The 144179-nt window shown below is 36.0% G+C and overlaps 3 protein-coding genes across 14 annotated transcripts; 1 reads left to right on the top strand and 2 right to left on the bottom strand.

The window, feature by feature from the left end:
• Nucleotides 1–30772: 30772 nt before the first annotated feature.
• On the bottom strand, nucleotides 30773–47547 carry LOC134534095 (probable serine hydrolase). Of its 3 annotated transcripts, none has more exons than XM_063372139.1 (3): nucleotides 47264–47534; nucleotides 44965–45039; nucleotides 30773–37465 (listed from the first exon to the last, which is right to left on the bottom strand). In XM_063372139.1, the coding sequence occupies exons 2-3, from the start codon at nucleotides 45026–45028 to the stop codon at nucleotides 36621–36623; spliced, it is 909 nt and encodes a 302-aa protein (XP_063228209.1). In that variant the 5' UTR covers nucleotides 45029–45039; nucleotides 47264–47534; the 3' UTR covers nucleotides 30773–36620. The 3 variants fall into 3 exon arrangements, with proteins under 3 accessions (XP_063228209.1, XP_063228208.1, XP_063228207.1); XM_063372138.1 differs by having other exon boundaries at nucleotides 37381–44258; nucleotides 47264–47279; XM_063372137.1 differs by having other exon boundaries at nucleotides 37381–45039; nucleotides 47264–47547.
• A 7476-nt stretch (nucleotides 47548–55023) lies between these two features.
• Nucleotides 55024–101387, top strand: LOC134534092 (transformer-2 protein homolog beta-like). Of its 5 annotated transcripts, none has more exons than XM_063372125.1 (9): nucleotides 55028–55151; nucleotides 55377–55528; nucleotides 63478–63697; nucleotides 74849–74929; nucleotides 75796–75924; nucleotides 76034–76209; nucleotides 76930–76974; nucleotides 81639–81757; nucleotides 100084–101387. In XM_063372125.1, exons 1-9 carry the CDS (start codon nucleotides 55137–55139, stop codon nucleotides 100107–100109), a joined length of 963 nt encoding a protein of 320 aa, XP_063228195.1. In that variant the 5' UTR covers nucleotides 55028–55136; the 3' UTR covers nucleotides 100110–101387. The 5 variants fall into 5 exon arrangements, with proteins under 5 accessions (XP_063228197.1, XP_063228195.1, XP_063228196.1 ...); XM_063372126.1 differs by lacking the exon at nucleotides 100084–101387 and adding an exon at nucleotides 92690–93727 and having other exon boundaries at nucleotides 55038–55151; XM_063372129.1 differs by having other exon boundaries at nucleotides 55048–55151; nucleotides 55382–55528.
• A 4929-nt stretch (nucleotides 101388–106316) lies between these two features.
• Nucleotides 106317–141045, bottom strand: LOC134534094 (SUZ domain-containing protein 1). Of its 6 annotated transcripts, none has more exons than XM_063372136.1 (5): nucleotides 140981–141045; nucleotides 136678–136739; nucleotides 136415–136595; nucleotides 135389–135477; nucleotides 106317–128079 (listed from the first exon to the last, which is right to left on the bottom strand). In XM_063372136.1, exons 1-5 carry the CDS (start codon nucleotides 141029–141031, stop codon nucleotides 127968–127970), a joined length of 495 nt encoding a protein of 164 aa, XP_063228206.1. In that variant the 5' UTR covers nucleotides 141032–141045; the 3' UTR covers nucleotides 106317–127967. The 6 variants fall into 6 exon arrangements, with proteins under 6 accessions (XP_063228206.1, XP_063228205.1, XP_063228203.1 ...); XM_063372135.1 differs by having other exon boundaries at nucleotides 140975–141031; XM_063372133.1 differs by lacking the exon at nucleotides 106317–128079 and adding an exon at nucleotides 131429–131976.
• Between the last annotated feature and the right edge of the window lie 3134 nt (nucleotides 141046–144179).

Below are 144179 nucleotides of genomic sequence, written 5' to 3'. Positions count from 1 at the left end.
CGTACCTTAGCCACTATTTTTTTTTCTTATCTGAAAGCAGGTTAGCTAAAAGCCTGGGTGTCTTACTGCTATCACCGGCCACTGCACTGGAGGGGAAGAGTAAGCGAGCCCTACCGATTCTCCTTCCCTTCCCCTGACCCTGTCACGAGCAGAAGCTATAAGGTTGTGACGCCGTGACGGGTCCCAAGCTTTCAAATATCTTACACCTACTGTATTTAACCAGCGAAGTAATTATAAGCAGGTGGTGACTGGGTAATTCTTCAAGCTAAAGCTAATTGTTTCCAGGAATAGGCCAGTTCTGCCGAAACCCAGCCATTTTTATTCCTTTTTTTTTTTTGTACTGTCGAGCTTCGAGCATGATTTATGATTTTGAGTGGACGTGGACAAGGCAATTGGATTGATTAAAATATCTTTAATTAATTTCTTATTTCATCACTCAAACAATTTTTTTATTAAAAAATTAATAATATTTTTACCATTACAATATTTAAAGTTAATTGCCGAAAACTGCTCAAACAGCACTATTTTACACCTTAAAATCCTATTTTTTCCGGGGGAAGACCCCCGGACGCCCCGCTTTAATAGGGGGGGGGGGGGGGACCATGCTTCTTAACCCCCCCCCCCCCCCCATACACAAATCCTGGCTACGCTACTGCGCTCAACAATACCAGATGTAACTAGTAAAAAAAAAAAAAAAAAAAGTGACAAACACCTTCATTGCACTGCCGGCTATGCTGGTCGCGTGGCAATCAAGACCCCGATTTCCCCCACCCCGTTTTCTCACGAGAAAAAAAAAATGGGTGATTGGTCTCCATGTGCCTCAAAAGTGAAACTTCAGCGATAAAGGTATAAATAATGTGAGCATATGCATGTCCACAAGTTAGAAATGCCAACATCAAATATTAAGTTTTAAATATGTGAAAACCATAGTAATTTAAGTATAATAACACAAATAAAATAAATATTACGAACATTCTTTGTTCAGAATTTATGGAAGGGTGTGTTAACGGAGTGGCGTATTGATTATAATGGTAAAATATTATTATTACACTTTGGAATAATTTTTGCCAATGTTAAATTATTTTTGTAGCAATGAAATAAGCATGGCTGCAAAAAAATTGCTTGTGCTTTGCTTTTTCTCGTGTGCATTTTTTTGCAATAGAAACTGATATTATTATTATTTTCACCACTCGAACTTTGCGACTATGCATTCGTTAATATTTGAAACTAAATATGAAGCATTTTAACATAACGTTTTGGTAGTTCATTATTGAAAAATAAATAATCTTAATCGTAATGTGGTTAATATTCCCAGTCACGAACGACCGCAAATAAATCAAGGTTGCCAACATTTACTTTCGAAAAGTTAACGACTTTAAGAGGCCGTGTCAGTAAATGTTTATTTCCAATATTCTGCTCTAGAAGTTCTCTCTTTTAACAGTGAGATTTAGTGGCTTTTTCAACCGAAGGAACTGTAGCCGCAGCGCGTGATAAAGCTACTATACCCTTATCACAGGATTAGTGGGAAGGTTGACAGCTCGAGTTTACTCGACGAAAAATGTATCTGGTTCCTCGACAATCTGAGAGGATGACAATCTGACCGGCGGCTCACTAGGAAATTGCAGATGCAGGGATTCAGAATCAAGAAACCTCACTTTAACAAATGTAGTATGAGTCGTATCTAAAACTAAAACTAAAAATTTTAATACTTTAAACGTATCGGAATACAATTAATCTTCAAACATGTGGTAATTATTCTTTATCTGGATGTAATAGTCCGTGAAAAATAATGTTAGTTGACATTAAAAAGTATACGAAATTCATCATGTAACGTTTTAAAAGGATAATAACATAAATGCATATGCTTAGATATTGCATATGCATCACACACAATCTAAATACAATCTCACTTAAGTCAGACTACCTAATTTTTTACAATGCACCATCATACAGTTTAACAGAGGTAGGTGAACCTCTTATCGACGTTGTTTCAAAGAATTTAAATTTACAAATATTACTATTTATCTTAATACGATATGTAGCCTACCTTTATGAATACGAACATACAAAAAAAATATTGAATTTATCACATTACACAAGACTAAAACACTAACAAAACTTAATTTTATACATTGCTGTAGCATATTAGAAGACGAAATAACTCACAAGACTAACATTAAGAGGGCTGCATTACAAATTTACTTTACAGAGAAGAAAATATCCTTTCAGGATATTTCATTACCTCATTGATTACATAATACTGCCGTTGATGTGATCGTAGATATAAAGTATTTAAAAAATATATTCCATTATGTTTATGTAAATATTTTGAAAACGTTATTGCTTAAAGATGCTCATTATTTAAATAATAACGAATCTTTTACTTTTATGTACTGAACAAACAAAATACTTATAAGTTAATAAGAATAAGCTTAGTTGAGTAACATCTTCAATTTGTATTGAATTCAATGTACATATCGAAAATCATGTACAATGAATGCAACAGATTGAATTCAATAAATATTTGATCTTGTGAAACGGCCATAATATTGATGTAGATTAGGGACCGGAAAAATTCGCGGTTTCGACGGCCTTCAGGATAGACTGCACATTCCCCTGTACACTCGGGCAAATAACGGCAGTTCATTTGCTGCTGACTTGTTAGTCGTCTCAGCTTGTTTGTCTGTGATTCGATCCTTCTTTGGTTGGTGTTTTATAATTGGTTGAGATTCGTCCAGATGAACAGTAAGCCAATAGCAAAATCATCTAAAAGGTATATGTATTTGACTTCTAGCCTATCGCCGAATGAATCCGCGAATTTTTCCGGTCTCTATTAATTATAGATGCTCACATGCATCGTGAGAGTCCGTATAAAGCCTATTACAATTCTATAAGTATACATTAAAATGCTTTTAAAATATACATGTGTAATATAATTAAAACTTGTTTAAGTAAGATCATCACAAAAAAAATGAAAATCCTTCAACAGTAAGTGATGTTTTATAAGATTTTAACAAAACACATCTTACAATAAGAGAATACTAATCATACCACATAATTCAACACAAAATATACATTCCAGTAGGCGCTACATAAAAACAACTTCTATTTTTATGCTGATTACTCTGCATTGTTTTATATATATATATCATTATTTCTAACTTTTAATATTCTCTACACATTAACTGAAATTACTTATTTACAGAGTCTTAGCTAATGTTGGTCTGTACCACATACAGTTCGTACGATATCTCTACGCAAAACACATACAGTTCATTATTAGTAATATCAATTATATTTCATGAACATAATGAAATTAGTATAGGCCCTAGGTTGTTCACTGTTAATTGAGTACTTCTGAAGTATTTTCATTGTGAGTTAACATACATACCAAATGCCATTCTTCCAGTAAAGTTACAAAGAAGACAACAAGATAATATAAATATGTATGTAGTACCATATTTTAAACTCCTATTAAATGAATAATAACTCAATCTCTATTCTGGACTATTAAGTAATAATTTTTATTACTGTTATTTATAACTTAAATAAAATGACAACTAACAAATTAGTAAAAAATAGAATTACGTGCGATATAGTGTGACATTTGTACTTGGACGGCAAACGAAGATAATAAAATGTCTATGACAATGTTAACTTTACTCATTATTATGGAAAGAAACAAAATGGGCAGATAAGCATATTCTACGCTGACATTTAAAAATGCTCAATTCAAAATGAACATTCCCTAGCAAGAAAATTTATTTTATATCACCACAAAAAATCAAACTGCGGCGTCATTTTCCCGATGACAAACAAAAAATTTGTATGGTCGCGAATAATACATTCGTATAGCGTCACATCAGCGGAATATTCCCTTGGCATAAATGTGTGAAGTCTGTGGCACTTATGGAGAAGTAAACCTTCGCTCGAACACAAAAACAAATGAACGAACAGCTTTTTTTTTTTTGATAAGATGTGCAATCGGAGACCCCTGGGGTGGTTGAAGAGTGTCAGGTCCGTCGCCAGACCAGATAGTAAAAGCTCAGGGGCTGAGGATAGAAAAGGCATATCTCCAAATTATTAAGTATAAATGTTGTCATGTAATTAATAAAGACTTGATTACACCCAGGTTTATAAACCCATCATGATCATGAAGACACTGATCGGAAGGTAATGTGCAATACATTTCAATGGCGTTTTCAGTTTTTGCTAAATAATTATAAATATAAGCAAAATTTCCATGTATCTGGACAAATCAAAATATTGATAATATTATTTTCATCACAGAAATAATATATGATATGATAACTAAATTTGAAAAAAGCGGTTATGTTAAATGTATTGTATACTTTCAGTAGGCAAAATTTCCGGCCCCTACCTCTTATAGACTTTGAGAAAAACTGCCTTTTAAAATAACATTGATATAGATAGGAGCGCAAATTTGTGACACGGCCTCTTAAGGTTGCCGCCAGATCCCGCGCGGTTATCGGATTTCCAAAGAAAACAAGAGCGTTAGATATGGAATTTAGTTGCCACTCTTCATCTTCCTTGCTTTGTGGCCGTATCTTTATTTGGGGCCAGGGCGATGAACCGCCACAAACCCCGCCCCCAGGCCGCCCATGGCGGAGACAGCGGGACTAGCCGCGCCGCTGATGTGCTTGTTCTGTTGAAGTGCCGGTCCCCCACGAAGCCCCGCCTGCGATCTTGTTTTCACAAATAAATCGCTCGGTTCTCCCCCAGTTGACGGCGGAGGAGAGGATGACGAGAAAAAACGATGGGGGAAGGGGGGGGGGGGGAGCAGGCAGCGCCAGGACGGCCGGCGTCTCTCGCCGCGCAGTGACGTCACCGCGCCGTGTCGCCGCCGCCCGCCTGGCTGGCTGCCCGTGGCTCTCCCGCCCCGTAGTCGGTTCGCACTTCTCAAATCAACTACTCCCGCCTGTGTCGCTCTCTTTCATTGTGTGATGCCACGCATTGTCAGTTGGCAAACATGCAAGGCTAGTTACGTTTACTGTTGGTTTTTACTGCTAGCACCACCTGTTGACAGTTGGTAGTACTAATATGCACGCAGCTTTTTGAGTCCTGATATCTATGAATATTTAGAAAAAAAAATGTAAATAACAACGAACAATTTAAAAAATAAAATTAATGTTGCGTGAATGATATAAATGTCTGCGATAAAAATAAATACTGTATATTGTTATGAATTTCAAAATATTAAAAATACTCAAAAAGAGCATTACATACCCTTGCAAGCTAAAGTTTGCCTTTCGGTAATTTTTTTATTAATGTTTTCATTTGTCTCTTTTTCAGTTATCACTTATAATTATAATGATTTAAACAAATAGGTATGTGAGAAATAGGTATAAAGTAATGTTACATAAAATCAAACTAAAACACGATTCCAAGGGTAATGGACATAGGGACGCATTAGTAAATGCGAGTGTTGCATCCCTAGAAATATCGATTTTAGTGGACGCATGTGAAGATGTATTGGCATCTTTTGAGAGAATTCAGAAGCAATGCGAAGATGCCGTGTCCACTGCGATGCACTTCTAGTGGATCCCTTAGCTAAGGCTAGTATTCGGATGCAGCTTAAGAGATTTTTTGAGGTTATGAAATGGAATCTATTGACAGCGTTATTACATTCTTAAAAATAAACCAAAATACTACAATGCCGATGAGTTTACAGAGGAAAATGAGTCCGCGATTCCATGTTCTAATCCTGGGCAAACACCACTAGGAAAGATTAATTAAATCTTTTAATTGTTTTATTTTAGAGTTTAATGAAATAACATGTAATCATTTTAAATATAATAAGGAATATTTAGTAGTATACATTCGGAATGGCGTAAAACATAGTTGGTCTGCTGATGCGTAGAAAATGTATGTACAGTCATTGTGGACAAATGTGTTGATGTCAAGGTACTGATGTATAAGTGGCGGTGCACATAAACATGTTTACTTTACTCAAAGTGCTGTGCAAACGAAGGGATGAATCTAAGAGTGTACCCTTGGAACTATGGATGCTTCTAGAAGCTGGAATGCCTCGTGCCTGAACTTTGTTTTGGGCTTCTGATGAGATCGGTGAGCGAAGCGGAGCGAGGAAAACTTGATGACAGGCTCTCGGACTATGTGGATGAGTTATGCCTGTTGCATGTAAATCTGTTGTACATATAGTGAGAGATGTGTAAGTTGAAGTCAATAGTATATGAGCAGCTGCAAACTTAAGACTGGAGTTCCTTCTTTGGGGGTTCATTTTCTCTTAAACTCGGCTAGCAATTAGCATTCCGCTCGGCACTAGAACTCACCACCGTCGGACTGCGAGGAATCTGGAGAAACAGCTGCATCCAGACACAACAAAACTGTAGAAGCCAGTTACGATTAACTTACGACATTCCATTAAGTTGTGTACTATATTTTAATGAAGCGAAACATGTAATATTAATCTGTAAAAAATAGTTATGGCCAATAACCAGTCGAATCTGATGTGGCATCTGTCTGTTCCGTCTCTCTCCCTCAAATCGAATTTACAGAGTTATTCAATGAAATTACTATAAATGACTGTAATGAACTGTAATTATTCAAACTATTGTCTGCTTGATAAACACTCTGTCTAGCTGTCAGATTTATATAAAGGTCAATATGAATTTAAAACTATGATACAAAGTTGAAGGAAACTGGGATGGGCACCAACCAAAGTTAAACAACATATCCACCCTAGTCCCATGGTAAAAGTAAATTGAGTGCTTAGAAATTCCTTAGAACTAAAGAGTTTGGGAGAGCCCTGGTGAGAAATAGACTTACCTACTTACAGAAGAAATTATATCTTGGCTAGTTGACATTGTAGCTTGTATGACATCTGAATGGTGAATGAAGGCAGATAGTCAAAAGAAAGGTCTCCTTCAAAATATCTATGTTGTGGTTACAGTTGAGAAAATAGCTGAGGATATTTTTGACTTACTACGATTATACATAATTACTGTTCGTATGAGATTCTTTCACCTAGAGTTCGAAGGACTTTTCAATTATAAGCAAACGTCGTTTGGCCGAAGGCCGCCTTAAGCCCGACCTGCAACCAGCATCTGACCCCGCTAAAGGCACGCACCTCTAGCCAAACCAACCCGAGTCAGGCAAGCCTCCCAACTCTAAGGTAAAACTGTTGCCACGGCACTTAACCACCATACCTCTTGACCCCCACACCTAGTTTTAGATGCCACTCACCAGTGATTTTTATATAATTTCCCAACCCCTTCTGGGGAAAATACGATGCAGGAGTGCCCGCGGGAACGTGTTAATATATGAGCGTGAGTGTTCCCCTTGCGGCCTTCCGCCTTAATCAAGTGTAGTGTTATGTCTACCAAATTAGGCCTCCACGTTTTTACGCATAAGCAATCACTAGAGTAGTCAACAAGTGACGAACAGTCTCTAGCTAATTATTATAGGCCTTCTGTCGTCTAATTTGCCTATAACTAATTATAGTTAGAATTTGTGTACAATCATAACTTACTCATGTTTCATATTTTTCGAATAATGGCACTTTAGGAACCTTGGCACGAGAGAGTGCTCACCCCCTCCCTCGCACCAGGGCCAGATGCCAGTACTGCGCGACTCGCGAACCGGGGCGGATCTAGTGTTTCACGGGGAGCTGTTAGTCACTGAACTGTTAGTTCTGGTAACTATTAACTCATCGTCCTAACCCTTTTTCTTAACTACCCCCCACGTCCTTTTACGATGCAGGGCTTAGCCCAGCCACTTAATGTCTTGCTCAGGTGTGACTTAGACCCACAGTGTCACTTCACGGCACGGGCCGACTCCCGACTCAGAACTTTATTTAATGTGTCAGGTACACGAGTGCCGATATCAACCGCGTAACAGACTTGTTCGCTAAATTTAATTTGGATCGCGGCTCACACAGGTGAGCCCGGCCTCCGCTCGGCTTGTAATTTACGGGATTGGCCGCCTCCAATCGCCACCCCAACCGAGACTGGCATTAGGGTATCACATAGGAAACAGTGCCTTTCAACATACATAGTTTTACAGTGTAATGTGTCGTGTAACTTCCTTTGCAAGGTATCGTGTAACTTCATTTATAATGTGTGCCGTGTCACTCTGTATGTAATTGCAAACATTCGTACAGTGCAGGCTATGCCCAATCAGTGCGCGCTGCGCAATTAAAAGAGTCTCAGAAAACCCGTGTACATTATTTGTAGTAAGTACCGCCGACGATCCTAGTAGACCATGCAAGGGGCGAAACACCCACATCCACATCATGGTTAGAGTAGCTAGCCTGGCGCCCACCCGGAGAAACACCTAAAAGCCACATATCTGCTAGGACACATGCCCGGTCTCGAGCACGAGAACCCGGGCGACGGCAAAGCCAAGATACAAGCACTGATAGAAAATATATTGTCGAGGTCTAGTTCAGGAGATGACAAAGATCATCGGGATGAAGAAGATGAGGACTTTAGCACTACACCATCAGATGACATGGTCAAATGTCTAAACTAAGCCTAGAACTGTACATGTCACAGTTTGTAGCAGATAACAAAAATGATTTGGCAGCAAAAAACAAACTCAAAGGTGATGTATGAACCTTAAATAAATCTCCCAAGTGCAGAATGCAGTAATGGTAAGTGCTGTACATGGATAAATTTCCGTGGATTTATGGCCATGCCAGTGCACGAGTATCCTTTTGTCCAAGCATGCACACACCCAATGGGGTGGACTCAGCAGCTGACCAACAGATTCTACCAGCACAGGCTAGAGGAGAAACACTCTGGCGATCGACCAGAGCTGTGAAACATGTAACTAGTGACTTTTTAAGTGTTTTCCAAGAATCGTCTGTAACTGAAGTCTGAACAGAAAACCAATAGAGAACCCCTGTGGTAACCTTGCCTAGCCAAACTGCCACTGTTTGTGTTGACGCCGCCGTCAGTGCTCCCTCTGAGAGCACAGGCCGTTGTGTGTCCTCAACACCTGATCAGTGCCGCGCCTCGAACGCGCCCGCGCATGCAACGTAGTGCAGTGCCCCGAACGGCGTGACGTCAGTCACGGCCCCCTACGTGTGCAAAGTGCCCGGCCGGGTGTGGCACTGCGCAACTAAATAATTTGTTCATGCATTCGATAAAACAAACAAAAACTAATACTTGTAAAATAACTAATAATTAATGTTAATTCAATAATCATTTTGTAAAAGGGTATCATTCACAAAACTGGCCGAAATCATCTTCCCGTGCTCCGCAATTTCCCGCGGAAATTTCCCCCCTCCCTGGCCTCGGTGGCCAGGGAGGTTAGTCAGTCGCCATCCAGCACTCGCCAGGGCCGGCAGCCCGCGCACGGGGAGCTCTCAACTTTCGCGCCAACTTCACCATTCACTGCAATAGGTAATTATAGTCAAACCGTTTAATTCAGCTCCCCGGTCGACCCGAATCGGCCGTTCGAGATTTCGTACGGTCCTTCAATATAATGCGTAGCCCAACACCGGGCTTTTCGTGTGCTACGTAATTAATTAGGTGACCCTCCGTGGCACCTGCGCCTCACGCTAGTGAAATCCCACATCGGGCATTAGTTCATCGCCCACGCGGGGCGGCACTGCGCCAAATGCGAACTTAAGTTTTCAGACGAGTCATTAACTGGGACGTGCCACGGTCGCGGGTGCGATATCCTGCTGGATTCCGCCGCGTCCGTACCCAGCCTAACGTGGCCCTAGCCACCGCGCGGAGTAGCCGCCATTGTGTAACCACCTGTGTGGGACACCCGGACCTGGTCCGAACCCGGGACTAACCACAGTGACGTTAGTGTAGTGTTTTGTATTAAGTAATGTTGTATGACCAGTCGTCCACGTATTTCACGTTGCGTTCCGCAAACTTTCACGTAGGTAGGAACAGACTTACCGCTCACCCGAGCATCCAACTCGCAACTCGCCGGGAACAACCCCTATTAACGTACTAGCCACCGGGTTACCGTGTGGCCGTAATAAGTACCGCCAATAGAGAGTGGTGTGCGTGGAGCATAGGTCGACGATGAAGCGGCCAGTCGCGTGAGCGTGTCACGTGTAAAGTGTGCGACGGAATAAACCAGTTAAACGTACGTGTGTGTTTTTACTAATACGGTATCCTGGGAGGCCATAGCAGCCCGGGGAGCCCTTTGCCGACGCGTTCCTGCCTGCAGCCACGAGGCCAGGAACCCCGCCCTTGAGATCAAAATTAATCAAAACATTTCTAATTCACGTAAAATTCAAATCAGGCAGCGGGGACGGCGTCAGTGTCACATGGCAAAGTCAAACACTGGGAGTTAAGATTTTGTGTGTACTAGCACACCACTTTCCACTTTTTAATAAATGCATTAATGTTATAATATGTAATTATCTATAAGGTTTTGATGCCGCTGTCGGTGCTCCCTATGAGAGCACAGGCCGCTATGTGTCCTCAACATCTGAGTCAGTTCTAGTGCAACGAACACGCCCGCGCATGTGCCGTAGTGCAGCGCCTCGAATGGCGTGACGTCAGTCACGGCCATCTAAACGCTCAAAGCACCCGGCCGGGTGTGGCAATGCGCATCAGATATCTATTCATTTAACAGACAGAAACTAAAACTTTTAATATGTATAAAAATTGTCTCTAATTAAGTAATAGCAGTGTCAAATATTTCTGCCCACAAAACTGGCCGGCATCGCCTTCCTGCGCTCCGTCGTTTTCCCGCGCGTTTCCTCCCCTCCATGGCTCGGTTGCCAGGGAGAGTCGTCAGTCGCCATCCAGCACTCGCCAGGGCCGGCAGCCACGCGCACGGGGAGCCTCCAGTTTTCGCGCCAGTTTCCACGCTTAGCATCAATAGGTAATTATCTCCGAATCCTCTTTCTACAGCTCCCCGGTCGGCCCTAACCAGCCGTACGACATGTCGTGCGGTCCTTAGATAAAGTGTGCAACCCGACCACGGGTTTTTCAGCTGCCATCACCCGGGGTCTTGAACTCGATACCCGGGGTGAGCCTAGTAGTTGCTGGTGTTTCTGTTTAGGTGTTTGTTCTCCGGGAGGGCGCCAGGCTAGTCTTAAGCGTCTAGCCGTTGTTGTGGTGGGTCGTCGGCCCCAGCGTGCACTACTAAGCTCCTAGGCTATATGGTGGCTGAACACAATGAACATACGCACGTTTTTGAACGGATGGGAAACGTGGGGAACGACACGTCCGACCTAGTTGATGACCCGTTGTCGACTGCCGTTGACCGCGGCTGGCCTAGGAGGGGGGGCGGCAGCGTCAGCCTGCATAGGCTAGGCTAGGGGTGCGGTATCGCAGCGGGGTAAGGTACTGGCGGGGTGGATACCGGGTTTCACTGTCACAGGCGGTACGACGTCACAGCGTAATACGTAATTCTGTGTTTTTAGGCGGCCCGCCGAGGCGCATGCGCCTCACGCTTTAAAACCTCCCCACGGAGAATTACAACTTTGCCCACGCAGGGCGGCATTGCGCCAAATGCGTAACTGAACTTACGAATGCCTCAACCCCTGGGACATGCAACGGACGTGAACGAGAGACCACGTTGGGTCCCGTCGCGCCCATTCCCAGTTTAAACGTGGCTCACGCCACTGCGAGAACCAGTCTCGCATCACGTGATCATTAAAAGTCTGTAGACTGTTCCCACCTCGAGTCCGGGACATACTAATAATTATTCAGTTTTAATTGCCGTGTTCAGATTAGTGTGTGTCGTCATCACCATGTCCATGTATAAGTCAGTGTTAATTGTTAACTCGCATAGACAGTAACAGATTCACGTAGTAAGTGCATCACGAACTACCACATGTTATGCACCAGACTTGCCACGCCACGAACCGTTATCACCGTAGCTCAGGGTAGCCTGCACCCCTCGGTGGAGTAGTCCTCGGAACACCGTGAGACGTAATCAGTGCCGCCATTCGAGGGCCGTGTAGGCGGAGTGAAGGTTGACGACGATACGGCCAGTCACGTGCCAGTGCCTTGTGTAACGTTCTGTAACGTGTGCTACCGGAATAAAACACTTAAAGTTACGTGTGTATTTCACTAATATGGCATTCTGGGAGGCCATAACAGCCCGGGGGGCCCTTTGTCGACGCGTCCCTGCCTGCAGCCACGAGGCCAGGAACCCCGTCCTTGAGACCAAATTTGCTTTATATCACTTTAATTAACCAAATTTCAGGTCAGGCAGCGGGGACGGCGTCAGTTTATTTCATGTAAGTCAAAATATAATCTAAACTTGTGTGTGACTATGGTGATTTTTTTTCCAATGATTAAATAGGTATTGTGATTGCTTACAATTGAGAGAGCAGATGTATTTTTTTTCGGATATTAATTTACGTGATGTATGCACACAAACTTGCAGCTTAAGTGTGCACGATTGAAGTATTTCAAAGTGGTACAACATACAAACGCCTCCAAAATAAAATAAAAAATAAATATTTCATGTAACCCACAAACATCAAAAAGTCATTGAAATTATATTGACTATAGATTTACATGAACAAAAAACTACAACCTAAAGTACTAGACTAAGCAGTATTTATAGCTAATAAGGGAACATACAGTTGATTACGTTCAGTTGTGCAATATTATTTATGTATGTATAACATAGGAGGACGTAATCTATGGGAGGAGCCAGTCTGAAACGCAGGGTTGTTAAATTAGAGAAACTGTGAAGCATTTAAAGCTTGTGCAAACTCCTGTTGGTTAAAACTTAACAGTGTCCTCTTGTGCGATTGCGAGAAACGACGTTAAGATGTCTGCAAACATTTCTGATGGCGATAAAGACAGTAAGTTAGAGGTGGGTTGTTACAGCAATTTTCGGTATCTGTTCCAACCTGATACTGATATAGCATTGTACCATGTTACTAGTGTCTGATACTTCTGTATCAGACGGTCCCAGGAGGCAACAAAGCTCCGCGTACGCAGACCGTGCGACTGGAAGGAGAATCTGATACATTATTTATCACGCCTGGTAATTCTCTACCTCTGATACTCTCATTCCCGCCTGATACAACCAGTATCATTCAGTTCAACATTCACTGCAGTTCGTCCTGGCCGTGTATCACCATGTTGCGGGCTGTCATGCTTTGTAGTTAGTATCTTTATAGTGAAATAAGGAATGGATAAGTGCACGAAAAAGACTTCATTTGTGTGGAATTTTTTCACGGAAAATAATGAGTTTGCTAATTGTAATTTGTGTAAACAAAAACTGAGTTATAAATCATCGACTAATCTGAAGAAACATTTGAAAAAACATTGATATAGTATGCTCACTAATGTACCTATCTGTTTTTTTTATTTTTTATTTTTGATAAAATCGTGAATTTTTAATGTATAAAAACACTAGTTACTAATTGTTTTCGAAAAAAGAAAGTCCATATGTTGATTACATCTGTTATTAGTGTCAACTGAGAATTTATTTGCATTTTCATAGCTGTTAGGTGCACAAATATGTATAAATATTATATCTTGTATTAATGTACTTTTTAATATTAAAATTTCATTAGTTTTATTATTGAACGAGACGGTGCACGCACTGCGCACTGAGCGTACTTTGAAGTAGGACAATAAACAAAACGACTTATAACCAGGGCTGCCACTCTGATATTCATGAAAAACCTAGATAACCTACAAAAAAACCCAGACACATGGGTAAAAAACCCAGATGCGTCTAAAATGCTATCGTTGAAAATGTTTGCGTACTAATTCAAAAATATAAACATAACTGGTTTTAATATAAAACAATTAATTACCTTACAAGACTAAAAACGGTTAAATACAACCAATACAAGAAAATTACACTGCAGCAAAAGGCTGTATAACTTGATGTAAGTTTTTGGACATACGCCATTGCTAAGCAATGGCGTATGTCCAAAAACTTACATCAAGTCATGCACTCCCATTGCCCAAATCTTTTAAAGATAACATGGCTGTATAAGTAATTCTTGGACCAGCACATATCATAAAAAAAACTACAAATATATACATGACAAAACAAACACCATCACTGCATTCTTTAAACCGGTAATTGTTTTTATAAAACTGCATCATGTACGTTAGTCTTTATTCAGAGTCTGATTCTACAAGATTGGTTTGAAGGTTAATTGTTGCATTGGTTTTGTGTTCTGCAAGCCTCTTTGAAGAATGTGTCTAATTTAATATTCGACTTAGCTTCTTGAAAACTAGTTTTGTGTTTATATGTATTTTTGTGTGTGAAACACACAGACTTGTTTGCATTTATCAAACATATATTGCAACAGATACAGTAGCTACTACCTTTATTATTGTTTTAGGTATAAAAATAATTAAAATTATAAAAAACCTAGAATTGTTGGAATTCATTATTTAAAAACCCAGAAACCCAAACACCATTGGAAAAACCCAGATCTGGGTGAAAAAACCCATGAGTGGCAGCCCTGCTTGTAACAATATCGCTTTGCGCCTCTCCTTCAAGGCTTCAACGCCTTCCCCTGCGCTTCCTTCCCTACATTCTTTCCCTTTATCCCTTATTCGTCGTTTCTGCTCCCTCCCCTTTCACAAGCTCCGCCCAAGTGACCGTCATCTGCGATCGGGTACTGCGCTCATTGGCCGTGGGGTTGTTCCAGGTGAATTCTGAACTGATACTAAAGTTTCTGATACTTTTCAAGTGTACTCATTTGCCGTTCCTGATACAGGCGCGTATCAGTAAAAAGTATCAGGTTGATACTTTTCGACCCACCTCTACAGTAAGTTGATTTTAGCTGTGAAATCTAACGACTTGTTCCAAGTGTCGAAACTTTTGTCCGCTGGATGTAGTGCAAATATACATGAGCGGAACTTTCAGCAAGACTCATTACTTCATCTCGCACGAAGTACTGATGTAGTTAAGACTCTTTTGGTGCATGGTGCTGATGTTAACGCGTGTAATGGGTACGGCCAACCTCCACTACATACAGCTATTATTTATAAACGAAGCGGGGAAGTAATTCAAGAACTATTAAAACATGGTTCGTCTGTCAATTTTAGAGATTCCAGGCGAAATACTGCTTTGAATATTGCAGTAAAATCAAAATTTTTTAATACAAGATTGATAAGAGATCTAGTTAAATACGGTGCTGATTTCAATAGGGCAGTTAATTTTTCAGGATATTCACCTTTCGACTATGCTATTAGATTTAGTTACAACAAACACTACTTATTTATCAAGTATATTGTACTGTACAATTTTGAAGAAAACTACAGTGAAATACTTAACTTAGATCGCTATCAAAACCTTCATAATTATGGAGAATTGCTGCTTTATGTTGATAAGTGTGTTAGTGAAATTCAAAGAATGAAAACAGAAGTTATGGGTGACTTTTCACTGTATGAACTTCTGACTAATGACAACTTATTAGTGCCGTTATATCCAGGCAGTATTATTGTGAAGAAGGATTTATCGACAGATTATCCATTTTACCGAGATGACATTGAAGACAAAATAGTAGTATGTTTAAAGAGACGAGCATTGTTAAGTAGATTAAGAAAAACAGATATATATACAATGTGTTTATCCATTGATGGTGTCATGAACAAAATAAGGCTCCAGTATGATAACGTTGAAATTGTTACAAAGTTTTTAACAAATAATGATATTTCAAATCTCATTATTGCATATGATTTTTCAGGTAAAACTTACAGCCATTTATGTGGTGATATGCCAGTTGTAGAAAATAATAGTTTCATAAATAGCAGTGACTCATTTGAACTACCTACTTGAAAGCTGACTGAAGTTTGCGGTTGGAGTGATAACTTACAACCTGTAGGTAAATGAAGTTGATGTAATATCAAGTTCAGCTGTAAAGTTTACATTATACTGTTTAAAATTTATACAGCTTCATTTATTCAGAACCATGTGGATAGTTTTAAAGAGTTGGCAGCTTTTATGGGAAAAAATATTTCTGAAAATGGTATTTTTGAGTATTAGAAATGTTCATTGAGTGCCTGAAGCATGGCATTTTACTGTGCAGTGGGAAGTTTAGCTATTGTATCCGCTCCAAAACTTAAATATTTGATTATTAATAAGCATAGAATTAATTATCTTACATGAAGTTTTCCAAAACTAATGACAATCGCACAAACAATACATACCATTCTTATCATGGCAAAATCGGACAATTGCACAAACATGCTACTCAAAAACAAAATCTTTATCAAAATGTACAAAATTGTGAAGGATTATTAATCATCCTCAAAACTAGGTTTTTGGATTTTTTTTTGTAAAAGCTAGTAGGTACCTTGAGGTATTACCTCCATGGGTTGTGCTGAGCGACATTAATGTTGTGTTGGTAATGCAGTGCTGCTAAGTATTATGGATGTTATTTAATGATTATTGATTTAGATTTGTATCAGCATTTCTTACAGTAAATCCAGCTAATGTAGTTGATGTATCAAGAAGGTAAGAAGGTGAAATATTTCCTGACTTTTTAAATATTGACTCACAAACCTGTATTTTTTAATGTATCAGAGTGCTAACTAATTTGTATAAACTTTAAAACCTTAGTTTTATGCATGTTTTATTATATGCATAAATGTGTTCCCTGATGGTTGTGCTCGAAAGTTGGTAGCACTGGTAATATAATTTTGAAAGCAGCAGCTCATTTCCATAATCTAGTTATCATTTTCCAAACATGGTAGTAATATGTTACAACTATTATACAAGCCAAACGTCTGAAGAGTTAGCTTGGGAGTGAAGACAATAGGGAAAGTAGGGGAAGAGAATGCATATCAGTGGGAGCAGAATTTAACCTTTGTGATGTACTATACGTGTTCAAAAGATGTTGAAAGTAGCACCTTATGGGATAGAATTGGGATGAAGAAACTAAGTAAATAAATTTGATAGACATCTATAATTAATACTATGTTATTTGCTTAAAGATGGTTATATCATTTGTTGTTTGTATAAAATTCAAAAATATATTTTCTTGTTTCGTTAATTTAAGGTGTTAAACAATTTTTGCCAATTCTAGCCGAAATTTTTTTTTTTGCATGTAATGTGGTGCAAATTTCTGGTTCCAGTTCAGGTTTTTTAATAATTCTTCAATTAAATGTTGGTTAAATTAGATAAGATGCTGTAGAGAATAATGTAAAATCAATAAAATACTTAATTTCTTGCCAAAGTTTGATCATAACTAAGGAAAAGAGTTGGTTAGGTTAGCTATATTTTGAACAGTAGAGTCATCAAAGCCTTTTTACACGGCTTCTAGGTTTCTTCAGGTCTAGATAATAATGACTGAAGTGAAAGGTTGTTCAAGTTAGGTTAGCTATGTTTGAAATTCTATAATACTATGTGGTCAATATTTTAAATCTTGGAAAAATTTAGTATTTGTATTCCTCATATTGGATTTTAGAAAATTTTGTTTGATGTTTTAAGATTAAAAAAAAAAAAAAAGTGGAGTTTAATGCTTTAAATATGAGAATGTTGTAGTAGAATTATAAAACTATTTACCAAACCTACAAAAAAAATAGAAATAAATACTCAACAATTTCACAAAATAAAAATCAAACATTGAATAAAATATAATTAGCATAGTAAGAAATAGTAAAACCTACCTATTAAATAAATTTCTAATCATCAAAATTATACAAACTAGCACTTAAAATTCTTTCAAAATAATTCTGCCATGTGTATTAGGCTTCACATCCATACATGGACATCAATAAGGTGGAAGTAGTACGATAACGTAGGTAAACAATCCAGCAGAAAATAAATTTGGTTACAGGTAAAAAACTGCCTTGGCAAGACAGGAAGGGAGTGGAATGGGTTGGATGAAGAGTAGGGGTGAAATATGTAAAGGATCTGAGGAGAATGCGAAAGGGGGGAGGGAAAGATAGTAAAAAGGGAGGACTCCTTGCCACCAGGTGAAAGCCTTATTGCAAGTGTAATAGTCAATTCAATTCATTCAAATTTTTTTTAATGGGTAGCTGGTTGTCAACAAAAAAAACCCTTAATTATTTTCAATTTAAGATATTGCTAGTAACATATTTCTTGAAATTGCAGTGATTGTTTTGGCCCAACTAAGCCTTCAAATGTGAATCAAAAATTTTAATTTCTCATGTAATAACTAGAACAAGATTATATGGTGAAAATAATAAAACCGAAATAACACAAAAAAAAGTCAGTACGTCATATAACACTGAAATTAAAGTTAATACACCAAAAAGCACCAAAATGCAATTAAAATCATGAAACTAATCAGCATTTTCAACCAAAACTTAACTGAAGTGACAAAGACTTAATGTTTTAAATATTCAATTCAATGAAAGTATTTATTTAGCATAATGTTTGTACTACAATTTAGCAAAAAAATATTGGGAAAAGTTTGCTTTTTTTTAAAATTTGCAACTGTTATTAATTACCTACTAATTTTTACATTACAGCCTTGGAACATTTTCCAATCGCAGAAATACTTTACAGATGTTTAATTTGTTCCGAAAGGTAAGACATGCTTACTATGTTGAAAAAATGAATCATGTATCAGTCAAAGTGACACCGTCTTGGAGAAATTAGTATTGGGAACATTTAAGTATCAAATTAGTAATATTTAATTTTTTTTAATGAACAGGTTTCATAGTACATGAAAAGAAAGTGGAACCAGAATGAGTAATATAAATGTCTGTAGTGTACCTAAATAAATTTTTGCAAAAATAAAAACAATATTTTTTGGTTTCGTTGTCCAAAAGGAGATGTTTTCAACAAAAACCTTACATACATTTGTAGCCCCGACTACTACCCTACTGGTTTGTTACATAGTATACAATGTATTCTAGCTAATCTGAACACTTGAATTCTCACTTTTATTTTTGCCATGGAGTTAAAATAAGAAAATTTTTGTTTTAATATAGCTGATTTAGTTCAATAGTCACATATAAAATTCTAGGTTTTGATATATTTAAGTTACTAATTGTTGCATTATCATGAAAACATAGCATTATCTTAGTTTGTTATGTAATGGTAAAATTTGTCATATGTTGTCAGTGAAAACAAGGTCTAAGGACAAGCTATGTTCAATTTAAATTTTGTAAGTTGTTGATGGGAATGACTGTCATGACAATTATTATAAAGTGTTCAGATAACCTGGAATGGAGTAAAGTATTGTTTGTCACTTAATACTGATTTTTATAGTATATAGCTTATTGTTTAATTGAAACACTACCTATTGTTTTTTTGAAGCTCTTTTATTTATTTTAACAAGTAAAATTAATAGTGGCAGGTTTTTTCTAGTAACCTTTTTATTGTATCTGAAATGTTTTATTAATATTTTTTATGTTATTATTTTACCAAGGAAAATTTTATTGAACAAGTTCTTAATGTGAATTCAGTTAATTTTTTTTACTTCATGTACCTATACACACTTGACAATAAAGACATCTTAATTAGTTGAATAAGAATTATTTTTACCAATCTCTAAATTGTCAAAATTTGGAGTAACTGGTAGCATGAAAGAATAAACAGTGTTAAATTATGAATCATATATTTTCTTAAGTTCTTATGATACTTTATTTTCTTCAAAACTTACATACAGAAGTTAGTTAGTAGTGCTGATTGTTTTGGAAAATTAAAAATTATATCTTCATTTGAAACTACACCTTTCAAGGGATCCGTCTAGTCAGGAGTGTGTGTGTGTGTTGGTGAGGCGAGATGAGTTAGACGCCAGTTGGGCTTATAACGGGGTATTTCTCTAAGCACAAGGCTGTGTACTGGAGCACAGGAAAATTTATGACAATTTCCCAGTGATTGCAAGTAATATGAGGGGGAAATGTCATGATTCAATCTTCAGTCAACCAGACAGCAGTTACTCACCCTTCCCTTCCTCTTCCTGGGCCATTTTGTGTTTTAATGCAGTCTTATACTTACTATAAAATGGCATATATTCTTTACGTAATTATTGTTTAAATTAAGCATGAATATTGTAATCATGTCGGAGAGGTTGCATGGTGGAACCTGGATTTTGTTTATTTCTTTCATCCATTCAGAAAATTGCAAAATAGGTAAATTATTAAAAAAGAAAGTTGTGGAGACAAGAAATTTTTGGTCAGGGAAAATCAATGCTAAGTCTGGAAAATTTTAATGCACACACACACACATAATTATCTATACGTACATACACACAGCCTATAGTACATATACATAAGGTAAATATTTTATCCATTTTGGAAGTTGGGGAGGGCAGCTACCTTCTTTGTCCACGCCTCACCTGGAGACGCCCTGGCCGAGGAGTGTATTGTTGCAGGTGGGAAAAGGATAGCACAATAATTATATTAACTGAAGTTTTATTTATCATATTTTTTGCACTATTAATTAAATTACAACAATTTTTATGTATATCCACAAATTATTTACACTTTCATAAGTCCACTATTCACTCTCCCCACTGGGACCCGGTTCGACAGTGGCTCTCTCTACTGTTCGTCTTACCACGCCTCGCTCGTCCGCGCCGCGACAGTCCCTCATGCACACGAAGCCCGGAGCTCGTAGTCCGGTTATCCCTCGCCAAGATGTCACTTCACTGCCTTCGCCGGTCATCCACCCCGTTTACATACCTCTCAGCCCCGCCCTGGAAAGACGTCGCGTCGTCAGAATCCCCGACTTGAAACACTCGGAAGCTCCGAGCAATGCCGTCCTGGTTGCCATAAAGACTGGCGCTACCAGCATCGCGCGCCTGTCGCATGCTGGCCGCATCAACATTTTTTTTCCTGTCCCTTGAAAAAAAAAAAAAAAATCAGATTGAAATGAGCTGGAACGCGGCATAGTCCAGTTTCTGCCGAGTGAGAGGAACCGTTAGTCGCGCGGGGGAGGCGGGGTCAACTCGTGGGCCGTCTGACCGGCACCTGCCTCGGCAGTCGTCCGCCCCGCGGCGCTGGAGTCGGGCCAGGGACTGCAACAGTGTTGCCAGACGTACCCGAATCCGGGCAACCATACCAACATTACTATAGTAACCGAGAAGATCCGCTCGGGTATGCAAATGTTACCGAATTTAGGGGGAAAAAAAGTAAAAAAAAAAAATTGAACAATATTCACTTCGCATGGAAAACCAATAAGGGTAGAAAACGTAACGCACTGACTTTTTGAAAACAGCAGGCTCTCTGGAGAACCACAGGATCATGTTGCAGCTAGTAGTAGGGAGGCGACAACAGGATCAGGGATCTTTCATTGAAAACTGTTTCTACTACACTATTAAAGCACAACACAAATTTGAGTCGCCGTACTTATATTACAGGTAATAGTTACAATTATTTTACACCAAGCTTTCATCTGCAAATGCCATTTTTCACATCTGAGTTGAATAGTAGAATTCAACGTTTACATTATTCCCCCCTTTCCCCCATCAAAGATGCATTTTAAAATCCCACGCACGGGCCTTAGCAGCAGAGCCAATATTGCATGTAAATTAGGTATACAATTTTATGCTGTCACGCTGTGAGATTCAACAGAACAGTGTATGTGATATTTGTATTAAAGCGAACAGCAATATTTTTTAAAATACTTTTTTTTTTTTTTTTTGGTGTATGTACCTGAATGACATCCGAACTGAGGACGTCTCGTATGTACCCGAAAGTACTCGAATGTAGAGTTATGCGTACCCGAACACCTGGCAACACTGGACTGCAGTCTGGACGTATAACAGCAGGTCATGTGCACGACTTGTGCGTAATAGGTTCACTATTAAATTCGAAAGCATTCATGTTGGCCAATTAAATTTCTTGATGTAGGTATCAGAAATCTTTTAGTAATTTTGATAAATAAATATTTAAATTCCCCGATAATTTTAAACAGCTGAGCAGCAGCCTATGGAGTTGTTAGTTTCGATATATTAATTAATCTATGCTATAATTATGTACAATTTTTAGTGAACAGTACTAACCTCGCAACATATTTTAGTTTTTTTTTGTTACACCTATCACTTGTTATGTTTAACAGATAAATGGCATGTTACCTGAGTAATATAATAGCTCGACAAATTCTTGTCACCATTTATGATAAATAAAAATGCCATCGTGCTGAAATGGCACTCTACAATCTAGCCCATGGACACTGAAACTCACTTTCTTGCAGTGTGAGTAAGATTCTTGAAATTCAAATGGGCCCTCCCGACGCCCTCTCCTCCTTCCCCGCTGGTCGGCCCGGCGTGGCCGTTGGCAACGCGAGATGCTGGTCGCCAGGAGGGAGACAGATGTCTGACCGCGTTGCGTCACACGCCACATCGGAATCATTATTCGTGAATCGCCAAGTGGACGTATTTCATCGGCGCGACAAGGGCATTCGCAATGTCACTCCTGAGCAGGGGCGTAGGAACCGGGGGGGACAGGGGGGACGTATCCCCCTGAACTTTTTGGGTGGAGGGGACTGTCCCCTCCCCCCCCCCCAACTTTCTAGGCCGTGCTATTTTTATTTTATAATATTATTCTGCCCAACTTTATTTGTAATTTCTTCACTCTCGAATTTTATCTTAAGGAATCAATAATAATTTTAACATCTATGTATCCAATGGTTAGATACAAAAACTGCTTAAAAAGCGCTATTTTGCACTTTTAAAATCAAAATTTTCCGGTGGAGGACCCCCGGACCCCCCGTCTTAGTAAGAGGGGAATGGGTTTACATGACATCAAAATCATTATTTGTACCCCCCCCCCCCCCCCCCCCAACTTTATGAACACAGCTACGCCAATGCTCCTGAGCCCGACTCCCAGGTAGATCGCGGCGGAGGAACGACGTGATGACACACGGCGACGAACAGCAGCGTTTTTCGTGTGAAACCTCCCTCTCCCCCTCCCTTGTGCCGACAACCTGACACATAAACAAGGCACTCAGCAACTCGCGTCTCTCAGGGCGAGTGTGGGGCGGATTATCGGAGCCATGCCGTAGGCAGCAGGCTACGTGAAGGCGGGGTCCAGTACAATCGTTATATCATTTTATGAGAAAGTTTCCTTTTTGATGAATTTTAAATAAATATTGATTGTTAACACTTAAATCTCGGGGAATAGCAGACTTTTTAGAACTCCAAACGTTCACGCATAGAAATTTAAGCAATGTTTTGCTTGATGAAAGAAAAACTGAACATTTATGTATATTGGTTTTTATTTAGTTGTTTTTCATACTGTGTTCTTATGTCAATTATTTGATTCCGGTAAAACAAGTCAAAAGTTTATATGCAAAGCAACTATAAATATAGAGTACTTCGAAAAACAATCCATGCCGCTTCTGTGTGAGGCATATCGGGCTATAATGAGAAGAAAACACATTGTTGCAACCCACTAAGGATTACAATAATTCTTCTAAAATAATCTCTCTATAAAATTATGTAGCTAACTTGCTTTAATTTTCTCATTCTGTCTTTTAAATCCTGGAAGGGACCCCCGGACCTCTCCCCCTGGCCACGTCCCTGACCGGAGGGTTAATACCGCCCAGTTAAATGGGCGAGTAGGTACCAAATTTCGAAAAATATTAGTCCCTTAAAATTCTGATGTGTTAAAAATCCCTAATCAAAAAATTTGGTTCTATCTGAATTTTAGAGTTATAAAGTATAAAAATATAATTACACAGTACAGTAGCACTAAGAAAAGTAAAATACGTTTTTATAAAATATGTACCTACTTGAAAGATCAGGTGTGACCTGAGATACCATTTTTTTTTTTGTTAAATCTCCAGTTTTGTTTCAGTTCTTGGTAGGATAAGTGGAAAGGTGCGTATCCAGCCATTTGTTAAGGAGATCCAATTTCTAACTCATGTAGCGAATGTGTTTACTGCCTTTGTTAACAAATTAGTAAATTATAAACCTATTTTATAGAAACATTAATGACCTAATTCATAAAGGAGCTTCTACGTGAACTTGGATCGGACTTAACATATTTGATTACTTTTATATGATACTAAATAACTGTGCCTCATTAAGGCACAAATAATTTGGGGCCTGTTCATCTAAATGTTATCATATTAACCTGCAGTTAGTTTTGTTATACCTACCAGCAAAAATTAAAAAAAAAAAAAAAAATTGGTTGTCTGTAAAGTCGGTTTACGGACGATAGTTTAACGCGACGTCATAACAAAACATTGATGAAATGATTGATCCAAAAGAAAAGGAAATATATTCGGCTTGAGACTGAGCCGTAATAGGTTTTTGCAACAAAACCATTTAGGCATTAAAAATATTATATTCTTTGAGGAAGAATTTTTTTTAAAAATTTTTCTATCTTTTGTATGATAAAACCTACCTCTGCATACAATTAAGAATAAAATTGAATCATTTTTATTGAATTATCACTATTTTGTATGGATACAAAGGAGTGAAATGAAATGTACAATTTAATTAATAAATTTACTTTTATTGCATTCATTATTCAAATATATTTATTACTTTTGAAATTTTACGTGCGTCGTATTTATTTTTACAAGTACAAAAAAAAATTTCGCAACTATCGGGAATCGAACCGACAACCTTACATTTAGTAGATAGCGCCGCTGATCGCTCACCCACGAGGCCATATTCGATAATTAATAGTTTCAGATGTTATATATACTTTTATAAAAATTTTGTTCACGGTAGGGGAATAATATTTCGTTTTTATAACAAATACGCATCCCAAATACACCAAACTTATTTTTAATGTGTTACAATATTTTTTAAAACATAGTGCAAAAGATCCCGGTTGTAATTTGCATTATTATGTGTAAATGTAAAACACCATTGTTGGTTCAAAATGTATTTGAATATTAAACATTACTTTTAAATAACTGTACCGATTGTGCTGAAAATCGGTGGTCATTCGTTAAATTACATAATATTAATAATTCAAACGAAGAAAATATGATTGAAAAGTCAAATCGATGGTCGTTCCAATCGAGTGGAAGAGAGATGCCACGCATGCGTACAATGAGCAAATAGGACACATCCGTAGTGGGACATCCGTAGTGGGACACTTTTTCGTGCGTGCAGCCGGCGTTCATCGATTTATTAGACGTTGTCACGTCAAAAATTAATCCACTTCAGTAACAATGGATGTATCTCAGCCTGTACCAACACCACGCAATAGGTATGCCACGTATATCTGCAATGATGAGCTTTGATTTGTGAAACAGATCCAAGCTGGAAGGGGCACGTCCTCGCTAGCGAGAGGGGTTACCTTGCGCCGCGGCCGCCTGCAGCAGCACCGTCGACAGCAGCAGCGGGTAGACCGCTCCCATTCCTGAGGCTGGGTGCACCGCGACTGCGTTGCCGGGGAGGTGGCGTTAGCTTCTCGCGCGGGGTTTTCGCGGGCATGGCCCCGCCCCCCTCGTCCTCACACCTGCCCCGCCGCATGCATCACGCATGAGGTCGCCCGACGCCACGTGGCGCCCTCTGCCGGGACACGCGCGCGTCCGTCGCGACCCGAGTATCCAGTTTCTGCATCTGTATACCTCGGAGGCGTAACACACTATGTCCACTTTTGGCCAGTATGCAGTCAATCGTAAACTTGACCACCGTTTGACGCAGGGCCGGTGCACAGGTAAATTGGCGCCCTAGGCGAAAATCCTTAATCCCCCCGCCCCCCGCCTCGGCCGGACACCCAAAAAAAAATTTCCTTGCCTCAAAATACATCACGTAAGCCTAAGATTTTGTCAACAATCAAATGTAAGCAGGCTTGTGGTTTTTTTTACTTATTACAAATCATAAACAGGTCACCGTGGACTTTAAATAATTACTTATATCAATATAAACATTCCAAACTGTTACAAAAGTCCATTTTGATCTAGTTTCAGTAATCGTTAAACATATGATATGAGCTGTTATGTGTCGTGCTACGCCGCCCCCAGCTACTTGGCGCCCTAGGCGGTTGCCTAGTTCGCCTGTATGGACGCGCCGACCCTGGTTTGACGTTCTTTCTAGCGGCATACAACAATAATATCTTCGGTCAGAAATTCACATATTTTGGATAGATAATAGTTGGGTAAATAACTGAGGTGCTATTTAAAATCGTTTAAACTCTCACGAAAAAAATATCAGATGGTTGACTATGTGCTGCATGTTTTTTTTTTTTTTTTACAAGTTTGTTACCTGTGGTGTTGCAGCGAACAAATGATTCTGTTGAGTTCTTTAATCCTGGTCAAGCTACCTCCTTGTTATTGTTCGCGAAGAACAATGTCTGCAGTATTTAGTCGTGTCGCTGTTCTCGGAGGCCTGAGTAGGCACCATTAGCAACTCGGGAGTTTACAATAACTTTTGACGATCATGTTGACAGTTTTTTTTGTTGCAAATAACCGCGCCACTATACAAGTTTGCAAAATGCGGGGCTTATATGAAATGGGTGGCATAAAAAGCCAAAACAAACAACTTCTGTAAAGGAGCACATGTCCGGAAACGAAACCCTGCAACGTAACAGGCACAAACAGTATCGGCGGGCTTCAAGGGACTACTTACTCCATTGGCCGACAGGACACGCGATCGCAGCGCCGCGCCGTGATCTTCAAGTACTGTGTTGAAAGCAAGCAACTGTGGATACTGAAAAGTTGAATGTTAGATAATAGGAAGGGGGGGGGGGGGCGACTAAATCGTTTTTCTCCCCACGGCCCTGCCTGCCTGTATAACAGGCTTCTGGATGCATTGCAATTTTATTGTTTCGTATTATGTATCCAATCATATTGTAATGTAAAATATTAAAATAATGTGAGCAGTTGAATGTATTCGTGATTTGAAACTTTACAATTAACAAAAATATTTTTTTTAATTTAGAAAACATGAGTTATAAAACTGATACAAACTGGATATGCAATAAGAATCAAATACCTCGCAGGGCGCCGCCACGCTATAGTGACTCCAGTGAAGTAGTGCCATGCACTTTTACTTCTATAGGTACTCCTTGCACGATGGCTACCATGCTCAGATCAATTGTTTAATGAAGCGACCCCGAGCAGCCATCGCTGACTGGCTAACAGGGATATCCTCATCGCCAGTAGCGGACCCAGGGGCCGAGTACCCGAACTCGGCATCGAACCCCGAGGCTCGCGAGGAGTCCCAGGCCGCTGAATGCGGGCCCTAACCTCCTGTTTTGTGCCTATAACGGGGGTTGTGAAATAACTGACTTCGAAAATTCGCTGCGAAGCTTGGTGACTACAAATGGCCTGAGTTTAATGTAATTTAATTTCGAGGGAAATGAATTTATTACCCTGATGGACGCGCGACAGCACGATCGATTTGATTGGTCGGCTCATGAATGCCGGCGCTGGTCCACAGACTCGTGTCCGCTGTCAGCGACGGGGCGTCGCCTTGGTCGCAAGCTTCTGGAGGCGAGGTTGAGAAAGTGCGTTCCCCTTCCCCCCCCCCCCCCAGTGGCGTACACCAAAGTATACATTAATATTCAATGGACGGGTTAAACCCGCGTCTGCGATTGCAATGTTCCGAATTGTATCCGAAACACACTGATAGCTGATTGGTTCACGTGACCCTCTGAAGTCATGATGGGTGGCGTGCAGTGGCGTAGCAAGCGGGTGGCAGGGATGGCCCCCGCCAGGGGCACCGGAGCAGGGTGGGGGGGGGGGGGGGGAACGTAGCCGCGACGGTTTCGTGTTACTGAACCCTGCCCCCTCTCTTTTAATTCAAGAGGGGGCGCCAATCACCTTAGCTACGCCACTGGTGGTACGAATCTCCCTGGCCTGTATACTTTGGTCAACTCGAACTTTTTGTCCTAATCTGTGTCCTTTGGTAGCATTGAAGAACTCTTCGTGATCTGAAAGGTAAACAGGAAATAATGGTAGGAAACCAATAAGTCAGAGACAAAATAAGTGTTGATCAGTGCTTCCCATTTCCGACCAGCACTTTTTTTAAGGCTGAAACACACAATTTCATTTTTGCAGTGTGCTTAGAATACATTTAATACCATTTACTTTTGTCTTACAGAATAAAAATAAATAAACATTATCGAGTACCACAACTTCCACAAGTTAAATGAATATTCAAAACTTAGCAACGTACTAATTTACAATGCCTAGAAGAAAAAAAAGGAAATAAAAATAATTTTGGCGCTCAATATTTACTGCATTCTGGTGACTACTTTAGAACATTAGACATTTCAATTGTATACAGGATAGTTTTCCATGGTACAATGTGACGTCATTCACATTAGGATAAGGACAGGGCCGGTGCAAGGTAAATTGGCGCCCTAGGCAAAAATCCTTAATCCCCCCCCCCCCCTCTCCCGGCCGGACACCCAAAAAAAAAATTTCCTTGCCTCAAAATACATCACGTAAGCCTAAGATTTTGTCAACAATCAAATGTAAGCAGGCTTGTGTTTTTTTTTTTTTTTTACTTATTACAAATCATAAACAGGTCACCGTGGACTTTAAATAATTACTTATATCAATATAAACATTCCAAACTGTTACAAAAATTCTCATCTAGTTTCAATAATCGTTAAACATATATCAGCTGTTATATGTCGCGCTGCGCCGCCCCCAGCTACTTGGCGCCCTAGGCGGTTGCCTAGTTCGCCTGTATGGACGCGCCGACCCTGGATTAGGACACAGACCGGGCTGTTGTAGACGTACCTTTAAAGTCACAGAGGTGTAAATTATTTTTTTCAAAAATTGTGCAAACTTAATTCAGTTTAAACCTTTGTTGTACACCAGGTTTGGCTCCTGTGTTTGCGGAAATGGGATGGGAGGGGGGGGGGGGGTTAGAGGAGTGGGGGCGATAGCCAATTCTGAACCCAAATTTATTTTGGGAGATTTATTTGTGTTTACTTAAATTCATATGTAAAACTTTTCTTTCATCAAAAGTTGTCAAAACTATTAAGGTCCAGTATTTGAGACCATGAATTTGTAATTATTCCAAAGCAATCTCCCAGTTTGTCATGTTTTGCAACTGCATCCTTTTTTTTTTTGTGTGTGATAGCCCCTCCCAAAAATTCTTCTTGGAGTTGCCTCTGCCTCTGTAATAAATTTGGGAACAAAATTCTTTAATTAAAGACTTCAATCAAATTTTTTGTACTGTACCACTGTACCTTTAAACCATCCATGAAATACTTTTCTAAATCCTTTGTTAGTAAAATGTATAATTTTTTACCTTGCACAATTATTTTGTTACAATTAAGTCTGTAATACAGAACACCTGTTGTTATGAATATTTTGATTAATCGCTACTAATATTATATATGCGAAAGTGTGTTTGTTGTTTGTCCTCCTTCCAGCAATGAAGCAACTGATAGACATGATTTGTTTTTGCATGTAGATAGTTTATGGGCCAGAGAGTGACATAGACTACATATAATAAATGATGAAATCCTATTCTTAAGGGAGTGAAAAGGGTTACATTCAGTTTTATAGCAGAAAATCATAGGAGGCAGGTCATACACAGTGATTTTGTGTCGTTTTTCTACGTGACACACAGCCCTTCTTGGTAAAATGAATCCGCTTAGTGAAGCTCACGGCTACTAGCGAACTAATAAAACTATTAAAAGTTTAGTTTAGAACTTCGTCAACAGATTGCTTTGCCTTGAATTTGTAACGCGCTATTCTTTTGTGCGTCCATCACGTCTTGCCTAGGGATTACCTGCTTTCCCACAAAATGAAGCTTAACATTGGCATCCCAGTTCTGCTGATGCGTAGCCTTGACACACCGAGATTGTGCAACCAATGAGACTTTAAAAATCAAAATTTACCATTTTTCAAGTGTATGTCCTACAGACTTGAAACTCAGTAATGATGTTCCTTATATTATAGTGTGTTTAGCCCGGGTAACGCAGGGTACTTCAGCTAGTATAAAAATAAATACAGAAGTACTCTGATACAATATGGGCAAACTTTTGTAGGAAGGGGCCAGATGAAGTTAATTCAAAAGAAATACATAATGTGTGTGCACCCTCATTCAGAACTTTGTATGGATATAGATCAAAATATGGGCAGGTCATCCAGAGATGACCTGTGTGGGATAAAACCCTTGCACAAAACTCAGGCTGCGTGGGCCCCCCTTGCGAATCCTACATATTTGCACCCTTGGCGGTATGTAATACCTTCCAGTTAAATGGCGAGTCCAACATTTTAGAAAGGCCTTTTTAATGCATTTTTTTTACATCTTGAAAAGATATTAAAAATATGATTTAATCAGAATTTTTATTGAGCACTAAAGTTTACATAACTGTTTACGCATAGTGAACAGCCCTAGAGCAACTTATTACATCATCAACTGCTTCCCGCCTGTGGCCATGTCGGGAAAGTAAAATGCCTCCATCTTCCTTTGTCCCTCCAGCATTCCTCCTCCACTTTGTTTCATTCTCCTCCTCTCTCCTGCACTAATTTTTTAATTATCTGCGCGTTCCACCTGCTCCTTGATCTTCCTTGGGCATCTTCTTTCTGCGTACTTTAACTCCATAATTTTCCTAGACAGCCTCTCTTTCACATTTTCTGCACATGGCTCTCATTCTTGATTTTTCCATGATCTCTGCTCTTGCGTGTACCACGTCATTCCTGATCCTGTCTCGCCTCACAACTGCCAACATACTCCTCATAAACTTCATACCTATTGCTCTGATCTGCCCATCTTTCTCTTTCTTGTCTACATAATTTGTCTCCGGGGCCCTGATTAGAGGTTTTGTGATATGATGGATATTTGCAATGAATTAATTTAAAAAGTGAATTTATAGTACATTGTTTTAGCCTTGAAGAGTCTTATTTCACTCTAGTAAAGGAATAGTTTTCACATAATCTGGATTTTTAAATAAAAATATATAGTAGTATATAAAACATAAATACCAAGAGTATGGTAAAGCATAAGAAGACAAAAAATAATCATAAGTACTAATAAAATAAATTTCTTTATTTGCATTTACGTTTAGTTATATAATAACTAAAGATTTTTTTATTGATGCATACTTTAACAACCATATCCTTAGTTATAAATACAATATTTAAAAATGTATACTAACAGCAATGCCTGCACCACCAAGTAAAATAATAATTGCTATACATTATAACTCATCGACATTCTGGTAACCTTGTAAATGGCACTATTATGCCAACTAACAACCATTAAAAGGAACTACTCAGTGGACTTAACATGAAGAAGAAAGGTTTGCAACTTTAAACACATTCAAAAACAAATTACAAGCTAACAAACATAAACCACTGTAAATACAGACATCAGACATGCAAGTAACCACATCAAAGCTATAGAGCATTCATGCTAGCAAATTATAAAGAGTGGAATTATAATAAATAATAACATACTAACTGGAATTTGGTTGTCGTTACATTATTACAAAAAAAAATGTATAAACTGGACATAAGAGTTATAAAAATATTGTTAACTTATTTTCTCATGTTACAATTCTGAAACAAAAATGATACAAAAAGCACAATATCAGTAACAATTAGAACCTGAAGAAACTTTAGGACCTGCATCCCTACCAGGATCCAATGTTGATAACATACAATAAGGACGTTGTTACGGTGGAATGATTTTTAAATAACAATTACATACTATACTAATAATATTTCTGAACCCACTTTTGAATTGAAGAGTAATGGTCATCATTTATATGTGTTCAATAAATTATTACAGTCAAATTCACACACTAGTGAAAGTGGAGGCCAAAAATAACACCCAGACACTGTGTACAATCATGAAATCAGGAACCACAATTTTTCTTGTTCTAAAGCTATTTTTACAAAGCACTGTAAAAATAATTTTACCTTACATCACAGCCACACAATTTGACAGATTTTTTCTTGTTTTTTTTTTAAATGTAATTTACAAATACTATTAAATTTTTTAAACCAAAATCACAAATTAAAAAATTGAGATTTTGGTTCCAGATTACATAACTTTGTCCAATTAGTACCCAGCATATAATTATTATATGTTAGACATTTTGTAATGCATTATATGCAATATGAAAACAGTCACAAATTACTGACCCAGAAAAACTTACGAAAAACAAAAAGCTGCACAAAAGGTTTTTAGATACACATTTGATTTGATACGTATTCACTTTGATTTGTGGGCATTTAAACAAAAATAATATCTGACAATAGATCATTAAAAAAAATTTCAATAAATAGTGTTCTACGTGCGAGAATAAATATGATACAAATTATGAACACATCCTTTAAAGAAAGAAATTACTTTCATCAATTGGGTCCTTGACAGCAGTATTTGTCGAGATTATGTTCACGTGACAAAACATGGGTTGACGGTTCAACCCCAACTGCTGACAAGACTTTTCAGTAACTTTTAACCACAAAGTATGTTTCTCTTGTGTCTCGAAGCCCATTGTTCTAAGCACTTCCGTGCTTTACACAGCCAAAGTAAACCCTACCATTTCTATTCTACCCGATGAATGGCTACGAAGTGTGAGGGCATATCTAAAAATGTGGGAGGAAGTGAGAATGACTTTACCCCCCCCCCCCCCTTTTTTTTTTTGACAACAAATTTGGAAAAGAAGCAAGAGAGAAAAAGCATTATAAAGTAAAAAGTAGTACATATAAATACTGTTACAAATGCAAAATCAGCTGTGAATCTGTTTTTAAAAACTGCAGCTGTGCGTTTTTAAGAGTCCTGACTACCTGGAGACGCAGCCGTGCTCTGGGACAGTGTTTCACGTGTTACACATACTATCTCTTTCAAACAAAAACTGCACTGTGCATTGCAAAGAGGAGAAAAATAGTGATAAAAGAATATTTTTAAAAATACGAACGTTTCTATAGGCTTCTGTTTCTTAGTTTAAAAATATAAACACTGTAAAAACACTCGGAAACAATACCTGTAATAACTCTTTCGTACTTTTTCTTCTATGACCATGTTCTACTCTTTGCAAAGAAGTGTTTTTTTTTTTTAATTTGAAAGTGATATTGTAGAAAATTGCTTACTCCCACACAGCTGGGATTCCAGATTGGCATAATCTCTTCTCTTTACCATAGCAGTTGGGAAGTTCATGTTCCCCCTATCTGCTTTAAACGATAACTAACAACCAAACCTTCATACAGTGGATAATGCAAAGCTGAAGAGACTTATACGAAAATTTGTATCGACTACATTTTAATGATGAAATAATCAGAAATAGTCTTTCTTTTAGCAGATTTTCCTATCATCAGAAAAAAAAAACAGATTTTCACTGCACTGTATGTTTGCCAGAACCAATAAAGTGACTCTTTCTTTACTGTTATTTCCCCACTGTAATGCTTTCCCTCAAAAACTACAGTTTTATCTGGAGTATACCTGGAAAAAAAAAAAAACTCCTGTTTCATTGATGTTAAAAATGTCTAACTAGAATTTCCTCATCATTTGTAAAACATTTAACGTAAAGGTCTTGTACTGAACGTGTGGTTTACTCAAATGTGATGAGCACTCACTATTGAAACTCTCACAGCGACAACAGGAAGCTCAAGCGACAACTGCGAGTTGAACAGTTGCTGTGGGCTGGGGGCAGCAGTTAAGGGCAATTCCAAGGATAACAAACATACAGCAATGACCTCCATCATCAAAGGTCAATCTCACTTTCAAGATTCTTGCATTTACTAACTTTTAATTCATATTATTTTAGTACATAATTACAACTTCAAAATATCTATGATTTGTTTTAATTTAATGCAAAGTTGAAGGGGACCCGACACAAATATTTGAATGAAAACTACTTTCCAATTACAGATGTTAGAATTATCCAAGTTCCACTGTACTTAATGAATTTCTAAATGCCAACAGCATAAATTTAAGTAGAAATAATACTAGAAACAAACCACAAAAAAAATGTAGGCACGATACGAGCAACGATACAAGGCCAAAATCATAACAAATGAAGGGCAAATAAATAAGCTATTCTGCCACATGTCACATATACATTGCAGAAAATGAGTGTAAAGATACCATTTTGTGACGACAAAATATTTTACTAAATTCAAGTAACTGATGAGTTACTATTTGACCCATTATAAAATTTAAAAGGAACTAAAAATATGGTTACGAGTATCATGTGGGGAGAAAACTTGGTTTTTAAGGTATAGGCCTAGCCCAATTAATTGGTTCAGTTTTATTACTAACGTCTACACCATAAATGTAATTAATACACTAAAAATCTCTAACAGCAATTAGTCTTACACTGGTCATTGAAACATTAACACTTTCCACTGGAGCTTGGCTCGACAGTGGCTCGCTCTTCTGTCCTCTGTCCGCTTCATTCGCACACTCACCAACACACCGCGCCGCAGCTCAGTCAACTATCGCCCGTCGCACCCGACTGGCTCGTCGGGCCTTCACTCGCAGGTATCGCCTCCCGATAGGTCCGGTTCGCTCACCAAGGTTCACTTGCCCTCTTCACCTCTCGCTGATCGCACGGGTATCGCCAGTATCACTCCCCGAGGGGGAGACTCTCTCCGCCGCCCCACTCTTCATGTTAAAAGTTGTGCACATGATGATCATTTCACTATTACATTACACGTTACATGATATTACACTAAGTGAATATCTGTTGAAAGTATTTGTGGCAGAATAAATACAAGGCAGGTATTGAGTTAAACTTACGTACACCTGTTAGAAGTTATACTTCTTTTTGATTTCAGATAGTGAACTATTTTTAAATGTATTGTAACAAAAATTAATAATTTAATTAAGCAAAATAATATAGCTAAATTTTGATTAATAATGAAATAATTTATAATGCAAATAAATTATACATACAGGAACATATCATCATATAAACAGATTTGAAAAAGGTTATAAACACAATTTCTACCACTAATATTCAAAATGTTTTTAATTATATGTATTGGTATTCAACATCAATCACTAAATTTCTGAACGCGACTCTCACGTAATGCCGCACCCGGCGCTATAATTCGCTACCGGAACAGCTACGTCAACTGCAGAGCAAAAGGTTAAACTACATACTGGAACATCTCGGATAAAAATGAAAAAGACTTAAAAAAAAAAAAAAAATAAAAAAATAAAAAAATTAAAAAAAAAAATACTTAACCCTCGCTTGGACCTGGTTTTTGACAGGAAATTTTATTAAAATACTGCCCACCTTGTTAAAATTAATTAAAAAGTTAATACTATATCACATCTAGCACATTAGATGACTATAAATTATTATGCATAAAATGATTCTTGTACTATAATAAAGTTATATTTTTTATTACCTGTACAAATTCATAGAAATTCATTTCCTAACAAATGTAATTAATTTAATATTTCTTTTAAGGTAAAAATTGAGAATTTAAGTCTACCTAGTATGAAATTATCAATCCAATGAACTGAGCTAGGTATTTAATAATATTATAGCAATACGATAAAAAAATAAAAGGTATTAATATATATTTGCTTAAAACAAAATGTGTATAATCCAGTAATCTGTATTTTAAATAAGGAAAAAATATTTTCCACACCGTTGAGTTTTGAACCACGTTCCTTTATTTTATTAACTGCATACTATAACCACTACGCTACAAAGCCCAACAGAAGATTGTAAGGAGAATATGTATTATAATTGTTATAATACCAGTAGCCTTAGCTTTTTTAAAACTTGAAATTACTCTTTATTATGACTATTTTAGTTTAATAAATATATTCCAGGGTAGTTTAAATATCATAAAGTTTCCTTTGGCACACCAATACATTTGGTATGTCCCCTAAATTTTATGAAAGTGACTATATTTGAGTTTATGTCCCTACACGTGGGTCCACCACGTTCCTGTGAATATTTTGTTGCATGGTGTGTGTGCATTGTAAAAATTCACTCATCATTTTTCCATTAAGAGCCTAAAGAAGTATAACTTCAAAAAGTCTGATTAAATGTTATAATAGTTTGATTAATACAAACCTCACAATCGCAAAGTGACAAAATTATGGTGCTTTCAGGTTTGTATTATTAAGGCTTGACTGTTTATGCAAGGATATGGCAGAATTTGCCATGCCTATACAAATAATGCACGTTTGTGTAATATGAAGTATGTATATATCATACATACATATGTATATACACACTTCTCAACAGATTTAAAAACATGGTTACGTACAAGGAACCCATTTTCCTAGTTGCACAATAAATGACTGAATCAGAGCAATGAGCCTTAGGGTTTTAAAAATACAAAATCACTGAAAAGACGGTTTTCCAGATAATTGAAACACTTTCTGAATTTTTTAAAATGTTTTCTTTCAGTTAAGAAGGTGTTAAAATGTAAATATACTTGGCCAAACAAGTTGACAGTAACAACTGGTGTACTACAGCCCTTCTATATCTAGAACATGGTGCGACTGTTGAAAGGAATAACTGTCGGAAGAAGCTGGAAGTACAATACATACAGTGTTCCTAGAAATGTAAAGGATGTTAGAGCAATAGAACCAACATAGAAAATATAACTACAACAGCTTGCATTTAAAATACACCTAGTAATCAACTTATTCAACCACTTCAGATTCTCTAATTATAGCATTATTGTTTTATACTTTGTGACTTAACTAATTTAAAATAGTAACATAATTTCTGTTAAAATTCTTCACAGTACTCTTCACCAAAGTTGCAAATAATAACAAGCAATATAGCACACAAATAAAAAATAACTGAGTCATAATCAAAAATACTGTCATATGAAATCCTTGTAAAAAAATTTGAATTACTTTGTCTGCCAGGCCTAAGCAGCCAACAAATAAATTACCCAGCCCTACCCTTTAAAAAATCATTTATATAATGTGATATGCGTTCAGGGTTATTTAAATGTAAATGATGAGTTCCTTCCACTTCAACATATTGTACACTCTTAGCAGATTCTTTAATTTTATCTAGAACTATGTGATAGTTCTCTGGTCTGTCAAATACCATGCCTGGTTTTCCTCTAATATTCAGGACTTCACAAGTTATTTTCGACGCGTACTCCAAAACCATGTCAAGCGATAGGAACCCCACACCTGGGACTTTCAGCCGAACATCTCGAGAGAAGTGATAACCGTACCCCACAGTCGACGACACCATGCCACGCTTCATCAAGATCTCACCCGATCGACGTGTCAACGATCCGTTGTACGCATCGACCACCAAGTCGATCATCTCGTCGTAGTCGTAGCACGGGATGCTGTCCTGCGTTAAATGCTCATACTTGAGGAATCTGTCGATTGCTTGCCCCGTGAGGCCCACTATCTTGGGGATCTCTCTCACGGCCGGGCTGACGATGTCCAAGGACACCAGCTTATCGATGTCGTCGGGAAACGTCGCGGCGTACAGGAAGCCTATTGCGCCGCCCAAAGAGTGGCCCACGATGGTGACTTTCCTCCATTTGAAGTGCTTTACGATCCTACGAACGAGAGTGAGGCCGTCCCAGAATATGTAGTAGAACTGTCCCGGCGGGTAGTGGGAGGAGAGCCCGTGCCCAGGCAGGTCGATGCAAAGCACTGGGATGTCGGCCGACAACAGCGGGACGAGGGTGTCGAAGGAGCCGGCGTTGTCCTGCCAGCCGTGTATCGCGATCACAGGCTGCTTGTCCCGAGCTCCCCACCACTTGCCTGCGACACATTACGCCACGTTTCAGGTCCCAACGCATCCACAAGGATCTAACCAGTAACAAAAGAATAAATTAAGATTCCTGTACGTGTACTGAAAAGGTTCTTACATCAAATTATATAACAATCTACATAAATTATATTTTATTAATAACATATAAACTACATTAAATATAAATGCATGAGCTTCTTTCCCCAAGCAAATGTCAGAATTTTGGTGGTTCAAACGATCAAGATAATTGAAACTTTTGAAATCAATCTTTGTAAAAAAATATAGCTGCATTTTACTGCGAATGAATGTACATGAGTACATGCTCTGGGTCTGATCAGTGAAAATTGGCAGCAGGCTAAGAAAAGTTCCATACTTCACCAACACACCTAAATTTTAAATATTTGAATTAGTCCAAACGGAAAATGACGTATTTTTGTTTTACGCTTGAATCAGAATAAGATTTAGCATTGTAATTACACACACCCATATAATTTTTAATAAAAACTTAAAAGTGCTCCTGTACATCCGATGTGTGGGTACAAGTCATTAGGCCAACGTCAGTACACCTATCCCTCGCTTAGCACGTCTTCAGATTGCACAAATTCATTTAGCGCGATGTCAATTGTACTGCCCCAGTCTTGAATAGCACGTCTGTAAATTAGTTAGCACAAAATCTCGGCAGGCAGGAAAAAAAAAAGGCAAATCGACGCCACGAAGCCTGTTTCAACTTCTGCAAACAGATGTGCAGTGGAATACAGTCAGCCAAACAAAGGGGGAAGAGATGCGCGTGCAGGTCTGTCTACGCTATCGGCTATTGTAGAAACCAAACATCAGCTGTGGCAAGTTAAATTGCGGCTATGGAGTGTAAAGGACCAAATGTTTTTTACGTCCGCACGTATGCCGCCGTGCCATACCATTGTTGCCTGGCCACAAACCCGGCCATGAACTCAGTCTAGCCAGTGGCAGGGAATTCACCCAAACAAAAGCAAATTCTGCCTATTCAGCTGCCGGTAACTGTACGTACTTGATCACTCATGATGCATCGTGTTCAAGTACTTGAGACAAAACTAGAAGTATTACGGCGCACATTTTGTCACGAAGGCCACGCTTATGTTGGTCGCCCTTAAGTTTTAAACAAGTCAACTGTGCACACAATCATACGAAATAAGGACTCTTACCAAAAGTTTATATAAGTCTGATGCTGTTGGTTGTACTAGCAGGAATATATTTGACTTTAGATACTGGAACAGAAATGAACAGATGATTCGCGTGGGAAATGTTGTTAAATGAATGTTGCAATGAAAAAAATAATAATTGGCCTGACAGGATTGGTGTGAACCAGGTGTGATACGCGAATAAGCACATTAATTTTTTAAAAATTAAAATGTAATTATCCTGACAGTATCGGTTTCACTGTCAGTAAAGGATGGTTTGGAAAGGTATGTGACGTCATTTGAAGGTCAAGCCCGGGCGGGGAAGTCAGCCAGCCGACTGACGATAAAGTACATAATCACGTATCTCCCATTACGCGGTGTCATATATGTCGTACAAAACGCAATGGGAGGCATATAAAGATAAATGGTGTGACATATTTATCGTTGAGTGTTATTCAACGCATTTATATTAAGGAAAGTATATTTTCCCACACAATTTTGGAACACATTAAATAAATTAGCCTTGCTATTTATGAAAACTAATGCTTCAGAATACGCTATTTCGAAAAACACGAGTATTTTTAGGAACGAATTAGTCGTGATAAGTGAGGGATAGGTGTATGTATTTTTATTAGTGGCTGAAGTGTACACAATGATGTGGAGGACATACTGCATCACATTTAATTTGAGGACTTTTGAATAAACTACTGAAAATCATCACTGTCCATGGTTTGTGGAAATTTGACTCAATCTTTTCAATGCTTTTGTAGAGCCCAATTAGACTTTAAATGTCTTGTTCCAATGCTTAGAACTATGTCACATGATTCAAAAGGTTGGAGAGCCAGACTCAACCAAAGTTTGGAATAAAAATTAAACATAGCAAAAACCGGCTTGACATAGTTCAAAGGGTCATAGGCATACTCTCATCCAACTTAAAGAACACGATTATTACTTATTACTAAGAACCTGCAAAAATTACATTACACTGTACACCAATCCCTTACTTAGCACAACTAATGCATTTCTAAAAATGTTTGTGTTATTCGAAATTGCGTATTTTCCATAAATAGCACGGCTAATTTACTTGTGTTCCAAAATGTGTTGGGAAATATTCTTTATGTAATTTAAATGTGTAGAATAACACTCAACGATAAATGTCACAAATTGATCTATATAAGCCCACCATCAAATACTTTGTATGACAAATGCGAACCGTGTAACGACAGATAGGTGGTTACGTACTTATCGTCAGTCGGCTGGTTGGCTTGTCCGCCCAGAGGTGATCTTCAATTCACGTCACATACTTTTTCCTGAACTTTCCATACCATCCTTTACTGGCAGTGAAACTGATATTACTGTCCGGATATTTACATTTTAATTTTTCAAAAATTAAAGTGCTAATTTGCGTATCACCACTTGGTTCATACCAATTCTGTCAGACCAGAGGTTTTTTTTTTCCATTGCACCATTAATTTAACACCTTTTCCACGTGAATCACCTGTTAATTTATGTTCCGGTATCTAATGTCAAATATATTCCCGCTAGTACAACCAATAGCATCAGAGTTATATAAAATTTTCATAGAATCCTTTTTTCGTACGATTGTGTGCACAGTTGACTTGCTTAAAACTGAAGTTGTGACCAACATTCTGGCATTCATGCCATTCTGCACGCCGTAATACTTCTAGTTTTGTCTCAAATACTTGTACACAATTTATTACACTTTCACTTGGAAGCCATGATTCCAATATGATTTCAACTGTATGTGCTTGCGCAAGTAGAGTTACCAGCAGCTGAATGGGCAGACAATGCTTGTGTTTGTGCGTGCGAGTTCTCTGCCGCTGGCTGGACTGAAACTCATCACAGCCCGGTCTGTGGCCGGGTGACAACGGTACTGCTTGTGGCATGCGCGCGGATGTAAAAACATTTGATCCTTTACTCTCCATAGCCGCAACTTAACTTGCCATACCTGATGTTTGTAAAACAGCCATTATAGTAGTCAGACCTGCGCACACTACTCTTCCCCCCTCGTATAGCTAACTGTATACCATGGTATATCTGCTGTTTACCACAGATTTTGTGGCGTCATCCGTAATTTTTTTTTGCCTGTGTCGATTTCGTGCTAACTAAAATTTACAGTCGTGCTATTCAAGACTGGGGCAGTAAAATTAACATCACGCAACATGAATTTGTGCAATTTGAAGATGTGCTAAGTGAGGGATTGATGTAGTCATACTATTCTGGACCCCGCTCATCCAGACATCCAATTAATCAGTACAAGATTGAAAAAAAATTTTTTTTTCTAATGTTCAACTTCCTAAGTGGCTATGATGAGAAAGTGTAGACAATTTATGTATTTAATATCGATTTTTACAGTTTTACCCATCTAAAACTTGTATTACATTCATTTTAAAGCAAATTTAATTTACTCCAAACTTTTGAAGATCTGGACAGGGTCTGATCCCAGCTATGTGGATTAGTGGGACTCTACTGTACTTGAAACCAGGCTAGAATTTTCAAAATTATACATTTGTCTGACACCAATCCCTCATGGGTAGTCTGTCAAGCCGTGAAGAACAACAACAAACCAATAATAAAAAAAAATACAAAATGCTGATGAGCCAATCACATCCAATCTGGACAAAAGGTATAAATGTGGCAGCAGCGAATGGCGACAGTTATCATGGAGTCTAGCATGGTGCTAGAAAATGACGTGAATTGTGCAAGTCTCTACGTTTACTTTACTTATCAAAGTACTCTACCGAGCTGAGATCAGCTACTGGGCCATTCCATTGTCACGTACGGGACATTTGTAAAAATTTTCATACAGATAATTCTATGAAAAATTATATTATAAGGGGTATATTCATGTGTTTTCTTGGTTTCTACAGAAGTTACACATTTAGTGTAAATTTTCAGCTTAAGACATGATAAGAAATACCTTTGTTAACAATATATTGCTATCAAATGTAACCGTCACGTATGGGACACATATAGTCAACCATTAGTTTCAAGAGGACACGTTTTACTGAAACTTTAGCCCGAATTCTAGCATGATATTCTTGTATTATTTTTTGTGAGAACGTATAAGAATAAGAAAAACAGACATCAATAAATGCATGAAAAACCTCCAATAATGAATCAGAAACAATTTTTTTTTTCTGTTTGTCACGTACGGGACAATGCTGTCACGTATGGGACATTTACATTAGTAAGATTGTGCTGAATAAATTTTTCAGTAGAAAATGAAATTAAGTTGTACTTTCTAGGCTTCTGGGTTGTAGCCGCGTCAAAATCAAAGTTTTCATCGACGTTTCGGTCGACGTTACAGTCGCCATCATCAGGGAGCAGATTAATTGAATTAATCTCTCCCTGATGATTGTGACTAACGTCGACCGAAACGTCGATGAAAACTTTGATTTTGACGCGGCTACAACCCAGAAGCCTAGAAAGTACGGACAACGGCCGCGAAAGCCTGCGCTCTTTATTGAAATTAAGATGTGTTGAAAAAAATTAAATTTATACAACCTGACTCATAGAGAAATGTTAAACGAAATTGATTAAATGTAACTAAATAAAATGATAGAGTAGTTCTACCTGCCTATATCCTAACTAAAAAAAAAAATTAATAACAAAACTGTTACTCTGTATGGTCATAAAGATCACTTTAAATGTCAATAAATTTAAACAGTCCTCTGTTGTTCACCACTACTGGAGGAGAAATCTCTCTTGCTACATCTTCTTTTAAATAACAAATGCAGTCTGGTTGTCGAGGCCACTTGAAGTGATGTGGGGGACCTGTAGGGACCATCACTGACACCCGCACTTGATCTCCGCTTGCATCCACCACTTCTCCAGGGTACTCTTTTCCTTCATAGCATACGACTACCCATTTTCCAGGGAAGTTGAATGGATTCCCTTTCGGATTGGAGAGTGCAATTTTTCTAGACAGCTCATTGTTTTTTGCATAGAACCCTGACGAAGTGCTACATGTAATAATGTGGAATTCCTTGATTCCTGGGATCGAAGGGACATTTCTCCAAGGATTTTGGGACAAAATTTCATTCCTAATGTGGTCCTCTTCTATATACCATAAATGGCTTTTGGTATCAAGTTGTGCAGCTACTTCTGCAAAATCCTTAGCTGACTGTATTGTGCATCCCTCCCCTTGCGTCATCATTTTCATTCTTACTAAGCGTTTAATATTGCCACCAACACCATCTACTACACCTTTACCATGAGATGTCGCAAAGTATTTCCAGGTAAATGTTCTGTTGTGTTTCTGGTTCAATATTTCCAATGTTTTCACCATGAATTTATTTTTAAACTCTGAAGAGGACCCATCACTCCAAATTATTTCTTCAGAAATTGCATGATTTTCTTTAAGTATTTCTGTGTAAAAGAAATCCAAGAACACAAAGACTATGTCCTTATCCTTATTTTTTGTGTCTGAAAAAGTATATAAGTTTTGCAATTTCCATTACAAAAAACAGCAGCAGTGAATAAAACAACACTAGCACGAGACCACAAAGCACTTTGTATTTCATTTTGATACTCACAACTGAAAGACATTGCGAAATCAACCTCCAGAACACGCTTTGTACCGTTTGCTTTGTCCTTCTCAAACTCATCATGTTGTATTCTTTTGGTGTTTACATGGAGCATCATTTTAGGCATATCTGCTATCAATTTTTCATATATATCACCTAAACAGTCTTCTTTTATAACTAACTTTATTTTGTTTTCATCATTTTTCTTCCATTCTTTCCAAGTGGTTTTAGAATCTGGTTCTCTTGGGACTACCATTCGTTTCCCATTACTACAAACTTCACAGAGGTTCTGCCAACACAAAGAGTTCAAGCAATCATTGCACAACAGATTTTTCCAAAATTCATTGTTGTATGTATGTTTTAAGGCCTTAAGTTTTAAAATGAAGTTCTCGTGTATTCTGCATTTACACTGCTCTGCAGGAGTCTCTTTAAGTAACAAAACATTTTTTGGCCTTAGACTACAAAATTTAGAGTAACTAATTTTATAATCTGGATTTTCTTCTTTGAATATATAAAATGCTTCATGCAGAAACATAGTCATAAAGTGCTTTTGTAATTTAACTTTTTTTCCATTTTCCCACACAGTTAATACATCTTTCATCCCTGGGCATGTGTATACTATATCTGGACGATATAAAAAATTTATAACAGAAGTCTCTTCTTTACAACGGTTTCTAGTTCCAGCAATACTTTCTTCCATTGTTGTAGTCAGTTGAAGACCAATGCGTTTAGCAAGACCTGTCACAACAGCTTTTTGTTTTCGTGGTGAGTTTGGTAAGGCCCTTGCAGTCTTCCAAACTGCTTTTGATAATGTCTGCTTGCAACTGTAAGGTGTGCCAGAGGAAGACATATCAGAACTGTTTGCTTTTGCTGCATTTTTAGCATTTTTCTTTGCTCTCTGAAGTCTTTTCCTATTTCTTTCATAAATTTTTTGGGCAGCCTTGTCTTTCACTGTCATTTTCTTTTTCTTATTCTTTCTCAGTTCTGCAATCCGTTTCCTTTCCTTCTCAAGATAACCATCTGGATCTGCAGTCTTTTGTTTTTCCCTCATTTTTTTCATCCGAGAAGCACTTGTTGTCTTCTTATATTCCATTTTGTCACTGAAAACCAATTAAATTGATTACTAAAAGTAAAACATTTAAATAATAAATTTATGTAACACATAATATGTTATTTTAGATAGGTGAATATTCTACATATGTTGGGTAAAACATTATATTTTTCATATGTCCCGTAGGTGACGTCACGTACGGGACATGATTGTATCTCAAAATTGTTATTGTTTTTAATGCAATTAAAACATATAAAAATTAAGTTAGCTACCTGCATTCTAATACAGTTTGAATTTATATAAGTAAGATATAATGACAATTTGTTCCTGATGAAACATGAAACATAACCTAAATTTGTCACGTACGGGACATCTTCAACACTCACAATTTAATAATTAATTTAGTAGCAATAAAATGTTATTAAATTATTTTTTTGCAAGAAATATGTTTGTGCATACCCTATATTTTGAACTTAAATATAAATATACATTCATTTATGTGACATGTACTTACCAAAGAACCTGAAAGTAGCCTCTCTATGAGCAAAATAGAAACAGTTGAATAGCAGCCACATTAGAATCAATAAAACAGCTGTTCAATGTTAAATGAGTCAAAATTCAACATGGTTTGTCAAAGACCATAACTTTAAAATCTTTTACGTAATGTTTTCTCAACCAGAAAAAAAAAACATTTAAATTAAAAAAAATTCCTAATTTTCATGGAATGGCCCTACTGATAAGTCACCCATACTCACCGTTCACATGTCCCCACGGCACTTCTATCTTTATTTCCTCAGGAGTGGTGTCTGTGTGTAACATGTTGAAGTTCCCTGCAAAAAAAATTCAGGAACTAACTTTATATGCGTACGTATCTTAAAACCAATGCAGCTCTATCTCTCATGTTATACAAAATATTTTTGCCAGTCACTCTAAACATAAAAAGCTATACATAATTTTTTACAACAAATCGTACTCAATATGTCTGAAAGATGATTTTGTACTATCTTTGCTGTTGTTTTAATATCTTACATTGTCCGCACGTGAAGTTTATAGATCCAGCACTGGATACTTTACAAAGCGGACCACGAGTCCAAGTGCCGGAAGCCAACAAGCTGCGATGACAGAAACAACATAAACTTATACTTGGCCGTGCGACATATGGAACTGACGACCATCGTCCAGAGCTTTCATACCTCAATTAAGTTTATACATGTTGGTCCATATCGGATGTGATGTCATTTTCTGTATTTCAGAGCAATGTTCTACTTCAGAATTTTATTATTTAAGTAACACTATATTTAATTTCTTCTTATGGAAATATTTAAATATTTAATGTTGTTATTTAATCAAGTAGGCCCTATTTTAAACCATGAATTTTTAAAAGAAAATGGAAATTGCATTATCAATTTTTAATTTGACATGTGTCAAGGTTTGTACTCTTGGAAACAAAAAATAAAGTGTTTAATAACTTATCATGCAATTTTAAGGACCTTTCAAAAAACTCTACCAGATAAAATTAAATATATAATTACATTTAGTGACAGGCCATTATTCCCATATTCTATGGTTAGGCACATTGTTTATATGGCACCAATTGAGCCACTTGTAATCAGTATTTAACGGGTGGATTTAGGCTGTTGACCTTTACCGCAAGGTTGAATTACTGCGCTGCTGCCTTTTACAGTTTGCACAGAGTTTATCATTATTGGCTGTTTTCATATAAATTAGGTTTTTTCTGTTTTCTGGCAGGTTATATTTCATGTAATGGTAGGAGTAATTTCGAGAATGGAACGGAAATTTGTAACCATGGCGCGAGCCAAAGTTCACAAAGCCTAAGGGAATCTTTATAACAGTATTAACTGTTTGGGCAATATTTTAATAAAATTCATTGTCTAAAAAAAGGTCCAATGCCCGGGTTTAGTATTTTTTCAAGTCTTTTCCACTTTATTCAGAGCTGTTTCATTATATAGTTCAAAATTTTGCTCTGCTAATAAAATGAGTTAATAGTCAACGTATATGCTCCGGCAGTGACTTAAGAATTAATATAAACTTTTTCTTATAGTGTATAATCTTAAACTAAAATAAATAAATGAAAGCTTAGTTTAGGTATGTTGTAGGCAGACCACTGTGCTCATTGTGTCTTGTGTAAGTGCTTACCAGTATATACTGATAGCTATATAGCTAGCCGAGTGTAAATTGCCAATTGTGGCCAAACGTTTATTATCCAAAAATATTTGAAATTTTTTTTTTTTTTATTCTTTTAAATGGAGCCAGGTAGTGCATTTTAAGATTGTGCAGCACTCTCTCTTTCGGAAAGACCTATGTTCAAATCCCCAGCATCTCTTCCTGAAATGAGTGGTTGAGCTTTTTTCTACAAAAAATAAATAAAAAGTTGGTTGATTCAACTTCTTTCACCAGAGGTCCGCATAACTTCACAATCATAAAACTTGTTTATGTCCACTGCATGTTGTATATTGCATATTTTAAAATAACTTAAAATTATAAATTTATATGACCAGTTTGATAACTTGGTACAATGTATATAACAGAACTATTGACCGACGGTAAAAAAATGAAATAAGTAAATGTTGAGGTAGGCTGTCAAAACGGTTTTTTTTTTTTACCTGCATTTATAATTAATGCCATGTTATTTCTGAACAACACATTGTGATATTACAATTACAAACAGTCTGTTAACTATTTGTTGAAAAATTTTGTCCTATAAAGTTGGTCTTAACATCTTCTTGACAGCGAAGTCGTTACAAAATGTAACACTCAACCACTCAATTTAGAAAATGATGTAGAGGATTTGAACACGGGTTTTTCCAAACGTTTATACACAATTCATAAATAATATTAAACTTTCATTAACTTAGCCAATTCACAAGCATTTACGAAATCCTGGTAACACATACATAGACCAAATTAATTGCTTTTAAAACTACCAAAATGACACAGCACAATCAGTTAAATAATTCAAAAAATTTAACTTGTGTACTTATATAGAGTTTAACTTTTTAGAAAGTTTATAAACACATGTAAAATTGCAAATACCTATTCAATTGCTATTTTTAAAAATGTAGCAAAACCCATAACTCCATTTCGTAATCACACCATTCGCAGTCGCATGACAATAGTTAATTTTTTGAATAGGTTAAGGTTGATAGCCGAACCACAGAATAAACCAATTGTTCATTCTGTGGCCGAACCTTGGTCGAACCCGTAGACAAAGGAGTCGAACTAACAGATAAACCCACGGAATGAGGAATTGGGTAGAACCAAATATTTGGTAGAACCAACTGGGTAGAACTATGTACAGGAACGGTCAGAGATATTGTAAGAGTCCATGGAGTATAAACTAGTGAAAGTGAAGCAACACAATTCACACAGTCAACTTATTTTCTCACAATTCTTTATTATAAAAAATAAATCTTCCTTGTCAATACGTGTGACCCATCCTGACGAATAATTATTCTTAAAATCCCCCCTGAGTAAAGTGGGATGTTTATCATGGTGTTTGTAAATAATGTGGGCCTCTACCATGTTTCCACACTTTTTTACTCCCCCACCAACATCAGAACTGGCTAACAACACGTGGAGGTATCTGGCCAAGCAAGCTAGACTCCACAAAATTTTTAGGTTTAGTTTCTAAGGTACAGTTGTTACCATTTAAAATATTTTAATACAGAAGGAGAAAAATTATATTTTACAGAGTATTTCAATGTCTATGAAATGACATTTTTTAGTCCAATATTCGTTACCGATGAATTTGTTTTCCTGATTACCCTAGGTATGTTATTCAAGTGTACGAACTGTGCATGTAGGGTCAAATATCAAATCGAAGTTCACTGAATATTGATAAATGTAACTATTTCCAAACATCGTGTATATTTTTGGATTCCATGTGCTCTCTCAAATACTCAATGGAAATTGCTTTCGAAACTGCTGTCTATAATAATGTCACTTAGGGCCGGTTTTATGACCCCCGGCTAAACTAGCGGCTAAAATTTAACCGCAGGCTAGCTCTTATTTCGGTTTTATGACGCCCAGTTAACGTCTACCTTCCAGTTAAAGTTCCGGCTAACCTAGCGGGTGGATGAACCGGCCGCTAGCTGCTTAACCGGAGGCTAAGCGACAGAAAATAAAATGGCGATGTATCAGGCGAGGTTAGTTGTTTATAGTGATGATGACTATTTAAGAAATTCTATTGAATATTTGCAGGATGCGATGGAATAATTTATTACTAAATATAATATGCTTCGCCGTATTCGTCAAAGTTATATTAAAAATCACATGAAAGTGTAGTCACGCTTTTCGATTCTCTTCGAGTCGTATATTATTATTTGACTTTAATTGATCACGAAGTACCTACATAAACGTATGCAATGTATATAAACTTAAATGTTCCTGCTTAAGAATATGTGTAAATTAGTGCATTTTTAAATTGCAAAACGAGGGTTATTATTACCTATAAAATGTGTGTTATCGCGGGAGTTGTATTGACGCCGACCGCCAATGCTCTGACGCTGACCGCCAATGCTCCTCTATGTCGCATAGACCGCTATGCCTCATCAACGTCTCGCAAAAGCGTGTGCAGCGAACGCGCTCGTGCGCGCAACAAAGTGTAGTGCGTGCGACGAGGCGAACACCACGCAACGAGTGCTGCACCGGCGGAAGGATCCGGCCGGGTGTGGCATGTCCCTCCGCCGCACTACAACAAATTATTTTAATTAGGTTTTCCACAGGTTTTATTAAACATTATTTTCCATTAATTAATAATTAAGTTTTTGCAAAATCATGTTTCACTGTGCGATTTGTCCCGAACCTGGCCGGTTCAGTTTCCCGCGAAATTCACACATTTCCGCGGGAGGGCTGGCGGGGGAGGGGGGTCGCGCGCGGCGACACCGTCAGTGTCCTTCCGGGAGCTCGAGAGGCCGGCAGCCTGCGCGCAACGCGGAACCTTCAACCTTTGCATTCACCGACATGTAGTTTTTCAATAGTGTAGTTTCTCTTAAACCTTTTACGTACAGTTCCGTGGTCGGCCTACATTTACCATGAGGTACTTAACTTAATTCATCAGTGCTCCGAGATGAGTGTTCTACGTCATACGTAAGTACTGTGGGGAGATTATGTGGATTTACGTCGGCGCTTCACGCCCAACCTAGCCTACCGGCTACCTAGTTTTGGCCCGCACGGGGCAGCCAGCAGGCGACGCGTGCCATCAAACTTTATAACGAGTCAGTCCCTGGGACACACCTAGGCACCACGTAGAGTCGCCGGAGACACGGGCCTACGTGTTGCTAGCCCAGTTTAATTAGAGTTAGGTCATAGTGTAGTGTATTGTGCGTCAGAAATCATGTGCCATATCAGAGTGTATTTTTTGTAACTATCGCATCACGTGTACAAGTCCACCCCTCACGCGCATAACAATCGTGAGCCGCCACTGAGGAAGTGAGCTGCGCGTGTGACTAGTCGCGTCGGGCAAACAGTTACGGCCAGAACGGGCAGCACCATGTATTGGGCTGTGCTGTATTAAATTCACCAATTATCTTCAGAAGCTTTGTGTTATTATTCAGGCGTCCCGAGCGGCCATAACAGCTCGGGGGGCCCTACTGCGTTGACCCCTACCTCTAGCCACAAGGCCGAACCTTCCCTGAGATCTCGAACTGAACAAAAATCACGTCTAAATAATCGGAGGTAGTGGGGACGGCGTCAGCTCCTCTATGTCGCATAGACCGCTATGCCTCATTAACGTCTCACAAAGGCGTGTGCACCGAAGGCGCTCGTGCGCGCAGCAAAGTGTAGTTCGTGCGACGAGGCGAACGCCAGGCAACGAGTGCTACGCCGGCGGAAGGATCCGGCCGGGTGTGGCATATCCCTCCGCCGCACTACAACAAATTAATTTATGTATATTTTTCCACAGGTTTTTGATTAAACATTATTTTTCATCAATTAATATTTCAGTCCTTTCAAAATCATGTTTCACTGTGTGCTTTTTGCCGGACCTGGCCGGTTCAGTTTCCCGCGAAATTCACACGTTTCCGCGGGAGGGCTGGCGTGGGAGGGGGGTCGCGCCCGGCGACACCGGCAGTGTCCTTCAGGAGCTCCGAGAGGCCGGCAGCCTGCGCGCAACGCGGAACCATCAACCTTTGCTTTCACCGACATGTAGTTTCAATAGTATAATATCTTCTTAATCTTTTACGTACAGTTCTGCAGTCGGCCTCAATCTACCATGAGGTATTTCACTTAATTAAATCAGTGCTCCAAGATGAGTATTCTACATAATACGTGAGTACTGTGGGGAGTCTACGAGACTTTACGTCGGCGCTTCACGCCCCAACTTAGCTTACCGGCTACTTAGTTTTGGCCCGCACAGGGCAGCCAGAAGGCGACATGTGCCACCGAACGTACTAACGAATCAGTCCCTGGGACACATCTAGGTATCACATAGAGTCGCCGGAGACACGGGCCTATGTGCCACTATCCCAGTATAAGAAGTGTTATGTAGTAGTGAAATGTTTGCTCGTCAAAGTGTAATTTGTCATGTTAGGGTTTAGGTATCACCGCTGCATGGTATCGTGCCACCAAATGTACTAACGAATCAGTCCCTGAGACACATCTAGGTATCACGTAGAGTCGCCGAAGACACGGGACTACGTGCCACTAGCCCAGTATATTAAGTGTTAGGTAATAGTGAAGTGTTTTGTTTGTCAAGATATAATTCGTCATGTTAGAGTGTATTTTGTAACCGCCGCATCACGTGTACAAGTCCGCCCCTCACACGCATTAAAATCGTGAGCCGCCACTGAGGAAGTGAGCTGCGCGTGTGACTAGTCGCGTCGAGAAAACCGTTACGGCCAGAACGGGCAGCACTATGTATAGGGCTGTGTCGTAATAAATTCATCCAATATCCTCCAGAAACTTTGTGTTATTCTTCAGGCGTCCCGAGTGGCCATAACAGCTCGGGGGGCCCTATTGTGTTAACTCCTACCTCTAGCCACAAGGCCGAACCTTCCCTGAGATCTCGAACCCAAGCAAAAAACACTTAAAAATCATAGGAGGTAGCTGGGACGGGGTCAGTATCTGTGTATTTTTATTCGTAATACAGTGGACATATGCCGGGAATGAAATGCACTTCATACGAGTTCAGACGTGTTTCTAATTCAATGAATACATTTGAATGTGAAAATAAATGTTACCCAATTATCCCTTCCCTATCTTACAAACCTTTAGGTACTTATTATCTACCTGCCACGCAAATGCAAAACGAAAACAGCACTGGTATTATTCTGTTTACCGTATCCAAGTTTATCCCTTTATCCTATCGGCATGACCATTTATATGTTGGTCTTGTTTTACATTAGGTATACTAGCTGTTTTAATTAATTTAGAATGCGAAATGAGCAGGAATGGCTTAACTGATATACTTTAAAGCTATGGCCACATAGGGTGCTATGCTGGCTATGTTCGCGATGTTTGCTATGCGAGTAAAATATAGCCAGCTGCATCTCAGGTGTAACTGGCCACACAAAGCTGTGTGTTCGCTATGCTGGCGATGTCACCAGGTTTCAGTACTTAACTATTTTACTAAAAAAAAAAAGTAGCTGTTTTCGCACAAAAAAATGTTTTCTCAAGGAATTGTGCTGTAATTCTGCATTTGAATTATATGAAGTTTAATTTCTCTCAGCATTGTGCTTTAATAGTCAAGGAGACAGAAAAGTTATTTGAAAGATTATGAAAATATCCATGTTTATGGAATAAATCGATGGAAGAATATAGAATGCAGAATATGCAGGACAATGCCTGGGATGTGATTCGAAGAAAGTACTATCAAACTGATTCGAATTTATCCAAAAATAATCCATGAATTTGGTTTCGTATTCATAAGCAACTGTTTCATCAAATGTCGAAATGACGTCGACCCAAGTGTCTCCCTGGCTCCTTCAGGCCGAAATGCCGCATCAGCGCCATCTCTTGCATAATGGTGCAACGAGAGTGTGGTGCAGTGCGACGTGTGTGTTGGTCTTTCAGATATTCGATTTTTATTTTATTGTATATATATATTTTTTAATTAATTGTAAATAATTTTCGTATAAATTTTTACTAAATCTTTTATAGTTGTATTGTTCACCGGGCGCCTAGGCTGTGGTTTCCGCCTGTGGCCAATCCGCATGTTCTGCGGGCTCGCGGAGGAGGGGGGAACGCGAGCGCTCGGGCGCGCCAGGTGGAGTGGGAGAATCTGTCGAGATCTTTGCACGAGAGGCAGCAGTCGCGGGAGAGGCGTCGCTTCGCACTGGTGGTGAGAGAGTCTAGCTGAGAGAGGACTTGACCGTGTGTGACATCAATAGTAGTCGTGAGCTGAGCCGTGCGGGAGATAGTCATAGTTCAAGTCGTGTTTTAGACACAGCCATTTTCCGTTCAAGTTTCAATGCGAGTCTTGTGAGTCGTGAACTATTGAGCTGGAGGTTAGGCGTCGCTAGCATAATTTTCATACGCGTCTCACCTGTTATTGTTTCATATAGTTTGTCAGTCATCGGGTTCGACGTGAGTCATTGTATATAAGTAATTCAGCTTTGTTTTATCCTAGAGACTGACGCTACTCCCGCTGCCTGTTTATGTTTTAAAATTAAATATGAATGCTTGAAAAGATCTCAGGGGTTTTAATGGGGGTTCGGCCTCGTGGCTATAGGCAGGGGTGCGCCGTGGAACCGTATTCACCTGGGCTTTTCAGGCCACCCAGGACGCCTTGAAAATGATTAATAAACAGATTACCAAAACACTGCACTTTATTCAACGTTGATACACTGGATGGTCCTATTACTGGCCGCGTCCGTTGTCGTACCGCTGTGACACACGTAAACGCTGGCGAATAATACGCTCGACCAGGATAGATTGCAAAGTGAAATCAACGGGTTGAAGCTGTGGCTACGTGTCTCTGAGTAAGATTCAGTATACAGTCACGGAATTGTGGTTGCAACAAATTATATAGAAAATAAACGAATAGCGGAGACCCTGTGATTAGGGTGGTTTGCAGTCTAACCTGCGACAAAAACTAAAGTCTCGAAAAGTTACGTGATCACGTCAGTGTGCGACGTATACGTAAAACCTCAATGAATGGCAAGATAGTCACTTGAACACACGTTACATATTGCATTAAAATTTAAAGACAGTTACAATACGAAAGTTAGTCAGTATTTCACAAGATTCTCGACGATAACAATTAATTGGCTACTGGAGCCGAAAACTGCGTGCAAATATTACGCTGTCCTTAAACTGGACATGGCCTTACGTATTACGTTAAAAATCCCTATAGGGAGTAAAATATTAAGTTAAGTGTCGCACGAAGTATCGTGCGACTTAAGTGGGGTCGGCGCCGAGCTGATTGAAAGGTTTGTAGAAACTTACACTATTGCTGAAATGTAGAAGAGAAACTAGAAGTGCTGGCCCGACGTTCGCGGAGCGTCCGACCCCTGAGAGCCCCTGTTGAAGACTGAGCGCGAGACCGCCCGGCGGCCTCGCGCCTAAACGCGTGGAACGCGGGAAAACCGACCTGACCAGTTTTGGACTTAGAAACAAATTACACAACATATGCTTATAAGACAATTAGACATAATTACCCTTACATGAACCCTTCTTTTAAATTGTTATTAATTTGGTTGTTCTTATTAACAAAATAATCAAGTGTTTAATTAGGCGCATTGCCACACCCGGCCGGGCGCTGTCGTCGTCGCGGCGTTCGTTGCGGTGCACTTTCCTACACTTTGTGAAGATCACGCTCGGGCGTGTTCGACGCACTTCGGAGCCCGTGTTGTTGTGGCATAACGACCTTTGCGGACCAGAGGGAGCACCGGCGGTTGGCGTCAAGACTATGTTAGTGGAGTAATTGCCAGAATAGGGACATATGGATCTTGTGACGTTTTCCCCATAATTTTTCATCAGGCTACATCAGCCATGTTTAGCGTCACCCCTAGTAAGGAATGGTCTATATCGACATGGGCGGGACGTCCCGTATTTAACAAGGCAGAAGTGCCCGGAACCGGGCAACACCCTAACCGAGATTGCCACAGGCGGGACCGTGGTAGACCCATGTAAAGTTAATGCAATGATGTGTATAAAGGACCCAGAAACTTTATTTGGACTTCTTATTTATGATGAGACTAAATCCCTCGGCTACAAGGCACGAATCCCCTCTACCGAACCCCTGAGTAGCCGGGAACATCGTAATAACACTAGGGACTAGTCCCCAGCTGTCCTCAGAAATTCATAAAAAAAATTTATATTATATTCATGAACCCATTTCGTTTTACATTTACATACTGTAACAGCCAGCAGAATATCACCATCGTTGGAATCATCACTCTATTCCCACGGCATGCATCTCTCCGACATCGCGAACTAGATTATCTTGTCTTGCTACCTGTTCAGTGAACATCGTAAACTTAGCGTTTCTTTCTGTGTGGCCTCGGCTTAACTAACTTTTTGGTAATGATTTGCTAAAAACGAGTAGAGCCAATAAACACATGAACATATTATATTTTTTAATTAGTAATACATTAAAAGTACATTTTATTTTTATTCTAGTTCATGATAACCTAAATTATTTTAAAAACTGTGATGGGATCATATTGTAAAGTTTGCATAAAGGCTCCTCTAGAGTTAATATCTTTAAATATCATTCAATTGAAATTATCAAACAAACAAAATTAACTTAGATTTTATACATCCTTTAATTGTATTTTAATTCCTAAATTAAATTTGGTTTTTGTTCGTTGGCAAATAATTATCTTCTAAAATTCAAAATCCGGTTATAAAGAGCCTACTTCCGTTCTCTGTGTCCTCGGGTTATTACAAATCCGCCATTTTCCTCTTAGTTTGTATTATATGTTCGGAGTAAAAGGCTCAAGGTTTTTGTTGAACCTTCCGAGGCATGAGTGACAGGGAGGTACGTATTTCTTTCAGTACATGTTGCATGTAGTGTTGTTGGCTTTGTTTAAATGTATTTCTACTATCTATTCTTACGCCGGTATCCTGAGATTGTTTCCCTATTGCATGGCGTCACAGCTACAGCATACACGAAGTCTGTGGTGGGATTGTGTTTTTTTTATATTTGGAATTTGAGCGGTTGTAACTTGTTATTTGCTGATTGGAGATGGTTGATTTGTTTCAGCATAGCCCGAGTCAAAGCGGATCTAATCACAGCCCAGCGGCTAATGATAAGAGCCCTTCACCAGCGAGATCGAAAGAAGAAAGTCGGAGTCGTTCGCGGTCGAATAGCCCGCGCAGGTCACACCATCGGGGAAAGTCATACTCACGGTCTAGGTGAGCTTGCTGAACAGTGATCCACATGATTTGTGTTACTATCCTTTTTGAAGGCAACTATTAGTAAATAATTTAAGTGATTTTTTTTGGTATTTTTTTTATCATGCCATTTTAATATGTGTTTTGTCATATAACCTGATGTTTTTTTCCCCTCTTACAAGGGGAGGGCAATGACTTTGTGAAATTCACTTTGGGATGATACTCGTATTACTTATCCCTTAAAATAATAAACCGCACTGGCCAGCCAATTCCGAAAAAAAAAACTCCTGAAAATTTAAGCACAGATTATATACTAGTTAAGTTTCACTCTGGCCAGTAGTGCAGTGGCCTAGGTGGTAAGGTAACATGCTTGCTGCCCAAACGTTTTGATTCTTGCTGATGGTCATTTTGTTTAAAAATCTATTTACAATTACAGTAGACTCCTAATTATCCAAGTGTGAATTATGTGGTTTGCCTGTTAACTGTGTCATGTTTTGCTTTCATAAACCATAAATACAAAATAATTTATATATTTTTTTCTGTTTTCACATAATGGAAATGGCGCTTGTGTAGCGTTAAATATTGTGTTGCATTAAATACATTGCAAAGAATTAGTAATGCAACAGGTTAATGTGACAAAATCAAAAAACAATATTTTGCTCTTTCCTTAATAGCTATTCGCCTCGTTTGTTACGTATTTGACAAGGCCAGAGTGTTCAGCTAATTTTTATATCCCGCTCACGTTAACAGATTAAATCGACTTTTTAATAATATATACTGAAATGGGTAAATCTGTATTGTACGGATTAGCGCCAAAAAAAAATCGTACAAATATGAAATAACTTTCATTATATGCTCTTTTACGTCCTCTTTTCAAAACCGCCTGCGGAGATTAAAAATTCCAATTACTTTTGGAGATATCGCCGTTCTTATTTTGCAATACAAGCCCTATGTAATCATTCAACAGACGCCATTTTATATTTTGCCGTGTGTGCATGAATGCCTAAATAACAGAAATTTTCCATTATGTAAGGTTAGTTACATGATAAATACTTCAAAATAAACGGAAATTAAAAATATCAATTAATTTTACTTGTATAGTTTTAAGTATTTATAATGTAACTGACCTGACCTAACAAAACGGGACAAAGGTAGATTAGGTCAGGTCAGCTACAGTATAAATACTTTGAAACTGAACGGACATTAAAAATAATAAAAATTAATTTTAATGGTTGTTTAGTTTTAAAGTATTTATAATGTAGCTGACCTCACCTAACAAACCGAGAAAAAGGATGAACAGTAGGAACTCACGTAATTTTCGTTTTACGTGATGTAGTCGTTCAACTACGTCGCGAAAAAAATAAATAATAATACTTGTAAACAAGCAACAATGGTGAATGCGGGAAGCCTACGATTCACTCATCCTTCTGGACATACCCGAATACTCACGTTGGCAAGCCTTCTTTCAACAGACGAGAGGCAAACGCCGGATCGTGCATCTTCGGTTTTTTTTTTTTTTTTGTTTATTGTAAATAAATATGCAACTCATGAAAACTAATGGTCAATTAGGTTGTTAGCTACATTATAAATACTTCAAAACATTGTGGATGGTTGATTTGGTTAGGATAGCTACATTAAAAATACTGTGAAATCATGTAAACGGTTTCCTAGCGCTGGATAGCTACATATTAAAATGTTATTTGCGAAGCAACCATAAAATGATTTTACAGTTTTTTTAATGTAGCTATACTTACCTAATATAACCAACCATCTACAATGTTTTAAAGTATTTTTAATTACTTCTTGCTAATTTTAAGAAAAGAAGGCTTGCCAACGTGAGTATTCGGGTATGTCCAGAAAGATGTGTGAATCGTAGGCTTCCAACTTAACGCCGCATCAGTGCACAACATGAAAATTAAAAAATTCAATATCTCCTAAAGTATTTGGAATTTCTGATCGCCGGGTTTAATGAAAAGAGGAAGTTAAAGAGCACAGAATAAAGGTATTTTCGGATTTTTAAATTTTTTTTTTAAAAAAATCGCCAAAAAATTAATATTAAAAAATTCGATATCTCCAAAAGTAATTGGAATTTTTTATCTCCGCAGGCGGTTCTGAAAAGAGGACGTAAGATAGCATATAATGAAAGTTATTTCATATTTGTACGATTTTTTTTGGCGCTAATCCGTACAATACAGATTTACCCTGAAATGTGCTTTTTTAAATCTTGTTATAACTGAAATATATCTCATGTTGAAAAGAGTATTATTTTGCAACCTATTCTCCGTTCACTCTTAGCTGAGTTTTCAAATAAACAAACACCGTCGTATCACTGCGCCGCGTCAGCAAGTGATAAGCTGAATTCATCTTGCGCGCCAAGCACTAGTTGCAACACACACACTTCAGTTCAGTGCTTATAAAATAACTGAGAAGTAATAGAACAGGAAAATGGTGCCGTTACCGTTCAGGACACAAAAGCAAACAATGTTTATTTTTTGAATAATCAATAGAATAGCACCGTAACGTAAGACAACAATATGATAGTGTTACGATTTGGTACTCACCTGGTCACTATCTGGCAGTGGTGCTATCCCTTCCAGACTTGAATCAGACCTACCACCACTATCTTCGTCACTACTGTCGTCACTGTCACCGAGAGGAACTATAACACTGTCAACGACAATATCACTGATACCATCTAATTCCCACATTCTTTCCTCTTCTTTCATTACGTGCCGAATACAGTCGTTCCACTTCTCTGGAGTAATCTGAGACAAAGCTGTGGCTACCAAATCACGTACCTCGCTTAGCTTGAATGTTCTGTTATTACGTGCCACATAACCTTTAATCTGACTCCACACAAGTGTGATTTGATTCAAGTTGCAATGATACGGCGGTAGCCTATGTACAGTGTGCCCCGTTTTCTCGGCGATGATGTCAATCACATATGCAGTAAAAGATGAACGTACTGTTTGAACTAAATTCAGCAACTCCACTTTCACAGACGTTGCACTGAAGGATATATTTTTTGACTGTAACCACTCTATAATATTTTGTTTTCTCCACGGATGATTTGGCACACAATCACACTTTACACTGTGATAGGACACATTGTCCATAACAACACTGTTCTGTTCTAATTTTGGCAATGTTTTTTCAAACTAATCCCGGAAAACGTCACCATTCATCTCTTCATGATAATTGCCGGATTTCTTTGACTGAAAAATTAACTCACCGTTTTCCACAAAACCACTGTCGCTACCAATATGAAGCAATATAAGGCGCTGCCCCTTACCTGTTGGATTTTTTAGTCCTGTAGACAGTCCTGAGAGAAAAGCTTCTCTCTTCTTCTTAACTGTAGAATCTTTCCAAGACTTGTTTCTAGCATGCCCTTCATTCACCCACGTTTCATCTAAATAGTATATTTTGCGTCTTTGTTTTCAGTAACCACAGATTTTGCTTAAATAATCTCTTCGCCATAGTGAAATGTCATCCCTATCAATTATGACATTTGTTTTGCTTCTCTTTACGTACTGAAAACCGATAAGTTTTAACTAGGGATGGGTCGGTTCTGTAATTTTTCGGTTCCGGTTTCATTTCGGTTCTTGGAATTCAGTTCTTCTCCGGTTCCGGTTCCTGTCTCATTGGTTGTGAGGATAATCTTTAAGAAAAGAAAAAAAAAATTACTGTCTCATCCGTAGTATTTTATACAATGTTCGCATATAGCAAACTTCTCATCTGCATCAAGAACAAAATGTTTCCACACAGACGACATTACTGCAATGAAACAAACTCCTCTTGCACAAAGCTGAAAATATTACTTCCTTTATTAATTTACGTGCCAATAACACATGCACTTTACGCCTACTAGCCGTCTTCACAAGATCATCACAAGTTTTGATAACAGGATACTCACGTTTCCTTTTCTTCCCGGGAGTTGTTAATGTCCCAGTGTCCTGTAATTCTTTCCTTGCACGAAGCACACTGCTCTTCGAAACACTCGTAAATTCTGCAGTTAAACTCGTGATATCGTTCACACGACAATCCGGATATTTGTCTGAAAATGTTTAAATACTTGCTGACACATTAAACTGTATTGGAAAATTTATGGTGAAACGCTATAATGCTATATAATATAACAACAATTGTTAAATAAAGGCAGTGTAAAAATACTTACAAATGGTACGTAACCAAGAAACTATTTCTTGCACACAAATAATGTGCGCGGCGGCCGGCAGCCAATGAAAATGTTTGTTTACATGAGGCTTTGTTTATTCCAAAACTGAGGTAAGAGTGAACGGAGAATAGAAGTATTGGTAGTGCCTACATAGGAATGTTATGCCCAAGCCATATTATGTAAACAAATAAAAATTTAATTATAATTTTAGGTTGCTTAACCCAAAATGTATTAAACATTTATTTAAAAGTACTTCAAATGACTTTAGACATACATAAGTACTGAAAATTAATTTTAACGGAAGTAGTGTTTTGAATTCAGTGGTAGTCAGTAAGCTCACCTGATCAGAAAATAAATTATTTTGATTCTTATACTCTCATGGAAAAACATATTTGATTATGGTTGTTTTGATTAGCACACTGTGTTATTGGAACAAATTAGGGTGTTTCTCAGAGGTGTGGGTGTTTAAATGTTTGTTTATATGGTCTGGATAAGATTTTTTTTTTAAGGTTTCTGTTGTCTGTGAACCCCAGATAATCTAGAGTCTATTGTGTTATTGAAATTTTTTTTTATTTATTAAAATAATACATTTTATTCTTAACTTAATAGTTTTATTATTTAGATATTACTTGATATTTAAATTCTAATGAATTTTTTGTTCCAATGTAATTGAAAGATTTAAGATATTTAATTTAAACAGTTACAAAACATTCAGTTGAAACCAGTTTTGGCTTGACCTGAGCAATTGCATTTTTATCAGTTTCTATGGCTTCTATTGAAAAGAATGATGGTGTAACTTGTTTTACTGGTATTAAATTTTTATACATTTTGGTCATTCTTATTTCTCTGCAAACTTCACAAACAAACATGCCAGTTTATTCTTGAATGAATGAAGTATGTTTTCTATCAGATCTACTTCAACAATGTTGTTCGTATAAACAATCACCTTTTATTAATTGTGAAAATTGAAATAAAAAAATTTTGTTTCCAATGTTTTCATAATAATTATCATGGGTTCTTGTTTGTAAAAAAATATATTTAATTAATATAAAATTTAATTTTCTAATATTATAACCATTATACCCATTTATTTATGTTCATTTTTTTTACACATTGTAACATGCACATCAACACTCGGAGATTGCAAGAATGTGCACAACAAAGAATAACAAATAACTAGAGACCTGAAAAATTCGCTGCCGCGATAACGCGAATAATAACGCGAATTTAAGCATTTTCACATGTAAAACGCGAATTTCTGCACTTTTGATTGAAAACGCCTATTTATCATGCTTTTGGCACATTTTAAAAAATTTTTGTTAAATCCGCCTAAAAATTACGTATCAAAATAAAGATGTATCGTAATTAATTATACATGCGTATATTTACAATGATTTTCCGTAAGTTCATTACTTTTCTAGATACTACGGTTATTTTGATTTCTTAGTTAGTCGCCATATTCCTTTTCTCAACGGTTGTTCACTTGTTGCACTATGAAAATAAAATTTGTCACGGGCTTGAAATATATTTATACATAATTATATAATTATAAAAATGCAATGTTCAATTTCTTTCGTAAATTGTTCTCATATTCTTATAACACGATTAAATTTACTTTTATATTTTTAACGGTGCCTTTACGTTTGGGTTGAAAATAAATCGGCTGGCTAAGAATGTTTGAGATTTCATGTTGGTCACTCTGTTTTGTTCGTTATTTTCATACAAACAAGTTTCTTCTGACAAAAACTTCAATACGTAAATTACGTTGTAGTATAATAAGAACGACAATATTTATTGTTAAATAATTATTGAAATTAATTTTTTAACTTTCCTATACCCATATTTTAAAGTTATAGTTGAATAACACGAAAGAGACGTACAACAAGTATGGAACTTCAATCGTAACCTCAAAATTTGAAAACCTACGAAGCTGTAAACAAGTTTGCCGCGAAAACCAATTATTTTATCAGCAACGAGTAACGTAGCTAGTGCGGTTATATGAGGTGTTTGTTTTCGTTGTGGTTTTCTGGATTTTGAGCATTGCATTAAAATAATTGTACAGCTAATGTTAAATTAAGTATAAAGTTACCCATATTTTGTTTGAAATGCCTAAGCCTCCCGTAAATGTGTGTATACGGGCGGAAGAATTCAAACGTTAAGGTTTCTACGCTTCTGACCCAAAAACGTTAATGTGCAGACCACGCAGCTGCACAGTTACATATTAAAAAAGAGACAAGAACAGCAGAAGTTAGTGGGGTTGTTACCACAACGCCGAAATACCATAATGCGGAATGTCAAAATTGACCACAACGCCGACAGCTAGAAAACTGCTGTGTACCACAACGTCGAAATAACAACTGAATGAATTTGTGTGTGTTTCTTAAATGTACCTAATGCCGAAATACCATAATCAAACCTAACCTAGCGTAATTTAACTTAACTTAGCCTAGCCTAACCTTACCTAACCTAGTCTAACTTAACCTTGTCTAACTTAACCTTGTCTAACCTAACCTTTGTAGCAGTCCTGCAATGACATTTTTCGGCATTAGTGTATTTCGGCGTTGTGGTACACAGCAGTTTTCTAGTTGTCGGCGTTGTGGTCAATTTGGCATTTCAGCGTTGTGGTGCATTCCCAAGTTAGTTTTTGTAAACAATAATTCGTAATTTTGTAAAAAAAAATATCAGTACCAGTTTTAAAGTAAGGAAAATACTACCTGTTTTTGAAAAAAAAAATAACACCTATTTTTGAGAAAAATAACACCTATTTTTGAGCAAAATAACATCTACTTTTTCAGGTCTCTACAAATAACACAGGACAATGCACAAGGAACAATACGACAATGGACCAGGATACAGGCAAATTTCTAAACCTTAAAAATATTATTTTATATTAAAAAGATTAAATTATAGTTGTAATTTAAATATCAATTAATATCTAATAAGTAAAAAAAATATTTTGTTTAAAATAAAATTATTTGTATTTGTAAACAGTAGATTTATTAAAAAAATGACCATCAGCGAGAATCGAAACAAATATCTGAACAGTAAGCAAGTACGTTACTACCTAGGTCGCTGTGATGTTGAAACTTACTATAGTACCTATTACAGGGTTCCCACGCTCCTTGAAAGTCCTTGAAAAGTGCTTGAAATGGTTTGAAGTAATCAAGGGCCCTTAAAAGTGCTTGAAAAAAACATTTAGGTGTTTAAAAGTGCTTGATAAAATTTACACTGTTTGTAAGAGTTATAATTACGTTGTATTTATTTAGAACAATTTAAAAGTGGGGCACAGCAATTTAATTTTACGATATTTATGGTATGTTCAAATAAATTTTACATTGATTAATGCCCCGTTTTTCGACGGCATACGATAAGATATCTTCTATGTACTATTTTTATCGGCAGTTATGGTGTCATCAATGTTTTTGTTCTGTTTAATGTTTAATGTTCGGTTTAATGTTAAATTCAGCCAGTTTGCAATGTTACTGTTCCTCCGATAAGCTTTTGTCTTTCTGTTCTTGTAAGTAATAGACAGGAAAAAAAAAATTCTGCATGTTTTCAAAATATACGTACTGAAATTATTTCATAATATTTGGGTCCTTGAAATTTTTGAAAAAGTCCTTGAATGTGCTTGAAAAGTGCTTGAAATTTTTTAGCTAAAAGGAGTGGGAACCATGTATTAGTATAAGGATTTTTTCAAAAATTTTCCAGTGTATTTCCCAAGTCTTGCCCTCCCCTTGTTAGTGAATGTTAACTAGAATTTGAATGTCATTCAAATTAGTTAATTTTCTTTTTATAGGAGTCACTCTCGTTCAAGGAAGATGTCGTATCGCGGGCGTTACAGATCCCGCAGTCGTTCACGCTCACCCAAGCGCTATAGATCCCGCTACTCCCACTCACGATCTCGCTCCTACAGCCCTCGCGGCAAGTACTATGGCTACAGTGACAGGCGGAAAGAGTTCTACCGTAGCCATTCCAGAAGCCCGATGTCATCAAGACGTCGGCACATTGGTAGCAGGGTGAGTATACCTTGGATGTGAACTGTTGACTTTTTGTGTTCAGGGATTCCTGCTCGGAAGTGCACTGCATGTGTCGTTAAAAATGTTTTTCTGTATCATAAAGCTTTTATGACAGACAACTAGAGACGGATTACTGTAGTCAAAAATATGCAGTTTTATATTTTTATTTAATCCATGCATAATTATTATGTTCATACAGTAAAATCTCTATGTAGTGAACCTCTCAATAACATAACCTCGTAATAGCAAACGGTTCGTCTTTGTGGAACAAACTTTTTTCTTTTTTGGAGGAGACTCCTTTATTACAAAGGGACAGAAGTATTAATTCATATTATTTTTTCCTTAAAATATTCCTAACTTATTAATATTTGATAAAAATAATACGAATCAAGACTATTCTTATCTTAATGTACACTATAAAATTCACATCAAAAACAGAAAACCGATAAAAAAACTGTTCGGAATAATGAAGATTACTGATAAAGTAATGGTAAGACAAGACGGACCAAAAAAATATCTAATTGAATCGTTCCTTATGGACGCATGTATTTTTGAATTCTTAAGTTGTCAAGTACAACTGTTTTAGAAAAAAAAATTTTTTGTTGCATTTTTATTAAGTTCTGTTTGATACAGTATCATGGCGTTGGTACTCTATGCATCTTTATATGAATGAAATATACTGTACAACTCTGTTAATAACATTTTGGAAGGTGGCAATAACAACTTCAAGCAAGAAATACAAATTTAGCTTTTGTCAGTACTTACTATTTACTGATGCAACTCATCACATTTCATATAAAAATACATTCTGTCACAATATTCATATGTTTATTTTACTTAGCAGCATACATTCAACACACAGAACACATAATACCTTTTTAAAAAGATTTCATTAAATTCAGAGGATTTTGTATAAAATTTAATTTTTTACCTATATTTGTTTTTAAATAAATGGTAAAAACATAGTCTCTATGGTATTTAACTGTTCACATATTACAGTTACTATGTAATTAAATAATTATGTATTTTATCTTTCTTACTGATTAATATTCTTCTTTCCCTAAGTAGTCTCGTTCATATGGATATAATCACACTTTTGGGTACATTACTTTGAGCTCCTACATAGTTCTTCAAAAATAGTTATAGTTTGATATGCTTGAACAAGTGATGCTAAAGCTGCAACTGGTTCAGGTTCAGCTACTCTTTCTTCGGCATTTATGCATAAATGTCAGGTCTGCATTTCACATGAAAGATCATCATCCACTTTGGCAATTATTCATACGTAGATTTAAAATTAAGATCACTCTGTTTAGTTGCCCACACATTAGCTCATATTCAGGAATGTTTGCCTCTGGATCTACTGAAGATTTTAGGAAATCCAGCCTTCCTGAAACAGGTGGCAATTGTTGCCTGCTGAACCGAATCTCACAAAGCAGCCAACATATGTAAAGTTTCCAGCAACTGGAGTTTCTGGATTGGCTTTTCCATCTGAACATACCGAAGCACTTAGCGATAAAGATGCTTCTTGAAGCCTTCCTGAAAATGTTAATGATGCCTCGATCTAGAGGCTGAAGACAAGAATAATTAAATTCTGCTTTAGGGGTGATTTTTTTTTTTTCCGAAATCTCACCTAGACAGTGATCTTCCTTGCGTTTCGGTCAAGTGTGCAAAATTTCTTAAGAGATTGGAGCAAAACTGTAGATTAGTATGAGAAAAACAATCGGAAGCTCGAAGTACTCTTTAGGAATTCTTTACAATCTTTTTTATTTTTAATCTTTTAATCTTTATATATATTACAGCTACGCCTTTGTGGCATATATGTTAGTGCAAGAGCCACTCAAAACTGTGACCCCCTTTAATATGAACTTGTAATGGTAGCTCACCTTATATTGGTTTCACTTGGTTATGAAAAATGTGGTTTTATTGTTATATCTCAGGCTAGCATCATCGTAATGAGAAAAATTTATATACTTGTTTTTAAGTGTAATCATAAGCCTTTAAATACAAAAAGTATCATCAAAATTGGTCCAGTTGTTTTTACATGATGGCTCGAACAGACAGTGTAACCATTCCCTTACCTCGCTTCAAGCCAACTAAAGGGACAGTCTATGAGATAAAAGAGAATGGTAAAAACAAAAACAAAAGAAACTAGGGAGATAAGTGAAGTTAGTTCTAAGCTTCTTACATTGATCTGCAAACAAATTGCACCCAGCACCAAAGGAAATATCTAACAGTATGGTGCATTTACAAAATATTTTTATTTGCTTATTCATGTAAACAACTACTTAAATGGCTCCTGAAGAAATGGAAAAAGAATTGCACTCTCCACAGTGCCACACTATGTACACTGCACTTAATACTGTCATTAGATAATCCTTCAAACCATTCAGATACATGCAAAGTAAAATATGCATAAACAAGGATATAAATACAGATAGATTTTTCTGCAGTAATTTACTGTAATACAGCAGTCTGAGATTTTTTTTTATACCAACTCTGTTATCATTAGCACCTAATTTCAATATAAACACATCAACACAACCAGTTAAATCTTTTTACCAACACTGTAAACTCACTCCTAAATTCTTTGGTTTAAATAAATAAATAATATATTAGCTGAGTGTTGCATGCAACTCTAAATATAATATATGTATATTTAATTATTTGCACCAATACATTACTTGCCCCCAAGTAATCTGCTAATCTTATGGCTCACAAAACAAGGCTGCAACAACATAAACTCAACAGCTTTTTGTATACCTAGATTAAACCAGTCTTTTTTACAATAACTGCCTACACACTATTCTTTGTGTGTTTAACAGTATTAAAAGGTAACTATTTTACACCAATAAGTTGCAGCCACTATCTCCAACTATGACTCCACACTTTGTGTCACTATTATGCACCACAGTAATATGTAAAAGATTGTTAATATATGATAACTCTTCACCTCTAAAAAAATCAACAAAGTAACAAAATTGATTAATCAGATTCATGCTCTTTACTGTAATATGATCGCTATTGTGCCACATCCAGCAAATATGTGGCAACATACCACCTTAGAGAAACTTGTATTTCATCAACAAAAACAGTTAAATCTTCGGCTAATTACTCAGAACATTATTACGTTAACTCTTACAATGAAAATTTTTTTTTTTACAAGTTGGCAGTGGTAAAAAATAAGCTGAAAATGTGGACAGACAAGCAGTATCACATCAAACTTGAAATTCAACACTTACATTAGCTGGTCATCTCGTCAGAAGAAATTGCAGTATATTTCAAGGCCAACAACCCGCTAGGCAGATGTAGTGCGTTAAAGGGAATTTTGTTCAGTTTTTAAAATCCTTAAACTGATATAAGTATAATATTTTAATTAAAAATGTAGTAATACCGTATTGGTCCGAATATAAAGCGACCATTTTTACATAAACGAGAGATGCGAAAATTGGAAGTCGCCTTATTTTCGCACCCAAGACGTCAGAACCGCAAACATTAGTTCCAAGCTGAAAGCTACAGTAGAAACATTGTTAAACAAAATGTTCACGATTTTTTATATTAACTAAAACTTCGTTACCTCAAGGGAAAACGATAAATCCACTTAATATTGCTGTAATTCGCAATTGTTTAAAGTTGAAAATTAAAATATTTGTTCTTGAGTAAAAATGTGAATGTTGAAGCATCTCAAAATGGCAACCTTTTATTACACAATTGATATTTGTACTTTGTGTACAATCGCGTGTTAACATTTACGGTAATTTATTTTCAGATTTTTAACGGAAATATTTGTACTAAAATATCACAGCTATTTTCAGAACGATTGTTTACGTTTACAAATAGAAAATGTTAACATCATTTCGGATGTAATGTTTGAAAATTCACGGCTGCCAACTGTGTTTCCACAATATTTGTTTGTTGTAAAACGAACATTGCCGAACACGCACGAAGACGCCATGTTTACAGGAATTTGGTACGTTGCTTCAAAAGCTATTTTAATAATTTCACAGTAATTCACTCTTTATTTATGTAAAAACCTTTCAAACAACATAATTATCATTGATTATTCTTTAAAATTCATAGGACTGAGACTTTCTGTAAGAGAGTAGTATGGACAAATATTCGCGGTCACGAAACCGAAATTATTCATGGCCGTATGCTTCACCATGGCAGCTAGCTACTTGTTTTGATCCGGCAAGCTGCATTCTTTGTTTGCTTTTTTACGTTTAACACACTACAGTAGAGCACCCCTCAACCGTAATTCCCACAAACGGAACTCCCGATATCCGGAACTAATTTTCCAAAAAAAAATTGAAATATTACAAAACATCTCCAAAACATTTCCGCACTGGAATGAGGCGTTTTTGCTTTTGCCTGACTGTACATGTCTTGTAGGCACGTGCGCACACGTCTGTCAGAGCTTATTAGCCAGTCTTTCCCGCGCATTGTGTAAATACACAGCTGGTTTTCGCGTCGGACGTGAATTACTATAAAGATGTTTATGCTATAAGTAGTTTTATTGTTTCACTATGTCAAGTAAACGGAAAATTCCGGCCGGCCCGAGAGTATGTACACCGACTCCCACTACACACGCTGACACATGTGATAGCCAGTAACATTTACTTACGTGTGATGCTTTCAGTTTGTAGACAATTTAGTGTACAAATATGTATTATGTACATATTTATATGTTAATATATGATTAAACAGTCTACATTTACCTGTATTTCTCTATCTCTGTGTTTTTAAACGAGATGCTTGAAGTGTTATTCTTGTGTATGTGAAAAGTAAACTGTGCGTGGCAGTGACTATACACTTTCCAGGAAGTGTGAATCACTAGCACGTCAACACAGAAGTAACACTACACTGCAGCTTTAGTCGTACTACCTCCCCCGAACCCTCTTCATCGTCCTCTTCGCGCACGCACCCACCCACCCACAGAGATAAGAAACACGTGCCTGCCAGCTTGCTTGAATGAAGGTCATTCAACCGGCCCGGAGGCCAGCCCTACCGCAACTCCCCTTACCCGGAATTTTCCCATAACCGGAATAGACCTCCCCCCAATGATTCCGGTTGAGGGGTGCTCTACTGTACTAAATAGTAATACATAGCTTAAGTGAAACAGAAAGTTAAATGCTGTATTTTAAGAGTGATTAATAGCCATTGTAAAAATTATAAATTCGTAGATACAGTAATGAGTAAACTGCGAAAAATGAGCAATCACACATTGGTGGAATGCCGGTGAATGAGCTCTAGACAAATAAACAGCTCTGAAGATGACAAATGACAATGATGCAGCTGCATTAGAGTGAACATACCAAAAAATTTCTAGTGTAATACTGAAAAATGTGAATATTTTCTAATTGTTTTCTTTTGACTTTTAGGGTAGGCCATTCAAACTTTTTTTAAATAAGTAATGTGATAAATATGAATTAATTGTTATACATAAATGCAAAAAGGATTTATCAACACAAAATGTATGTGTAATGAATTTTCACATTATTTTCTACCAAAATTATTTTTACATTTGTTTGGCCTCCTGAAACTGCAGGTCGCCTTATATTCGGGCCAATACGGTAATTTATTTTAGTACCTACAATCAAACTTAATTAATAGAAACCTGAAAGGACCATAGTTTTGTACTTTCTTATTTCAAGGTTTGTATTTACCAAACTAATATGAATTTACTTTGATGATAAAATGTGATTTAATTTTTAGATAAAATAAAATTAAAGCTGTAAATAATTTATTATTAACTACATATAACACTACTAAAGAAGTAGGATGTGATGCCATTTTTTTTAGTTAATTTCCCCATACTACACTGAGTCAAGGAGATAACATCAGTATTATTTAGTTTAAACTTCAAATTGTTTCTTTTCATCATTCTGTGATGGTTTTAACCATTGTAAATAGTTGGAGTTTTTTTTTACCGACTTAGCATTTCATTTTCTGCTATCCAATGTGACATTAGGCAGTCTTCCAACTTTACACATGCCAAAGGGGCTGCTATCAAGCATATTGTTGCAGTACTGAGTAGTTACGTTGTGCATCTGCTAGATTGCAATGTCTACGTTTAAGTAAAGGTGTTTCCACATACACTTTCGGTGTGTTTATTTTAGTTCAGAATATTCGTAGCTATGTATTATTTTTATATTTTTTAGGGGAAAAAAATTGATTTACCAAAAAATATGAGCATACAAGATTCATTTAGTCTCTTGAGAAAAAAAAAGCATATGTGTGTAACTAATTTTTGACAGCTGTGTTGAGGGATAGTATAGTTGTGCACTTGTTTCGTACAGAACTGACATTTAATGGTGGTACCCGACACATTCTTCACTTATTTCAGTAAAAGCTAAGTGTATAGTTTATGTATGAATGACACCCATTTTACAAGAAATAAATATTTGATAACAATTTTTTTATTCATGAATAATTTTTTTTCTAAACGTGCGAACATAATCAAAGCAGCAAATTAAATTTAAGTGTAAAAGTCTTTAACGATGGAATAATGTTAGTAATATATATATATATATATATATATATATATATATATATATATATATATATATATATATATGTTTATAAGAATATGGTATAGATATATGTTTTGAACTGTGCAGAGAAAATTAACTTGTTTATGAAATGTTATGGAAAACTATTGCAAATCACAATCGCAAAAACTGTGTAGTTCAGTGTGTTATCTGCAAATATGTTGTAATCTTTAGACATCTGCCAAGAAACTGCAAAAGAGTTGTAACACATTAGTATAAATTTGACATGTAGGTTATGTAAACTTTGATGATTCAAATTAAAATTGCAGATTCTGATGGACTGTTGCTTTGATACGAAAAAGTGTGTTTGGTTTTTATAAAACTAGTTAGTAGTGGCAAATATTTCAGACTTTGTGGTGGCTATTGCTCTACTAATGTGTTTGCCTTTCTAGAATGCTGTCGTGAACCAAACCAAGTTTCAAGTGACATTACAACCCTTCGTCACTATTATGCGTCTACTTTTCCCTGTGTATTCATATTTATTTGGCTGTGTGATGGTACATGCTTATTCACATTTTTTTTTTTTAGAAGATTTTAGTTTCTTAAAAGTGGGCAGGGTGTAAAGATGTTTAACTGTGCCGAATAGATAATTATAGTGAGTGCCAAAACTTTTGAAAATGCTATTCTTAAGAAAGAGGTTTGTTAAGTATATTTTACTTTTGAGATTAATACCTTGTTTGTGTGCACGAAAAGACACCTATATTAAACTAGGACTGAGCGAAGCAGTCTTTTTCTGTACAAATAAAATTTTAAGTTTTTTAATTGATCCTGAATATAATTCCAGAGAACAAATAATTAACCACAAAGTTATTTCACAGAACATCTATTAATGAAAATTCATACAGCTTGACCATTTTGCTGCTAACACTGGTGTCATATCAAGAAAATTATTTTTGATAAATTTACAGGAGGATTTAAATTAATTCCATACCTAACATATTCATGTTTTAATGTACCCTGTAAGAAATTTACAATTTAGAGACAAAACTAAAATTATGTAATACATGTTTGGTTGAATATCTTTCTGAAAAAGTAGAATTAATAGAAATATTTTTTTTATTTTTTACTGTTCATCAAGATGCTATAATCACAACATTTTAATAACTATTACATTTTCATAATAATTAATGCCTGCAGCTTCAGTTCGTTAAATTTTTGCAATTTTTGTTGTGCTTTTAACCATTTAACAGGTCTTATATTATACTATGTCTGTTCAAAGATCTTAAATGGACATGCATATAAAATGTAGTAAACCTGTAGGCAGGGACACACTTCTTTTTTTACCCCTCATACGTTTATAAAATATTGTCATTGGCAACGTGATTGATACTATAACTACACACAATGAAATATTTTCAATACATTCCATGAAAAGTTATTTTATAATGTATAAACAAAGGGGAAGTGATACAGTAGACTCCTGATTATCTGGGGTAGTGACTGGCAGAGGGGTCCACAGATAACCAGAAAACACTGTTAAAGAAATGTTGAGTAGAAAAAGTTAAGTTTAAAAATTTTTTCATACAGACTATCTAAACAAAAATTGTTTAAGGTTATACTTAATAGGTACAGAAAAAGTTGCGGTACATATCACTTAAACATTGACGTAATTTACGTGTCTGTATGCTACGTTTAGCTGGTCAGTAATTTTTAATTTTGGTTGAATGTCAAGTGCCATTAATTTGCATTTATTATTAGATATTACTGCCTAAAGATTGACAGAAAAAATACTGGTGGGTTGTGACTGCTGCCTTGAAACTACGCAGGCTAGTTATTGCTTGCTTGAGTCACGGTACAGCCACCGGGCACGTGGAACATAACGCACCCGGCTTCCGGGGGGGGGGGGGGGGTTGTAATGTGCTCTAGTGCTCTAGCAGTTTCCAAGTTCATTATACGTGCTAATACATACCAGGTATGTATGCACTATGTTTGGCAGAATTTTTTGTTTTGAATCACAGCATAAAATGTTGCATCAGCAAATCTCAAAAAATAAATAATTTAATAGTCAAAAATTATTTTTGTGCTCATTGTTTATGGAATTGAAATCTGGCACATGGTTAAGCCGCAGACTTGATAACCTGCGCCCGGATAGTCAGGAGTTTGCTGTATAAAGCTGGTACATTTAAATGTCTGTCATTCAGTGGCTCTGCGTGCTCTGTAATCTGACACGTTTCATTCAGACTTTGCAGTTGGATTCTGGCTGCCAGGTCACGTTACTGTGCTGTTGGTATGGGGTAGATTTCGAAGAATCACATATTTATGGACACACAACTGCTGTAATTTTCACGAATCACTTCCAAATTCATACATAAAATAAAGTAATGGGAAATCTGTTGAGTTTGCTAATGGGCAAAATCCAATCCAAATGGATGAATGGGGAAAGATAAAAATTATATATATATATATATCGCTTTAACTCCCATAATATGACGAATATCACATCAGTTTTAAAGTATTGTAACACGTAGGAGTAATACCAAAATTTTTTTGTCTTAATAAATTTTTGATAAAACCAATCACAACTGCAAGGGGTGGAAAAAACAAACGTTGGTCAAAAAAATTCATAACTACCGTCATAGGCACACCATCAAATCTGTTCTGATAGTAAATCTTATAATTTTTATCTAAAACTTTTGTCTGAAACAAGTTTTGATACAACCAACCATGGCTGCAAAGCATGGAAAAGGAGGGTTAAAATACAAAATGAAATTCATAATTATTTTTTGTTAACACACCATAAAATCTGTTAAAATTGTTTGTAAATCTTATAACTTTATCTAAAAATTTTGTCTGAAATAATTTCTGATACAACCAACAATTTTTGCAAAGGGTGGATAAAGATGGGTTGAAATACAAAAAGAAATTCATAACTCATTTAGTAGACACACCATCAAATCAGTTAAATTTGTGTAAATATTATAATTTTTTTCTTAACCTTTGTAAGAAACAATTTTTGATAATTTAAAACATTATTTCTAGGGGTTGAAAAAAACCTGTGGTTGGAATAAGAAAAAAATTAAAACATCCCTACCACATACACTTTTGAATTCATTCTTATTTTTGTTTAACTTTCTTATTATTGACTAAAACTTTTGATTATAATTTTTTTTTGTAAAACAATTACTGCAAGGGATGAAAATAACAAAGGTTGAATGCAAAAATAAATATAATTTTTTTTTACTTTTTTAATAATTAAAAAACCATCAAATACATTATAATTTATTATATAAATCGTAAACTTTATTTAAAACTGGCTGAAACAAATTATCACAATATAACATATTTTGAAAAAAAAAATTTAAAATTTTCTAATTATTGAATTTGTTCATATTTATTTAAAACCATGTTTTCTTAAACCTAGCTCCAATGCAAATTTTTTTACGACCACCTTATTAGGGATGAAAAATAGTGTTTGACAGTCAAACAAGTTGCATAACTACCTTAGTAGGCATTATATGAAATTTTATTCGAAGGTATTCAATATTGGATGGATTGAGTTAAAAACATTCAAAATATTTTCGCTGCATGGAAAATAAGAAAATGTTTAATTAAATCAATAATTTTGTAATATGGGACACCATATAGTTAGTTATGTACATTATGTTCTTAAAATTTTCCAGAAGTTTATAGAAATTTCTGAAACATTTCCAGAAGAAATAGTTACTTCGAAATCTACCTGTGCCTGTAGGCTGTGCCTAAAGGGATTTTATTTTTACTTTGCTCCATGTTACTTGTTATTGTTGGTTTTCATATAAATACATTGTTAAATGTTTTCTAGCGTGTTGTATTTCATATTTGATATTACATTAAAACTATATTGACAATTGATGATCCGGCTTTGACAAAGCTCCAAGCGTGCCGGATTAAAGATGTTACACTGTATTAATTTTTTATAGTCATTTTTCAACAAAAAATTTTTAAGTCAAAAGAATAAGTAATTTTGATCAATTCACCCACCAACACGTAAAATATAAACTAGTTATAGTAAAATTTGTAGCTTATAAAAAAAATGTAATTACAATCTAAAATCTCGAACATTCAAACCACAAAACTTACACGACTAGCTGGATAGTTCTGTATAATGGTCTATGCACTTTTGAAGTATTTAATACCAATAAATTTTAAACATGGTTTGAATGTTAAAATAAGCAGCTTCTAACTAGAGAAAAAGCGTATAAAGAATGTCATTAGAAATAAGTTTTCCTTTTGGAGCTTAGAGTATTTTTGAATATTCATTTTTAAATTGAATCCAGTGCAAAAGGAACATTATATTAGTTTTGACTTATAATTTGAAGCTTCGCAGAGCCCTGTCAAACACTTGGTAAATACAAATGTTAAACGCACAACGTACTTGCTATTTGAAAGGTGTCTTTTGATGCTACATGCTTTGTTGCAAGCCATGCTAGTGTAAAATCAGTTTCACCTTTTTTAATGTGTGAGTTGTTTATTTGGTGATAAACACAGCCTATTTAAGTTTTACAAAGTTTACTATATATAGTCTTGAGAAGTGTGTGGAAGGCTAGGCAAGGCAGGGAAGTAAATGTCACTTGTTGTTTCTGAAGCAGTGCTATAAGAGTTGAAAACGTCTGTGAATGCACTGTAGAGTCTGGACTGGCAGGAAGAGTGGAGCAATGGCGGTCAGATGGGGAGAGACAGAAGTTGGCAAGCAATGATGAGTGCTCGGGTACGTACAGGACAAGGAGCCGCCAGTATGCGACTACCGACGACAGCGCTGCACTTTTGCTAGCCGTCCTAAATTATGTACGTGATGATCTGGATGGAGAACATGGAGTTCTACTGACACGTTTGTCGGTGGGTATTCGTAAATCGCGTCACTTGAAATTTTTTTTCTTCATAATTCTTGCATTTCGTGGGAACAAGTTTTTATCGTGCACCGTTTAGCGTGTTGTTGGTGATGACAAAAATGTAGGGCAGTTTTCCGTTGCAAGTGTGCGTTAGTGACTTCAGTTTCGTATACTGGAGGCTCCTATACCAATTAGTACCAGTATTAGTGTACAAGAGGTTTGCTCACTCGCAAGGCTGTGTGCTGAAAGGTCTGGATTCACTTCCTGTCCAGCCTCTTAAGACTCAACTTCACCGGCCAGTGATGGGTTATTATTGCATTTTCATGTTGGCATCCTGCGGATGGTTAACTTATTAACCACTGCATATTACTCTTGTTAATTTTTGTGTTGGATTATTCTCTGTTATTCTTAATTATAATTTTTGTCAGACTAAGTTGTCATGGTCACATCTCCAGCAGTTAGATTTCTGTTTCCTTAGCTGGTTGATGCACGAAAGGTTCCTTATTTTGTCATGAATATCTGGAATTAGCAAGAAAAATTCAACCATGGGGGTGAAGCTGAGCTTTAAGAGTAGTTGACATTTTTTTGAATTTTTTTAGTTGTACGCAGTTCTTCAGAGAATGAAATACACTGTGGTCATTTCACCCCTTACTCATGTTGAATATCTGCAAAAGCCAGTAGCTCGTGTGTTGGAGATTGCCGGGTGGCGTTTTTGTACTTATAAAATTGAACCTGTCTGTTTCAGGACAACCCTCAGCCAAGTAGGTGTCTGGGTGTGTTTGGCTTGAGCATCTATACAACGGAGCAGCAGCTACACCACATCATGTCGAAGTATGGTCCTGTGGAACGTGTTCAAGTTGTCATAGATGCTAAGGTATTTATGAGCCCTTGCTGTTTTCCAGCACGATCACCAATTAAATATTTGTGTGATGAATGCATTGTCTTGAGTTAAGTTAATTAGTAAAGTACGTTGTGTGTTACAGACTGGTCGTTCCAGAGGATTCTCATTTGTGTACTTCGAAAGTTCTGAAGATGCGAAGGTGGCCAAAGAACAGTGCACAGGGATGGAAATAGATGGACGTAGAATCAGAGTTGATTTCTCAATAACGCAGAGAGCTCACACACCAACACCTGGAATTTACATGGGGAAACCCACTTAGTAAGTGCTCTTGCAACTAGCAAACTATTTCTAGTTTATTTAATTTTTAGTTTAAGTTTAGATTTGTTAATTAATTGAGCGGTATTTATTAAAGGGTTTCCTTGATCTGTGTATAAGAACTTAAAATAAAAAATTGTTCAAGAGAACAAATACATAAATATTTTACAAGTGCAGTTAACTGAACACATTCTTATGGAGATTTCTAATAATGTTTTATGTTTAGGTGTGATTATGTTGCTATTGTTCAAAAGAAACAAAGTAAACTAGTGAAATAATTAACTTTGTGTGAATTATATACAATAGAGATCTTTTTAAATGTTAATTTTATGCAGAAAGTTGTTTCTAGTACCTATTTTGTATATTCCACAGGTGTATGGGAATAAAAAAAATATATTATTTTGTTATTTGGTAAACTCATCAAAACAATTAACGAAAAATTGTAAAATTATTATAATTTAAAATTCTTTTGATTGAATTGTCAAATATTTTGATACGCAATAGATAAAAATATATATTTTTTTTTACAAGGCCGAAATGAAAAAGATAGGTTAAATATTCTAAATGTTAAAGACAACTCTTTCTTCATTGTTGTGATTAGAAAGATGTTTTTTAATTGAACAATCTAAGACTGACTTTTGAACATTCACATATACCTGAATAGAAATATAAAACACCTGTAAGTTTGGCTGGCGATTACTGATTTTACAACTATTGTTGCAGTATGGCTGAAGGTCGGGGACAGTGGTCAAGACCTAAAGGCGACAAGTAAGTGTGTGAATCTTAATTTTATTGCAGTAGTGGATCTGCCATCTATGACTATTCATATGTTTTATTTTAATAAATAAAGGCAGAAAGATATGTTTATTTTCTTATTTAATCAAGTAAATTAGCTCATGTAGCTAATAATTAAAAAGTATATTGTTTATATATATGGACTTTGTATCATTGCAGGTCCTTATCCTCTCAACATATAAATAGTTTTATTATGTGTTTTGATCATTTTCAGTAATTGGTTTTCACCTTTGGTGTAAATAACGGCTGATCATATATTTCAGAGGTAGTTGTATGATAGCAGTGTGTTGTTTTGCTCTTATTGCTCGTTAGTTCATGTTTTTAAATATTTATGTTAAATTACCTAATTTAAACTTTTAAAGCAGTTAAAAGTGATTATTACCTATTTTGGCTGGTGGGTTAATTTTTCAGGGCTAGTCATAATATTTTTGATTACTTTTTCTCTACTTTTTGATATTGTACTTGGTCTGAAAGCATAATGATCAAATGTGATAGTTAATTATATCAGTGTTGAGTGCAAAAGAGTTGTTAGTTACTCCTGCTCAGCGTGGGTACTAAAGGACAAATTTATCATCAGAATTGGAAAGAGAAGGGAAAGCCCCTAGTTATATGTATGCAGATTATTTTTCATTTCTTGTAACTTATAAAACAAACTTGACTGATACACAAACCTGCAGTAATTTAGGATTATGTATAAATAATAATTGTGAAGCTCCTCTAATACAGTTCAGTAGGAAACTAAGATTATGCAAAAATGATTAAAAAAAAGCATTTGTTACAAATTAAGTACCTCAGCATACAGTGCTATCGTCTTCTGCCATTTGATTATAATAAAGAATGTAAATAGTTAACTATTTAATTTGTCAGTGATGTTGGCTGATTTTACATCATCTCTAACTGTAAATTTGGTTTTTGTTTGGACATATTTGAGGTCATTTAACATAATGTCACCACAGTTTCGTTTACTTTAATCTATACCACAGAAAAAAAGTATGCACATAAGCAAGGATTTAGGGTAGGGATGGGTCGGTACCAGTTCTCTATTCTCGGTTCCTACGGTTCTCAGCATTATAACCGTCACCGAGAACCGTAGATAAAATGTCGGTACCGGTACCGGCAGTATAGCAAAACCCTTTACGAAAATTTGTAGTCCTTCCTTACAATTTAACTGCAGCATGAAATGGCTCAACTAATGTTCAAATTATTTTTTTGGACTTCTGTGTGAATAATATACATCTCTAACTATAAAATAAATGACACGTGAAAATATTTAATAGTCTCGTCACATCTGTAAACAAAATACGTTTTACAATCAAAATATAACAGTTGAAGCTGCCATATAGTTCATCGATGTGTGCAACTGTATAACGTGCCTCAGCAGAGAGATGAGAAGAGAAAGATGCCATGTTTGTTTCAATGGTTTTTAAAATAGGCAGCTAATTGAGTAGTTGACACGTAAGTATGGGTGATGTATAAATAACAATTAAAAGTGTAAATTCCATAGCATATTAGTTAAATAGAATTGACGAAATATTTCCGTAATAATTTTCGGCGTTCTAAAATTTTATGCTTTTGTGCAGTGCTGTGGAGTGTATGTTCACTGCATCTGCAGCCATCTAGCGGAATGGCTAGTAACTTTCTCTTTTAGGCAAACGGGATTGCTTTGAAGGTGGCATATTTTTGTTTTTAGTGTTAATAGCGTTGACGAAGATCCTGCGGACGCGCAATAAAAATAATGTTTAAAAAATTTTTTGACTTTTTTTACTATTGACTGGTTAAAAGAAATACTTGTTGACACTTATAAATTATTCTGGCAAAATAGTGCAAATTGTGTAAGAAGTGCCATACGAAGTTTGGCAGTACTGTGCAGACAAACTGAATTCTATGTAGACAATAAGTTTGATATTATTTTAATTCTTTGAAAGTTCACCATCATTTTATTTATTTACATTATTGTAATTTTTTTTTTTAATTTCTATGTTTTAAAATAGGTGGTATGTAGATTTCTTGATGTAATTGCTAGATTAACATAGTACATTTCAGTTTTATTAAGTGTCCTCTATATTATTTAGAATTATTTTTCACTTATTCATATTACATTTGCAATAGGTTGGTGTGTTTTCTGTAGCTTGAAAACTGTACTAAACCTTTTAATTTGCTTTGATAGCCTCTAAAAGACTGCAACATTATGCCAATGCATTTCTATGTAAGCATACAATAAAAACATTGAGGACAAAACAATACAAACAAATTATTATTTTCAGTGTTATAAACAGTAAATTGTTGAAGATGTAAGTCTGGATACAGGCTTTTAAGTACTTTTTTGTAGCCAAAACAATAGTTTATGACTTGAAACACCTCATAAATAATGTGTGAATAATGTTTATTTTATTTTTTAAGTCAGAACCGAGAACCGGGAAAAAACAGGAATTGACCCATCACTAGTTTAGGGTTATTCATGTAAAGAGTTTACCGTATTTACTTGCATATAGGTCGCGGCAATTTTACCAGATTTGATGGGGAAAAAATGAAGTGCGACCTATATATGAAGAAAAAATTTTTAAAAATTTTTGAGGAATTTTTTTTGCAATATTTTGCTTTAAAATGCGAAAAAGAAGTTTATATAGGTATAGGCAAATTTATTTACAATGTACACTTACAGCGAAACCCCTTATTTACTTTACCATTATTTACGTTTTCCCGTTATTTGCACTATATTCTTCAGGTCCCGTTTAGTTCCCATTTAGTCCAATACAATACTTTCACGCAAATTACGACACAAAAATCGAATCCATCCCGCTATTTACGTCACGTAACAACCATAAACAACCAGAAAATACCGTGGGTACTTTAAGAGTAGATAAGATTAGCTAGTAGGCCTAAAACATAGTGAAAAACGTAACGTTTATAGTCGGCAATGAACATTTTAAATCGCAAAATATACATTATTTCATAACATGAAAAGTTGCTTTTATTTCTAAACATGTAATAATTTAAGCCTAGGCATGTAAAAGTCCGAGTAATTATGGCAGGAGACAATCTAAATTGCACGAGGGAAAAACGTAAACTCACGAATGTATGAACGTGGCTGATTGTTAATTTCTGATACTGTATTTATGTCACAACTTAGCCGAAATACTGGTACGAGACAAACTTCACAAGATAAAATGAGCGGAGTCTTGGTAACTGTTTTATACGTATTTTATAATTTCGGAAGTATTGTACAGTTGACGCATATTTTTTAAACTAACGATTTATTTCTGGGGATCGTAATCAATTAATTATTGGTATCAAGACATCAAGATGGACGTAAACTTGAACATGTCACGGCAGTGAGAAAACTGGTGCGTATACCAATAAACTGGTATTAGAACTGGACAAAACTGGTACACGGGAGGTGGAGCTTATATTTTTTCCGCTAATTTCGCATCTATTGGCTGGCTGCTGATGCAAGGTCACGAGTCTGGGCGGAGCGTTGAGTGAGTTATACTGCCAATGCGCAGCTCAGTGAACAAAGAGAGCCAGCAGGTGTGCCGTAACAGCAGCTGATCGAGTACGATGACCTTTCTCCGCGCACGGTACGGTAATGAATTACCGGTGCGACCTATATGGGAGGAATCTTAAATACCAAATTCAAGACCTCAAATTATGGGAGCGACCTATCTGCGATGGCGACCTATATACGAGTAAATACAGTATTCTCCACTACATTCACTGGTGTACATAGTGAGAAAACTAATACAGAAAAAGACAGACACACAGGAATCGCGTTATAGGCGTACTTAATTTTACTGGTAAGAGAGTTAAATATTGAACTGTCACAAACAGATAAAGGCTGTATATGTGTCTGTAAAACAGCAAACAATTCTGTGCGCTCCTGCTGGTGGCAAAGGAAACTTGTTTAGATCTGATAGAAAACATTTAGCTACAAACAGACCTGTAAAATTCCTAAGAATTTCGGGAATCTATTTTTTTTTTTCAGTCTGATAGGAAATAAAACTAGTGATCCTGGATTTTTGGATCCTGCACAGCCTTGCAACTTCCTGCTTGGCATCAGCAACTCCGGATGTGGTCATTCTTTTAATAGCCTTCAGAATGTTCTGTTGCTTATCTAACATGTTTCCATTCCCACTTTATTTCTGAGATAAAAACTTAATTGAACAAGATAAATTTTATTTTTAAAATGATTATTGTAGAAATAAAAGTTGTTTAATCTCGGCCTTTTGTTGCTGATATTGGAAATAATCTTCTGCGTTCCCGCTGCTTTGGGAACTGTTTCGTAATTCATGAAAACTGGTTGCATATGAAACTAAAAATATGTGGATATTCGTAAATGGATATGAATACTCGTAAATACAATAATTTGCAAATAAACTCACCAGTGATTTGCTAGTCGAAAACACCTGAAATCATTAACTTGCATTGAATGTCATTTCCTAGTGTTTATTAGTGTTTGGTAATTTTGCCAAGATTTTAGTCGCTATGATCCCATGTCTTTAGCTGTTTGTAGAGACAACTGGTACACTTAAGCTGGAACACGTATTATCTCTCCCTTGACAAATTTTCGAAGGAGTGCGTTGAACCGTGCAGACCAGAGAGAGTGTAAAGAAGCCTGGCATGTGGTGTGTGTGTTGCAGTGACTACTACGGAGGCTACCGGGGGGGAGGAGGCGGCGGAGGCTACAGGGGCAGGTCACCGTCTCCCTACTATCGTAGGCGGCGCTACGAGCGGTCTCGTTCGCGCTCCTATTCCCCACGTAAGTGTCTTCACTCTTAATTTATTTATGTTTGAGTGTCAGTTTGTGTATGAGGATTGCTGTAACTGTTTTTGAGGGCAATAGCAAAATGTTAAAAGGAGAGACAGGATCAGGAACGAAAAAAAAAAAATGGAGAGTTTCAAAGTGAAAACAATTAAAGAAATAAATCTGGAAGGATACGATGAACAGTAAAACTCTTGTTAAGAAATATCTGAAGGGACTTCAAATTTGTATCTTGTACCAAGAAATAGGTAGTAATGTGTCAGGTTTACTTTTTTTTCTTTCTGGTTTTTGTTTTGGTTGTGGTTCCTAATTTTTTTTTTTTTTTTTTTTTCCCCCCAGTTTACCTACACACTATTTCTCATTACACCGAAGATACAGTTATGTCCTGATAGATAGCATCTTAATTGTTCAATATAACTTATCAACTTATCAACACACATAGTTTTTTGTCATTTTGTGAATTGAGTCTGTAACCCTATAGTCAAGAGCATCTATAATTTATGTTATCCTAATATACAGTCCATCTTATATTCCAGGTCTTCCTATATGACAGTTCATATGATGCTAAATTTGAGAACTGAAATGAATAAAAAAATAAAAATTTTCATTAAGAGAATAATTATATTTATACTAATTCAGTAATTTCATATGAAATTAACATTATTTGGCTCTTAGTCATTTCACTGGAAAATTTTGTTTCATTTTAATATCCAAGCATGAATATACTAATATTTTGCTATTACTATGGAATATTAGCACAGATATATTATGTACAGATTGTATCTAAGATACAAGTCAGAACTGTAGGTGCATTTGCAAGACATACAGGAGAGGAAGAAATATTAGATAACATAAAAATCTAACTTTGGATAGTTAGGACTTGCCAAAAATAGTTACATTCTACGATGACCACAATTTTTCTCATTCCGTGCTCTGAATTGCTACAGTAAAACCCCATTGTTGTGACCCCTTATGCTTTCGGGAATAAAGTTAAAATGAGGACTCTGATGAATATTTTCAGCAGATTGATCTACACCCAAACCCATATATGTAAGTCAGTGTTCAGTCATCTTTGGCATGACATTGACAAGTTTTCAATATTAAATATAAATTTATTTCAGTAGCAGATCTTCTGGAAAGGAAAGAGGAGATTTTTTTTTTAATAAAATCCTTTAATTGATGCCATTTTTCAATACAATGATTTGTAATAAGACTGTCTTAACTTTTCAGAAAAAATAAAATAAATCTGTTAATTATTTCTGTGTTTGAAAAATGTTCTAAGGTCGTAATTTATAAATGAGTAACTAATAACAGTTGTAAGATAAGAAAAAAATGAATTTTTTCAAATATTGTTGTTATTAAATTGGCTACAAACATCATGCTAAAAATATTTATTCCATTGAATTTAATATTTTAACAATTATGTATTTGTCATTTTAGTTACATTTTGAAAATGATGCTTAGGTACACGCTATGTGGTGTATTAACTTGAATGTCAGTGTAATGTGGTGTATTGTAACAAACAATCAAAACCAAGAAAAATCCAAATCATGATAATGAAAAAAAAGCAAACAGAGAAATATCATGTCTTAAAGGAAGTGATATTACATCGGTTGGCTGTTGCATGCAGCCAACCTGCAGGAAGACGTGCGTGGCTTCAAGGATCAGCCAGGGGGAGGGGGTGTTTATTGCATCACTTGCAATAGTGCATTCACTTGACAGATTTAAAGGAAATCTTCCTCTTTCAAATACTAGTTGTGCATGTGGTTTCTCTAAAAATAGTTTAAATAGAGAGGCTGTCATTATAAATTAGTGATGTGTGAGTCTCGGCATCATCGAGAACGAGTCGAGACAGAAATTTTCTCGATCTCGTCTCGAGATAATTTTTTTGGCTCGGAATTTTCGAGAATTTTGTAAACAAGAAATAGGTTAGGTAATATAATATATTGAGGCAGCATTTTGCGTTGCGTGTTGAAATAATTAACATATCTTCAACGTAACGTAGATCGAATAAAATAAAATATACTTGTTACGATAGTATACGCGATAAATTATTAAAAAGTTAAAAACGAACAACTTCCGTTCACAAGTCACTACATGAAACTGTAAACGTAAACAATGAATTGTGCTGTGGTTATCACATTAAATTACAGAAGAAAATGATTATTTTCCGTTAATGAAACCAACATTAAAGTTAAAAATAAATAATTTTCGGTATCAATTTCAAGTATCAACGTAAAACGGTACGGTAAAAAATAAAAATATAAACATGACTGCAGAATTCTTCCGCGATTGCATTTTGTTTTATGGCCTTAGGTTATACACACGGCCAGCAGTATATAACAAGCAACATGATGTTTAAATTGCGGTCCGTATCGATAGTGGTGAATGTTCAGACTTTCATGATCAAGTACCGTCTATGGCTCAAGGAAACTGTATAGACTATGCAGTCAATAACGTATGTTTACATACGACAGTAGGCAAATAAACTGTTAAGTGAGTGTAAAGGTAAAGTTGTAATTGCAAACCGAAAACAAGTAAAGTTGAGTGCGATGGAGGAAAGTGTTAGTGGTGTGGATAAAAAAGAACGGAAAATGGCCACAATATGGAACTTTTATTTAAAAAAGAAAGAAGGTGGCGAATGTAAATTGTGTAAAAACATTATTAAAACGCCTTCATGCTCGACAAGTGGACTTTTGCGGCACTTGAAACAACATCCAGCCGCTGAAAAAGAATTCAACAAAATAACTGCTGAAGAAAAGAAGACTTCTAGTCGACAACTTTCAATGTTTGAGTGTGTTGCAAAAAAACAGAAGCTTTGCATCAGCGATGTGAGGAAAAATCAAATAGACAAAAAAATTGCTATCATGATGGCTTGTGATTTTCAACCTTACAGCATGGTGGATGACCATGGCTTCAGAGGTCTAATCAACGAATTAGAACCTAGCTACGAGATTCCTTCGCGGACAACATTTTCAAGGACGGTTATACCACAGTTGTATCAACAGGGTGGCCACTCACCGGGAAACCGGGCAAACCGGGATTTATCAGGGAAATCACGTTGATTGGGAATTATCAGGGAAATGTCAGGGAATTTTTTGTGTCATGTATATTCCCGCAGAGCTGCCAACCATTACGGATTTTCCGTAATTATTACGGATTTAACACAATATTACGGAATTACGGAACATCGCTGGTTTATTACGGAAACGAGGCTTTGTGCTGCTGGGTCACGGAAAAAAAATTCCGTTTCTGGTGTGCGTGTTTCGTGAACGCAGTTCGAATACATCACGTGGTTGCGCAGATAACGGAACTGATAAATGTGCGCATGTACTGTCGAAATAAGTAGATTAATTATTGTGTTTTGTAATAGAAATGGTACGGTATTACGTCTGTTGTACGATACAACTAGTACATATTCTCGGTCTTTTCGTTTGTTAGCTACTTACATCACGATAATTTTTGTACGGTACTTTGGCTAACCTGTCTTGTGTTATTTACTTTCTTGAAAGCCATTTTTTTTCGTCAAAGTGTTTTTGTCGTGTGTACAGACGTGAAACTTTTTTATGTTGTTCAATAGTGTTGTGTTCTTCAGTGCCGGTTGTAGAAATGAAGCGTGTGACAGAACAATGTGTATCTGGGGCAAAAAAAAAAAGAACGTTATTTTTCAGAACTTTCGACCAAATTATATAAAAGAATGGCCATGCTTGTCATCTTCAAATGTTTTGGAACGCCACGCTTTTTATAATTACCACGTTTCCATGTTGGGTTTAAAACGTTTTAAGAACACTTACCGATTCGAAAACGTCCATGGAAACGGGTTCCAAAACGTTATGAGTTTCAAGGTCGATACACCAAAATTGTGGGATGGAATGGGATTGAGCAGAGGGAAAATGGCATGGAAACGGTTATCGTATTGGAAACGGATAGAAAGTAAATACGCACAGCATTTATTACCAACTGCAGTTGTTTATAACACTTAAAGTGTGTTGTTGGTTGTTGTTCAAAAATGACGAGTGTTAGTAGGAATGTGTGGACAACAGAAGAAGTGTTAGTTTTGTTGGAAATTGTAAGGGAACGAGAAATAATAAAGCTGTTTGGCGGGAGGAGGTACAAAAATGCGGAAATATATGTTAGTACATGCATTTCGGACGTACGTAGCAGAATGAAAAATCACCTCTTTGTGTTTATTTACTTACGTCTTTATTTATTTCATGTGAGCCAACATAAATTTCAATTACGCCACCCTTATAACAAGCAAATATATTGATCGAATCGAAGTTGGTTTTAAATTGGATCGAATTATTGCATGGAAACGGGTATCGTACACAAACTAAATTGGATACCCGAAACCGAACGTTTTAAACCTGACATGGAAACGTGGTAAATGTATGCACGTGTGACTTTTCGATTGCGCATGGTGGAAGGGATGACTGAGGGCGGCATATTGAATCAAAGAAACATGCAGAACATTTTAAAGCCGTGACGAGCAATAAATCTATATCGTCGTTTTTCGCTACATCTGAAGAAACGAAAGTAACAAACGCAGAGTTATTGTTTACAAGTTTTTTGGTAGAACACAATTTACCGATAGCAATAGCCGATCATTCGGGTAATTTGTATAGAGCTATGTTTCCGGACTCAAATATTGCACAGAAATACAGCTGTGCGAGAGCAAAAACATCTGCCTTAATGGAGTATATGGCTGGTGAAACTAAATTGAAACTGTTGAATCTTTAGTAAGTGGACCATTTGCTTTAGCTACAGATGGGAGTACTGATTGTAATGCAGTGAAGATTTATCCATTAGTTGTTTCATTTTTAAATCAAACACAAGGTAAAATTTGCACTGTACTGTTATCCCTTGTTGAGAGTACTAAAACTAAGAATATTTCACAACTAGAAATGTTACATTTCAAAAATGAATTAAAGAACAGTTATCTAAAGTTGTGTGAAAAAATGTTTGAGCGCTCGCCACTGAAATACCCTATTACATAAAACAAAACACAGACTGCAGGTCATTGAACGAGACTCTATAATGTAAAGTGGCATATTTAAAATGAATTTGTTATTTAACGAACTTCCGTATGTATATAATGAAGAAAACACAGCAGGGTGCTAAAATGAGTAATCTCTTTCTATAATATATTTTTTCATCAAAAGTATGTTTTTTTGTAATTGTAAATATCAGGGAAATTTTGAATTTTTAATCAGGGAAATCAGGGAAAAATCAGGGAATATTTTTGGTGACTGTGAGTGGCCACCATGATCAAGAGGAAAGAACCAAACTGGCTGATGAAATTAGTACAGATGCCATCAATGGTCTGGAGTCGCTTTCTTTCACTACCGATACATGGTCATCTAGGAGACATGAAAGCTACATTTCGCTTACAGGCCATTACCTAACAGAAGAGTTCAAATTAAAATGCCATATTCTTGGCAATTACCACTTTCCAGGCTCACATACTGCAGATGCAGTACATGCAAAGCTTGTAGGGGCAATGGAAGAATGGAATTTGCCAACTGATCAAGTCCCAGTTTATGTCATAACAGACAATGCAAAAAACCTTAAATGTGCCATAAGGAAAACCTTATTTCATCATGTTCAGTGTTTTGCACATACACTACAGTTGGCACTGCACGATGCAAAAAATGAACATGATATTACAGCACTTTTGGCAAAAGGACGAGCTATTGTTGGCCATTATCGACACAGTAATGTTGCTCGTGAGAGGCTGCATGCACTTCAAGTGAAGCTAAACAAACCTGTTCACGAGCTACTGCCAATGGTGCCAACTAGATGGAATAGTGAATACACCATGCTGTCACGTCTTGTTGAGCAGCAGGTGCCCATTTCTGCTGATTTAGGAGAGAGCATGGCAGTGGAGAACTTCACCTCTAGTGAGTGGAAACTAGCTGCTAGCATTGCACATATTTTGCAACCAATAGATGAGGCCACAACCGAGTTATGTTACTCTAAGTTCCCAACACTGTCATCAAAAATCCCATTGATATATGGAATTGAATCAATGCTTACAAACTATGTCCAAACAGACCAATGCAAATCTGGTACTGCATTTGCTAAATCACTGCAAAGAGGTTTAAAATCAAGATTTCCTTCATATTCTTGTGTGAAAGAAGATCTTCTTTCAATGGCGCTTGACCCTAGATTCAAGACTGATATTGCAAGACCATGAAAAGTTGTTGTGCACGAAATACATCACTTCACATCAGCAACCTGAAAATGATTATCGTCCTGAACCAGAACTGGAGCAGGTGAGTGAAGCTAAAGAGACTTGCTCACTGTGGTCAAGTTTTGAAGTGTTGAAGAAGACATCACAATCATCAGTTAGGACTAAATCATCAAGTCTGGAGGAGGAACTAAAAATATATTTATGTGAAGATGTAATTCCAAGGAACGGTGACCCACTTACCTGGTGGAAAAACAACAAGATACGCTTTCCAGCTCTGGCTAAAGTAGCAAGAAGGTATCTGGCAATAACAGCTACACAAGTTGAAAGCGAACGACTATTTAGTACTGCTGGAAACACTGTGAGCATTAGGCGTGAAAATTTGTTGGCTGAAAATGTTGAACAGCTGGTGTTTTTAAATAGCCGCTTTAGACCTTAAATTAGGCTAGCCACTAGAGTGTTCTTTCTTTGTAAACTAATGTTTCATTCATCGTCTTTTGTGGATACTTGATAAAATTATTGAATAATTATGTATGTTTGTCAGATTATTGAGTTTTACTTTTTTGGATCATATTATCCTGTTAACTAAAGTACAGATTTCTCGATTCTCGAAAAATTTTAAATTGCTTTCTCGATCTCGTCTCGAATTCAAAAAAGTCTTTCTCGCACATGCCTATTATAAATGGGGTTGTAACAACAGGGTTTTACTGTTACTTACCGTATGCATATTTTGATTCTGACATATTAATCACAATCACAATACTTGTGATGCCAAGTGACTATAGTAGAGAGACTGATACGTAGTAGTAACGAAAGTCACAAATCGTACTAATTTAAACCTAATTCTATAAGGGATGCAAAGTACTTATTTCTTCCGCCACAGTATGCGATCTTGATTTTGAGCTGCTATAGTACTCTAAGGCTTCCCTAATTTCTTCCTAGATTACATAAGTATGTTTTTGATATGAAGACCAAATTTTGGAGAAGGTAAACGATGCTTTCAAACCAAAAAGTCACAGCACTTTATTCCCCGTGCTAAACCTTGTGTTCCTCACTCGTTTTACAGTAGTACGGCACTAGCACTGTGTGGTCCGCCCGTGCTCTTGACTGAACTCTTTAACTACCCATTCATGTTAATAAAAAAGAAAATACAGACACTAAAAAGGTGAATATTATGCAGCAGACAGTTTTCAGTGAAGCATTTACAGTTAAGTTAAATGTCAGCCGTGAAACTTGTACCTTAAGACATTCAATGCAGCAGGGTTAAAATTGCAATGGAAATAATTATTACAGTTAAAATGTTTTTAAAATAACTGGTTTAATAAAACTGATAGCTAGACTACACACTGCACATATAGGTTGGCACGACAGACATTCCTCTCCATGAAAGCTGTCCAAAATTAGTGGTACCTGTGTGTTTATCCACCCCCTCCCCTCCTCCTTGTATTCATGTACACACTGTGCTGCAGCTTGTAGTACACCCGCCTCCTACTTTATGTTCTATCACACTGAAATGTGTGTAAGTTGTTTGCAATATTGGTGAGCGACAAATAACTGTATTTTTTGGTGGTGGTTTTTGCCTTTGTTTCTCTATGTTGTGAATGTTAGCTTCAGCCATATCGGCTGTGAAATACCTGATATGGCAGGCAGATAATAACCAGGATTAGAGAACATATGTGACTAAAAATATGAAAACCTACAATATCAGCCACAGCAGAACTTTCCATGTAAACCAGCCACAGACCTGCCAACTCTCACGATTTTGGTGTGAGGCTCACGATTTTAAGGTCCATCTCATGCCCTCACGCCAAAATAGTGTTTCCTCATGATTTTTCGGTGCCCCAAGATTTTGTTTGTAAAAGTTACAAAACAAGTTTTACCAAAGCCTACAGTAACGAGTTTCCATCAATACTCGAGTCACGTAAAGGAAGCAATTTTGCGTTTTGTAGCGTGTGCCGTGCTGTTTTTTCTATCTCGCATAGTGGAAGAGGAGACATTGTGAAACATGTCGCTACAAAAAAATACATTTAACATGTGAAGTGTATTGCTTCCAATAAAAAAAATTGTAGCGTGTGCCGTGCTGTTTTTTCTATCTCGCATAGTGGAAGAGGAGACATTGTGAAACATGTCGCTACAAAAAAATACAACTAACACGTGAAGTGTATTGCTTCCAATAAAAAAAATTAATTTTGCTGTGAACAGTGATAATAGTGTTACACGAGCAGAATGTTATTTTACATCTTTTTTAGTTGCGGCCCTGCATGATCACTACACGACAGTGCTAAATTATGTTCAACTAAATTAAATCTGCAACCTATAATTTGTTGAAATAAATTTTGAAGCAGAGACCATGTAACATACTATGTACAGGTATGTCACTTAAATTTAAATATTCTCATTTGTTTTTTATATCTAACCTGTATTTATGGGCCTGAAAATTTTTATAGAGGACCTCATGATTTTTAAAATTTGAATGTTGGCAGGTCTGCAGCCACTTCATAGCCAACATCCCCATTACAAAAAAATGGTACACTTATGAAGTAATAAAAATATTTCATTAAAACAGCCATCAAACAACATACACAAGAGGAATGTTAGAATTGAGCAGAATCTAGGAACCTCTTTTCTGGAAGCCTTCAAAACCAAGCTCTGTTTTCAACAAAAGACAAATTGCCTCTTACTGGCCATATAGCTCAGCTAACTGGAAGGCCACTGATTTGCTAGAAGCTCCAGCCAATCACAGAATTTCATCTTCAATTGGCAAAAAGGAAAGAAGCCTCTGGCTCACAGCTGCACAGCCAATCACGAGACAACCACGTCTCAGGCAAAAGTGATGTGTGTTTAAAGGCAAGAGGAATGCCAAGACTTTCAGTAGGAGACTTACCCTTATGATGGCGACTTAATGTTGACCGAAACTTTGGTGAACTTTTCATTTTTGGTGCAGCTTAAACCCAATAGCCAAGAAACCTCATGCTAAAAAAAAAAATTAATATAAAGACCTTGCATGTTCACTAGATATAAAAGAAACACTGCTATTGCAGAAAGTGGTTACAATGCATGCTATGCTTTAGGCTAATCTGAACACAGGCATTGGTCATCTATACACGATTGGCTATTATTTCTTGTTTACAGAGCAAAATTTATTTTCCATATTTTTCCTTGGAAGCAAAAGGATTAGAATTTTTAAGATATTTAATGCATCAAAATACTTTATACAATATTTAAAACAGCTGTCTGTATCCTGTTCAATATCTTGTGAAGTTTTATCTAGTGTAATTAAAAACTCGAGTTGCATTATGCAACATCCAAAATAAATATACCAGTTTGTTCTGTAAACAAGAAATACAGTGTTTTCTCGCATAATTGTCACACATTTTATTCTAAAATCAAGTTTTAAAAGTAGGGGTGCAACGATTATGCGGAAAAAAAAATTGTTAGGTAAAGATATTCATAAAAACAAAACCGTTCATGGAGAGTACGTTTATTTAAAAAAATGTGGAGTAAACAAAAGCACGCGAAACAATTTATATTAATAATTCATTATACAAAAACCTTTCTTCAACTTTAAATAGAAAAACCAAATCTGTGACTTGAACGCGTAACTACCGTCGTAGTACATACTTGCCACGAAAGAATGTGGGCTATCCAATGTAGTTAACTTGGCACTCGACAGAGAGCGCGGGTGGCATGCAATCGGCGAGATATCGATATTCGACTATGTGCGCGCGCTCTATACGTTAAGTAACATAACCAAACATGAATGATGCCAACTAGCACTGGCTACATGTTTATAAGTGGTACACCGCGGCGACACAGGCGGTCAGATAAAGGAAATAACGTTTAAAAAGTCTTTAAAAGAAAATTTACACGTCAGACATTTTTGTATTTCCGTTAATTAAATAAGTGGTAATGTCCGAATAAATATTAGATTTATTCTTTAAAATACATCGTTTTATATGTTAAAGATATCTACACAAAGCGCTTGGCATCTAATAGCGGGACCAAAAACAACATGCGACGTTTACGCCAGAAGTTTTTTATCCCAATTTTGAGGGCCTAAAATATAGGTGCGACAATTATGCGAGTGCGACAATTATGCTATAAAAGAGGTTAATAGTCAATAGTGTATAGATGATCATGGGGTCATTCCGATCTAAGTGTTTCTTTTATATCTAGCAAACGTGAAGTATTTATATGAAAATATTGCAAAGTGATTAATAAATAAAAATGGCCCAATATAGGAATTGATTATGAAGGCTAATGGCTGTGCAGGATACACTGTTATGTTATGCAGTGTGTAGCAAAAATTCTGCCTACATTTGAAAGGTTACCAAAAACCACAGTACCGGCTGATACAGTTTTATTATGTAACCTGAAAATGCATGAATTTTGATTTTGATTCTATCCATTGTATTTTTGCTGCATCCTATAATTACACAAGCCTTATGTTTTTTTTGTCTGTGATGACTATGATTTCTAATACTAATATATTGAGAGAAGTTGTGCAGTGGCAAGACATTGTAGACTCATTCCAGAGGTTTTGGGTTCGAGTCCCGGCCCTGATTTTTGTTTTTTGTGGTTTCTTTGTAATCACTCCAGGCAAAAGCTCTGTCGTGTTTCGCTGTCTGCGATACGTTTAGCCCAAATAGAAATACTGTGTTTATTTTGAGTAGACTTGCATGCAGATTCTTTCTTTTGTTTTGCGAGTGTATTAATGATGTGTGTTTCTCTTGCAATAGGTTGGTGAAAAAGTTACATTCTTCTTGACTCAGGAAACCATTTAAAGATGGTTTTTGGAGATGATCTATGGATTAGATACTACTTGTAATTAGATATTGATTTAAGTGAAATATGTACTGGTGATTAAAATTGTCAAAACATTTTTAACAGTTGCCATTGAATTTGCTTTAGTAATGCTGCTAGTTTACTTTTTATCTTGCACAGTATTTTTTAATACTTTTTTTTTTGTGAAAGCTCTTACTGGCATTACTTTATAATTTTGTATGTTAACGTAAGAACTTATGAATAGTATGACACTATGAGAATAGCGCCACAGAAAATATTAAGTAAAATGTCAAAATTTATTTCACTATAGTTACATGTACTTATTAAGTTCAAAAAAATTTTTTTTTAATGTAATGATTCTCTTATCTGCAAAATGTTGGAATGATTACTTCCTGAAAGTGACAGGCTTCAGATAAAAAGTAGTTAGGTCGCTAGTATGTTAATGTTTTTGTGGCATACATTTCTTGACATAGAAACTACCTACATGTCTCAATGAATTGTTAATAGTCTAAATAAATTTGCTAAACTTAATTTTTATGCAATGTATGTTGCTGCTTATATTAATAGCCAGGTTTAGTTTTTTGTGCTTTTCTGGTAAATTTTGGTTGAGTTAATTTACAAAGCATAATGATACCAAGTTACAAGTGTGGCTGATAAACATTGGAGTGTTCATTTAATTTTTTATAAGTCCAGGTGTAATGAATGTGTAATTTCAATAATTTTTTGATAATTATTTTTGGCACTTTTAGTTTGTTCAGTTATGTAGAAACAGAATGTTGTAAGAAAACTATATGTATAGTGTAGGTATTTCATATTGGTAAAATATATATCATTCTTTTAAACATTAATGACATGATGTGTAACTTCCACTTAAATGTTTGTGTGTTGATAAACATATTCTTTTTGTACATGTAGGGACATCTAGTTAAACTGTACAAAATTGATCCTTTCATTTTGTTTGTTTTGTAATAAGAAAACATGCTGTAAACTCATGCCCGTTTTTATTTTTAAATGCCCACCATACATTGGATGTGAAATTCATGTGTACCTTGATTGTGGTATAAAAAAAATACTTGGAAATATGTATTTTTCTGGTATGTTAATTTGTTGTCATTTTTGAGGAAATAAGAAAAATTTCACATTACAATTGAACTATCTGATAAAGAGTTCAAAAATCATATTTATTTAGAGTAAAACTGGTACTGTTCTTGCCCCTCAGAAGTAGCGCTGTAATTCATACTGGGAAAACAGAGTGCTGGTCAAGCACATTTTTATATAAGAATTTATGTTAAAATAATTTGTTTACCTGGCACGACAGTGTGTTCGACTACATTTTAATCAAGGCACGGTTCCCTTTTATAATTAATGTACAAAAATGATTTTATTTCCAAAAAAATTTAAATATCTTTTATACAAACATTTGAATTAGTGTGTGTGTGTATTATTTCTTCCCCGGTTCTCTATTTGGTTCCAGTTCGTAATATCAATTCTCGGTTCTCTGTTGTCAGTTTTATGTTAATCTCAGATCACAAACAAGTCACCTAGTCCCTAGGAAGCACAGTTGCTTCAAGTCTGACTAGATGTATGGAGCAACACTGTACTGGCATCCCGTGGCATAGTAATAATTATTAAAAAATTTTGTTTTGGTGGGCCATTATTTACCGTATTTACTCGCATATAGGTCGCCATCGCATGTAGGTCGCCCCCATAATTTGAGGTCTTGAATTTGGTATTTAAGATTCCCCCCATATAGGTCGCACCGGTAATTTAATGACACGAACGGCCGGCGCGCCGTGCACGAAAGAGTTAACGGGTACTGTAAAACTCCGCTACTACGAGAGCTGATAATGGCGTGATAAATTGTTGTAACAAGTACTCGTAATAACCGAATATAGAATATTGAAGTCAAGTTAGATTCCTGACTTCTTAAAAAGTCTTAATTGTAGACTATAACTCGAAAACAGTGCTTTGTATTGAAAAAATGCACAGAATAAAAGTTGTAGTAAATTTAATTTCGAATAAAAAAGGCCTGTTATGATTTTATCTACAGCGGTTTGCGTTTTAAACGTGCGATTGGTCTGACACGTGAGGAAGTTCCCGACACAGATAAGATAGTGGCTGGGGAAACCATTGCTTCTCCCCTTCCCTTTTTCTACTTGTTTGCCATCCAGGTGCAACATCGCCCTTCGTTTACCATTTTTTTTGGCGCTAAGTGAATTCGCGTCATGCGAGTTCGGCTATGCTAGCCGGCTGGTTGTTACTTTCGTTCAAAACGTGGCGAAGAAACTTATGTGGATCAGGTAGAAAACATTCGGCTCTAAACGAAAGATATAAGAACAATTCTATCCCGAAATGCTGTGACATGTTTTTGGAGTAGATAATCACAGCGACAGACCGACAGGATGCGCTCCCGCCCTTGCCATCAGTGATGTTTATTTTGACAGCTCAAGCAATTATCTTTTCCACGACCCTTCACAGCGTAAAAAAAGGAGAAAAAAACATGTTCGAATGCAGATGGAAAAGTAACTATGCAGTAAAATAAATATATTTACGGCCCTGCTAAATTTTTCTATTCAATAAAATTCGAGGTATTTGTGATTTTTCAGCAGAAACTGCTGTGTGACTAATAAACAAATTGTATCATAATAACTTAAACTTATAAAGTATTTATTAACGGCGAAGGACAGTCGTATAAGCCCATAAAAATATTTATTTGACCAAGAATGGACTATACAACCTGGCTTTTGCCGCACGCGGTGTGGGAGGGGAGAAGGAGGATGCTGACAGTTTCTCACGCAGAAGGTTGAAATAAGGGAGGGAATGTGTTGAAATGTTAGTTGGAAAAGGGGGGAGGGTGTTTTTACATGGTTTGTGGCTCTGGGAGGGATGAGCCTTGAAGAATTAGCAGGGGATGGGAGAGGTAAGCGTCACGTCACGTATGACGTCAAGCCGCCGCTACCGCCAGCCTGGCCGGACGATTTTCTTATGCTCTCGCAGAAGCTACCACAGTGGCTTTTCATGCGGGCGGGTAAGATAACATGACAGCTGAGACGGCTTTTCGTGCGATAGTGGACGCGCCGAGCTCGGCTAGACACTGCCCCCAGCTCTCGCCAAGATAAATGTGAACACATAGTGCCCAACAAAGTGTAACAGACTTGTTTTTCATTCGATTTTACTCAAATTTTCTACTTTCTCTGCTCAAATTTTTCACGGTTTCTCAAAAAACTGTCGTATAAACGGAATGGACGCATCAGAGTGGGTTCGCATCGGCGGGATTCTACTGTATTGCAAAAAAAATTCCTCAAAAATTTAAATTTTTTCTTCACATATAGTTCGCACTTCATTTTTCCCCCATCAAATCTGGTAAAATTGCTGCAACCTATATGCGAGTAAATACGGTAATTTAGGTTACAACAAAAAAAAAGGTAATAAATAATACAGCAATACCATCACACCAAAGTAATTGCAATTTATGTACATGTATATTATAATGGGCCGAATTTACAGAGGTATGTTAAGAGTTAAGATTATATTGACATACCTATATGTTGGTTGATTTATAAGTGAGGTAGGGCCTTAAAAGTACTTGCAAATATATACAGTTAAAGAATATTGGAGCACTTTAAATCATAGTAGTTTGGTAGTTTATTTTTAAGATAAGTTTTAAAAGGATATGGGGGGGGGGGGGGGGGCGCACGGCTGCTATTTTTCCATATGGTTTCATTTAGTTGATATGATGTCTGCATGCTAGTAAAACAGAGTGATAAAAAAAAAGGACCAGCACAAAGAATTCTTTTGTTTACTTAGGGACACTTCCTGCTGCTGTATCTTTCCATCTGGACTGGCTAGCATGGAGGGATGAAGGAGGGGAACCATCGCGTGCAGTTATCAAAGATATACAAACTTTTTACCTTCATACCAGGATTATATAATATTTACTGTTCTCAGCGCCGTTATATTTCTAAGAACAGCGAAACGGAGTACAGGGGTGGACACATCTCTAATTTCATGGTTGCTACAGGACTAGAAAACCGGGAAATGTCAGGGAAATTAAAATGGTCAGGAAATTCCGGAAAATGTCAGGGAAAATTCTACGAAATGTGGAAATTTTAAAGTTGTGTATAATTCAAACAAAGCTTTGTTTTGATGCGATCGTACTGCTACCGAACGACCCCGCTAAAAGACTGCTGCTTAAGGCACACGGCAACTGCAACTTTTTTTTACTTAGTCCACGATTGTCCGTTGCAATAGGCTGTTACAAACACCCACCATAACTTCTGGCCAATCCAGTCACTCGTTTGTTGACTACCGAATCCAGGCCTTCATTTGTTCGTGTTTTGCTCCTTTTTAATTTGCCGTTGAGACTTTGTATTATGTTCCATTCCATGCAGTGAACTACAGAACGGGCATGGCGTCGTTTATCTTTTGAAGGCTATTTTCACGTGGAATAAGATGAGTACAAAGCTTATTACGTGAATTTAAAGGCGTTGTTTCAGGTGAAGTTAGTTCTTGATGCGATCATAAGAAAATAAAGTTCATTTGGATTAAGAGGCAATACCAATTCTCATTTTGAAAACTACCAAGCTGATACGAAAACACGTGGCTTTTGTGTGCGGTTATGTTTTTGCATTTTTTTCTACCTATTTTTTTAAATTACTTTTTTTTTCAACCGTAATAATCCGTGAGTTCTGTTGCGTGGCACTTACATTGTGTATAAAAAAATATGCATAACAGACCATGTTTTTCCCCAGAATCGTTAGTTAACATTGTAAGATTGTAAGAGTATTGCATGTTGTAATGCTGCTATTGTAATTCACTAAGTAGGCCCGTTATATTGCTAGGTGTGAATTTGTAATAGTTTTTGTATTTGTTTAGTTATATTTGTTTAAGAATTCATAAACATTGTTTTAACCTAACCTGAAAATATTATGAATTTTTTTTTAGCTTAGAGATGTCGAAAAAAAAAATTACTTTTAAGGAGAATTGGCTCAAGGAGCCACAGTTTCAGCATATCAAACCCTCTGCTTAAAACATAAATTCTGCGTACTGCACTTTGTGCTACAAAAGTATTCAACTCAGCAATATGGGTCGAAGAGCTCTCACCAGCCATGTCGAAGGAAAAAAACACATTCGCAATTCTGCCGTCAAAATAACACAAAAAAAAACTTATTTTACCTCATGTTGAAATTTTTATATTACATTTAATCATATGCACGTTAATATTTATAGTATTTACTTCAAAAGAAAGTCAGGGAATTTTTCTCTTAAATTTCTGGAAAACAGGGAAAAGTCAGGGAATTCTAAGATTCTATTTCTGTAGCAACCATGAATTTGAATTACATATTTAGAATAAACATAAAATTTAATTGCCCATGTAAAAAAAATCTCACATTTTTTTTACATGCCGGGGTCTTGGTGTCTTGAGTAAAAGCTTTCCCAAGTAGCTCTAAAATATTTCTGAGTTACAAAATAGTAATAATACAACTCTAACAAAATACGAAAGCATAAATTTCCTTTTTTCTATTAACGAGAAAGAATATTTAACCTGTTAACGTAATTCCGGAGTCATTTGTTTGCTAAATGTGTGTTTGCCATGGATCGATAACCACGTGACTTGTCACTAGCACATAATTGATGCAACAATGTAAACTAGCCTAAAATTTCTGACTTCTTGAACTGCTGCTGACTTGTCGAATGATGTAATACATTGTATATATTGCTGTTGAATGTAAACCTCTAAAGAGTTAATAGTAAATAGCTTAAAGTAAATAGGTTATGAAGGAATTAGATAACTATTAAGTAAAGGGTAAATAATTTGTTGATTTGTACTATTTTTTATTTGTTGTATGGTGTTTAATGCTAAAGATAACCATTGTGCACACTCAGAAATAAAAATTCATATAGATGAAACAGAGCGCTAAGTTGAAAAGATGATAACACTTCTTCAAATCATGGTGTAATTTATTGGCGTCATTACTTTAGAACCATGCAAGTCGACCAGCATTACTTTGAGGGGCATATGTGTAGAATATTCTCACCTTATTGGTCGTTTTGATATATGTATGCCTGAGTACATGTGTGTTTGGATGTGTGTATGGGGGTGTGATTTTGTATGTATGCATGTGTGTGTTCCTACAGCTATTAAATTTAGGAAGTTATTCTAGTTCAGTAATGTTTGCATTTTGTACATTGCATTCAACATATACATGGACTCTTGTAAAAGATTATATCAAAGGGCTTGTATTTAGTTTTTTCCTTAGTAATGAAACTTGTTACTAATTTAACTATGAACAACTAGGCCTCAACAAAAAAATTTCATAGTTCTGTTTAATTTTTATCAGCAAATCTTCATATTCCCTGGTGTACAGCTGTTTTGTACTACTACTGCTGTGACTTCAAGCTATTTCCATTCTTCACGTAATTCCAGGATATTTCTTTGAAATGGGGGGAGGGGGGGGGGACATATAGAGTGAGAGTGAGAGAGCACACTAATCGAGCTCCTTTCCTCTTTTCTTCCCTGTAGCATTCATCTGTCCAGGTGACCTCAGTCTATCGCTGCACCCTTTACTTTCCGTATACTTGATTTCTGAATGATGGCTTTTCTTCTGCAGTGAAAAAACCACATTTTTTAAAAATTTTATTTGCTACTTGTTTTTTTAAAGACACATTGTCAATCATTGGCACTGACGAAAGTAGCACTAGAAAAGTTCTTGAAAATACATACTATTAATTTGCTGTCATTTGATGACAGATAACATTGACAATTTTTCGGCCCCTTTATTAATGCAGTAAGAAAATACATTTACATTATAAAATTTGTGTAATGCTATTTATAAACTTCTATGTTTTTTAAAATTTAATTTTTTGCCAAACAGAAACACACAAAATTTAATATTTTTTCAGGTCTTTGTAATTTTGCATAGAAATTGGTGTTTATGGTTAAATTTACAATAATAAATTGAAAACACTTCTCTATTAAGAAGTTGTGGAAAATGATTCGTATTTGTATAAAAGTTTTTTTTTTTCATTTACTGTTTTATATTTTCATAGAAGAACACTTGATATTTTTCAAGCATATTATGTAATTTTATGAGTATTTGTACGTCCATTTAGAGACAATATTCTGTTTAGTAATAATTTTTTTATCAAAGAAACTACGAGTTGTTAGGCAAAATAGACTTAAGTATAGAGGTGCATAAATGTTATTTTGCTACCACTTTTGATACAAAGCTGTCATAGTTTCTGTGCAGGGATGCAGACAACAAGTTTGTTTATCATTAGAATACAGTTTTAGTTACAATGAATGATATTGCCACCAACTAATATTGCTTTGTTTTATTTTTGTAAGGTTTTGAAGCAAGAGGTATTGGATAAAGAAGTTAGAAGTTATGAAACAAAAATATGGTAGCAAGTTATGTTGGGGAAGAAATGAAAAAAGAAAGCATCATTCAAGTCTTGAAGCACTCTTGACAAAGAATATGATCTGAAAGTTGCAAAGGTGGGAAGTTTTCAAGCCAAATTTGTTGCGAAGATGTTTGTGGGGTTTGACTTAGTTAACGAAAATGAAGAGCGTGCATTGTTTGAAGTTAGTCATGTTTTCAAGACATGAAAGTTAAGCTGCAAGCTCTGAAAAGTGAGGGAAGTAATGGGAAGGTTGAAGCTGCGTGAGAAAATAGAAGAAAAACAAACCGTAAGTTTTTTATAAGGGAAGGGGATAGTTGAACCAAATTACGTATTCAGGAAAATCTAGAAATGCTTATAGACTTTCAGTGGAAAAAAAAATTATTTTTTGTATTTTATCACTATTCTTAAACATTCTATCAGAATTCTAATAAATAATCAAAATGGTTTGAAAAAAAACAGGCCTACGCTTTATTTTGTAGGATTGATCATATTCTTTATCATTTTACAATACATTTTCTGGGTACCAGGTAGTTTTTTTGCACTTAACCTTTTGTTGCAACAAAATAACTTATTTTTGATAATTCACTGGGTAAGGCATTGGATTTTCAACATGAAGTGGTCAGCTTTTATAGGCACTTAATGTTGGTTTTAATATGTGCAGTGTTTTTTTTATGTTAGGTGCTGTCTTGATTCTTCAGCCTGTGTGGGTGAATGGTGGAGTGAAGTATGTTTTAATAGTTTTAAATTCTTGACTAATTGAAGAGCATAATAAAAGGTCATGCTAGTTTACTTACGTGTCAGATTGAGGTCACAGTGCTCTTCGTGTACATATTTTGTCTTCATAAATGGAGTTTTCCAATTAATATTGCTTTTACAACTTTGAACATCACTACTAACTAAAACATGCTTTTCTCTAAAATATTTGTTCTTACCCTGTTTAGTTAATCTGTTTCATTTCAGCATTTTAGAATCTTCATGACTAGTTCATATTAAATTTTATAATTTAAAGAAGGTTAGGTACCAATATTAGGTTTTGTAATAATTCTTGCATCAAATGTGCAGAAGTAATTGAGAAAAGGTGATATGAATCATTGTCAGCCTTTGGTTCTGACAAGTAGGTAGAAGTAATTACAACCACTCCTGTAGCATGTGTTATAAAATAGCTTGCAAGTATGTACTATGTTGAAACAGTATTTAACCTCATATGAGTGAAATATTTCTACAAAATATATTATTTTTTGTGGCCTAGCTCTGTTAATTAGTTAATAAAACCCACATTGCTGCTGCTCTGATTTCTAGCACACACAGTAATGGTCAAAGATGCATTATTTCATAGCTTTAAAATTAAATGACATGAAGTTGGTATTGACTTTTTACATTCCTGTTGTCTTAAAATGAACAAAGAAAATTTGCGGAAATTGCATCTTAAAATTAAGCATATTCAGTAACAAGAAAAAAAAATGAATATCTATAAATGCAAATATTCGTGTGAATAGTCATTAAATATGTTCACAATGTGACCAAAATTAAAGCTTTTTTGTAATTGTATCTTAGTCCCCGAGGCATATCAGCACAGTGCGACATGAAGAGATGAATAGTTTTTTTTAGAAGTATGGACAGTAATTGATAGTGTATGGATATAAAGAATTCGTGATACTCTAAATCATAGTGCAGAATGTGGGATTTCCACCAACTCGAGCATTCAAAGTTAAAAACATGGAGTTTACTTAATGTAGCAAAATATTTAAAAACTTTCAAAAACTTAGGTCATTGATTCAGATCCCTGAATAATGTTATAACTTTATACGGGTACTTTGCAAAAAAAAGTGAGGGTATAGGTAATTAAGATTATATACAAAAAAATACTAGTAATGTGTAAACAATAAATTTTGGGGAAAAAAATTGTAAAGCAGCTCTGCAAGTTATTTTATTCTTATGGTAAATTCAGAAAGAAAATCAATTTTAAGCTTGATGCACCCTAACAGAATCCTGCGCAAAGATTAGACAGTTTCAATTTTAAGAGGATCGATGGTATCAAAGAATTGACCTAACCTAGCCTTAACAAATTGAATGTGGCAGACAAGTTATTACATGAGATCTGTAGCGACAGTCTACATCATTTCAAAAGGTAAGTTTCCATTTATAGTATTTTTAAAGGAACTACATAATTATGTTTGAATTAGAGATTGCTGTTCATGTTTGTGTCCAACAGCAGTATTTAATATTACTAAGAGCAACAATGTTAAAAATATTACTTACCCTTTGATCATTATTAACACATGTATATTGATTGTACCAAACAGGATACAATTGGAACAGTGTACTTTTCAAGCCACATGTAACTGTTGTCTATTTGACATTTTTTTACATTTGAAAAATACAAAAAAAAATTGCTCTAAATTATTTAAAATGAATGGGATATACTGTTTGTACAGCAATAAATTTAATTTTATAAAAGTTTTGGTTTCAGTTTCGAAAACAGTATATTTAACTATCCAAAACAAAACTAAACACTTGAAAGAAAGAAAACATTTAACACAATTTTTCATACATCATAGAGAACACATGTGTCCAGTTGTTTTGTAAATTCAGCTGTTAAAATATTTCAATAGCACGCCCAATGAAAGAACGTTAATCTGGCAGTTTATGGCTCGTCATATTCATTAACCCACCCTACAATCTAGAGTAGTGTCTTGACCTTGGCCACAAGGTCACATACTGCGCTGCCCACGTTTGTAGTTCGCTCAGAGTTGAGTTACTGTTGGTTTTCATTGTTGTTTAATAGTGGATTACAATTCTCATTTTCACACTGTTTGATGAGCTTCTGTTGGGTCCATAATCCTCTCGTTGAAGGCCAGAGTTGCTGGCAACACTTGTTGGGAGAGGATGTGCAAGTGAGCAATGTAGTAGACTTCTCTCACAGACTGAGTATTGCATAGCCAATTAACACAAAAATTGCATGTTTTAGCTGGTAAAAATGCATAAAATTGTTTCAGCATTTTGCGTGCATTGAAATTGTTGATATATGTTACAGGAAAGCCATCCCTTAAAAGAATTGTGTTTTAGTGAAAATTGAGTGGTTTATTTATTGATGATTCATTTAAACATATTCTTATCAATATTATAGTCTCAAAATGCAGATAAACCATTAATGTTAAAGATTCCCATGTTGCTGATTTTGCTAACTGTGCTGACACAAATACTTCATGTCTGAATAAGAAGAGGAAATGGGTGTGCAGCATTGCGACATGCTGGCCATGCTTTACTGTTGTAGAGATAATAAGCAAATACTATGTATAGCAAGAATCAAATAAATTTTTTAAAAAAAATTTAATGTATAGTGTAGTTGCCCTTATCAACTATGTGACAAAGTTTTTTTTTTAAATATACTGTTTAAATTTGTAGTGGTTATACATACATAATGTAGCAGAGCCACATACCACACACTACAGGCTAATATACTTACTGATCGGGCATTGAAAGTGAACATTCCCCTCCCCTCCCCCCACCTCACATTGATACATAGGCTACATCTGATTACATAGGGTTGTGTCTAGCACACACATCCCTATATTCTTTGATCATGTATGCTTATGGATAGCTCATTGATTATACCTGCTGTGTTTGTAGACACCGTGATCTGGGATTTGTTATGAGAAGCAATGAGGACTGTCAGTTTAATATTTGTGTTTGCTGTATTGATGGAAGGTTGTGGACCTCGTTTATAAGTTAATAAATGTGTTGACAAACAAATGACAGATCATCATGGACAAATTAAAGCACAGTGTACTCGATTCTGGTGAAAGTGGACCAGGTGATAAGTTCCAATGTTCTGAAACAAGTTATTTACACAAGCTGAGTTAAATGATTTAGTGAGAGATTTGGGTTTGACTAAGGAAAAAACACATTGGCTTGGTTCTAGACTTTAAACATTTTGTTCAGTTTTCAAGGAGGAAGAGGATTTGGTTTGCCATGATATTGGTAGTTTGATAAACAAATTTGGTATGAGTACAAAAAGGATGGAGGTATTTATATTAACTTATCATCGAAAACTAGTTTTAAAGCAGTTCTTTTACATAATTAATCTTACCCTTCACTGCCTGTTTCTCCTCAAGTCCATATGAAGGAAACGTACAAAAAAATTTTTAACATGATTTTACAGAAAAATAACTATAGCTCATGATTTGATGCTATGTGGAGATTTGATGTTTTAATAATCCTTTGTCAACAAGAGGGATTTACAAAGTTACCATGTTTTATATGTGAGTGGGACTGCAGAGAAAGGGATAGACATTGGTCAAGAAAACGAACAGTCCGTACGAACAACTCTTAACACCTGGCAAGGAACATTTTACACAAAACTTTAGTAGATCAAAAGAAGATTCTCCTACCACCTCTACATGTGAAGTTAGGCTTAATTAAACAATTGGTAAAAGCCTTTCTTAAAGATGCTGAATATTTTAAATATTTGTGTGAAAGATTACTCCAATTATCAGAAGCCAAACTGAAAGAAGGTTTTTTTTTTGTTGGGCCTGATATTTGTAAAATAATAATCAATACAAATTTTGAAGCAAGGATGACTACAATATAAAAGGAGGCCTGGATATTTAAGCTATTTGTGACTTAAGTATTTATGCACTGTGAAAGACCCAAACTATGAGCTTATTGTAGCTAATACGATAGACAAGTTCAAAAATCTGGGATGTTTAATGACTTGCAAAACAGTTACAACTTTTTTTTTTACTGAAAACTTGGGTGATGTGACTGAAGAGCAGGTGACATAAAGGTGATGGAGAAAGTGCCAGGAATGATGGAATATCTATGTAATGTGTGTGATTACTAGAGGCAATAATATAAGGTGAATAGCTATAAAACTGAAATAACTGTGAAATTTCAATAAACCGCCAAATACTGAAAACAGCTTAGCAGATTTTTTATGGACAAACAAGGGTAGGAGGGGTTATCCGCAACTTTCAAGTGCCTGCAACCAACATGATAGCCTTTTATGCAGAATATGCTGTCATGTCCTGCATTTGCCCTCGGCCTCCTCTCTCTGCAACCAACATGGCCGCCTCGCAACGAAAGCTGTATCCCAACAGGCTTCTCTACACCAGCCGTGGGATATAGGCTAAGAGTGGTGCAGCGAACATATCATAGATGGCAGCACGCATCTTTTGAACGGTTATAGCAGTGCATATGGATTTATTAATGACTGGATCATATAAAATGTGTGTCAGTGCGATATATGTTATAAGTAAATAATATCCTAGTGTGTGAATTACTGGGGAGGGCACAGGATGGCCTGTTTTTCTGTATTGGGGAAAGATTGTCACTTTGTCAGTGACCAATGTCTGAAGGAGCTGTATATAAGCTAGGTCGAAATGTGCCTAGCCAGAGATCCTTACCCCAGAGAAATCTGGGGGAAATAAAGCAGATAGTTTGGAAATTGGTTTATTGCTTTCTGCTCACCTCTCCCCTCCTCCTTCTTCTGGAGCGGCCCTTGGGTGCTCGCTCTAGAACCTCCCTATCCCTCTGGAGCGGCCCTCGGGTGCTCGCTCTAGATCTCCCACTTTCCTATCCTTGGAGCGGCCTTCGGGTGCTCGCTCTAGGGCTCCACCTAAAGCCCCCTTCCTCGCACTGTACCTGACTTCACCCCTCTTCTACTCCTGGCCCAGCAAAAGGGCAGGTTAGACCAATATCTGTGAGTCAAGGAGCAGCTGCCAGCCTACCAGTGGGCCTGTCGCCCCACCTCATGCCTCTCCATCACCCGACGCTGTTGCCGGGACACGTCAATTCAGCAGTGATTTCTGTGCCACTAGTTGCAGTAAAAGGGTCTCACAGCTACCCAAAAAATTTTGTTTACTGGACATGACATCGTGATTAAGGTAGATCTTATAAAACGTGAAATATTTAATCATTTTGTAAATATATTACTGTTAATGATTTTGTGTCAGGTTTCCCCCCACTGCTCAAATCAAATACAAAATTCCTGGTATCGTTAATTACCATGGTCAGGAAGTTGCACTTTCAAAATGTGTACATGCAAATTATCCTGGTAACTATAATGGCAGATTTATCTTCAGTTTATTTTTAAAAACATACCTACCACAAAATATAAAGCATTATTACCTGAAGGTATACTCCACTTATGAAACAAGTTAAATAAAGTATCTAAAATTAAATTTTAAGTTTTTCTGTAATATTTCTTTTGCAACAATATTAAACAATGTGGAAAACATTCATAATATATACACACATGCACAATTATACACTGACAAAAAAAATTTGACACCACACAAATTTATCATACATTATCCACTGTTAAAAAAAAAAATAATGTAATAAAATTATTCACAAGCTTCAAAACTTATTTCATAATTTAAAACATTTCTCAAAGACATGTAGTACACACATACCATTGTAAAAACTAGTACAGTCGATGCGGGTGACTTTGTCCTGTGAGGATGACTTTGTGCCATTGAGCATTTTATCAAATAATATTTAATAACAATCAAACAAAAAAAATTGTCCTTCTTCACGATAGTTAAAATTTGCACAGTTGGTGCTGCAATATGACAACATTGCATACTACTCTGCATAATACATGTGTTTTCAAAATGGCTGCTATGCATGATGGTCAATATTTTCATTGGTTTTTTTAGTGTTGTGAAGTGTTGTACTAAAACATAAAAGACTTACGATTTTAAAACTGGCTCCTTTGATATTCTACCACCAGGTATGTATTTAGCCACTTCCAGCATGTTTTATCGAACTGTTTCTTAAAAATATTTTATTTTAAGGTTGTGTTTCAGCAAGGGTGGCTTTGTACCACGTGGTACAATGTCGTCCACACAGGTACAAATCCACTCGGGCATTAATATTTTGGTTTAATATTTATTTTTGTGTATGTAGGTTAAATAACAAGTAGGTTATTACATTTAAGTACAGCAGATTTAATCTGTTTTCAGATATATAAATCCACAAAATGCCCAATAAATATGTGCCACACCCTGACTCAAGGGCTTACAGAAGATATTCAGATGAAAAGTTGGAAGCATGCCTTACAGACATTGCAACAGGAAAGATGTCAGAAAGGAAAGCTTCTGCACATTACAACATACCTAGGCAGACTATACGAAACAAGACCAAAGGTTTACACAGTGGCAAAATTGGCGGTCAGAAGGTTTTTTCTGATGATGAAGAAAAAGAGTTTATCCAACATATTTCGTGTGTAGCAAATTTGGGCTTTCCAATAACTAAGACTGATTTTCGTTTCATTGTCAAGAGTTACTTGGATAAGAAAAAGAAGAATATCAAGTGCTTTAAAAACAACTATCCCGGCCGTGAGTGGTGTAACCTGTTTTTAAAACGACATGACAAGGAATTGCGTGAACGTTTTGCACACAACATCAGCAAGAAACGTGCTAATGTAACAGAGAAAATTGTAATAGACTTTTTTGATCATTTGGAACAGGAACTGGATGGAGTACCACCTGAAAATATTTTCAACTTTGATGAGACTGGCATCAATGATGATCCAAGAAAAAAGAAGGTTATCTTTTCAAGAAAAAGTAAACATCCACAGTTGGTTGTGAACAGCAGTAAAGTTAACTATTCAGTAATGTTTTGTGGTACTGCTAATGGAGAAGTGCTACCACCATATGTAGTGTATAAAGGAACTCAACCTTTGGTAACATGGACTCAAGGTGGCCCACCCGGAACCAGATATGCTGCTTCAAAGAGTGGTTGGTTTGAACAAGCCACCTTTGAAAATTGGTTTGACACTGTTCTCTACCCAGAGTTAAAAAAGAAAGATGGACAGAAAGTTATAATATGTGATAACCTTACATCACACATCAGTTTGTATGTTTTGCGGCAATGTGACAAAGTCAAAACAAAATTTATCTGCCTACCTCCCAATAGCACACATATACTACAACCTTTTGATGTTTCCTTTTTCAGTCCATTAAAAAGCATTGGAGAAAGCTTCTTCACTCATGGAAACAAACCAAGGAAGGAAAGAAGTACACTACTGTAACAAAGCAAGCATTTCCTGAGTTGTTGCATGAGTTGCTTAAAGCAAATGCTCCAAAAGCATCAGATAATGTACGTGCTGGTTTCAGGAAAACTGGAATTTACCCCACGGATCGTCGGCAGCCCATTGGTAGCCTACCAGAGTTTGGACTAAATGACCTGAATATTTCTGATGGTGTTGGACAAGCTTTTCAAGAATACATTGAACACATCACTGAGAATTTCACATCCCCGAAGTCTACTTCACGGAAACGACTTCCAGTAGAACCTGGGAAAAGTATTAGCAGTGAGGAGGTGGCACAATATCTGGAAGAATCTGCACTGAAGAAGAAGTCCTCCAAAAGTGTGAAAGGAAAGTGTTTAAGAATGAAATTTGCACCAAGAAAGGCAAGTCATACTCAGGACAGTTCTAGTTCAGACTCTGAAGCAGGTAACTGTGAACTCATATTTGATGATACACCTGATGAATCTGCTGAAGAGTTTGACAGCTTCACAGAACAGCCATGTTCCAGCAGTTCAATCCAAACTTTGAAAAATAAAACACAATCTAAGGGTGATCTCTACAGTGTAAATGAATTTGTTGTTGTAGACTATGAAGGGACATTTTATCCAGGGAGGATCACTGAGATAAACAGGCAAAAGAAAGAACTTAAAGTCTCTTGTATGAAAAGGGCAGGGCAAGGATATTGGAAATGGCCTGAAGATAAAGACGAAATATTTTATGACATTAGTGCAGTGATTGATCGTGTGAACATGTCTTGTGTGCGGCAAGTATCAAAAAGAGGCCTTTTTTCCATCGAAAACTTAATTTTGAGCCAGCATTGGTCTGTGTAGTGTTAAACTAAAAAAAAAAGTTTTAACCCCTATTCAAGACATTTTTAGTTTGCTCTCAATGTTTTAGTATGTAATTTGTTAATATAATTGAAGTAAAATTAAACCAAAACATTAATATTGTGTGTGGAGTTAATATTTAAAGTGGAACAAATTCACCTGCTGTACAACTGTTCTCAATACAACACTATTTATGCGACAATTACCAACACGGTACAAAGTCACCCAACACATGTAGGTGACTTTGTACCACAACATTACTATTTTTTAATTTTCTAAAACTACACAGAAAATTAAGTTCTATATTGCTAAAGAAAGCACATTAAAAATACTTCCATACACATATTTAATAAATTAGTTTTAAATAAATTAGGTTCTTTAAATACATGTAAACATGCCTTAAGTGGTACAAAGTCACCCGCATCGATGGTACTGCTCAATAATAAGTTTTAAGCCACATCCTAATGCATAACAAAGTGAAAGAGATTCAGATAATGTAACTCCTCCCACTTAGCTTAAGTGTCTACATTTATCTTAGAACATCTGAGAAAGTAATTTCTTCTCAAAGTTGTAAAATCACTGTTAATGATTGCATAGAGCTACACTATTTTGTATTAATGGTGATTATTCATTTGAAGTGACTAAACCAACTCCGTACCATCTACACATATTTAAATGAGAACATATTGTCTACTTACATCCCATAACAATTGTAAACATTTTACAGCTTAGTGTTTTTATATATAATAAAAATGAGAGCAAGTCTTCCAGTAATTGCTAGTGATGTGTAAACATCTTAACCTCAGTAATGAGCAAATTAGTGTGTGCTTGTGTTGTAAATAAACTTATGAGTTCCTTGCATATTTTAAAAACCATGTTGCAATGAATCTTGCTGTACAATGAAGAGTGTGATAAACATTTGTTTTGCACGTACGTACTTCAGATGCCGCTAGAATTCGTTGCCTGGATCGTAAACGACTATCATGCACACATGGCAGCACGAAATAGAAGGAAATATTCAACTATTAAAAAAGGCACCAATAAAAGTGAAGAAGACCCTTGAAAAAAAAAATTACTAACCCCTGGGGCCCTATTCTTGACGCTGCCAGAATAATTCCGGTAGCAGAATGATCCGCAAGTTTCAACCCGCTAGACAGCTAAATGTCTATTCTTGAAACTGCTACTGCTGCTACCGGAATCAACATTGTCGGGTTTATGAAATGTCTTTATGGAAGTGTGGCAACGTTCAATATTGTATTGACGTCACTGGTAGAAGGCCAATCACAACGAGGGAAGGACCATTTATTATTAAAAGTTAAATGTTATCATTATACTCGTATCTTTTCTCTAGTTGATGGACGTGAAGGTTATGTAATATGTATAATAAATACAAAACTAATAATTAAAAATGAATGGTATGGCTTATATGAAAAAAAATCGGGGAAAAATATTGTGTTATGAAATGAACAACTTTATTTAATGTTAGAAAAAGTACTACAAACATACAAATATTTGCGAAAATATTTACAAATTCATGTGGATTTTTTTTATTAAAATTTACAATTCTTATCCCTTAAAAGTACTCGTTTTTTAGTTTATTGTTTCTGCTTACTTGATAGAATTTAAAATTCTTATCACTTAAAAGTAATCGTTTCTTAGTTTGTTTCTGCTTACTTTGCCGCAATTTTTTATGTTAGTGTAAAATTTGAGGTGAAAATATATTTTATGCGGTGTTTCTTGATTCAGCAAACAATTGTGAATGTGCACATTAAGATTTTTATAACTGCAAGTCAATACAAAATTATAAAATTTTATGAACATCATCTGGCAATTATCTCATGGTGCGGGGGGAAAATGGTAAAAGTTCCGTATTGCGTATCCAAGTTAACCTGTGATCCTGTTGGCATGATCCTGTACACCTGATCCTGTGGTTCATGATGCTTATTTTTTTAGCAGTGGGCAGGCGCGTAGCGCCGACGCATTTCGCGCGACAGCGCGAAATGTGAAGTTATTTATCATATAGGTAATTTTTTTTTACATCAGGTTTCGCGCTGTCGCGCAAAACAAGTCGGGGCTACACGCCTTCCCACTGATAAAAAAGATAAGCATCATATAATACAGATTCAGGTGTACAGGATTATGCCATTAGAATCAAAGGTATATCTGGATACACCTGGATAAACAATACAGAACTTATACCAAAGTTTGTTAATTTTTGGTGTAGGGGCTTCTTGAAAACAATCTTATGAATTTATCAACAAAATCTTTCAACTATATCTTCTTTCATCATTTATTTAATACTACTTGTGTGGGTTTTCATCGGTGTGTGTTGTTTTCAATCATATCATTTGCGGGGTAGGAATGTTGACTCTGTTTGCAAGATAGGGAAGGGTAAATAGAATAACCTTTATTTTCACAATCACTTATCATTGTTGGAAATTCATATATAAATGGACTCATTTCGAGTACTCTTCAATTCCGGGATGGATGCACTTTTAACAAATACATGTGCATAACCTAACTACCACTATAGTTTTGTTCCATCAAAACATGACACACGATTGCAATATTTGGTGTCAAATACGAATTACGTAACGTGGAAACTATGTTACCGGTATTGTATTTATCACAATATACGTCCTATAAGCCACAAATTTATACACAGCAAAAATTTCAATGTTTTTAATACTAAGTAGGTACCATATTAAGTACTTAATGGAAGATGGTAAATATAACTTTCGTAACGTAATATTTAAATACCTGCCATCGCAAATCACACAAACAAATGTAATAATACTTAAAACATTAAATATTAGTTAAATTGTTACAAAAGTTTTCTCGCCAAGCACACACGAATTTTGAAGGTTGAAAACATCACATGGCGTATTTTTATCTGAATAATCACATAACATAATGAGGCGAATAAGTTATTTCTGGTTTTAAATGAAGTAATCTAATATAAGTATATAAATACACGCATTAATTAACGAGATGTGTAGCTAACCTAAACTAACCAAACATACAAACGATTTAAATATTTTTCAGAACCATAACAGAGACTCCATTTTGGACAAATCATGGTTTCAAAGAATAAAACACGCTCAAATCTCTACCGGAATTGTGATTCCGCCAGCTCACGAGGTGGCGGAATATATCCGGTAGTTTGTGACGTAATTCCGATACATAATTCCGCTAGCGAGTGTTCAAGAATAGGGTTTAGCAAATTTCTGGTGGAATCAAGTAATTCCGCTAGCGGAATTCTTCCAGCAGCGTCAAGAATAGGGCCCCTGGCTTTGGACCTGATTTTCATTTAGGAATTTGATTAAAATACTGCCCATCTTGCTAAAATTCACTAAACAGTGAATACCATTAAGTTTCTGCACATTAGAATGGTTATAAATTATAACAAAGTATTAAAGGATAGTTGTACCGTTATAAATTTTTATTATTTAATACCTATTTTAAGTAAAAAAAAAAAAAATACAGGACTTTTATCAAATAACCCATCCAATGGACTCGGCAATGTATTATAGCAATAATATAAATAAAATGTTTTCACATATATTTGCTTACAGCACAATAATCCAGTATTTTGTCATGGGAAGAATAAGGTAAAAAAATACAGTTTTTCTAGTCATGAGGTTTGAAGCACATCAAAAATTATCTCTAGAGTTTATCAACTGCGTGTTCTATCACTGTACTGCACAGTGAATACGTAAAATGGATAAGGACCCAGCTTTCAAGATCATCATGGACAAATTAAACTCTGCAGAATTGTTTCTCTAGGACCTTATAAATAATAATAAAAAAAATTTGAAACACTTGTCCTAAAGAAGACATTTTCTACACCACTGCAGAACAATTGTTGGCTACATCTACCGACTAGTGTGAACCCCTTACCAGTCTAAGGCGATGGAAGCTTTAATGTGCCAGTGCTCTGATGTGCCGGAAAATACTAATTGGAATGCCTCGAGTATCTCATGGCTCAATTACCACCTTAGTCATTCAGGTAGAGTACATTTGTACACATTAGCTGGCTGTGGAAACTTGGTGCAAGTTCACAAAACAGTGAGGTAAAATTTTTAATTGTATTTGCATTACTTTTATATTATGTACCATAAAATTGGCAACAAATTTTCTACAAACAATGTATAAAACAAACTCCTCAGAAATGGTACTAAAGTAAAAAAATAAATAAATAAGCTGTATTAACCCAATGTAGCTTTTATGCACGGGATGTGCACTCATTAGAGATGCTTGAACGTTTTGTTTGTGTGCACGGCCGTAAGAGCGCTAGTGTGCTCACTGCTCAATGTTTGTTTACGATTCGTTGCCAAGGCTCATTTGTAATGGTGGCAATTTTTCTTTCGTATTTTTGTTTAGGACTTTAGGTTATTTGCGTGCTACTTGCTTATTGCTTCGTAGGTGGAAACTGGAAAATATCTGGCGTTTATTTATTCAATTATTTAGTGGCCATATCTTCATTGAGGTACATTGTTAAATTGAGTATAAAATTACGTATTAAGTAAAATACAATGCCGCCACGTGTACGAAAATGCTAGCTTGTGACATAGGTGGTTTTAGCATAAATAGCTACTTAGGTCATTCTTCCACCAATGTTTATAGTTAGTACTGTGCACAGCCATGAGTGCCGTATGCCATCACTGTGGTCATGACCGCTGCCACATGGTCGCGCTGGGCAACTGCGAAGTTAACCAGCCTGTCCCAGGTACCGTCGTGTACAGCATTCAAGTTATAAGTTTGGTTAACTTATTGCTCAACTAAATATTTCTGCATGTGTAGAGCAATTCCTCGTGATAGATATCTGCAATTGAGACATGAGCAAACACAAACAATGTATTTTCTATAGAAATTGTGCACTTTGATACATTTTCATGCAAGCACCAGCCAACTAATAGATTAAGTTGATGATTATTAATTATATTAATTTTTGCATAACATTATAGGTCATGATTTATTTAAAAATATTGTTAGGAGGTAAAAGTATTTTGAATTACAAAATCTTTTGGTGTCACATATGGTCATATGGTTCTAACCACGGTAAAATTGTATGCAAATTTAACAAACTATGCCATAAATAATGACTAATAAACAACACTGTACACAAACCTTTGTGGTTCCATGTCTGACACGAAAACAAATGTGTAAAAAAAAAAAAAAGACTATAGAGACTTTCGTATGGTGACATCATCTAGGGACCGGACCGTTCCAGAACCACAACAGTAGACATTTTTTAATAGATGTTTTTTGTGCAAAGAATAGTGTTTAAAGTGTCTATGGAACACACATTTTAGTAAAATTGATACTTTATTCCTCAAATCTCAGTGTTAATAACAAACTACCCTACACACATGCTCCCCACTGCTTCACAAATTAAGGTATGTTCTAGCAACAGAGCATGTCTTGTTTACTGGGTTCACACACTTGAATATTTTACAACAGTTCCCAATGTGTGTGCCATAAAGTATTGCACAGTTTTTAGAAAGCAAGAACATTCAACAACCGTATCTATAATCTTTTTTTAGAAAATTAATAAGTTAGAGAAATTTGTATGATGTATAATTAAAAAAGGTTATGATTCTATCCAAAATGTCATAACTATTGAAATCTTATGACAGAGCTTTTTTGAAAAAGTTCTCAGGTCTGCGCTATTTATCTTATTTCTTGCAATTTTATGCATTCAGCAGGAATTTAGACTAAACAAATTATTAAATAATTTTGTGGGCAACATATCTCGGACCAAGATGTTTTATTATTCTTTACTCTCCCCCCAACCGCTTCTGGGCATATACGGCATCACTTACCCACACTAATCAAGCAAATTGTATGGAGTTGGGTTGCAATGGTGAGATACGACTTGTATCTCTGGTCCCGTGGTTCCTGATATCACTTCAGCAAAGAGCTGCAATGGTTTCTTATTACAGGCCACAGCTGCTAATTCCTTTTGTGTTACTTCGGTAACAATCTCGGAGTACACAATATAAATATAATACACTGAGAAAACTAAAATTCAAACATTCATTTGCAAAATCCTTTTGTTGTGAAACCTTACGACATTTTGCTCATCAATACTCTTGGACCTTGAACAGACATTTCAAACGGGAACCTGCTTTGGTACGTGCACATACACTGCTGACCAGTAAAAATTAAAAACGCAACACCGTGTCAGGTCTACTTTGGGGGATGTGTACAACAGGGCAGGACAGCGACACTGGTGAGCGGAACATCGTACAGCACCGGCCGTTAGCTTTCAGAGACAGAGCGAACACCAAGGCCGTACCGAAAGGTTTCGGTGTTGAACCACGGAAAGTCGTGCCCTCGCAGGCTTGTGGATTGTCCTACAGCTAAATCGTAAGAAACGCAAGCACAGTGAAGCTGGTATTGCACAAGAGCGCCGAGGAGGTACAAACTGAGCAACATGCAGGAAGATAACGGTTCCACTGCACCGAGAGCAAGGACAAACATCTAGTGTGCACGGTAATCGTGGACTGTACAGCGCTAGTTCAGGCACTCGGAACTACCGTCGTTGTGCTAGCAGCACCACGATGGACACATCAATGTCACACCTTGGTGAGCTCTGCATGCTTCACTGGGTCGGCACATGGAGGGATGGTGTGAAGAGACCCTAATACGCTGAATGGCAACCTTCACATCACAGAAATATTTCAATTTTTATGGCACTGAAGTGCAACATCCAGAATCAGTTTAGCATAGGTAGGTACAGCACATATACAGATAATATGTACTACTTCTAAATCTGATCAAAAGAATGACATAGTGCTCTATTAATTATTATATCTTACATATAGACCCCACAGACACAACCAAATGAAGTGGCCAGCATAACTCTTAACAGTGGCTGCCATGCTAGTTTCTGTCATTCTACTGTCAAAACAGAGCAAGATGGTTCACATTTTGGGAAAACTTTAATAAAAATATTGGACAAATCATCCTGATGTAAGTCCACATAGGTTTCTCTAAATCGCACCAGGCAAAACTTCACTGAAGTGTGGTTGTAACAGGCACTGCAAAGTGCTCACCTTTTATAAGATGGAACGTAAAAAAAAAAATCTTAGTCTTTGCCAGTGATGTGTCAACACCTAACCTCGGTAAGAAGCAAATTCGTGTTATATTGCAAATAAACTTTTATAAAACTCTGGCACAAAATTTAATGCAGAATTGTTAAACATAATGCTAAGTATGATAATTGATAAATATACAAAAATATTCATTCCAGGAAAAAAAAAAAAATAACTAATTTTTTTTCCCAATTTAAAACACAACTGATTATAATTCTGTTTAGCAAGATGGTACTATTGATTTCTCAGGCTAGCTGAAAAACAGGAGTGCCAAATGTGTTCAGCTCAAAGCTGAACCTGTGACATTTCCCCGACAGGGATTCTTATCGCCTGCGTTTTTGAGTACACTTCTTTAGGTGTGTTGAGAGTGAAATTTAAGTATGTACCAGAAATGCTCGTTTCCCCCTACAGCAATTACCCTAACCACTGACCTGACCCACTCTCAGCGTCAGGCACGCTATTTATAAAAACCACGCAGTGGGATCTCAGGGTGCCCCACACGCCGACAGACAACACTCGAAGCACGCAAACACAATCGCTCTATGAAAACGCCTAGCGGCAGACAGGCACAGCTGTGGTCCAACCACCTTGATAGGCGCACAAAGGTGAAGTCCTCGGAGAGCCGAAAGCGTCTGTCTTCGGGTAACGTCGGGAAGCGACTGCGGCGAGCAATGGCCGCCGAGGTAGCGGGAAAGGGTGTTTGGCGCCAAGCACCCTGGACAGTTATCCTGTTTCCCGTCGTGCCGCGGACGTAATTAGTAAACGAAATACATAAAAATTACAATCAATTTGGATATAAAACCATATGGCACTTAGGGAACAAAACAAAAGACTTTCACAGTATTATTATTTCTTGGGAGCGGAGCACTGATTCTACAGCGCCCTCTTGCGGCGGCGCGCTATTTAAAAACACGTCAGCCGGGAGGATTAACAGGAGGGGAGCAAGATGGTGGCACATCGGGCTCAGATGGGTACAGCCCTGGACTACGTCAATATTAACTTTCGTGAACATTGAAGGATGTACTAAGCATACTGGTGTACCAAAGTAATTTTTATGGAAATGTAACTAACCTGAAATACATTTGACAAACTTGAATAATCATAAGACAATTGTAACACATATGATAACACTAAGTATATGTATGTATATTTGTTTTTGCTTAAATGACAGAAATCAGTCTATAAATAATTCCGGCAAACAAACACCATCACCATATTGAGCTGATTCAACATTTAAGTTTTAACAGAAGAATTTCATTACAAAATTATTTTATTCGACATGGCATCAAATGTATGAAAACCCTTTTGGGAACCGCTGCTCTATTGTATTACGAATGCTGCACTATCTCTACATTTCAATGTTAACTAAGGATTGTCAAAATTGTAATGCATATTTTAGTTGTCATTTTTTATGGCTACAAATTATAACAAAGTATTAAAGGAGAGTTATACTGTTATAAAGTTAAGTTTGGCACACCCTAGATCATCCTCCGATATTCGCAGAAGTTAACATATACGGATGAATCATACGGGTTCGCCATATTTTCTAAATTTCCGAGAATAAACAGATGGCAGCACCATGTTTACACATTTCTGTTCCAATTACCTTCCGTTCCATTCACGAATTTACACCTACCAAATACCGTATAGGCGTATACTGAGAACTAACATGTTTACACACACACAAAAAAAAAATCCTGTCTTATCCAGTTCTTAAAATTATTTATCGTAATCTCATTTTCAACCCCTTCCTTTGATTTCTCCTATTTTCTTAGCCACAAAAGGATGTAAAAAAAATCCATTATGTTCTCCTGTAATAATCGCCTATATTACATGCATCGACCAACTGTGCGACTGTTCTGCTATGCTATCGTGTGCATTAAAATATACTATGCACAAAATATAACTACAATATTTAAGTAACTGGGTCAAGTGGTCAAATGAACAACTATTTGTCAAACAATAAATTACGAATGAATTAAAATACTTTATAAAATTGTATTTTATCATGTTTTATGGCAAATTATTTACTAACTCCTATCACACTTACAATATAAAACAATTTAATTTAAAACAATTTAATGAACATTTTAATTTTGTTTTTGTGTTAAACAATTTTAAAAGTAATTAAAAACATATGCACCTGTAGCCATGTTTTATCAATGTTGTATGAACACAATATAATTTTCAATTTTGCTCATCATGCATACATATGCACATAAAACCATAAGGCACTTTGTATGGTTCGCTTTGAAATAGTAATGATCTAAGTACAATATTTTAAAACAACAGTTGGAAGGAAATCAAGCATAAATCTTTGGTAAATTAGTAATTACAACTTGCTGTGTACACAACAGCTCAATAGAATCAGTATATGATATATTTAATAAATTGTGATATTTTTTAAAGATTTATGTTACATTCAAAGCTAAAGAATTCTAGCAAGAAGAAAAATTATATTCATTAGTAAAGCAAACATGGATGTGTATAAAATACCACTTCAAAATAATATCACTTTCACATAACAGCTTTAAGATTCTCACACTACACAAATGTTTGCATTATCTTATCCACACACCACAATATCATTTTAACAATGCAACCGTATTACATATGGTTATGTAACTACAAGCAACATTTTATGAGAAATGAAGGGAAAATATGCAAAGTATACACTATTTTACATGTTATCAATTACTATTAGTATCCATAACTGACCAAAAAATACTTCTTAAAATGTATACAAATGTGTAACATGATTTCAAAAGCAAATTTTTTCCCCAGAATTATTTTCTCTAAACTGCAAAATGGAATATTAATGGCTGTTATATGTCAGGGTGGCCAGCAAGTCAGTATAAAAAAATTCCCTGACTTTTCCAGGTCTTAAAGAAAATTCCCTGACCACTATAAAATACAAAATTTTTACACGATATATATTGTAGGCCTATCAATGCAACTACTTAAAATGCATTAATTTCTCAGCAAAGATACAAAAATAACAATGTGGCAACTATGCTAACACAGAATTACTGAAAATTTTAAATTATATGTGAGTAATAAGCAACATGTAATAAATTTATTCAATGGAAAAATTGACAAAAATATGATTATTCACCCTGGCGGCTTCAAACTCTTCACAGCAGTTCACATAAAATAAATTGCACTTTAATAGTGTGTTTATTAAGTAGTTTAAACATTTGATCACACATTTGAAGATAGCATGCCTGTTGATGTGATGTTCAACAAAATGACTCTAAATCTGAATAAAGTTGGTATTGTTAATAAATAAATAAAAATGCTGAAGACACAGGTATAATTACTGAAAACTATCCAAGATCTCACTTCTCATGTTTGTTAGCCATAAGTTTCCCACACAGCCATCCTAAATTGTAAAGAAATTACTATATGAAAAAACTTGAAACATAGATGTATACACACTTGTTTTCTTTTGTAGCTGCGAACAACAACATACCACTAATTCAAAGACAAAATTTCTTTCTCAATTAATTCAACTTCCCTCTGTGCATTTAACATAAGTGCAGCTTTTTTTTGACTCGAGCTCCTTTACCAGAGCGGCAGCTTTCCTCTTCTTCAACATTTCCTTTGATAACGCATATTCTGATTCCTGTTTCTTTTCATTCGCTTCTTTGTACCGAGCATGGGCATTTTTGACAGAATGAATCAGAGGATTGGTGATGGTTAACTTGTTCAAACCTCCAACGTTGGTGACAGCATCATACACGACTCTCCTTGCAATCAATTACCACGTTTCTATGTCGGGTTCAAAATGTTTTAAGAACACTTACCGATTCGAAAACGTCCATGGAAACGGGTTCCAAAACGTTATGAGTTTCAAGGTCGATACACCAAAATTGTAGGATGGAATGGGATTGAGCAGAGGGAAAAATGGCATGGAAACGGTTAACGTATTGGAAACGGATAGAAAGCAAATACGCACAGCATTTATTACCAATGGCAGTTGTTTATAACACTTTAAAGTGTGTTGCTGTTTAAAAATGACGAGTGTTAGTAGGAATGTGTGGACAACAGAAGTGTTAGTTTTGCTTATCCATTCTATTTTCGTACGGAAAGTATTTAGGACGTAGTAGAATGACAAATCACCTGTTTGTGTTTATTTACTTACGTCTTTATTTATTTCATGTGAGCCAACATAAATTTCAATGTCGCCACCCTTATAACAAGCAAATATATCAAGCGAATCGAAGTCGTTTTTAACTGGATCTAATTATTGCATGGAAACGGGTATCGTACACAAACTAAATTGGATACCCGAAACGTTTTAAACCCGACATGGAAACGTGGTAAATGATTCTTCTCTCATATTCACTATCAAACTTTCAGCATTTACCGAAAAACCTTACTGAGTTAGACAGCAGTTAACATGAAGTGTCAGAGAAATGATAATACCAAGCGCCTAGTGTTTGATTTTAAAAATACCGAACACAAAAACGAAACTAGCAAACCGCCATTTTGGGGTACAGCCTAACCACAAAATCTGTGTAGAAACACATTCTAATGTGGAGAATACTTACGTGATAAAAAAACACTGCGGCGACTTTCCACTTCAATCGGCATTCGCAATTTCGCATATCAATCACATTAACAACGTATTACATAACCAAGAAGTCAATAACGAATAAGTGCATAGCGACGGTCACGTTTCTCGCAGTTGCGCATTTTCCATTTGATTACGATATTTTCGACTGCATTGGGTACCAATCTCAATATCTCGCAGTCACGCATTACAATCGATTACGAAAAGTTCGATTGCTCTCGAAGACGTAGTCTGATGTTTTACTAGTTGAACATCACGATACATTTAATAAATACACACGTGCTTTTCAAATCTGGAATGAAGATTTATGATTAGAAAAGATTTTGAATCGCTAAACACATGACATTTTTCATAAAAGTACATAAACACAGACTGAATCACCTACAAAAAATTTCCCTGACAGCTAAAAAAATTCCCTGACTTTTCCAGGTTTCCTGGAATTCCTTGACTTTTCCCGGTTTTCCCGGTCGCTGGCCACCCTGTATGTGCAGAACTAGAAAATTAAAAAAAAAAAGTCACACTTACCTGCTATTAATAATCACACATTTGTAAAATCTAAATAGAAGTTGATAGAGAATACAGTTATAAAATATATACCCACCATTAAAAATCATAATTATAGGAAACAAAATCACTAAAATAAATCTAATTATGTTCAGTTATGGTGAAAAATTAATGAACCCCATACAAAACATGTTTCAACCACTTTATAGTTGGTTATACATTGGTACAAATTAGTTGGATCACAGCAAGCAATAATTAAAAATGTATCATGCAACCCAATAATCAATACTTCGGCCTTAACAATGATTATTTGTACAGAATGTTTTAAAATCCGTGGAATACACGTTTATGAGTGACAAAACACAACTACAAGCATAAATCACCACACAATATGTGCTCGGAACGAAACCTGTAAGCCCTAGAGAGCACTTTCCTGCAAACTACATAAACGTACAGTTCACAGCAACCATCATCATTTGAACTGAGGATCCCCAATCTCCAGTGAGATGGGTGAATATGCGAATAAATAAAACAAGTGATAGGCATTACATGTACAGGCTTGTGGACGGCAATGCAAAGGAAGCACAAAGATTTTAGCGGGAATGTTTTCCAACCAGATATGTGCCATATACGAGAACCTTTCAGCGACTACACCAGCATCTCTGCAAAAGGGGCTTGTGTGCAAATTGCTGGTTGAATACCAGGCCTGCAAGAGGCATGTCCCATCATTCCGTCTTGTTTCTCGTAATTTCAAAGCATAGCATGTACTTGCCCTTTAGAGATTCACAGATTCAATTCCAAGCATATTTATATATGTAAAATAGGATTTAGGTATGTATGATGTCGATAACTCAGACACCGTTTGACAGATCGCCCTGAAAGTTGGCAATTTTCGCACTATATATTTTGCTGTAATTCGCCACTAGATGGAGGCTGCAGCGCATTAACTTATAAACAGTTCAACCGATCACCATGGGTAAACAGAAAATCATAGGCCACAGACAAACAAACAGCAATTGTGTGTCATTTCTCAATGTCCACCACACCGTCATACAGCTCAATCCATTTTGCTTTAACTCGCGGACAAAATCACCCTGTGTTCAGCCCGGGCAACGCCGGGTACTGCAGCTAGTCTACTGTATGGTGCTTGTCTAGTTGTGTTCTATCATTCCCCTCCCCTCCAAAATGTACGTACCATAAATTTTGAAACATTCAGTATGATTAAAAAAAAACACACTATTGAGCAAACTGGTAACAGGCCGACTTTATTAAAAAAATTAATTTGCAAATCTAAAATAATTTGCAACTGTTAATTTATCAAAAGATTAACTAACTCTGATAAAGCAACACCAGAACACCTAAAATGGCATTAACTTCATAAATATACTCATTTAATTTTAGAATACTCAGTGTACTGACAGTCATACATATTGGCATTACATTGTCACACAATTTCAACAAAAATATTCATTTTCCTCACAGCTGTGCAGCAAAAGCAAATGTTTCCTTTAGCACAACCTCACCATGGAAACCAGAATAAAGATTTGATTTTATGAATATGAAAAAAGCACTTGTGAAAGGTATAATTTTGAAGTAACATATATTTTGGCATATTTTTTTTTAGGAAGATTTTGATTTCAAGAGGCTTCTATTTTTTAACTATAAAGTTTGATTAAAAAAATAAAGCCAGCAAATTTTCATTCAAGTGACCCCATACATGTATTTACTTGGGTAAGAGTTAGCATTCTGCAGCCACAATGCTTCTGTTCTATCGACATAGGCAATTTTAAACACATTCTAACAAACACTGCTAATTTAAATATTTCCAGCCAAGACACGTACAAAATAATTTAAGAAATTTTAACTATTTACAAAGCATAACAAAACTTAATTATAAGTAGTTCATTAAATTGGTAAATATTCAGCACAGGGACACATTGTAACAAAAGGGAAAAAAAGTGTTGAAAATTAATTATTTGATATTATTACCTTCTTCCTAATCACTGCGTAAAACAGTGTTGTGAAATTTCTATAATTTCATTAGCTACAGCACAATCCATTTTACTGAATGGCTAAATATGCTCTGTAAACTATACTTTGTTTACTAGTTAGTTGCAATTATGCCAACTGTAAAGTATTTGTACCACAGGGTAATATGACTATGAGGTATCTGGAAAGGTGCACTAACCTTTGTTATGGAGACTTACATTTTTTAATATGTTTTGTTATTATCTTTGAATTTATTTTACATGATTATTTGTTATACTGTAAACGAAATTATCACTTCGAGTGGAATAGTTTGACTACATTTTGAACTGTTCAGTTGACCGTCTGTTTTCAAATATACCTTTTTATAACGTAAACATAGAAATGTAAATTTGTATTGTGCCTTAATTTAGTAGCCAAAAAGAGTTTTCCACTAGTTATCCCTGATCCTACTGTTTACTTGATACTAGGTGCAACATGATCCTGTGGTTCTCCAGATATTGTTAGGAATATAGCCTATTTGAGACTGTTTTTAAAACAGACAGATATTTAATGGCAGTACATTGCTCATGGAGTATATCCAGAGAATCAATTAGGGTGGAAACCAGTCTTAGCCACAGCATACTGCTCTCCCCAATTTTTAAAAAAAGTTTATTAAAGATATTTGTTTTCTGATTATATAACAGCTATTTATTTCTTTTAAGCAGTAGTTGTATGTTAGAAACATGTTTTGGTGATCAGTATATATATTATGTAATGTTTTTAATATTTCTGAGGAGTTGCTTACTTTATTAAGAAAAAGTAGTTTGAAGGTAATTTTTCTTAATTTAGCTTACCCATTAAAGTTTTTATGAGCTTTAACATTTTGCTTTTGTAATATTTGTCATGGTTCTGTGTGAAAGTGGGATAATGCATAATCTCTTGACAAGGAAGTTAGAAGAGAAACAGACAGACACTGCTTGTGCTTGGGAAAGACTTGTGGTTTGGGTTGAAATGCTGTTGCCAGGCTCCAGTATTAGCTGATATTTTATGTGTATTTTTGTGATGGGTTGGAAATTACATCACATAATCATCTTCCGTCCTTCTGAGCAGACGGGCGGCAATTGTAGTTAGTCAGCGTCTGTACTGGGTACCGATAGGTCGCGTGTCAGGCAGTGGCTCAGAATTAACAAAGGAACGTAAAGACAGAGTATTTCGCGGCTGTGGTCTACGCAATATCATGTGTTATGTATTTAACCTTCTGTTTTGTTTTTCAAAACTTTAATTTAGTAATTTTGGGCAAAGTCATTGGTAACAGCCAGCAACAATGATATCATTGTTCCGATGATGTAGTCTTTCCGGCTTGTACTGTTGAGTTGTTAGAAACCACTGGATTTACAAACAAACAGTTATGATTTTCACTTTCGGTACCAACTAACAGTTAATTTGTGTTTTGGAGTCAGAGATGTTTTATGTAACTTGTTTGTATTTTTCGTCATGGACTTGTTTTCATGGTCGGAAGATGGCAGCCATTAAGACTTGTGAATTTTAGATAAGGATTAATAAAAAGCAGAAAAAATCAGTAATGGTTGCCAGATAGACTTTATTTTGATAGTCAATCGTTGACAGTAACATTTTTTTTTCTGGAAATTAAAAATATTTCAATATTCAATCCAAATCTCAAGTGTTTATGTATGTGCAATCTAGACTAATTTGAGCTAGTCAGAGGTTTGGATTGTTACAAAGTTGTGATTATCTATATATCAAGTAAACAGTAGGGTGGCGAGAACAGGATCAAATATATATCTAGTGTAAAACTTATTAAAATTTATTTATTTAATCACAACCCAAATTATGCCACTATATTTACATCACAGATAAAGTTGACAAACATTACATCAACTGTAAACCAATAAACATCATTGAATTGTTGTACCTAAACTAACCATTAAAATGGCAATTTCGGTTAAACTATTAACATACCTATTAAGTTAACTTTTGGCAAAAGTAAACACATTTATAACTGCATTAGCAGACATTTCTGAATAATGTGCAATAAAGGTAAGATTAACCACTTTATAGAGAGCAAAAGGTAATAATATTACACACTAAATTATGGCAAATCTTTTAACAAAATTAATTGCTTGATTTAATAACTTATGATATTAAAAAAAATAAAAACCCTATTATAAATTTGAATGATGCTTATAAATTATTACATGTGAGTATATGTGTGTACAAATGTACCTATAAATAAATATTTTAATTTCCTATATGGAATTTTCCTCCCAAATAAGTATAAATACTGCCTGGGTCAGCCCGGTCAGGCATACGAGCTCCAAGAGTGCGAAGGGAGACACTGACTCACGCATCACGCAACAGGCACCGAGCCGGCACGTAGTCTTCGCGTCGGTCACACACCTTTACAAGACCCTATCATTTCATACACAATACCCTGCATGTCCCTGTACCACTTACAATACTGTGTGTTGAATTATTCATACCTAAAAGGCCAGTGAAAACATTCATTTTAGTCTTTTTCACTGACGTTAAAGACAAAACCATGGAACGAAACTTGCATACAGAAGTGTAATGGCTCTTAAATGCTATAAATATTGAGTGGTTTGTAAACACCATGTTAACAGCTTCAGAAGGGCAGCCAACTTCACAACTAAAGTATATCAAAATAATAATTCAATATTGAAATTTTTTTAATATTTTTACACATGATGGGGAAGTGCCGTTATCTTTATTATATAAAAACAATAAATGAATGAGCACTTAACATCACATTAACATTGAAGTCATTAGAGACAGATGAGAGGTGATGAAGAGAACAAAGTATTCAAAATAAATAGGTTAAGGAAACTGGAATTTCCACAGAAGATCCAGGGGCACACAGCAATGTCCGCCTTGATTCCCGCTTAGGGAACATCAGAACCCGGGACACCTTGGTTGGGGATGAGTGATCTGACCTCTCGACCACTGTGACAGTTGTAAACCCGACCACACTGCAGTTTTTCCAAGAACAATGTCTTTACTAATATTGCCAGGTAACGTAAATTAATCTTTGATGAAAATACATTAGAATAATTAGTGATTACTGTACGTTATAGTTGAAACCACAATGATACATCAAACCAAATATCTATTAAGGGGCCCGCCTACCTGGGCACACATACGGTGTGCAGAGCTTCAGGAAAAACAACGCGATTTCAAAACTACTCAAGATATCCGAGTGGGGCCTATTTACGAATAGCATTTAAGAGTTCGCTGAGGACCGAAAAGTACTTTTAATTTCGGATTAAGTTTTTAAACTGTCTTTTTAGAAGCGTTAAAATGCCTAAAACGCGTGTTTTCAGAGTAATTTTTAGGCATAAAACAATCAGTACAGATTCTTGAAAGTACTTAAGGGGCTTGCATAACACCTTTATCTTCATTTCTCCGCCATATAATGTTACGGTCACCGCTCAAATTTCACAGTTATCCTGTGACGACGAGACGAATGCGCGCCAGTTCAGAGACTTGCGCTTAGAGGCTATACCGCGCTAGAAGCACCAGCGAGCGTCGCGCTTATCATCCCGCCTCACTAACACACACACACCCCTGACGAGGCGGGCCCCTTAATAGCACAAAGGTAATCAAGTGAAAATACTACCAGTAATTTACTTTTGTACAGTCAGCATCATAAAAATAAATCTGCACCAATTACTAATGTACATCTCAGGCTAAAAACACAAACTAAAATTCCACAGCAAGATAGCATCAGTCTACCTCCATTGTGCTAATCTTTGGAATAGCAAGAAAGCCATGGTGAGGTAAGCTAAAATATTCAAACTGCATTTGCCAATAAACACTCACTACTCTTTCACACACACATCTTAGAAACTGACAAGAAAAGATCTGTTCAGTTATGGCTGTCGATAGTCATACAAACACAACAGTGGCAAGAAACTACACACACACAAACTGAAACCAATGGAAAGCCAAAAATAAATCCACTCAGTTTCGTACACTGTGAACAATTGTCATTCTTTTGACCTCAGCGTTAGTTGTATAACATTTGATCCCAATAGTAATTTCATCACCTGAAGCATTATATTCCTAACTATAGAAAACAAGTTTAAATACACTGAGATGTTATGTTTTTAAAAATAATTGTGTCACTGTTGCTAAAACAAAATCCATAAAACTTTAAAATAAACAAAAAAAGTGTAAAATTAAAAAAAAATTACAAACTAAAATGATACATAACAGAAAGTTCTCTCTTCCTGTAGAGGATGATAACACAGCAGAGCAAGAACAAGAAGTGGATCCAAAGGCTCTGCTCCAAGCTGTTACAACTGTGCTATGCACCCGTTTCTCAAAACTGCTACACAAAACTTGATCATCAAATAAAATTTAAAATATAATTTTATATTTAAAATATCTATAAAGAAGCACACTCCTTGATAAATAGTTGCAATGCAATCGTATAAAAAACTGTTATTTTGCTCTTACGACTAAAATAAACATGCACATTCATGAAAAATTACATACGTCCTATACTTTCACATCCTATGCTATTAGTGCAGTATGGCTGCGGTATAGATGCGCCGACTACAACCAATTCTATCCACAATATACATTGTGACCTTTTATACATATGTACACATACAAAAATGATGGCTCAGTAGGCGATATGCTGAAACATCCAATATAAATTAATATCAAAATTGGAGCGACCAATCTTCTGTAACCCCGACCATCACGGCCGTTTGTGATTTCCGCACAATGGATCGTGTTCCGATGGTAATCAAACTAAAAATCTATCCGTCACTACCTGCGTATATTGAACCCTCTTGTTCCGTCAGGTCCCTTAGGAAGACGAATTATGTTGGCATTTTCACATGTCCTTAACACTTCCATTTTTGACTGAATTTTACTTATCCTGAAAAAAAAACAAGAAAGAGTCACATACAAACATGTTCAAGTTAACTTTCAGTGCAAAATTTACAGCCCCAAACAACATACAAAAAGTTGACCAGATGACATCATCTGGTGGCGTTGATAAGTCTTCCGTAATCAAGAACACTATTATATTTAAAACAAACAAAAAAACATAGCTGTCAGTTTAGTCACAAATGTATCATGCCTAATATCCACTGCCACACCCATGCATCACTCAGTTGAAAAACATTTTAACAGAACACCATCAATACTAAAAAACCAATTTTATTTTCTTGGATTTAACTCTGGAGCTTCTCGAATAATGCCTTGCACACTGTTTGGCGGGAGGAATAGACGGTCGCTACTCTCATTAACTGCTGGTACCCTGGTACTCTGTTACCAGCACTCTGCCAGCTGTGCACAGTACCCAGGACAACCACCTTAGTGGAATAAGAGAACATGTGTCCTTAAGTGCTCAAGCAACTTATCTCACATACATTTTAATTTTTGTTCTGTATTTCCAAGGATTGGAACAAAAACAAAAAAAGCAACAACCGACACCTGGAAGCCTGTTATGAGCAGCAAGTTTTTTCCAAGTGGTCCGTGCGTATCTCCGAGACGTACAAACCTTACTTACGTTTATCTCTTGCTTGTTGCATGCTACATCATTAATGGCATGCTTTGGGAAACGAGACCTGCCAGTATAAAATGTCACCTGTTCCTCTACAAATTACACATGCAAGCAACTTGAGACTTTGCTTCCCAGCCATGATGCATTTTTTTTCGCTAATTACGTACACATTTTTTAAATTTCGGAAATAAGCTTATAGATATGGTTCATACCCTCTTGTGCAATCAAGAATTATGGAGTTGTCAAGGACCCCTTAATCCATCGCCTTCACCACCATAGAGAGGTATAGAACTATTTGTAATATCACAAAATCTCTATTAAATAATAAAAAAAGTGTTAATGTTTAGTGTTGTTGTTTAGTTCAACTCTTACAGATTAACTCCACATACCCTCAACCGCCCCCTTCCCCCTTCAACTGTCCAGAATTACCTATCATTATCTCTGAAACATGTTATCTAACTCAAGCCCCAATATTTAATTTGATCATAAAATTACATTTACTTTATATGTTTACGGTAATACAATAAAACAAAAAATGCACGCTTCTAGTTCAAAAAAAGAGAAAAAGAACACAATTATATATATATATATATATATTGTAATTACATGGCCTGGGCATGAGCAAAATGTTTGCTGCTACATCGGAAAAAAATGCATTTATCCATAATTTTCATGCTAGCAGTCTTTATTAAGGAGTTTTTAAGAATTCTTAGTGAAACTTATGGACTCTTAAGGGCTCGTATTCAATTAATGACAAATTAAGGACTATCTAAGGATATTAAGGAATCGTACGAACCTTGATAGACTCAATTTTGTATGCATTGCCCACCAGTGGATATCCAGAGAATGAAGGTCTAGCAACCAGTCAGGAAAAATTTAATCATGCCTAAGGCTATTTTGATACCCCATTTTTCAATACCAATTCCTGATACCCGGATCTCACCAATACCTTGTACAACAATTAACATTTACAATTACTGGCAACACTATATGAATAAATGGAAATAATTTTTTTTATAAACATGTTTGATAATGTCATTGTTTTTTTCTGAATCAAAACTCAAAGCAATTTAATTGAAAATCGTATATCATGTATTTAATATGTAAACATCTTTATTTCTATTTATTTGTAGTTTAACAGTGCTGAAATAATATATTTTGATGATTTGCCTTTAAAAATGTAGTTAAAAAAATTCTATACAGATAAAAATATTATTTACACTTGAAAAATAAACATAGCACGTATTAAAAAAAATATATAAATTCCCAGATTTTTTGCAGATACCTTCAATACCTTAGCCGATATACGTTACCAGTATAGAGTACCAAAACAGCCTTTATCATGACTATATTGGCAATAAAATTTGCTAAAGAAAACACAGTAGAACGTCCGAAAGAACTGCCTGGATAAAAATAAAGGCAAGGAAATCGATAACTCATCTTAGGGGATGAAAGCAAGCCTTAAGAGAAAAAATATAAAATGACTTTCTCTGGCCCTTTATTATTTCTCACTGACAAAAACACGTACTTTTTCTATAGAACACAATCACTATACATTTCCACAATTTCCTAACACTGCTGTAGCTTTCTCTCAAAGATTCTCCACTGTCGCGCAGAAATTGTTTACACACTAACAAAAAGCACAAGCGGTATATCTTACGTCACATCCAGAGGCGGCTTCAGGCTCGGCAGACCGGACAACCAGCCAGAGGACCTCGTTACCATCAGGAACACACGCAGACTCTTTTATTACCAATGCACCTATCAAATGTCTCTAAAATTTTATAATCCTATTTGTTATACAACGTAGGTACCTAAACGTAATTTATTCAAATTTTATTACAACTAAAACAATTATTACACTTATTATTGATTTCTCATCCTTTTAGCAATTAAATAAATTATCAAACCCATCGTCAAAATTTAAGATTCAGGTGGTTGGCTTAAAAATGTTTTAATAAAAAAAAATATATATATATATTTTTCAAATGTTTATTTATCTCTGGTGGCTATCACATAGCCCCAGATCCCTTGGTGGATATCCTCTCCTAAATATAAGGGCCCCGCAAGTCTAAGGCCGCCACTAGCCACACTCCAAGGCACCGTCATCGACGGAATTCAGCCTCACGTGCCATGAATTACGAGTCTGCTTGAAAATACCCTGCGCAACAGTGAACATTGTACCCAAAATTTGGATATACAAGACACATTTAACGAGTAGTGATACAGGAAGAGCCTTTGTATAACCATTTCATTTAAATGTTCTGATCTAACATATATTTCCCTTACTACTCTCTTATTTTCCCAGAAATTTAGAATTCCCTGACTATTCCAGGTTTTCCCTAATCCTGGACACCCTGGATAAACTGAGACACTGCTTCAATCTATCTGTAAATAAAGTCTGCCATGTCAACTTTCTATTCCAACAGTTCTCACTGATGAACACAGCTCCCATAAACACAAGCAGTACCCAAGACACCCCAAGTGTTACCAAACCCGACAGTTGTCACTTGCTCGTGAAAGCAAATCCTGACTTTTACCTATGATCTTAAAGTGGCAAGTGCAAACACTATTTCGTAAAAATGTACATGCGTGGTTCATAATCAACAAACTAGTAAAACTGGCCAACTAAATATATTTATTTTTATTAACAATATAAAATATGAAAAAACCTACACAATCACAAATAAAATTTTTAAATAAGTGTATCTCAATATCAAAACATTTTTCTATTAATTTATTCAAAAAAATGGTACACCATCTAACATAATAAATTAAAAGAATGGATAAAAAAAAGTACACTTAATGAAAATGAAGAATAATATTTAAGAATATCAATATATAAATAGAAAATCATATTTAAAAAAGCAAACAAATTATTTATAACAAACTTATTATTATATTTACAATACTTACAGACTATATCACAGAAAGCTCGAAGGTAGTTAAACTCTACATAAATTTTGTATAAAAAAATTAAATTATTTACAAACGTACCTATGTCAAAATTTTCTGATCATCACAAAGTTGAAAGATAAAATCAGTAATAAATTGTTCAAGTCCTAGCACAGTAAAATGTGTACAGTATATACCTACATTAGGTACAAACACAAGGATCATAAAAATCTTTTCGGTGTTTGAGATCTTGCTGGCTCGAATACAGGAACATCTACGAAAGGTGATATTAAAAGCTTTGCATCTTCTTCCAAATCTAAAAACTTTTCAAACCTGGCTATCTCAGTTTCTTCGTGATCCACTGCAAACACACTGAAGGAAGAAAAAGGTTCACAGCCACACAACAACCACCATGTGCATATTATCCAACTACGAAACACATTAAGTGCACACATATCGCCAAACAAATTTCTAAAAACATGGCTGAAGCTCAGAAGCAAGAACAGTAAAATATTTTATTAACTGAAAAAACATTGCACATATTTCAATATAAATTTTTGCACAGTATATTCTCAGTATAGCTTACTTTTGAAAATTTTGCAGTAGGGTCCAAATTCACTTCATATACACACACATATATCACACATGCAAACCCCCCCCCCCCCCCCCCCAATTTTTTTTTCAAAAGGTCAGTATGTATATGGTTTATGGCTAAAAAAACTAAAAGAACAATCTGCCCCACGTACTGTGACCGGCAACTATCTGGGGGTACAAGATCCACATATCCACATCATCCTTATTCCTCTAACGGTGTCCAGAGCGGTCAGACAGTGTATCAGCCTGAAGTTTGGGAGGGAGGGGAGGGAGGGGGGGGGGGGGGGCTCATCACGTCAATGGTCAATGCTGAACATGGACAACCTATGTTGTGCAGACTAAATTTACTGGTCAATCAAATATTTTACAGAATAAGTATTAGGGATTTACCGATATTGAAAAACCGGTTACCGATTACGATTAACGATTCACTAAAAAATTCAAATTCAGCCGATGTTCCAAACCGATTAAGAATACTGATTATATTTGCCCGATTATTACATACACAAATTAAAAAAGAAAGCAAAGAGAACAAATAAAATTGATGTAATGGAAGCATGGACCATAAGTGTACATACATATGTATAGAATGCAGACAAAATCATTTTTATTTACATAAATATTTAAGATTTTGGTAAGCTAGCTAAGGCATTGCACATAACATTAATAGCTATAGTTAATAAATAGCTTTTAGATTTTTGTGAAGAAATACAAGCTGATTGACTTTGTGTGGCTCCACATATTACTTGTAGTGAAAGACGTTTTGTTTCCATGTATGCCACCACGCGATATTTTTTGAGAACAATATTTACACGCTGCATATTTATCGTCCGGCCCGGATCCTAAAAAAAAAAAAATTTCCACACAGCATTGCGACTAGCGTACCCATGATTATTATGCAACATTAAATAGTGAATGCAATGTATAACAGCTCTTAACAAATATTTATTTTGGTAAATGCCAACAAATAGAAAACTTAGCAAAATATACTGTAATATTTGATCAAAGAATTCGTCACTCCATTTACGTAATGTATGGACGTGCATTAGTTAATTTAAACAATAAAAAAATCTACAGTCGCCGAGCCGTCTTCGCTAACACAGACATTACCAATATTAGAAAAATTAATTTCGGTCACAAACAGAAATATTCCTACAACCGACCACCAACTATCTATCGCAATCTATCGTAAAGAAGACTTTCCCGTTATTAAAGTGACTTCAATAATAATAAAAAATAATAGATAAAGGTTCACGTATACAACGGAAATTCCGGTGAAATGAGATAAGTTGTCCAAATTGTTTTTGTTCATCACATGACGTGCGTAACCTAAACGTAAAATGGAGATCTTGTGATGATGCTGTTCAAATAATATTATTGTGTTTTATGCTGTTTTGTGTGTTGTATTTTTTTTACAAGCGGTACTCAAAGCAGTTGTTTGATACATGGAGCTAACAATAATGGAAATACTAGCCATACATGCTAGAAGAAAATCGTCAATTGAATAAAATAAGAGTAATTTAATTTATTAGACGACTAAGTTTCTGAAACTTTCAGCGCTTGTGTAGGCCTACAGTCTGAACGGTGTTTCATGAATTAATCTTAAAAGAGTTTACTATTTACCGTTAAAAGAATATATTAATATCATTGGCATGTTTTTCTTATAATGCTAAGCGATAACTATGATAAATATAATGAGAAAATGTTGACAATTTTGTATAAATAATCGGTTGAAAAATCACAGATTAAGATTAATTACCGATTCTCTATTATCGGGCGATTACAGTTAATCGGGATTCGAATCGGTACATCCCTAATAAGTATGCTATTCCAATGTTTCAGATTAATATGACCACGTACCTAGCCTTAGTTTCTCATCAAGTGGTGGAGCGTTAAATCTTGCAGTTTGGCACATTTCACACAACTGGCAGATGTGCAAGCACAGTGCAAATCTACACCGCAGCATGCAGTTTCCGAACACAAAGTACAATATTGTGTCAGTTAAAAATTCTATAGCTATACAAGTACAATGAAGAGCGATAGGAAATGTCTTTAACAGCAAATCATTCACCTTGTAATGTGGCTGTGTCAATGACTTCAGAAATGGATATACAACACAAACCCTAAAAACATGCATTACGCCATGCATTGGATACCTACAAGAAAGTGTATCAAAATTTTCATGAATAATTATTTATGACAGCCAATGTTTCAACACACGTATTTATGAGATTTGGGTCAGTTGGATTCTTCGAATCCTCAATTCCACTGATTACTGTGAAAAATGGGTACTCAAAAGTGATTCAAACACACACACACACACATATATATATATATAAAATACTTCCATTTTGGTGTCAACTTTTTAAAATAAATCAAATGCTCAAATGCACAAGCATGTATTAACACACCCTGGCAGGATATTAAGTGCATATGCCAGGAAAATAATCGCAATAAAAAAGACTATTGTAAAGTAAAATGGTCGTTGAGCAAAGTTATGTTCAGATTTTTGTAATGAAATTGCAGTTTTGATCTAGTCTAGGAAATATTTTAAAACTGAAAGATTTCTATTGGCCATTTAGTTGTATACATGTGGCAAAATCATAATTAATGAATATATATAATAAAAAATCTTTAAAAATATATGGTGAAAAAAGGTACTGTAAATATTTAGTGGACCACATTCTTGTTATTTTGAAAAGAAATGTGAGGCAATAACCAATAATTCACAGTACATCTTAGACTGGCATTTTCTTAATAAACTTTACTTTTAAATAGGAATAAGTATCATTTGGAACAGATAATCAAAACAATCAGTTCAAACATGGAATCACTCAAAATTTGTAGTCAACTAACCCAAGTATTTATTATTATGAGATGCTCACCTTGCACTGCAAGCAAACCACTCAGATTTCATCAAATATGCAATTTATTTTATTTTCTTTAAATGAATGCACTAGTTGCAACAGCCTACAAGTCTAACTGGAACAAGGAGGAAGTTTTTCTTTTTATGTTGGATTATTTAAAATATTTCATATTTCTCTTTTCATCCACACAAAAAAAAATTAAATACCTATTAAGTTTTCCACAGTTTAAAACAAATACATTAGTAGTAAACACAAAATATGACATTAACAAATTTAAAATGCACCCTTCGAGCATATTGTGAAAGAGTTCGAATATACTTCACCTGTCCGTTGCGGGAACGTTTGTCTGCTCCTCAGGACTTCTCGCTTCACCCAGGATTCTTAGCCTCGCCTCCGCGTACTCTTGTTCCCGCTGAAATGGACAATAAAGACCTAGACATTGAAATACCCACAACAGTAGGCAATGCTACATCTTTAATTTTCATTGCACTTACAGCAACATACAGCAATTGGATAACCTGCTCAATATTCACCCGCCAGCGAAAAAAGCTACAAGACAGATCACAAGAGAGGAATCCCCTCAGTGTTTTCCAGGTTCTTTTTCCAATACAACACAATGTTATATGTAATAATAATTGAATAAAGCAGTAAAAGTTTTATTTAATTACATTCCACTACAAATGAGACTATTCAATTTACACAAAAGTCTTTGTTACTATACAAGTTAAATGGTAGAGGTTATTCTAGGAATGATGGAAAAATCCACATGTATGGAACCGAGCCTGAACAGAAACATTTACATGCTTAGCTAACACACAACACAGCTTGTGACTTAAGGTCGGAAACTCAGCTTGAGAGAAGAACACAATTCAATACTACAAAATAATCAGCTACTTAAAATAGGGTGTGATGGAAATACTCGCGTAGCGATCACACTTGTCGAATGCAATAGGCAAAAGAACATAACTAAACATATGGCTTGCCAGGCAATGTCAAAAGTAACCTTCTTTATGTTCTCAGAATTTTTTAGAGTATGACTACTACCAATGAACTGACACATGCAATTCCAATAGTCTGACTTGAGATATTGTTACCCTACTTTCGGTGTGGCCTTCCCTTTCTATTTAACAATATAACAGTAGAGTTTATTAGGTATTCCTAATTACTACTTTTACAACACTTAATTATTTCTGCTAGAAAACACTTAGATCAAAAGTGACCAATATTAAATAGATAGGGCCAATTTCCAAAATTTAAAAAAAGTTAATTGTGGAGTTTAAGTGCACTTCTGGGGAGAATGGAAGGAAAATGCTATTTAAAAAAATATTAAAAAAGTAACAACCACTTACTTGCTGCAGCGTTTTAACCGGCTGCCTCGGCTTGGCGTCGCCATTCATTACTACACTATGTTTACTTCCATTCATGTTCTTTTGCGGCCTTTTCAGGATCTTGACAGTAGGTTCTTGAGATGAATATTGAGATCGATAGCTGTCATCTTGGAAAATAATGGGACCGTTCATCACCCCCCTGCTGAAAGGTTAAGAGAACCACATAAGACCGGCACTAAAATGGAACACCTCCTCCAACGCACACCCGGGGAGAGAACACCCACCTCACAATGTCACAGTCTTCAGGGGACGGCGGGTCTGACGGGACCAAGCCAGTCTCCAGTATCTGCAAAATAAAGAAGCAAACACACGTAGGAAGCAGCATAAACAGCAAACGTTCACTGGTCTAGTCCTAAACTGAGCAAACACTCTACAGCTCTCTCTCTCTCTCTCTCTCTCTCTCTCTCTCTCTCTCTCTCTATATATATATATATATATATATATATATATATATATATATATATATATATATATAACCACAGAGGAATCACTGTAAAAGAATGTTAAATACCCAAAACTTGTGTATTTCAGCTTGCACCATTTAATGTTAATTTTTATAGCCATTAAAAAGAATAATTTTACCACAGATAAAATGCTTATTTAATGAATGAAACTAGTAATAAATATTCTCATAATTTTTTTATAAACTGTGTAGTTCACATCAAAAACATTTCCCAGCAAACTCACATGGACATGACAGTAACATGGCTACAAACCTCAATTCGAACAAGTTCAAGAAAACCGGGTCATTTAAATAGTAGGTAAATAACTTTGAACACGTTCGCAAAATTACATGCAAATCAAAGCAATAAAAGTTAATTAAAGCAAAGGGAGAAGACAAATACAAAATGATTCTATGTATACACTTGGTGTTAAGTCCAGAAGAAGTACTTGTCCTTTATAGTTGGACTTTACGTGATACATCAAGGTCATAAAAGATGTACTACAACTCAAACAACTCAAGGATACTGAGGAAAAAAAAATTGGTCATGGCCTATTTTAAGGCCAAGTTTTGCCTGAAGTGACTGAGGAAAAACACAGAAAACCAAAATCAGGGTGGCCAAACTAGTTCCTCTGGGATGTAGTATTGTGCCTTAATACTGCAACTAACTTTTGAACAATCAGATAGGGGGAGGAAAAAAGAGAGAGGAAAACAAAACCCTGTATATTTACCACAACATGTGCAAATTATTTGACAAAATAACCTACATTTATACTGAATCATTCTTTATGTGTATTATCCTTAACAAAGTCAGTGTAATTTTTTATATTCATATCGGCCAGCATTACCCCTTTCGTATAGTTCAGAGGTTCTCAATTTTTTTTTTTTTAATTCAGACACATTTCAAACCCTACAAATAATTGCAGGCACACCATACACAAATTTCTGAGTAATATGCTTGTTTACAATCAGTGAAGGGCAACTACAGTACTGACTAAATCACTGCTCAAGCAAAACCTGTAGTGTCATTCAAACAACAAATAATGATGTGATAGTAAACAGAATAGTATATTATGTAATGAAATGATAAAACAGAGTAACGATATTTATTTTTATAACTGGACACATTTCTCTGTAATACCCAGGGTGCACCAGCGCACCCTGGCATACACTTTGAGAACTACTAGTCTAGTTAATAAACTACATGGAATGCAACAAAACCAACGATGATTAAAGCCAACATAATTTTTCTTGCATTCTGAATTAAATTATTACGTTATTTTAAAAAATCAGAACAAGAAAAATTTAACTGTATGGAAGACTACAATTTTATTTTCAACCAAACCTCTTGGCAGCTTTTATTTATGTACAATAAATATTAATTTTGAGGACACAATATTTGCAGAAATTTAATGTTAGAAAAACATTTTGTTTTTGTAAATATGTGTTTACGTAAAAATTATATTGGTAAATTCTTACAACTTGAATATTAGTATCTACAAGTTACAATTAGTAAAAAAATAAATATACATTGTATAGTGTTAATTTTATATACAATTCTACTGTAGTCATTTAACTTATTGGAAACCTTACAGTTAAGTGGCAGTCTCGAAAAAAAATTGTCTTAACAACCATAATATTGGTTTCTGCATCTATAATTACTAACTACTTCTTTAAATTTCCAGTGTATGTTATTACTTATACAAGCAGTTTTTTTTGCCAGTAAACTTGTATGTTTTAAACGTGTCTCATTTATAAGATATATCTATTCTCTGCCTTTAGATACTGTACATGCACACTGCGTGGTTTGTATTCTTATTCATGCATTGGGATGGAACACACAAATAATGCACAGTAATTGGGATCAACTGGCTAGCACTAATTTAATTTACTACATTTACAGCACTATTACATTTATACTACTTCCAAAATTCTAATGGTTTTTCACATTGTAACTGTATCTTGCTGTTATTCTTCCATAAAGGCTATGTGATGCATGGCCTACCGGTTTGAGACCATTCAAGTTTGCTAAAATAATTACCTATCTACTTACTGAAAATCTCCGAAAAGTGCAATGTAAGTTCTCATTTTATTCTGAAAAACTCACTAACAGCAATGAGCTATTAAAACCAAGGAAAATGTGTAATATGAATATGATAATAATATGTAATATGAGGCAAGGAAAATGTGTAATATAACATCAAAAATATGTGTTAAAAAAAAACTGAGGAAAAATTTCTTAACATTTCTGTAAATCTCTGCAAAATATATCACGTAGAGTAAGGAACTTAGAAAATGTAATTAAAGGTGATATTAATATAGTGACAGCCAAATAATCTCAAATATTTTCTTTTTTGATTCTTGGCGAGCGAGTGGAGCAATTGCGGCAGCCACACTGCCTACCTGCAGAGGCTGTTACACTGCCCTCACCAATATATTTTTTTTGTTTTTTCTCATTCTTTAATTGGATTTCTGTGGGAATACTTTTCTTTTAAACCAATTTCAAGCATTCTTCCATTTATATTTATTATTGATTTATATTAAAGAATTTCCCTGGTCTTTGTGGTTCCTCCCACAATTGAGTTGCTTTGAATTGAGTTGCAGAATAGTCAAGCAACATTAGCAGTAATTAAATCTACTATTTCTGAAAGAGCTTCTATGGCTTTGCAAGTAAAGGTTATGAGTGAGGTGGGGGATACAGGAAGCTAATTTACACTACTCAAACTTTATAGGAAAAGGCAAAAAGAGGTGGGGGATTAAAGAATGGAATACGTTGGATGAGGAGTGTGCAGTTTAGCATGGAACATGGGACAGTTAAGGAGAACGGTAAGGAAAGTACAAAGAATTGTGTGGGGACAAAAAATCAGAATAAATAATAAGAATCATACGGTACACTGTTTTACTTATTTTGTGTAAAAAGAAATAAAAAAAAATTCACTTTGTTTTTAGAATTACCTAACTGATGATAAAACACGAATAACGTCTTCTATGAAATAAGGCGACTAACAACTTAAGTGCAATTTTGTTTGGTTACTTAATACCTAACTGCTTTTACTTTATGTGTGTCAATGAAAACATAAGTAGATTAATTAAAATACAAACACTGTGGTAAAATGCATGAAATCAAACTTTACAGTTACATGAGTAATAGTCTGTATCACATATCCAGTATTATCTCTAGATCCTGATGTGATGATCCTGTAGTAAATAATGCTTGATGTTTTAATTTAGTACGTATAAAGATCCTGGCCCAACAAAAAGTTAAATATCAAGATACAAACTAATAATGTCGTCTTGTGGAAATTTTTTCAATTGTATTCGACTTACAATCATAATTGATTTTTATAAGTATTGGTTTTGTCCAGGATCTTTCCACGTACTACTAAATTAAAACATCAAATATTATGTACAACAGGATTATGCCATCAGGATCAAGTGATAAACTTGGATATGTATACGCGACACAGAACTTTTACCATTACGTAACTGGAGGGGGAACATGATAAAGAGACCAACAGCAGCTACAAATACTTACGAAGAGGTAAGAAATTTGGGGTGGAAGGAACAAGTGGAGAGAGTACTGAATAATAAAATAGTTGGTCCTCGAGAGTGAGGGGACAGTATGGTGGAATGCTAACCACTGAGCTTGTGCCCAACAGCAGCAGGATTAGCAATATATTAATACCTGTCATTACAAGAAAGACTTAACATTTTCTCAGTCGTTAGCTTTATTTAACACAATTACAACAGCGTCCCTTCTACTTAGAAACATCTTGAACATAGTTATGGATCAGATTACTGAAGGTTTAACCTAACACCATTAATTTTGAGCAAACATAACCTGCCACTGAAAATAAAAATAAACACTTGACACATTTTCAAATAAATAAACACACTATTTTAAAGTCACAATACAAAAAAAAATAAACATTTTTACGAAAATAAAATAATAATTTTAATGTAGAAAGTAATCTTAGTATTGAGGTAATAATCATCGGTGAGTAGCACTTCTAAAGAAGTTAAAACTGATACCTAACAAATTTAATTAACCATTGTTAGGCATTGTCCAAAAATATTACATTTACCCCAGTCTCTTCAATATCTTCCCAACTCTCCACAACTTCTCTGGCAGCCATTTTACACAGAGTACTAATTTAGTAGAGAGAAAGAGAGAAAGTATAAATATCAAATGACAATAGCTACATAATTGAATTTTTTTTAAAAACAAATTAAAAAACTAGAAGTTAATAATAAAGGAAACTAAAAAAAAATATCAACTAAGATTTCAAATCCAAACAATTTAGAAGACACCAACTAAACAGCTCCATCGAATAAAAAAAATTAATATAAAAATTCAAACATTTATTAAAAAAATTTATACTGGAAAAAAAAAAATCGAAAGATATTTTTAAGATAAATTATTATTTTCAGAAGAATTTTATTCAAGAAAATTACATTCGAGCCATAACTTCTTAAACTGCCAGACATTCAGAGTGGGGTTTGGGAGCCAAAAGCACCAAAGATAATCAGAGTGCCTGTCTTGATAAATGTGACTACATTGAGGAAGACCATCGATACTCCTCATCGCACAGGCGTTTATGCTATGTTGTCTCCCCAGCAAGACGTATGTAACTAATGTATGTCGGTGCAACGAGCCAATCATAAACCGGATGTACAATTCATGTTCTACAAGTAAGCAGGACCGTGATCCAGCATAGAAACATAACAGGCTGAGTAGGTACTGCCATAACACCATGAAAAGTGTACCTTTTGCATCAAAACAACATCGTTCTGTATCGTTCGTTTTTCAATTCGTAATTGCTGTCTCTCGTCATGTGGCCAGGATCCCTCATAGAGAGCTCACCGGGCATAAACTTTCCTAGTTTCGCCCAAAGGACAGTCCAGCAAATGACAAGTTTATCCTGGTGAAAATAATTTATATGCAAAAAAATTGCAAGATAAAACTCATTTCTAACGAAATTATGTATTTTCCTGACATTAGACACACCTCTGAACTTTGTAGAAGTGCATGATAAATTATATAATTCTAATTTTTCTCTTCGAGTATAGAATTATGTAGAAATACATAGTTTTAAAGTGCGTATTTCTATACTTCATTTTTCCATACAAAAAAAATCATAATTATTTTAAGGATTTCTAAAGGCAATAGAAATAAGTGTAGAATCTAGTATTTTTTGTTATATATATATATATTGACGACAGTCGATGTACCCTCCCACCAGACCTAACCCCTTATAATTTCTTCTTGTGAGGTTACATCAAAGACATGGTGTTTGTCCCGCCCCTACCACAATCCTTGCCACAGCTAAGACAGCGAATTGCAGTTGCGGTAGAGTCCATCACTACCGATATGTTGTGCAGGGTGTGGGATGAGTTCGAATATCGTCTCGACGATTGCCGTGTGACAAGAGGAGCACACATCGAGTTCCTGTAATATGTTAAAAAAAACTTCCAGAGATTCTCTATGAACTATATAAGGTTTGAAGCACGTATGTTGTACCGTTTAGATTTTATGAATTTTTGATTTTGTATACTTCTTTTGTGCTCATCCTGTATATATATATATATATATATATATATATATATATATATATATATATATATATATATATATATATATATATATATATATAACATTTGAAACTACGTTACCTTAGTATAGCCTCGTGGGCGTGTGGTTAGCGTACCTAACTCTTTAACTGAAGGTGGTCGGTTCGAAACCTGACACCTGCGAAATTTTCTTTTGTAATTGTAAAAATAAATATGGTGCATGCAACATTTCAAAAGTAATAAATATATATTTGAATTAATGAATGCAAATAAAAGTAAATTTATTAATTCAATTGCACATTTCATTTCACTCCTTTGTATCCATACAAAATAGTGATAATTCAATAAAAATGATTCAATTTTATTCATAAAAGTATGCAGAGGTAGATTTTATCATACAAAAGATAGAAAAATTAAAAAAAAAATTCTTCCTCAAAGAATATAATATTTTTAATGCCTAAATGGTTTGTTTGCAAAAACCTATTACGGCTCAGTCTCAGGCCGAATATGATATTTCCTTTTCTTCTGGATCAATCATTTCATCAATGTTTTGTTATGACGTTGTCACGTTAAACTATCGTCCGTAAACCGACTTTACAGACAACCAATTTTTCGTGCGTGCAGCCGGCGTTCATCGATTTATTAGACGTTGTCACGTCAAAATAACAAAAATTTTATCTGCTTGTGCTTGAACTCAATCCTTGCTTCTGCAAAGAGTAGTTCACAAGTGTCAGAATATTTTTGTAATTTTTTTTTTCCTAGCCTAAGTTAATCTAAGTGTGTAGGGGAGGGTCCAGGAGGACCAAAGTGTGTCTCAGGCCGAAGCCTATACACTCTACCATTCGGGTTTTTAACCATGCAGGACAAGGGCGCGTGCATCGTGTGCTATTGGGGTTTACTGGCCAGCCATGGCTGCAATTGGCGCCATGACTGACGCCCCATTGGTCGCCTAGCTTAAAAGCTAGCTAATGTGACCCAGGTAAAACCTGCATAGACACAGGGAAAACCCTGGGCCGGTTCATGCGGGGATCAAATAACATGCATTAAGCAAGCAGGTAACTACTGGACAAGAGGGAAGAAGGGTCCAGGTAAGAAGAGTTGGAGGGGCTGAAAAATCAACCATACTGGAGTTGGGTGCCTGGGCCTTGCGATCCGCATTTAAAGTTGGGAGCTCCTGGGTTATTATTAACCAGGGGCGCATGCACCCCCAGGGGCGGGCGACTTCACGCGTCAGCCCAGCCACAGCTGCCCAGGCAGCCACAGTTAAAACAGAAGTGGGCAGACGAGCCAGTAAACCGGCTCGAACTGCTGGCTCTCGGAGCGAAATGCAGCCTGACATTGCGCCATCTTCATCTTCCTTCTTCCAGTCAACAGCCAACGACCTTTCAAGCCAGGGTGGGGGTAAGTCGTTCAGGCGAATGAAGTATCTTGCGAGTCGGACCCTCTTGCCCCCCAAATTCCCGGGTCGGTTGAAGGTCGCGCCGCCCAGGCTACCACTGGCTCCAACAGGGCCCCAACTTGAAGGCGCCGCCATCTCTTCCTTCAGAATTCCGATGCTGTTCAGTTCCGTTGCGCGCGCGGCAGTCCACAGCTCCGCAAGTTCCAGCCCGCAGTTCGTCTACACTTCGCATCCAGGGCACATCGAGCTCCCCTGCGGTGCCTTCGCTGACGGAACTGCTTTCTGCCGCGCGCCGAGCTACATTCAGGCTACTT

This window comes from Bacillus rossius, chromosome 7, assembly GCF_032445375.1.
Source record: "Bacillus rossius redtenbacheri isolate Brsri chromosome 7, Brsri_v3, whole genome shotgun sequence".
Lineage (NCBI taxonomy): Eukaryota > Metazoa > Arthropoda > Insecta > Phasmatodea > Bacillidae > Bacillus > Bacillus rossius.
The sequence above is the reverse complement of the archived record's forward strand: the minus strand, read 5'-3'. Positions and strand labels throughout refer to the sequence as shown.

Coding starts and splice junctions, on each gene's coding strand:
- LOC134534095 (XM_063372137.1), bottom strand. CDS start 44,251: ATGGAATATAAGAAGACAACAAGTGCTTCTCGGATGAAAAAAATGAGG.
- LOC134534094 (XM_063372131.1), bottom strand. CDS start 141,031: ATGGCTGCCAGAGAAGTTGTGGAGAGTTGGGAAGATATTGAAGAGACT. Junction 135,478..136,414: donor CGGTTAAAACGCTGCAGCAA/GTAAGTGGTTGT, acceptor TGTCCATTTCAG/CGGGAACAAGAGTACGCGGA. Junction 131,977..135,388: donor AACGTTCCCGCAACGGACAG/GTGAAGTATATT, acceptor TTCTTCCTTCAG/TGTGTTTGCAGTGGATCACG.
- LOC134534092 (XM_063372125.1), top strand. Junction 55,529..63,477: donor AAGTCATACTCACGGTCTAG/GTGAGCTTGCTG, acceptor TTCTTTTTATAG/GAGTCACTCTCGTTCAAGGA. Junction 76,975..81,638: donor TCAAGACCTAAAGGCGACAA/GTAAGTGTGTGA, acceptor TGTGTGTTGCAG/TGACTACTACGGAGGCTACC.